Raw genomic sequence first — 123,129 nt, forward strand, 5'->3', positions numbered from 1 at the left:
TGGGCTAACACAATGGTTCTTACTCTGAATGGTACTTCAGAATCACCCGTGAGTATTTTTAAAGATACACATACCTGTTCCCTAACTCCAGTCAACTGAACATGAGTCTCTGGGGATGAGATATATAGAATTGTACTTTCTAAAACTTCTCAGGTGATTCTAATATAAAGTAAGAGCTTGGGATTCACTGCTCTGCATTCACACTTTATCACTGGTCCAAAATATTAATAGCCTGCCCTATTCAGTGTAATGACCTCCAAGTGGAGCTTGGCTTTTTGTAAAAATTGAATCTACCTCTCAGAATTTTCTAAAAATTTGTCATAAACCCTAACAGGATAGCAAAACAAAAAGATAGTCTTCGCATGAATCCATTTATACCCCCCTATAGGATTTCTTCTGCAGAGTCAACATGCCACTGGCTGGAAGTAGATATTCCTGATTAATATATCCTATTTTGAGGCTGTCAAAATTACCCAAATTCATGGATACTACCAAAATATATGGTTTCCTTCATAAAATATATAATAGAATATGAGCGAACAACCACAAAGCCACATGAGAGTATCATCAGGATAGTTCATCCAGGATTTTTCATTAGCAAATAAAAATGACAGCTAATACTTATCGAGCAGTTACTATGTGTTTAAGGTTCTCTGATAACTTTATATACATTATGAAATTTAATTCTCACAACTGCCTTCTGGGAGCAATAGTATTTTTATCCCCAAATTACAGACTGGGAAAATAAGACTGAGAGATTTAAATGATTCTTCCACTAATCACTTTCATAGATTCTGATGCCTAAATAAAATTATAAATAACTACATGACATTGATTTCCAGGATGAGACAAAAATATGAATTATTGCCCTTCTGCATATAAACGCCAAGATTTGCTGCCTTGAATTCTAGTGAATATGTTAAAATACTGACTTGTTAACTACTTATTTTATCACATAACTCCCTGCCTTCCACATCCATAGAGCCCATGGTGAGATCTTTCTTACTCAAAGTACATTATTTTCTTGGCTCTTTCAGTGGGGCTGGTGGAGAACACTTAGGGTAAAGTTCTAAGGCAACAGTGGTTCAAAATTTCCGCAGAGCAGTAGATTTATGTTTAAAGGAAGTACACATACACACACAGTACACACACACACACTGACACACACACACACACACACACACGCACACTCCACTCTGCAGTGACAGAATGCATTGTTCAATGATTTTATCACTATTATGTTATTATAGCTGAACCCATATTGACTGGAAAAGGTTTATTCACTCAAATCACAGACTGTTGTAGGCAGAATAGTGTAATGGCCATTCCTAATCCCTGGTACTGATGAATATGTAACCTTCCACAGCTGAAGAAACTTTGTAGATGTGATAAAGGTTAAGGAACTTGAGATGGCAAAGCATCTTGAACTATTTGGGTGCTCTCAGCCTAATTACATGTCATTAAAAGTAGAAGAAGCAGTAGAAAAGGGGGGATCAGAGTGATGTAGCTTCTATAAATTCTCCTTGCCTTTGCTGATCTTGAAGATAGAGGAAGGAGCCATAGAATGTGGACAGCCTCTAAGAGCTGGTAGAGACCAGGAAATAATTTTCTCTTCGATCTTCCAGAAAGGAATGCAGTCCTGCTGACACCTTGATTTTAGCTCAGTGAGACTTGTGTCAGACTTCTGGTCTACTATACAACAATAAATTTGTGGCATTTTAAAGCCACTAAATTTATAGTAAATTGTTATGACAGCAATATAAAAGGGTGCAGACACAATCCTAGTTCTGCCATTAAATTACCTTTACTTGCTGAGGAAGTCTTCATACTACAATGCTTTCCACTGTAAGTGGAGATAAGGGAGCATTTTTCAGGAATAAATATATCCCTTTGTCAGTTCTGATGATATTTATTAATTATATGTTATTCTTTACATTCACTTAAAATGGTCATCAACAGTAATGTCAGTATTTACCTTACCATTTGTTTAAATTTAGCTACTACTTGAATTTCACTTTCATTGTCATTTCAACAGTCAATTGAATAAATGTTTACTGAGCACCTGCATTTGTAAGGCATTTTCACTAGACACAGATGGAGGTTTCTTACCTGTAATTAAGTCTGTGAAATATGTCTTTTATCCCAAATAGAAGAAACTCAAGCCATCTTCTTGAATTGTTCAGATTTCACCTAGGTAGCCAAGATTGCTGTTTATTAGTTTCTTTATCTCAAATATTTATTTAAAATGATCATATGTACCATAAATGAAATAAACTTATTTTTAACATTGATAAGTTCCATAAAATAATAAAAAAGTAACAAGATTTTAAAGTAAAAGCATAATAAAATTTATCATGACCCCTGTTGAATATTAGTGTGGCAAATAATACATAAAAATAAGGAGGAAGTAGATGAGGCTGTATTAGGGCCAGGATTGGCTGCACGTTGATGTTGGGTGATGAGTGCACTGGGGCTCATGGTAAGAGCCTATCTGCTTCTGTATAGGTGTGAAATGCTTCTACAATATGAAGTTTTCAAAACACTGCATATTAGGAAATGTGACCCATATGTTTTTTACTTAGTGCCAGTTTAAGGGGAAATTGGAAAGAACTTTTCATTTTCCCTGTCCCAGTTATACTAGTTCAGATATGCATTGCTTGGTCTCTAGGTTCCTGCAATCAACTCATACCTAATCCCCCTTACTTCAATATCTCCTCAAATCCATCCCATTTACTACAGTCAAGCTATTGCTTATGCCATTCCAACATCCATCAACTAATCAAGGGTTTTCTGTATGTAAATTCTTCCATCCTATTTTCAAAGTTGCCCATTCTTTGGCCTAAACTCTTTTACTTCACTTCTCTCTATTCCAACAGATCCTAGAAAGTCCAATCTTTTCATTCTGCTAGAGAGACCAGGTCCATTCTTATTGTACATCCTGCTCCTCTCCATGTATTCCAAGTCTACCAAGCTTTTAAGATTGATCCATTTCCCGAATAATGTATTTTTTGACACTGAAATAAATTATAAAAGATATATACATGCTTACATATTTTAATCTTAAAATATATATATATATAATATACATATTTTTCATCTTAAGAGGTTTGTTGGACCAATTTGCTAGTGTCAATCACGAAGGACATGGTCATTCAAATATGCAAAATGAAAGGATCTAGAAGAGATCTCTGCTTCCTCTGATTTGGTTTTTGACATTAAATAAGCCAAACTCAATCAGTTCTATCATTTTGAGGTATTACTTAATGGTAGTGTTTTACTTTGTGGTTGTTTCAAAGTATCTCTAAAGATAAACAACCAAATGGTAAAGATAATGAAAAGTAGGAGATGGATGTTTTCTTTTCTTTCTCTTTCAGTTTAAAATCCAGTGCCCTTTTGAGATGCCTTTGCCTGCTAAGGACTAAAGCTGCCTAAAAAGTGGTGAGCTGGCTGATTCCCTATTTACTCTGGGGCCATTGTCCCCTGTGTAATGCTTTCCTTAAAGCCCTGCTTGGGTTAACCTCAAAGGAATGCAGTTTGCCTGCAGCAAATCTTCCACAGCACATCCATGAAAATCAGCCGTGTAGCCGGGTGTACAGTATTAACCTACAGAGCAATACAAGGGCCCCTTGATAGGATAAAAAAGCATCTTAGGTCCAAGGCATCATGAGAGAAAGGATAAAATTACATTTCTACTTGAAAACACAATCACATTATCTAATAGAGAGTCTCCGTCCTCCTTTAAAAATTTTGCTTCACCCAGAATATTTCTACTCGAAAATCACTAAAAATTGCAGTACTTTAATGTCTATTGATTTAAATTAGCATTTTGCATATGGACCTTAGTACCCTTTTTGCTTTCCTTGAGGACTTGGCTACTCAAATAGACAAAGATTTAGCAAAATCAGTGAACACCAACCTTGGAACCTATGTGTGCGTAGGCTACCTTGAAAACCTCTATGTAGACCTAGAGTGCCTTCTGCATGCAGTGTAACTAGCCCCTTCACTAGCCCCCCTTTTGTTCACAGCATCTTTGACACTACTCTTCTTGTTCTCCTACCTCTTTGACTTCAAATCCTTTCTCAGTCTACCCATTCATGTTGATTTTTAAAGATTATAGTCCTTTTCACATGCCAATAAACTATCCACTCTGTTCACTTTTAATTACTTCTCTATCTCATCCAGCTACCAAGCCCCCATTGTCTCCCAAGCAGCTCTCCCCTGGTTTCATTCCAGGCCCTACTCTGCCTGGTCACCTCTAAGACTCTCTCCCTCAACTCCTTTCTCAAAAGACCTACTTTTGGTAGCAAAGATGTGGAGCAACAGGAAAACTCCTCTCCTTCACCGCTGGGGGAATGCAAAATGCCACCTTGGAAGACAGTTTGGCAGTTCCTTATGAAACTAAACATTATCTTACCATATGATCCAGCAACCATGCGCTTTAGTATTTACTCAAATAAACAGAAAAGTTACATCTACACAAAATCCTGCATGTGCATGTTTATAGCAGATTTATTTATAACTGAGAAAACATTGAGTCAAGATGCTCTTCAGTAGGTGAACAGATAAATAAGCCAGTACAATGGATCCATTATTCAGTGATAAAAAAATAAACTACCGAACCATGAAAAGGCCTGGAGGAACCTTAAATGCAAAACACTAACTGAAAGGAGCCAGTCTGAAAATGTTATACCTGTATGATTGCAACTATGTGACATTCTGGAAAAGGCAAAACTATGGAGAGAGTGAAAAGATTAGTGGTTGCCAGGGGTTGGAGGTAGGGGGAGCGGGGACGAACAGGTGAAGCACAGATTGTTTAGGGCAGGGAATCTGCTTTGTATGGTACATGTCATTACACATTTGTCAGAACCCATAAAATGCACATCAAGAGTGAATTCTAATGTAAACTCTGGACTTTGGGTGATAATGATATGCCAGTATAGGCTCATTGACTGTAAAAAAATTACCACCCTGGTGGGAGATCTTGGTGGGGGAGGCCAAATGGAGAAGGGGTGGTATGTGGACACTTTCAGCTCAATTTTTCTGTGATCCTGAAACTACTCTAAAAAATAATCTTTTAAGTTAAAGAACTTAAAAGACTGACTCTGGACCAATACAACAGAAGGCTGCTTAGCAATGCTGGAAAAACAGAATAGCCAAGCTTTTAGACCTTTATTATCTCACCTGTGGGCACCCAGTGCTGGTCCTCAAGTCCTTCATGGACTCCTTTCCACTTTCAGCTCCTATGCTATGCTAAACTTTGACTTCTTTTAATATTTCCTACTTAACCACATCCACCTATGCTCATAACATGGTAAGACTTGTTAACTTCCTTTCTTACTACCTACACACGTGCTGGCATCTCTTGCCAGTCCACCCCCTTATTCCATCTGTTTACATGAAAGAGGGTTCCTTCCTTCTGTCCAAGGTTGGCCTTTCTGTTGTACTTTAGATCCCATCCCCTCTACCTCCAATGGCCCCACTCCATCATTCATAGCTATTCTACTGTATCCTTAATCTCCCCCTCTCCCAACTGACTTTCAGTCTTGGCATAGACATGCTCAAATTTTTCCCATTTTAAAGGAAACTCTCCCTTGACCCCATTACTTTTCCATTTACTGGCAAACTACCAGCATCATTTGGTTGCAGTGGTCAGGAAGTTTTAGTTGCAAGTGAAAGAAAACTTAAACTGGCTTAGAGGAAAAAGGGACTTTATTTACGCCTACAACCCAAGGAAGTGGTGAACTGCAAAAGTGTGAAAGGGGTAGAGATTCAGCTAAGAGTCAGGAAAAATCAGAATCTATTGTTGCCTGGATTCTCTCTCCATCTTAGCTCTCCATCTCTCTGCATTTGGTTTCAACTTCTCTTAATACAATTGAGCTTTCTTCACATGTTAAGACAACAGGTTCCCAAATTTTACCACCTACAGTTTCTATCATCAGGGAGCAACTAACCTCTGTTCTCTGAATATCACATTAAAGTCCCTGGAAAAGGCACTCATTGGCTTACCTGGGTCCCAGTACTCAACATGGGCAAATTACTGGGGCAAGTGGATCCAGTCAAGCACCTGTCACTGAGTCAGTCAACTGATGTCAGGAAAAAGGTCATAGGCTAAGGCAGCCCTGTGGTAGCCGCATGAAAGGTAGCAATCCCAGGAAGGATGAAATACCAGCAGACAGGATCACAGATACACTAGGGGACTTGCATTGAAATACGGCCCCCCTTCCACCACTCAAGTGAAACACGTCTGGGAAGGACAACATTAACTGTGTATTGCTAGATACAATGGAAAACATGTCTTCCCTTGGCGTACAGCAATTCTCATTTATCATTGTTGACAGACCCTACCTGCCCGTTCTTGAGAGCCACCCCTCCCTGGCTTATGTGATACCATCTACTCAGTCCTGGGAACCTCATCTCTGGTAATGCCTCTACTCCATGCATTACAGGCTTCCTTTCTTTCCCTGGTTCCTCTTTCTCAACATTCCCTAAAATATAAAAGCCCTCTGGTTTACTGTAACAGCTTTGTGTGACATGCTCTGGTATGATACTTATCTCCCTTCATTTATCTTTACCTTTGCTTGTAAGGTGGATATTATGAAACAGAAATCAGGTTCAAGTCTGCAGTCTCTGAGAAAAGCTCCCTGGTGTTTTCCATATAATACTCACATTTCTGAGTTAAACACATGTCCTGGTCTGGAACTCACTCACTCTCTCTCTTACTCCTACCTTACCTGCAGTCACTGGCTACAGTTTTCATGCCTCTGTCTCTTCCCTAGAGGAATAGAGCCTCTCTACTTCTAGTCTTTTTTTTTTTTTTTTTTACCAATTTTCTTTCAGCTCCTAATTTTCCTTCAAAATTCAATTCAACAAATGGTTTTAAGGGGGGGAGAGGACTATATCTGGGGATGAAAAATATTCTTAATGCTTTAAAAATCACTAAAATCAATTCCAGATACAATTAGAAAGATTTATGAAATAATAAAAACAAGGGAAAAATGAGAAAACTAAGTTTGTTAGTGAAGAGTTACATTTCTGAAGAGGTTAATTAAGTAAAAAAATAATTTTTTAAATTGAAAAAACATTATTGGAATATTTAATTTGGTAATATTTATATTTTTGGTAGTTCAAACAAAAAGATATTAAAAGGCAAATGACAAGCTGGAGGGATTATAAATAAAATAGATTATCTCTTACTATTCACATTATATAAAAAGCTCTTGAAACTTAAGGCAATATGATCCTAGGAGACAAAACTTTTGAAAGGCATGGATAGATAGAGATAAATTTGTTTTTTAAATGAAGAGAAATAGACCAAAAATTTAATAGCAGTTACCACTAAATGGCTAAGACAGAGGTGATTTTTATTTTTTATTTTACTCTTTTTGGTATTGGATAGGTTCTACATAGTTAAATTATATTTTACTTCTAAAAATACAATGTAAATGATGCATAAAATTTTTAAATGCTGAGAAACTGGGGACAACCAACGCCCAAGAAGAGTCAAGGACCACATCTTTAATTCTCCTCCGAAAGGCGTCCATCACATGCTGCTTAAGGTTCTAACTTCTTGGCATAGCCATCAAATTCTCCGTCTTCAGCTTTTGCTCTTCTGGTCTCATCTGCTGCAGCTAGCCCAAAGGTATGCTTACGTCCTGATACCCTAACTCACCTACAATTACCCACAGATGCTCTGCTCTGTCACTGGCCTTCTAACATGCTGATCCAACCCCTGGAATGCCATTTTCCTTTTGTCTGCCACTTAGGTTCTCACTAGGCCTGCAAGGCTTCAAGCATTATTTTACTGGCTTTCTCTGACTTCCTCAAGCAGAGCTGTTTGATCTGGTTTCCCATTGAACCCAGTGTGTCAGTTCAGCTGCAAGACCAAATGAAGAGGATGATAGGTGTTGGGGGGAAAGTCTCTGGAAGATAAAGGGCAGAAGGAGGAAGAGGAGGTGAAGGTTGCCTGCAGACTGAAGCAGAAGACTGGGCAGGAAGGGTCTCAGGCTGCAGGACCACTCTGAGGAAGTCTTGCCAGCCCCCAGGGAGCTCTCCTGCAAAGACTGCCACTAGCAGAGCTTCATGCTGGGCGGGGGCCAGGCCCTACTCCCACTACTGTGTGCAGTCATTGATGGGGGCTGTGCAGAAAGAGTGGAGCATCAGCTCAAAAGCTTAAAATCCTTAAAGTTGCTGCAGTGAGCTGCCTGCAGCCATCCAAACATCCTTGTTGTCTCAGATTTTCTCTTTAAGAGAAATCTAAGGGACACACTCATTTGGTGACATACCTGTAATATCATAGATTGCATAACATGGTCACTTATTTTTCACTTGAATTTCCTCCTCCATTAAATTCCTTCAAAATAAACAAAAATTTTAAGAGCAAGATACAAATTAAAAGGTATTTATTAATTTAATGTAATCTTTGACACACACAGACATTTATCTCTATCTCAACAGATGCTCAGTAAGTGTTTGCTAAATAAATGAATGAACAAACAAATAGAATGAAAAACAAGCTGGCAATCTCTATATTTTTTACCTCTAAAAGCATATTTTTAGCTTTGTGAGAACATTATAAATGATAAAGAAACTGTATTTTCTCTGACTTCCCTTGCATTAATTTCATCTTACCAGCTATTCGGCTATGAGTTTCTTAATCAAATGTAGAAGCATGACTGTCACGAGTCCAGATATTGAACAAAAGAAACCAGAACATGAGTATTCTTATAATAAAGACATCAAGCTCATGTAGACAGGGACTCAATCGCTATTCTAAACCTTCATTTCAATCTTCGGTACATCAGACAGTCTTGATAAGTTCCACTTCATTGAAAAATAGAGAACATTTACCAGGCATGAACTCCTTCATATTTCCTCATTATCCATCATCCATTTGAAAAGCTCTTTAAAAATCACTAATGTCTGAAGGCACAGAGAATCACAGATGCAGGGTAGTGAGCACCTTACCATGTACCAAACATGGCACTGTGCAATCATCCCCAAGCTCCAGTAAGAACATGGACTTCAGGGAGACTGTATGGGTGTCCAAAGCCAAGATAAATCCTACTTTTAGAGCAATGATTTGACACTGAATTCCCACAACATTATTGATTGTAGCTTTAAAAATTCTATGCAAATCTCAAAGAAATTTGGTTCAACCAAAAGCAAATCTCCCTTCCACCTTCCTAGAAGATTTTTGTCCAGCACATTAAAAACTTTTGGGAGAATTAGACTCGTTGATCCCTGAAAACAATATTGAATGTGACCTGTAATACACCATGAAGTAGACTAGTTAAGGCTTAGATGGTGTTAGGACAAAAACAGTTAGATATTCTCCCACAACTAGTATCCACTCCTATCTAAGTACTATTAGGAAAGTTAGAAGGTCACCAGATATGTTCGACTAAGAGATATTTAGAACATTTTATAGAGCTAAAAATGAACTTGATTTATCTTAAAATTTTTGAGGTTATCTAAAAGGAAATCCAATAAAAGCCAACCTCTTTATTCTCAGATGAATGCAAAACCATATAAAATGAGTGAGATTATCATCAATGTTACTACTATTGTACATGTGGTCATTATAATAAACAGCTCAAATAAACCCCCAGGTTAAATACACACTCTAATTTGTTACACTCAGAGTTCTGAGCAGTGTTGATGTTAATAAAATTTCATTTTATTTAAAAAGCTTACATAATTATGTGAAGGCTTTTTAATAACAGTCTTAGATTGCATTCTCCATCCTGTATCCCCATGAGGTCTTGTTTGAAATTTTTCTCAAGTAAATGCTTGCTTTAAAGAACCATTTCTCACCCTTGCAAGTGTGGAAGTAAATCACTTGTATAAACTTGAAATGGCCTAGTGTGATTTTTATGGAAATAACAATGGCAGTTCAACAATGGAACCGAGGGTGGAAGAACCCACTGTTAAAAATACATCACTAATAACGTCAGTGCATTTCCCTTGTCTTCACACAACTATCTCTGGGGAACTAGAAACTCTGCTACACGCTAACTTGAATTCCTGTCATTGTGCTCGACACATCAGTCTCTCTAGTCTCAGGCTTATGGCCTATGGCTGAGGTTATCATCTAGTGTGTCACACACAGCCACTGAGATAGAATTGAAATCAATGGAAAGGCTTTTTTTTTTTCTTACATAGGCGAGGCAGATGATTCATGAGTTCAGCAATAAATCAGAGTGAACCAAAAACAAGTGAGCAGTAGAACAAATCTAAGCTGGAAAACCTGGAGGATTCCAAAGGAAATGATATTAAATATAAACCCTTTCCTATGTGTTGATCACTATATTTGCTTCAAGTTCCTAAGCCATTGAAAGTGATGACAATCTAGCTTTGCAACATGCCAAAAGCATCATTTCCTTCCCTTTGCCCTCCACACTGCACCCTGCTCCACCTCAGCATTTAAGAAAAAAGCTGAGGATAGCAAACTCTATGAGGTATTCTCAAACTTCAGTCTGTCTGGCTCATTTTGGGAGATTTTTGGCTTTTTATTTTATTTTATTTTAAATAACAACTGTTCTACAGAGAGCAGGTGTGCAATTTCTCTGCAGGACTTCTGAATTTGGTTTCTGTGATACTTCCACATGTATATAATAATCAGATACTTGTGAATTTTAAGAGACTCTTATTTGGTTATTAGTAGTGTTTTAGACATGAGTCAGGATTTGTGGCACAGCAAACCTCGAGGAATGACTAATGATGCCAAATAGTGGCAAAGCATGACTTAGTCTGATAATTCCAACAGCTGTGTCATATCTGAATCTCTTTCTGATGTCTGCTTTGTCTCTTCAGATTGTGCTTTTTTCTTGGCTTCTATCATGCTCTGTGGTGTTTTGTTGAAAGCTCAACATAATATATCAGATAACAGGAATTGAGAGAAATAAGCCTTCAGCATGAGGTTTTCTACTCATTAGTTTAGCATCTGGCCTATGTTTAATATTTACTGCAGCTGTAGGTGCCAGAGACTTCAACTCCTCTAGTATCCTTGATTTTTGCCTCCTCTGATGACTTGGGCTTCCCTAAGTACTCTTCCTTAGAGAGAGTCTGGGGCTTGCAGTTTGCAGCCATAATCCACTCTTGTTATTCAGGAGCCCAGTTTATGTGGCTCCTGTTCTAGGAAAGTGGATATTGACTATGACTCTGATTTCCTGCCTCTCTGGACTTTGGTGTGACAGTTTGTCCTGTGATTTGTTATCTGAAGAGTCCAAGAAAAATTCTTGTCTTTCAATTTTTTCAGCTTTTTCTAATTGTAAGGGTAGGAGTAATGCCTTCCAAGCTCTTTACAAATTGTTGCAGCCAGAACCAGAAGTTCACTTCACTGTCTTGGGAATCAGCAAGTAGGTTCATTTGTTTGTTTAATGTAAAGGAAGCCAAGAGATTGTCCCAAGATCTTCCTAAAGTTGTTTTGTCTTCGTTTTTGCTTTTTACAATAGCAAAAAGGATTTATGTATTTTCAAAGCTAAAAATACTATACAAAAACATAAAATGCACACACACAAAAGTCAATAAAGCCATTAGTCTCTGAGGTTTTCTACTCAACACAGGATGGAAGGTATCAACACAGGGCAGCATTACCACAGCCCCCAGTTGTAATTCAACATCCTTCTAAGACAAAGGGCATCAAATTTACAGTAACCCCAAGGTATTTACTCAGTCATTCAACAGCTACACCCCCTCTAAGATCTCATACTTGGAAATTTCCTCATCAAAACATAAAACCCTTGGCCTACAAACACTTCCACTTCTTTACCCCAGGCAGCATAGCAAAAATATTATTACTGGCTTTGTGAATCCAGTTCCATGGCTTAGTAATTAGGCCATATTCATTCTAGCTTATGGGATTGGCTTTTATCAGTCTTGCAAGCACCAACCCAATCCTCTAATGTGTAGGTAAAGTGAAAGGCTTGCTCAGTAGAATACTCCTTGGCAACTTTATTCATACTGCTTCTGCTGCCTGGAGGTACTACTCTCTCCACTATGCCTTTTGAAATTGTATTCATCTTTTAATTAGTAACAACTTCATAAATCTACCCAACTCTTTGTGAGTTTCTGCCTTTGAACTGCACAGTCCTTTATTTGTAACTTTATTATGCATTTTCCATACTCTAAATTTAGGTGCACTTAGTATATCTCCTCTAGAGAGTGAGCTCTAATTTCTTTTAAGCTGTAATTTATACATGGTGCCTCACACATGGTAAAAATTTGTCACTCTTAATGCATGAAAAGAAGGAAAGTAAATCTTTGCTGAGAACAGTGAGTTACTATTACATAATTAAACTAAGACTCATTGAATTATGTAATCTCAGCTTTGATAGGCATTACTAATGTGCAAGGTAATCTGTTAGACAAATACATTTAGGGAATGGATTCTACTAATAACCAGGCCCCTACTTTAGACTGGTTCAATATCCAGAGCCAAAAATTCTCTCTTTGAGTAATAATACCTTTGGAGTATTATTGTTCATGCTGAGGCTCATTGGCCATCTTACTGTCCAGTCCTACATCCCTATAAATCTCCTGAAAGTTTACTCATACAAAGTTGGCATTTTTACCATCCAAAAGATCATGGAGTTGAAATTTTAAAGATTTCACTTTATAATCTGTCTTCCAGACCGTGTAAGTATGAATAAAATATGAGCTTCACTGTGTCGACTTTTTAAGTGGTCATTTAGCCCAAGCTTGACCATTCCAGTGATAGTATTTCACTTTCTCAGGTTTTCTAAAATGTCCTATGTCTCTGCCAAAGTTATTTCAATGTAAAAGAAAGGGATTATATTATAGAAATTTAGCCAAGTGCTGGTAGCTGCTTTTTGGAAACAATCTAGAAATTTTACAGAAATTGTTTAGAAACTTTGTAGGAAAATTTATTGACTTATTGAAAAAACAAAAAATATGGTATCTGAATCCAGAATAATGGATATTATTTCAGGTTGCTGAGGTCAAGAAATAAATAAATAATGCAGCTAAAAACATCCATGGAAGAGAAACTAAGAAAATAAAGGGAAAGTTGAGGCTTCCGTGAGGAAAGGCCAAGAATAATTTGATTTCACAAATCAGGAATGACAAAGCCTGAGAGGAAGATGAGATAAAATGTATAAATCCATTAAATTATTGAATAGAAAAAACATGTCTGAATAACTAAATTTTAGAACAATACAATCAGGGAAGATTTTTTGAAGTTTCATTGAAATCAAGAGCAGTACTATTAGCATCTGGGCTATGTTTGCTAGCCGTAGTGCCAGAGGCTTCAGTTTCTCTAGTATCCTTGATTTTTGCCTGCTCTGTTGACTTGGGCTTCCCTAAATACTCTTCCTTAGAGAGAGTCTGAGGCTTACAGTTTACAGCTATAATCCACTCTTGTTATTCAGGAAATACTTAAACTAGTAAAATTACCTCAATACACCTACATGAAAAATCAAATGGGCTAATGAAGAGTTTCAATAAAGCAATAGATGAATTATTTGACTTTAAAGAGAGATAAAATCCATAAATATATGTGAAACCTCTATAGTTAGGGAGATTAGCTTGAAGAGTTAGACTTTTTTAATGCCATGAATTTTAGCAACAGTTGAGGCTCTATGTGGGCATTTAATCTGATGAGACATGAATAATCTAATAGGTTCAAGTTTGTCTGTATATTAGAGATAATTTAGGTAAAACTCTGTTCTCAATTATCATATTCACACAGCAAAATACTGCTCTACAGGACAGGATGTATACAGTTTCAGGCAAATTAGATCAAAGAATAGCCTCTGAGGAAAAGTGTTTAACTAGAATGTAATAATATGATATGTAATAAGTGTTTAAGTCAGAAATTGATACCTATTTTAGACTAATATTGCCTTAAGTTGTAGACTAACCATTTCCATCAAAGAAAGAACTTTTATATTAGCTATAACTATTTATCATATAGTAAGCTAATTTTGCAAAGTCTCTGAACTGTTATTACTCATTAATATAACTAGTGTAAAATAATCTGGGGGCAATTTAGCCTGTTAAGAAAAAGTTGGCATAATTGAGAAAACAATGTTTGCTTAATAACAATGTTTCTGAAAATACCTCCATTCTCAATCTCCTTTTTCCATTGATTTGGTCAGCCTCTTGCCAACCATCTAGGTGTCTTCAATTAACAGAAAAAAAATTTACTGTCATTTTAGTTTTTGTCTAGATGGCAGATATACCTGGAATCTAGTGGTTTATCAGTATTTGTTTATTCATGGAATGAGTGCATGAGTAATTTACTGAATGAATAGCTGTAATAATGGTGAATATCAACAAATATAATATTGTGCATTACTTAAGAATATGGGTCTGTACGCAAGAATTTTAAGTCCAGTGTGCAACCATAATTTAAAAGAATGTTTCGGGAACAGAGTCACATACTTTTGTTGAGTGCTCACAATGTGCAAATCCTTTAGCATCATTATCTAATTTAGTAATTGCACAGCAATTGTTTAAGATAGGCATCATGTAGTACCTACAATGTATGGGACATTTTTTATTCATGATCCCATTTAATCCTCCTAACAAATTTGTGAAGGAGATATTATTATGACAAATAATACTAAATACTCAGAGAGACTAAAGTTTTCTGAAAGTCACACAAGGTAAAAGTACCAAATTCAGGATCCCACCTTAGTTCTCTGCCCACCAGAATAAATGTCCCACAAATTAAAATTTGAAGTTCAACCTATCCGTGATATCCCCAAGTGTTTTGAAATCCACATGTGAGCTGCTAGCTTTTTAAGATTGCTACAGAAACAAATATTTCCAAAAAAGGATGTTACAGAGCCTTTAAAATAGCCCTGTCACCAACATTTCTTAAATATACATAATGCAACACAAGGGAAATTTACATGTTTTAGTATTTGGCAGAACATCAAAGTTTGCTTCTTTAATGTGATATATCCTTTAGTTGGTCATAACAGATTTATTACAACTGGATGTTTTCCAAAAGTCATTATGCTTCCTGATTTATTCATTTGTTTTAATCTTGGAAATATTTGAATTGAACTCTGAATGTGTGTAATCAAAACATTGAGTTCTGTCTAAAAAAGGATTGAAAGAAAAACTGTTATGGCAAACACCAATCATTGCAAAGATTCACTTAGCAATGTTGATTTTGATTGTATTCATTGCCATATCCAATAAGTATGTCAGTGGAAGGCAGATGAGGAAGGGTGAATAGACCTTGACATGTAGTGTCCATGTGAGTATGATAAAAACATTTGGTTAAGAGCATGAGATCAGAGTCAGATGGATTTGGTCTCAGGTTCTCCATCTGTCACTTACTTGCCCTATGGCTATAGGCATGGACTCACTTCCTTTGAGCATCAATCAGCATCCACATCTTTAAAGCTACGGAAATACCTACTTCACAGGGTTTTTAAAATAAGATTTTAATAAAACATTACATATAAAGAAATTAAGTAGCTGGTATCATTGAGCTATCGCTCAATAAATGGAAACTATTTCTACTGTTATTGTTTAAATAATAAATCTTGTTAAATAAGGAACAGAGTTTGGTGTTCTCATATCATTTTTGCATGTCACTATGTCGGTATGTTCTGATAAATTAGATGCAGGGAAAGAAGCTGAAAAGATTGAAAAAGAGGTAATATTATCTCTGATGTTTGCTTTACTTTAGAGACTTGGAGCGTCTTTGGTTCCCCAATTCCTGGTCAACTCCTCATATTTGTATCCTCTGCCTCTTTCCTTTCTGAGGCAGACACTGTCTATAATTCTGTCCCTGCCCCTTGAGTCTATTCCTGCCTTGCTCCGAGTGGCTCTCTCTTCACATTTTTCTGACAATCTAATTGACCAAGATAGTTATGTGTCTCTTTTAAAATTGAATGTTGATGTTATTTTGTCTTATATTTGTATAAAAGAAACAGAATTCAATCTTTCAGGACATAATTACATAAAAATTATTGGGCAAGCTAGTACTTTCTGTTAAAGAGAACTGTTGTTTTATGGCTTGAGCTACCCTAAACATTATACTTAACTAGAAGTAACTATTTTTAGATAAGAGGATATTTAACTCCTATTTAATAATAATATGGAAATTATTTCACTTTCATGGAGATGTAACTAATGATCCTATGTTTTCAGGATAGAGAAACCCCACACGGTCCTTTCCTCTCATTTTTTCCTTCAGCTTTTAGAAGAAAGGACAGAGAAAACACTGATAAATCAGTGCAGAGTTCAAAGTTGAGATACCTGGAAATGTAAATAAATGTCATTTAAGTAATTCAGACAGTCCAGGAAGAAAAATAAGCTGCTTATATTAGCGAAGAGAAGCAGTCTGAAAGGAGTTTGATGTTAAATTGCTCTAAAGATTTTGGAAGTAATTCCTAATCATGGCAAAGATTTGGCTCAAAGCATGTTTCAGGGTGAGTTAATAAACCAACTGATTGACAGTCAAATATAAGATCATGCTTAAGTTCTTATTAATAAGCTAGGAATTAGTAAGTTTCAAATATTTCTTAGGTACTTATTTCTTTAAATATTTGTTTTATAATATGATATTCTATGTTATTTTGCATTTTTCTGTTCAGATGTTTAAATAATTTTATTTTCCATTTTTATAAACTGAGGATAATTTACTGTTATATTTTGTATCTAGAAAATATAACACTCCTTGTATTGTGGCTCATAGAACCTATGGCGTGCTGAGAATTCAAAATAAAAATTCTAAGATAATATGGAAAATTTCCACCTGAAAACTGCTTAATACAAGCTTTTGTAGGAATTTTCACAACTGTTTCCTAATAATAGATTTCCCAACAACCCCCTTGCAGGAAAGAATCTTCCAAATGCAATTATATCCTAAAATGTTGTGTCAGGCCAAGTTTCTCCCCTTATCACACCCTAAACACAGAAGTGAAGAAAATTACACTCTTCAAGGTGGATCTGATCACAGGCACCAAATTTGTGATTTCACATGGTTTTCCACCACAGGTAAAGAAGAAAGATACAGATAGAACCATCAAAATCTAAAAATTCCAAGGAAAATTTAAAAATATAGGACATAACAAAGATACTTCCAAATATGAAGATAATTGGCATCCTGTAAATTGATTACCTTAGAGATAGGTTGACTTTTTTCATCAGCAGATTTTAGTGAGTGATCAAGGAATACACAAAATTCAGTCCTGGAAAAAAGCATCATCTAACTCAACATGAACCAAAATCCTGTAGTCAACAGAAAGAGACATCAAAATCCTTTCAAACCTATGAAATGAACAAGACCAAATGGCTGTGGATGCCTGCAAGCCCCTAATAAGATGGAAGCAGTCCGCATAAAATATCAACAGAGATATGAGGACAGATTAATAAAACTATAGTCTGAGCTCCCGAGGAGCCTGAATCATAGCTTCTTCATCATTTTATTCCTGCTGTGTTTGGACATAGTGACATGTTTATTGGATACATAATCACAACTAGTAGATGGAGAGAATAGCTCTGAGATGACTGCATCAACCATTGGCTAGTGAAATACTGCCAAAGTCCAGAAAATAGTTATATTAATAAACACAAACTCATCTGTGCATCTTTATTGGCAGATGTCGTAAGTGGAGATCTTCCTAACTAGCTGTGTGTTTGCTCTAATACATTTTTAGTTACCAGACCCACAAAGTACAATCCCCTGGCATTTAGTTTTATTTTATAGTTTTTCTTACAGTGGGATGGTTGGTGTGAGGTACTTGGAACCAGGTAGAATCTACTTGTAAGCTGGGCTTTTCCAAATAAGAAAGGAGTGTCTCAAATGGCATGGCATGTGTTCTAACTTAGAATGGATACAGAGAGGAGGATGTAAAAGGAAACAGTTAAATACATAGTATCACTTAGAAACAGCTACATAAATACTTAGGGGTCTGACAGACACACCAAAGTTTATTGATAAACAGATCAATGTGCAAAATGAATGCCTGAATTGTATCCAAAATAAGAATTTTATTAAGAATTTAAGCATCAAGGAAAATAATTATTATATGGAAGAAAAATTACAAATAAAAACATAGCAAACTATTTATCCCTCAGCTCAGGTATGAACTGTCTTAATTGCACATGAACCATCCTTGCCTCACAGTTGGCTGCCCCCATCCCCACTGAGGGTAACCTAGCATCCAACCAAAAAAATAAAGATTTTGAGAAAACCCCTTTTCAAATAACAAAGCAATCTGAGCATTCATTTCTAAAGAGCAAAGCCAGTTCCTCATGACAGAAGTTTCCCTAAATCATTGTAAAGTAAAATTATTCTCTGGCAATAGATATATCACTGTTGTTCACCGAGTGTCTCTTCCCTCATCCGCAGCAGATTAACTGTCTAGTTAACATAACAATGCAATCCAGTCAGAGGTTTGCCCAAAGTGCCTTTTCTAGGTATCTAATAAGTACTTAGCTGTAAATATGTGGATTTTCTAAATATAACTACATACCTTATTAATGAGAAAATAAATGTTAACATGTAATGCTTTTTGACTGTTTACCTTAATTCAGACTTTAGTTTATATTTAATTTTAAATGGTGTAATTTCTATTAGCATGTCAAATATATTTGTGTCTATGTGTGTATATACAACACATATAGATATGCATAAGAGTATGTATGTTATAAACATTTATATATGGCTATGAAAAAAATAAAACACTTTACAAACACAAATTGCTCTTCTTTGAATCTAAGTCAGAGTCACTTCAATTTTATAAACAATGGTCTATGACAACGTTTCTAACCCTTTCAAGTATGATATTAATACTTATGATGTTAATATATTTCTTAAACACTCCCTCAATGTTATAGTAGTTCTGTTTCGCTTATCCATGGATTAAGACCACACATAATGACATAAAGCTGACATGAATTCAATGTTTTTTAAACTGCTTTCTCATTCTTTGTATACATCTATGTATATTTTTAAATCAATTTTGATTCAGGTATTTATTCAATCAACACTAACTGTATTAATTCTTCATTTCTATGTAACAAATTACCCCAAAGTTCAGTAGTTTAAAATATCCAGCATTTATTATAGTACATAGTCTCTGAGGTCAAGAATCCGGGAGTGGTGCTGTTGGGTGGTTCTGGTTCAGGGGCTCTCACCCAGTTGTAGTTGAGCTGTTGACAGGGGATTTAATCATCAAAAGCTCGACTGAGTGTGCAGGATCCACTCCCAAGCTATGTTCATGGCTGTTAATAGGCCTCAGTTCCTCATTGGCTACTGGCCAGAGGCCTCAGTTTATAGGAATAGCAGCAGCTCCATAGACATTCCCATAACATGGCAGTTGGCTTCTCTCAGATCAAGTGACGAGGGAGGGAGAGACCAGAGTATGTGTGTATGTGTCTGAGCATGTGTGTGTGTGTGTGTGTGTGTGAGAGAGAGAGAGAGAGAGAGAGAGAAGAGAGAAGATGAGATGCAGGGTCTTTTATAACCCAATCTTGAAAGTTACATGTCATAACTTCCATCATATTCTATTGGTAACACAGGTCAGCCTCTGGCACAATGTAGGAAAAGGCTGCACACAGATTTAATAACAGGAGACAGAGATCATGGTTGGGGGACTGTCATAGTAACTAACTGCATGCTAATTAAAATATATTCTAAGCACATACTTCTAAAACTAAAAAGTGAGAGTACTTCATAAGCTTTCTACACACTTGGCAACTTAACTATAACTATTATAATTTGGTATTTATGCTTTTGGATTTATCTCTATGTCTTTACATATATGCATGTATATTTAAGTGTACGTATATATGTGTATATAATTCATAAAAATATTCTGAAGCTATACATTCTGTTCTGAAGCATATTCTTCCACATAACAATATATTGTGGACATCTTTCCATATAGATCTACTTCAGTCAATCATCAGTGACTAGATAGCATTTCATATATGGATGTAATACAATTATGTTTTAACCAATTTTAATGGTTATGTGTAGATTACTTCTAATTTTTCTCCACTGCAGTTTACTTCAATAAATTTGTATTATATTAATCATAACTATGCACATTTAAAATAGAAAATTGGGAAATTCAGGTAGTATCTTTCCCCAAAGGAAAAAAAAAACTAGAATCTCATAAAGGGATTTTTCAGTTAAATTTTAGAGGTATTTACCATATATTTCTACTTCAAAGTCTGCTACAGACATAATCATATTTGTTCAAAAACTATCCTGTTTGTACATATGCATATAGCACCTGATCTCAAGGGACCTACAATCTTTGGAAATGGTGTGGTAGTGATGGTGATAGTGTTGGTGGTGATGGTGAAGGTGATGGTGGTGGTGTTATTGGAAGCGAAGAAAATTAGAGAGTGCTTTGAGGCAGACAAACAAGAAAATTCAATGCAGTGTAATAAGAAGTCCTGTGATAAGAAAGCACTTAGAGGGTCGAATCTGGTTGGGGGCATAGGGAAGAAGTCTTCCCTTAAAAAACTTCATATTAGCAAAGACATGAAGGATGTACGGCAGCCAGATCATCTGAGTCATCCATTATTAGTTTAAAAACTGATTTCTGTTTCCCACCCTCTTATTTATCATTTTACCCACACATGCACATACATTCATTTTTTAATTCATTAGTATTTCACAAGGATAAACACCTCCTCCCTGCCCCCAGATATGTGAATGGCTGACATCTTTAAAATTATGCAATTTATTCAGTTACCAATTTTTACTAAAAGCCTGCCAAGTGCCCATCATTGTTCTTAGAATAATGAGTATGATGATGAATAAAAAACAAAAAGTTCTTGTCTGATGTAGGCTTATATTTTAGTTGAGGGAGATAGGAAAACAAACAGAAAAGTGTTCAATTTGTCAGAGTAAGGGGGCAAGTGATGGAATAAGGTTTGTTTTAGGTAGGTAACTAGTATAGTTCTTGTTCATTTTGTTTTGTCAGTTATAACTATTTTGATTACTTACTCAAGATGCCATTCTGAAAATAATTTTATAAAAAGAGGCCTTTTTTGATATTCTATTATTTCAAACCTAAGGACTGGTAGGGCAATAGCTAGGCCTCAAACAAACTAGATGGAGGGACTCAAAGTTGAAATAGCTCTTCCCCACCCCTCTTGGCTAGTTGGCTACACGATCCTAATGGTACACTGACCCCTGCCATTTGATGGAGGCCATCAAGATCTCCTATGAAAAACTGTTTCCCTGATGTTCTTGAAAAAACAACAGCAAAACTGAGAAGACATTAATAGGACAGCTTAGGTTGGTACCTCCCCACTTGCCAGCTATGGCCACCAAGGCTGGGTCATGCGGTAGAAGAATGCTGTCATGGGAGATCCCACCTTACATGGTCCAGACAGTTCCCAGAGAGGAGCAAACATCTGTGGGTCAGGAAGCTGCTGCAAGTGTAGCGGTTATAAGTAGGGTCATTAGAGCATTTTTTTAAATTATGTTTTTTATATAAAATTTGAGAAATTCCTCAGCAGGGTGAGGAAAGGCAGCTTTGGGAGCATGACTTTAAATACAAAGTCTAAAGAAACTGAACCACTTCCTCAATGTCTGTACAGTACTTAAAGTTTCATTTTATTTTAGTCTCAACTAGACATATAACTATTTTAGATGTTGCATTAAAAAAATAGAAATATGGCTTTACATAATGACTTTAGGAACACAAGCTGGAATTATCTGTGTCAACGTTATCGTGACATTGGGCAGCAGCTATTTAGATGCTGCTTTTCAAAAACAGCATCCGGAGACTGAATTTCTATTTCTCTTTGGCTTGCAAAAATCATTATTTTGCTGCTAAATATAGGCCTATGCATAATACACATTTAGAGTTTGGAGCTTTACCTTATAAGGTAAAAGTAGGTGTGGAAGTATTATAAAATAGATAGTGTGACAAATTCCGCTCACACCAATAACAAGACCCAGATGTGCATGTTAAACTTCTCAAAGGCCAAACTTTAGGCATGGCACATGTTTAACCAAGTCTCATTATTTCTGAGAATATCTCAGAGTTGTTAAAAGTTCTATTTTGGTGCATAAGGGATGAATCAATAAATGCTGGATTTTTTAAGTAGCTGTTTATATGTACTTCTCACAAGGTAATATATTACCAACTATCAAAATTTCTGACAGGGTTTCAGATCTGTACTGATATGCATGGTCTATGTCCACCTTTGTGGAAGTTTTGAAACTGTTTCTCCTTAACAATTTTATTGTCTTTCTGAGAACACACTGTTGAAGAGTGAAGAAATCACTGATGCTAATTTGCAGTACCAAGTTGCAGATTTTTAACCTTATTAAATATAAAATTAAAAAGAAATATTCTGAAGTAAAAATTGGAACTGATAGTATCCTAGTCCAGTCATTTATATGCTCCTCTCCAGTACTCCTCAGTAGCTTACTGAGAGCACACTTTATGCCTGAAAGTACCTTTTAAGAACTTGCTGAAATGAACAAGGCATCTGTGTCTCTGTAGTTCTGTAACTGATGGAAATTCTGCTGCCTGCACATCTAATTTTCACTGCTTTCAGTTTTCTTGGTTGGTTTTCAAGTGGTTGTTATTGAGTTGGTCATATAGACCTTGACCGTGTCTTTGAAGACCTGTGAAATAATCACTGAGGTGGTCAATCTTGCTCATTTGCTGGTCATCATCTAGTCGATCATCAAAAGAAGGCAAGTCAGCACAACGGCCAGTTCCAGCGATTGCACAGCCTTGGCTCTCAACCCATAAACCAGTCAAGTCTACTAGAAGGAAGCCCTTGCTAAGAGACTCCATCAGGCAATCTAACAAATGCAACCCCTTAATATTTACTTCTGAGAACCAGAAAATGTATCAATAAAAATTATCTCTGATAACTCCTGGACAGTCATTTTATTCCGGCAGTACACTGAATGTTTTACCAACTTTATAGAATTTAAATTTTTCAATGAAGTCACTGTTCTGATCTCGCTTTACCACGGAGATACATGCAAGTGAAGTGATTCACATAAGGCTTCTCAGCTAAGTAAATAGCCAGGATTCAGAGTTGCTGAGGTCAGCACTGTTCTCTTTTGAAGGCAACCTCCCTTGTAGAGGGACATGATTCTCCCCTATTTATAGTCCAGATATTTAGAAGGAAGGCTGTTGCCAGGAAGGTATTAGGAAATTTGCCTAACATGTACAGATCAGTCTTTGGGCTTGACAAACATCTAGCCCACGTAAGAACTACAAGAACTGATATCTCATATACCATATAAAGCATTGTTTTTTCATGTGAAACCTTCATAAGAGTGTACATCAATCATACCTCAATCAATCCCCTTCTCCCTCTCTCCCCACCTGCCCTCCCACACCCCTCCCCTTTGGTAACCACTAGTTCATTCTTGGAGTCTCTGAGTCTGCTGCCATTTTGTTCCTTCAGTTTTGCTTCACTGTTATACTCCACAAATGAGGAAAATAATTTGAACATAATGTCCTCCAGCTCCATCCATGTTGTTGCAAATGGTAGGATTTGTTTCTTTCTTATGGCTGAATAGTATTCTACTGCGTATATGTATCACACCTTCTTTATCCATTCATCTACTGATGAACACTTAGGTTGCTTCCGTATCTTGGCTATTGTAAAAAGTGCTGCGATAAACATAGGGGTGCATATGTCTTTTTGAATCTGAGAAGTTGTATTCTTTGGGTAAATTCCAAACAGTGGGTTTCCTGGGTTAAATGGTATTTCTATTTTTAGTTTTTTGAGTAAACTCTGTATTACTTTCCACAAAGGCTGAACTAGCTTACATTCCCACTAGCACTGTAGGAGGGTTCCCCTTTCTCTGCATCCTTGCCAGCATTTGTTGTTCTTTAGTCTTTTCGATGCTGGCCATCCTTATTGGTGTGAAGCGATATCTGTTGCATTGTGGTTTTAATTTGCATTTCTCTGATGATTAGTGACGTGGAGCATTTTTTCATGTGTCTGTTGGCCATCTGAATTTCTTCTTTGGAGAACTGTCTCTTCATATCCTCTGCCCTCACACCAACTAATATGTTATCAATCATACTTTAATAAAAAATTTTTAAAAATAAAAAATAAAGCCACCTAAAGAGGACAGAAACTATAAGACAGTAACATCACAAAATATCAAAGGATATTCACGCATATGTATGGGTGAAAAGGTACATCCTACCATGCTCTGACCTTTATGTTTACCATAACTTCTTCCCTGTCCATCATATTTGTGACTGTTTAAGAAGATAGAGTTCTGTATGTTATTGTCCTCTCACTCACATGCTATGAGGATTTCTGATAATCAAAACATGGTATCGGACAACTGTTACATGTGCTTTTGTCACACAGACAAGACCTTCTTCCCATATTTATTTCTTTTGCCAGTCACTTCCAGAAATCTGTTGTAACAAGCAGCATAGTGACAAGTACAGGAAATGAATCACTAACCTTTTGACCTGCATCAATGTCTGCACCTAAAATTTAAAGCTGATACATGTTGAAGTACAAGCAAGTTTTTCAACTGGAAATGTCCACTACTAAATCAACTATTTTTAATTTGTATCTTGTTTTGATTTTGCTAATGGTCTAGGATCTAAGGAATTGTGATCCTTAATAAAAATTAATTTAAAAGTTGGGGGTTGAGAGATAGCTGTTATTGTTAAATTAGGCATTATTTTAAAGCAATACTTAGGAAATTCTTCTGAAATAATTTGGTGAAAATGTTCCTAAGATCATGACATTTTGCTGTTGCTGCAGATTCCAACAGAAAAAATCCAGCTTTTCCCTGGAGGAAAGGTAAGGATAACATTGTCCTCACACTTGATTTTCTCTTGACTTCCAAGAAGCTGTATTATTTCTGGAATTCCAAAGGAAAAAGGCCATTTTTGTTTTTGAGGCAAATCCATTTTTATTTATATATTTCAGTTAAATAATTTAAATATGTGTTTTCAGAGTTAATTTTAAGTCAAACACATTGTTGATAACTCTAGTGGTAATAAACATTTCCAGGAAAAGACATTCCTTTTGAAAACAAAACTCCTTAAAATATCATGTGCTCTAGCTAATTTTGTACCAAAACAAAACACTGTTGTGAAAAAAATATATAAAATATTTGGTAACAATACTGAAACCACCCTGTGGTAAAACAAAAAAAGTGAAATATTTCCTCACAATAGTTCTTGTCAGTAATCAAGGGCCACCAAAGATCAGGTCACTTAGTTCTTGCCATGAGAACAGTGGCTAACATTACAGCTTTGCAAATACGATGACATATTACAGTAATATATACAAATATTATATCCACACACATATGCATATATAATTAAAGTAAGCTCCTATTTACCCTCCAAACTTTTATAACATAAAGGATTAATTGCCTGTCTGTTTGCTTATAAAAGATAAAATGTACCTGAGTAACAATATTTCTTTTTCTAGAAATACTTGGCTCCCTCACAAGATATGGATTATTCATTGTGATTATGGACATGGGTGGATGCATTATGGTACTAGAAGAAATTGTGACCATCTAAAGATATTACAGCTCTTACTCAGGATAAATTTTATCCAGAACATTCTAAGGATGATAATTTTTCACCTACCTTTTCAACTACCTTGGAATTGGGAAAATATCATGAAAACGTTTCGATGAAGTTCTCAATTGTCAAATTTAACTAAATGCCAGAGCTAGTCTCTTTCAAAATTGTCAAACAGGGAATTTGTTTGAAATGTGCCTGAGTACCCCCACTCACCTTGGCCCTTGACCTGGTTCCTAGACACAGACTTCCACAGTTTCCACTGTCTCCATCGATGGGTCTGCTAATACCCTTTGTGTGCAGTTCTAGGCCAGCCCAGTTTCAATACAGAAGGCAAGATATAATTCAAGGTCTAACCCTCAACCTACCTCAATTTGGGAATCTTCAAACTCACTCAAACTCCCAGATCAAGTACCTGAGGGCTCAATGCTCTAAAGTAGATTCCTTGAATCTCAGACTTCTACCACCAGGAATTGGAGATCTAGGTAATGAAGAACAACCTTTTCTGTTGAAGAAGAAAGATAAATAATAGAGAGATATAAAGACAGATATTTATCTTATATTCACATATGTATATGTGTGTGTGTGAATGTATTTTAATTAGCTTGAAGCCATTAAAGAGTTAACAAGGTAATGAATTACGGAGCCAAGGTCCCAAAGAAGCGGGAAATACACAGAAGCAAGCCTGTCATTTTGAGGCTGCTCTTGCTGCCCCCAGGCATTTGCCTATCCCGTTTTGGACAGAGTCCAGCTTTGGTCTAAACTTGCAGAGCCAAGAGGACAAAAGTTGAAGTCCAGGTGCGCCATGAGTGGCAGCCCCGATAAATGCCCCCCATTTTGTATTGTGTCTCAAAGGTATTGCTTCTGAAGAGTAAGGTTGGATCAGAAGTAAATGGGCTCCCACGTGGACTGAAACTCGCCTTCAAGTCATGTACCAGCAGCATGCCATCAGAGCACTGGCGGCTCCCAGCTGAGGGAAGTTTTGCTGAAACCCCAGCAAATAGTTCCAGCACACCAGTCTTGAACAAGGCTTTCTGCTCACCCGTTCCCACCATGATTTCCTGCTTGACAAACTCTGCACCCTCTTCTCAGCAGGATGCTTTGGCCAGTGGTGTGGACCAAGTCTGGCCCAGGACAACCAGTGAACTTCTCTGCCACCCAGTGGGCCACAGCCACACCGTCAGCCTGGGGAAGACACTCTCCTTCCTAAGTATTTACCTTGCTTTTGTGCTGTCTGGTATTTTTAAGAATTCTCTTAGCAATTGTAGCAGGCAGTCACTAAATTGGCTCTAAATCACCCCACCTCCTGATTACCCTTGTGTAATGTCCTTCGCTAAAGTGTGGGCTGAACCTAATGACTTGCCTTTGTGAACAGAATATAGAAAAAGTGATGGGGTGTCACTTGCCATTTTAGCCTACAAAAAGACAGTCACTTCTCTCACTTACTCCCTTTTTTGCTTTCTCAGAGGCAAGCTCAGTGTCAGGCAGTGCTATGCAGGAGCCCACATGGCAAGAATCTAATGTGTCTAACCAGCAAGGACCTGTGGCCTGCCAGCAGCCACAGGAATGGCCTTGGAAGGGGGTCAGGTGGTACCTGCCACATGAATGAGCTGGAAGTGCATCCTCCTTCAGTCAAGTTGGAGATGACCACAGTCCCAGGTGATACCTCACTATGGCCTTATGGGAGACCTGAGCCAGTATGGACCATCACCAGATCCTGTCCACTATATCCTGCTCCCCCTGTCTGGTATTTGGTGCCCAGACTCCATAGTGGAATCAATTCTTTCTGGCCCTGTAGCACCCTGAGGATTCTCTTTACCTCCCCAACAGGAACACAAACATATTAATTCCTGAACTCCAGACACTGGGAAGCCAGAGGGAAAGGTATGCCTTGCGTAGTGGTGAGAAAGAAAATTGGCAAAGCTTCACAGAAGTCCTGACGTCATCCCATATTATAAAGTCAATCCCATGTTACACCACCCATGTGTAAATCCCTTCCCATTGCAACAACGGAAAGATCTTTTTTCATGTAAGCTCTGGAAGAAAAGCTTATCAAAGATAGATGCTACAATTTGCATTGGAAATTAAATTATTTATTTGTTCATTTATTTGGCATCAATCCTCTCCATTATATCAGAGTAAGTAATGAAAGGGGGAAAAAACAGACAACAGTATTTCTATCTTGATGCATTCAGAGATAGCTATACCATGATATTTTATAATTTAACCACATTTTTCTATTCAATGATATGATAAACTGTTTTCTGAAAGCAAGTTAACTTTCAAATATAAATAATGTAATTGTAAAATGATACAACCACTATGGGAAATGGTTTGTCAGTTCCTCAAAACACTGAAAATAGAACTACCATATTATCCTGCAATCTCATTTCTGGGTATATACCAAAAAGAATTAAAAGCAGTGTCTCAAAGAGATATTTGTATATCTATGTTGGGGCTGCTATAATAAAATACTATAAATTGGTAGCTTATAAACAATAGAAATTCAGTGTCTGGTGAGAACCCACTTCCCGGTTCATAGACAGCCATCTTCTTGCTCTGTCCTTGCATGGCAGAAGGGGCAGGGAGCTCTCTGGAATCTGTTATAAGGGCTCCAATCCCATTCATGAGGGCTCCACCTCCCAAAGGCCCCACCCCCAAATACCATCACACTGGGGATTAGGCTTCACCATAGGAATTTGGAGGGACACAGTCAGTCTACAGCACATGTTCCCTGCAACACTGTTCACAACAGCCAAGAAGTGCAAGCAACCTAAATGTCCATGGACACATGAATGGGTACACAAAACATAGTATATGTATACACACACTAGAATATCACAGAATATTATCCACCATTAAAAGGAAAACAAATCCTATCACATGCTACAACATGGAGGAACATTGAGGGCATTATGCTAAGTGAAATAAATCAGTCACAAAAAGACAAACACTAAATATAGTTCCACTTACATGATGTCTCTGAAGTAGTCAAATTCATAGAAACAAAGTAGAATAGTGGCCAACAGGCCCTTAGATGAAGAAGGGAAAAGGGAATTATTTTTCAATGGGTATGGAGTTTCAGCTTCGAAAGATGAAAAAGTTCTGGAAATCTACTACACAATGTAAATACAGTTAATACTACCGAACTGTACACTGACAAATGAATCAAATACTAAATTTCATGTTACATGTTTTTTCCACAGCAACAACAAAATGATCAATGTAGATATTCAAAGGATTAACTGCTCTCTGGATTCCCTGTTGCTATATATATCCTGCCTGCCTCCTTGTCTGCTGCTAGCTACCCACTGCTTCCGTAGTGGGCCCTCAAAGCCAGCCTCACATGGCCTGGCTGCCCTTATAGGAAGCATGTCTCCTGTAAGATTATGTGAGTAATTTCATTTGGAGAATCCATAGCTGATAAAGCCATTTCAGAATCCCTGTCTCCATAGGTAACAACAACTATTCTGCTTAGCAGGCCTGAAAGAGAAGAGGTCATTTCCTGTATATGCATCTTGAAAGAAGATGACTGAACCGGCCTTATGAAATTGGGTGCAACTTTGAAAGAGCTCATGATCCCTCACCTTGACAAAGGTATGCCATTACTCTGAGCCATTTATTTTAGATCATACTGGGGATCAAATTATTCCTCTAACATTTGGTAAATAAACTTCCAGGAGAATCAGCGTATCCCTATACATTTCAGTTCTATTCTCCTACACCTAGACCTCAAAGGATAGGAAACTTCTTAAGATGTCAACAGGTTTTGAAGATTTTCATTCAAATCCAGAGCTTAACTATTAGCAGAAATGAAGTAAATCTCACTCATGAAATGATACAATTGTTTAAAAACAAAACAAAACCTGCTATAGGAAATTCTCCATTTCTGTGTCTCTTACTTAGCATACTTAACTTTGTACGACCAAGAACTTTTCCTTTCTTTAAAGAAATAGCAACTCTCCTTTATTCAACAATGGATTATTAAACCTTCACATTTGTCTTTCTCCTCTCTTTCTTTCTCTGACTATTTCATATTCTTTTGGACATACCACAAGGATATTAAAAGAATGGAAATAAGGAAAGTTAAAAATTAGGGATAAAGGAGATGGTCCATAAACTCATCATAAATTATATCCCAAATGAAATAACAGCCCCCAAAAGGAGTGCCTTACACATGGTAGATTTGTTCTAACATGAAGTAGTTATAGCATTTTTCCCATGACTGAATGGTCTAAGAATAATTTACATAAATGTCAGCTGTGCACTGACAAACTGAGAAAGCACAGGTTGGACTGCCTGCTTAATTGAAATTTCTAATACATTTAAAGTTGTGCCAAAGTGTGGTTGTGAACAGGCTTAAGGAGTCTGTAGACCATGTTACACTCATTTTTTTTTCTTTTGTTGGCATTAATGTAAAAAGAAAATCAAAGAAGGGAATATAAAAATTACTTAAGCCATAAGCAGGGGAGCAAATCCTTTAATTAAATCCTTTAATTAAAGTAGACCATAGCTTTAGAGAGACAGAAACTTGAGGATTTAAAGTAGCTGAACTATGCTGTTTTCTTCAGACAGAAAAAACACAGGGCAGCCTTCCTGTGTCTTGTATTTTCTATAAGTAGAAAACAACTAATCATGTCTTTTTTCTACTTACTATAAGTGTATCAGATTTTCCTAACTTTAGGGATATGAACTAACTAGGCACTATCAAGCGACCAACAATAGCATGTTAAATCTTAAGTTCTCTCATTTTTAAGCACTCCTCTAATTTATGAATCATGTTTCAGTTCCAGAAGCTGATAATATACATAAGTTGATAAACAGAAATAATGTCTTAATGAAACCTTTAATAGGAATAGTGTCCAAACTCAAACAGTTCATATTTTGCTACTTTAGAAGAATGAATGCATTCTACATAAGGCCCTGTTAAGCATGAAGTACAGAGATGCAAACGTTTGTCAAAACTCTTCAAACTATCCACTTACAGCCTGTCCATTTCTTACATAAATTATACCTTAATTAAAAAAATTTTTTAGAGAATCCTTAATCATAAGGCCCAAAGAGCTACAGTTACTTAATAAGAAAGAAAAATTCAAGAAATAGAAATGCTTGTGCTGTTTGCTATTGATTTGTGCCATCACTTTAAATCTTCTTTATGCTCTTACTTCAACCACTATTTGATCACTGGATCTGTTCCTAGGGGAATGTGTGGAGAAGCAATTGAACCAACTCTTTCTGTGTTCTTCACACACCTTGTCCCTCAGCATTCATGATATAAAGAATGCAAGTAGAGTTCCAAGAGTACATTCATATCAAGGAGATTACATGAAAGTATTAGCTTTATTTGGTGGCTAAAAAGTCTTTTCTTTGTTCTTTTACCAGGGGAAAAGGTTTGCTTTGGGCGAGCTCCCTACGGCAAACCTCTTTGAGGAACGAATTCTGAAGTGCATTCAGCCATGGCTCCACGACCTTCTAGTTAAAGCATTTAAAAGGGATAGTGGGACATTGTCCATCACCATGCTTTCTGTCTTTGATGGGTGATCTTAGCCAATCTGGGATTTTAATACACTACTAGGACACTTCAGAAAGTGTCTTCGTAACAGCAACTTTGTGAAAGATTCCACATTTACCAAGTCAAAAAAAAAACCTTTCATAAATGCTAAATGCAAAATCAGTTCAAACCCAAAAGTTTTCTGGAAAGGATTTTTAAATTTGATACAATACAATTTTTTGCTCATATTTACAAATAAAATTTACATAACATTTTATTGGTAAATTTACAAGTATATTGGTAAAGGGTTTCAAGTCATAAGATGAAAAACCTTGTATCTCTAGTAGTATTGCCCAAGACATGAGTAGAGGAAATAAAAAAAAAGAAGAGAAACACAGTCTAGCATAAGATCTGTTCTCACTTTGCTGCTCTTCAGGCCACTCTTACAGGATCAGTTTGTCTGTCAAACTGATACACTAGAGGAAGAACTTTAGAAATCATCTAATCCACTCCATTTTACAAAAGGAGAAACTGAGACTCAATTTCTTGTGACTTGATTAAGTTCATTCCTGAGGATCAGATAATAAATCCTCCACATAGTTACCTTTATATTTTCACTCAAATAAAGGTTAAGGTTCAATTCAGTATTATTGGTGTCTAAAACACTGCTTTCTCAAAATAAAAGAATCTGTTTAGAGTTGATGCAATTAAATTAATCAAAAGCACAATCTGTATAACTATAGTCATGAATTCAAATCCTAGCTTCAAATCCTAGCTCCAAATCCTAGTGTCATAACTAGCCATGTGACCTTGAGTGAATTTCTGCAATTCCTTTTCACTACCTATAAAATCATGAAAAACAATACCTAATCTCAATGATTGTTGTACAAGAGTAATTGAGATTCTGTGAATGAGGTACCAAATGAAGGAAGTAAAACCCTATAACAGGTAGCAAGTACTATATTTTAAATACCAGATGAAGAATGTACATGCTTTCTTTAAAATTACTTGGCTTTGTTCCTGAGAACTTTGGCTAGAGTTACTAAAACATATTAAGTAACTTAAAAATATAATCATCAAATTTATAAAAAGTATTTCTTGTGCTCAATTTACAGCAGGTATTACTCCTGGGACAGATGGAAGCTATCATTCTGTTTCTGTCCTGAAAAAAAAAATTAATTCACATGAAATCAGTAGTGACCCATAGAAGTCTCAATGTGATCAAGTACTCAGTTGTGTTAACAGTCTTCAAAGAAAAGAGAAGAGCTAGACATCCAGCCCTGAGTGGAAAAGTATGAATGGAGGTGGTGGTGAAGATGGAGAGGGAGAAAAATTGGTCCTATCTGTAGGGGCTCTAGGTTTGATGGGAAGAGGAAAGGCTGGTTCAAACCTGAGCAAAATATGCATACTGCAAATGCACCTATATAATTCCTTATTCACGTAACACTGTATATTTTTACCTAGCTCAGCTATGATGCAATTGAATGTTGACCTTGTTTTTACCTGGACAGGAGGATAAGTAGTATGCTCAAAACAGCCCGTTTGGAACTGGTATTCAGGACCCTAGACCATATTTCTCATTGCTTTAACCTTACTCCTTAATCATGTTCTTTAGACTATATTTCACTCTTAGAGTTCAGTGTTTTAAACAGAATTCGATTTTCTACTTTCCTTTTCCCAGAAAGCATTGCATAGAAGCCAAAATTCAAGATTCTTGTCCCATTTATGCCAAGCCATTAACTAGCGAAGAATGAGACACCTAGTCTCTAGGTAAATTACTACATGAAATGGTTTCCTCGTTGAGTCTGAAATTAGCAGACCCAACAGGGATATTGAGTAGCATGGACGGCAGCAAAGTTATTATCTAATTTGCATTGTACAGCCTAAATTTCTGACTTCTGTTTTATACAGTCTTTAGGCAAAACTGCCAGTCACTATTATTTCCTTTTAACCCCATAAAAAATAAGTTTAAGAGTGGATAGGAAGAATTTATTTTTCTTGCTCGGACTGATATTGTAAGTAACCTGAATTTGAATGGCAGCTTTCTGATTATTTTCATATCCTCTCTAGGTATCAGCTCCCTCCAGTATAAAACTCCCTGAGATGGCCTGACAATAACACTTCAGGACATAGCAGGAAGAGAGACAGCAGCTGCTAGAGAAAATAAGGGAGGAATTTTAGTCCTCTCCTAGGGAAGTGACAGGGCTTGAGAAGAAAGGATCTCACTCTTCCGTGTTGGGGGCCATGAGGACTTGAAATTTAAGGGGTGGGGGGAGTGTGGCAAAGAGCGCCAAAACAACCAGGTCTTATATACCATGGCGGGCTAGTTAACAGAAAGAAAAGTTATAGTCGGCATGAAAGTCCAGGTTAACAGGTTTCATACAGAATCGTTTTCGAGTCTGCCGCCACAGCGCGTGGTGGGGTGCGTGAAGCCTTGCCCTTGGTTTAGGCTGGTCGTTGGAAGAACTGAGGACTGTTAGGACTAAACAGCCCCCGGACGCGTTCCTGGCCAAGGAGCGCCCTTTCCAGCGGGCACCGGCTGCTGATGCTGTCCAGGCATCGCCCGAGGGGAAAGGTGGCGGCGCGGTCGGAAGGCGCGGGAGGAGTCGAGCGGTGATTGATGGGGAAGGGGCGAATGAATAAAAGCACTTGTCTAGGGACCCCGAGCACGCCGCGGAGACTGCACTGTCTGGCATTCATTCCCTCGGCGTTTCGTCAGAGCCAGACCGGCCTGCAGGGAAGGGAGGCGTGCTCTGCCCCGTAGCGGGCTGGACGCAGCTGCGGGCCCGCGCGGCCCGGGAAGGAGGCCCCCGCCCTGCTTTGCGCCCGCTGCTTCCGATTCGCGAGGTAAACATTCTGGCTTGGCGTTGAATTAAAATCAATGATTAAACCCTATCCTGAGGTTTCCGCTTGGATTACAAGTTTGGGGAATAGTATTTTTTTTTTTAAATAAAACGTATAGGTACAGCGAGTTAAAATAAGGCTGGAGTGGAGGAGAGCGCAGGGGGGCTCTGAAGCCACTGAGAGTGGCACAGAAGCTTCCGAGTTAATGCTGGCACTCTTCTAGGTCGAACAGATTTGAGAGGTCTCTCGATCTTACGCTAGACTTTTTTTTTTTTCCTTAGTCAGCCCGCGCACTCCTGGGGGCGCGGGGCAACCCGAGCGCAGGCAGCCAGGGAGGAGCAGCTTTCATCCGCCAGGAGGAGTCTTGGCGTTCAGACAAGGCGTATCCGGGTTCCCTGTAGGGCAAAATGCAGAGATTGGCCCTGTCCCTTGGCCTCTGGATACCTTGATTTCCACGTCCCCACAAGTCCGCAAGCCAAAACGTCAAGCCTCCAGCCGGCGCACCTAAAAGTTTGGAGCTTTGCCTGAGATGCAGGTCACTCCCTCCCTGGCACAGCCCTTCCATAATGCCCCGCCCCACTGCAAGTCATTTACCCCTGGGGGAACGTAGGGGAGAAAAAATACGGGGAAAGTTGATTCCAGAAGGACAGGCCACCGGAGCAGTAGGCTATCAGAGTTTCCCACTGGCGCGCAAGCTTGAGCTACTTTTGCGCGCGGATAGCAGCCGCGCGGCTGCGCTCTGCGCTAGCGGTTTGCAGGGGTGTGGCTAGGGTAGCACACCCAAGTGTCCTGTCTTTCTTTCCTTGCTCTCCAGACTGAAAGCGGCAGAGCGACCACCCGACGCCCTCTGGAGCAGGTAGCAGTATGCCGCCGCTGCCAAGCCTGTGCGGACGCGCCCTGGTGGCTCTGATCCTTGCCTGCGGCGTGGCGGCTGTCCAGGGAGAAGAGAGGGGATTCCCGCCAGCGGGGACCACTCTGCCACTTCTGGAGACCGGAGAGATAATGACGCCCCCTACTAAGATCTTCTGGTTAAGAGGGTCCAACGCCAGCGTGCCGCGGTCGTCTGTACCTCCGCAGATGCCTAAAGCAAGGAGGACAGCGGGAGCCCCGCCGCGCACCCTCCCTCCCCCGTGCAAAAGACCCATCGAGATCAAGGAAACTTTCAAGTACATCAACACGGTAGTGTCCTGCCTAGTATTCGTGCTGGGCATCATCGGAAACTCCACACTGCTGAGAATCATTTACAAGAACAAGTGCATGCGAAATGGCCCTAATATTTTGATAGCCAGCCTGGCCCTGGGAGACCTGCTGCACATCATCATTGACATCCCCATCAGTGTGTACAAGGTAAAGGGCGCCTGCTAATAGCGCGATGGGAGGGGGCCAGGTTAGGAAGGGGGAGATGAGAGAGCCTCTGGAGGGAGCTCTCTCAAGAAGTTCCACCACCTCCCCAAAGTCAGTAATAAAAAGGAATCAATTTCCTCTGGTCTTTAGTAGCCAGCTGCTAGCTTAGAACAAGTGTAGTCCCCAGACCAGTAGCATCTTTATCACCCAGGAACTTGTTAGAAATGACATTTTATGGCCCTACCTCTGACTTACTGATTCAGAAACTCTGGGGTGGACACACTACTTTGTATTTTAATAAGCCATCCGGGTAATGATGATGAACTCTGAAATTTGAGAACCCTGGTCCTGAAAGATCTAATGTCTAAGTTCAGCTGACAGGGTACGTTCTCTCTACTCAGAAGTGTGGTCCATGGGCTAGCAGCATTAATACCACCTGGGAGCCTGTTAAAACTGCAAGTCCACCCCAGACTTTCTAAATCAGAATCTGCATCTTAGGATAGCTAAGTAATTCATATACCTGCTAATTTTCTTGGAGGACCCTGAAAGTAACAGGGCTGGGGTAGGTTGTGAGGAAGCAAATGGCCTAGAAGAAAGAGACCTATACGGGAGCAATACAGTTCACCAGCTGTGAGTGACTGTACTGTCATTCAGTAAAGAACATTGGAATAAATGTGTTACTTTCCTTTACAACTTTCAACCCACAAATAGATATTACTCAATGTTACAGATGATTAATAGAATGCTCCAGGTCTCACAATGAGTAAGAGATGGACGTGGAAATCAGGCCCAAATCTGTCCAAGCTGCACCCCATCAATTACTTCATGGACAACACAAGAACAGTCAATGTAAAGTTTCTAAGGGTTTTAGTAGTTATCACCACTCTGTAATTACCATGAGCACTGAGGAACTAGGCATGGAGATGCAGGGCAGGACATGAACCGCACACTATTTGACTCCTGGGTGTGACCACCCGGGTGCTTTGAAACTCCGGACACATGCCAACATCTCTGGGCCACAATTTCTTCAACTCTACAGTAAGGCTGTTAGTGCCCACCTATTGGGGTTTTGTGGTGTTAAGAAAAACAGCCCAAGTCAAAGAACCAGAAAATTCTACATGACTAGGCAAATATGTAAAACTCTCCTTCCCACTATGATCATTGATAGAAAGTTGCACATTAAAAACAGAACCAAAGTGTAAAGGAATGGGAATGTGCTTTGGGGATTTGCTTAATGTAGTCCTGGAATCAGTATGGGGGAGGGGGGAGGGACCAACATATAGGGTTGGGAAAATATGGTAGAGGATGCTTTGATCTCTGTGGCAAGTCAACATAAGGCATGCTTTTAAATCCTGATCCAAATAGCCATATTTAAGGGAATTCTGGACATTTCTGAGGTTTAGAGATAGGATTTGGATTAGGATCCAGGCCCTGAAGGAGACACTCCCAGATATGGAGGTAAATAGAAGAAATCCTAAAATTCTGAGGCAGTTGGTTCTTATGAATTCTGAGTGTTTCCAGGGAGAAGCACAGACTGAAATGGGTCCCTTAAATGCAGGCACAGCTTCAATTCAGCCAACAGTGATCAACCTACTTAAGAAGTCCCACAGACCAAGTCTTAGCATTTCAGTTTGCCAGAGGAATTTCAATTCAATCATCAAAACTGACTTGAAAAACTTCAGAGTACAAGGCGTTGTGAGAAATTTTTAAATAAAACTCTTCTGAAATGGAAGATTGCAATCTACTTTTGCTAGGATCGCATGGAATTTTGTTGAAAGGTCTGTTCAGGGAGGTCCCAGGAAACCCCACATGTCCAGCCCAGTAAGAACCCTTTCTGAGTGAGCCAGCAGCTCAGGTGCTATAGGGAAGGTGGGGTCAAGGCCCTTTCCCATCAGTGTGTTCCTCTAGACCTGATGAAATCCGCACTTCCCGGACTGTCTTACTTCCTCTGTCTGGTCCAATTATTACATTTAATAAGCCAGAAAATCTCCAGTTCCCAAGGGGGCACACAGGTTTACTTTCATCTCAAATTTCTTTATGATTTCCCTAGGAACTTCCATCCTTCTGCTGAAGCCGTTCAGCCTTTTCAAGCTGTGTTTTTACTCCTGAAATAAACAATGAGTCATTACAAATCTGGCCATCTAGTCATCTCTATTGGTCATAAACAAATCCATCTCCAAGAATTCGGTCCCATGCTAGGTTGGCTATCACTGAATCTTACGTGGTAGCCTTTGGTTAATTTTTATAGTTTGCATAAACATGTGTCATTTGAGACATAATATAATAATAAGGGCTATCATTCATTATGTACTAGGTTCTTGGTTTATTTCATTAAATCACTGAAACAAACCCTATGGAGGAGGTATTGTTATCACTCCTGTTTTATGGTGACACTACATGTTGGAGAGATAAAGTAACTTGCCTAATGTCACACCACTAAAAAGTGATGAAATAAGGGCTTAAACCCAGGCCATCTGGCCTAGAACCTAGTCCTTACACCCCCGTCCCCCTGCGCTGACTGAGCTCAAGCACAGCTTGCCCTCTCCAACCTGGAGTGTTGTTAGGACCTCATTTCAGTGCACTGATGTAATTAAGGGACACTACCACACAGTGGGATGATTGGTAAACATTTTAGTGTTACTCTGAGTTGTCTGAAGATTTCTATCTCCTGAAACCCCCTTCAGGTCCTTAGTGTATGATATTGAGAATATGACTATTTTTCTAAAGGCTTTATTTACACAAAACCCCAAAGAAACCTAATCCAGTACTAGTTAAAAGCCATTTATTCCCCTAAATAATAGTGATACCATATAAATTTTTTAAATGCATTTAAAATTTCAGAGTAGTAAAGTATTATACTTCAAATGAAGTAATTTTAGTGAATTTTAAGTAACTTAGGCCTCCTAAAGTTGGACTTGAATTACTAAACCAGTGATTTCTCATTTTGTTTTTGTGAAAGTGTTACAATTCTCTTTGAGAGTACAGCTAATTATATGTATCATACATAATTAATACATTATCTATAATTGATAGATACACTGATTAAAATATAACATGTAATATGCATATATATACACATATTCACAATTTCTGGAGATTCATAAAATCCCCCCCCAGTGCATCTGTTGACATACCCCAGGGCCTAGAAACATCAATGTGAATCTATTACATTAAACTGGAGTTCAGTAAATCTAGAGTTCAAGTTGACAAGCCACAAAATGTCATAGATCTTGCTGGAAGCCATAGTCCTTGGTACCACTATAGATGGGACAGGACTTCACATGGAGATCTTTTGGTGAGGGGCTAACAAACCTGAGGACCTATGTCTGCTCTGCCTTGACTCACTCAAGGAACTAGGTCTCTGGAAACTTCTAGGTAGAGTAAGTCCTCTCACCAGGTCTCCTGTGTCAGGGATGAAATCTTGTATTGAAGGTCAGAGAGGTGTCGTAGGACTTCCACTCAGCAAGGATGAGTGAGGCTGTTGAATGCTTCAGATATTTTTGTAAACATGCTGAAAATAAAGTCTTGCTTATTCCTTTCAGCAGCACACACCACAATATCTGAGACCACCCAGATGCAAAATGAAAAATGCAATCATCCAAAGAGGAATTTAAAAGTGTGTGTGTGTATATATATATATACACACACACACATATGTATATACATATACATATATATATTAAATATTATAAGACTGCATACATATGTAAGTAGATAGGTGAATATCATTTGGCACAGTGCCTGGCCCATAGTAAGCAAATAAAAATGTTATTAGAATGTGAGTGTGTGTGTGTATGATTAATAATGAAAAAATTTGTTTGGGTTTTTTTTCTGGTTTTGCCATTATAACCATGATGACAAATAACATCTTTGTATATATGGCTTTGCATAAATATGGGAGTATATCTGGAGGGCAAATATCTAGAACATCAATTACTAAACCAAAAGATAGGTACATTTGTAATTGTAATAGATATTGCTGTATTATATCCCTAAATTATGGTTTACTAGTAGCTCAAATCACTATTTTCTGTGACATCTCCATAAATATACATGAATTGATGTCTATCTCTACTATATATATGGGTCACCAGATATTTACAGGGTCTCTAGGTATACCTGACTCAAAAGTCCGTGTTTAAGTATCTGATGTGAGGATGAATCCCTCCTTATTCATAAGCTACTTATGTCCTTCCTGTACAGACTAAAATGAATAAGGGATTTGGCCTGTTTGTTATATGAGAGCTTACGTGGCTACACCTACACTGTCAAAGCCACATAAGCAGCAAAAGAGCTGGGTATGCTGAGGATGCTGCGAGCTTGTGTTTTTCCATTGTTACTGATTGATTGGTTGGTTGATTTGGTTTGGCTTAGCAGTGATATTTAACAAGTCTTGGTTGTAGGTTGAAGTTCAAATTTAACTTCTTTTAACTTCTCAAGAAGTTAAAAATTCTGTAGCAAATAATAAACTTTTATATTTTTTCTGGATTTTATTTAACAGTTTCACCCTCTTTGTGCTGTATTTACTGTATGTATCAGTGGGTAAAATGGAAGTAATACAGTTAGTTCTCAAATATAGCTTCCTTTATGTGTAAGCAAATTGCATTTGAATTCAAATCCACTTGTAAACTGATTGGACAGATATGGACATGCACATCAGTCTATAAGGATCCCAGTGTAATCAGATGGCTAGGGGTGGTGGAGAGCTTTTTGAAAAGTAGGCTGGCAACTGGTTGGAGTACTTTTAGATGGCTTTGCTTATTAAAACTTCATAGGCTCCTATTAGAAGCTGCCTTCATGGCTGTGAGAGACAAAACTGCTGATCTTGAACGTTTCACTAGTTATGGTGGAGGGTGTTTCTAACATGAAAACAGGCTGGCAAGTCAAAATGTGCAATTGCTTCACTGAACCCATAGATGAGTTTTGTGTGAAATGACCTGTCAGGTAATCAGAGATTTTCTACTTGTGACATAGTCAAAACTATCTTTCTGAACAAAATCACTTTCTCACCATCCAATCTGAGACTACTAGCACTTAACAAATGGTATATAATTAACTAGTTTCACAGTTATGAATAAAAATTAATGGAACACAAATAAACTTAACTTTTCAAGTTATAATTTTCTGATGAGTAACCAGGAGTTTATGTGTATAGAGCAATACAAGAAATAAAGGTATGAATGAGTAGCAAAGTCTAATTTCTTTCAAGATAATAATACTGCTCCCATTTTCTGTTATGTAGCTGAGATATTTTACTGATAGTTTAGTAATATTTAGAGATGTTTTAGTGGTAAAAGCATTTTGAAGTCACAATGGAACCTAGAAACCTTTGAGATTCATTTACATAAGGCAAAAGAAAAATTTTTTAAGAACCACCAATTAAGCACATATGCAGTGCCAGCTCTTAAAAAATATTAATAAAGAGTAACATTATTGGTTTTGAATGGCCTAGAATCAATTAACAAATAAAACTAATGCCTCAACACACACCTAGCACAGTACCTGTAACAGTCAATACCAGACCAATGCTTGTTGTCAAAAGATGTTATGCGTTATGCTTAAGACATAAGGGTGGGGTTTTTTTTCTACTCATAATTTTATAACTGTCCAGATGAAAAAGAAGGGGGAGAGTTTTCTCTTTTCTGTATGAAGATATTGGTCACAACTGACAAACAGGTCAATATCAAATTCAAATAACTCAGAAACTTAGGATCTCGTATTTCCGATTCACGGCTTCACACAGATTCCTGTGAAAAAATGGTTGGCCAACTCTTGGCCTTGGGCCGTGAGAGGTTCCCTGGCTTAACTCCGTGGTATTCCTTGTGTTTGCCTTTGATCTGCCACTTGGTCGCTCCATAAATCCAGGCCTCTTAAAATGTCAAGGCAATGTTTCGTTCAGTACAGTAAGGCTTATCTATTAACAGCTTTACATTTTTTTCTCTACTCACTTTACACGAGTCGTTCAAGACTGAGGATATTTCCATAGCTGTACAAGAGGAGTTCATGGCCAAGACCCTGCTGTTTCAAGGCCAGGGAGCTGTGCTCTTCATTTTACAAAGAAAACCATATAAGGGTATTTCTGTGTGGCTAATATGCTATAGTTGATTATTTTTAGAAAAAACATGCCAAATACTAATAAATGATTAAGTGCTTTAAAGGGTGTTGACAGATCAAGCCTGAGCTGAAATAAGATTCAAGATGTAATTTATGATGTGAAACATTCTCTTTCAGGACTTTTTAAAGTGAAAAGATTGGTTGTGTTGTGGCGATAGCTGAGTCTGGTGTATGGGTATATGTTAGCCCACAGCTTCTCTAATTTTAGTCTTCTTTGCCTTCTAATGCTTTTATTTTAGAGATTTGTTATTTCTCTTTCCCTGTACACCCTCTGGTGAAAATGTGAAGGAACAAAAAAATGGCTAAAACATGGTGGTAAGAAAGAGATAAAAAGGGTCATTTTTGAGTCAGAAATGTGTTAGCAAAGTTGTCTGAAGCATTTTCCAAGCAGTTCTCTGTCCCTGTAACTCAGCCATACTCATTCATCCTGACTCGTGTCCCCTCTCTACATCTCTCCTCTTTAGCTCCATTGTACTTTCCAGGAAGGGAAAAAACTGTTCTCTGGGTATTTATATTGTACCTATCTTCTTTCCCCTCACTCCATTTTTTCAAATTATTTAAGAGACTTTTGGATTCCACAGTAATCAAATATTTTGTCATATTAGTTTACAAGCATCCCATAAGATATTCTCTGGATAGCATTAGGTTTAAGTAAGACATAAAATTACTTAATGAGGTTTTTTTAAATTCATTAAGTTTGAGAGCCTCTTTCTGATGCATGAGGCCATCAGGTTATAATTCTTCAGTTTCTTCAGGGGTCACAGTGATCTTCTTAGAAGATCCAACTAAGATAAGTGAATCCAGTAACAGGCTAGTTTTGTAAATAACATTTCTTAATTCTCTTAGTTGAATCTTTTCAAAATATGTAACATGTCAGTGAAAGTTTTTAAGCACAAACTGTGGATGTATTTTTAAGCTGAGATAATAGGAGCATATCACTGATCTTTTGGCCCATGACAGACATGGAAATAAATTTCATTGTAACACTAGTAGGGAAATATATTTAAGATGAACTTAAATCTCTCCTAAGACATATTTATTTTTTTTATTTTCTTTTCTATCTTTCTGCCTCTTTTAGAGGTTTTTGTTTCAGAGAACCTTAATTCATCTTCATGAAGTCACTGTTCCATTTCAGCAAGTCATAGGAACCTTTCCAGAGCAGTGGAAAGCCTTCTGTTTTGTGTGTGTGCACAGATTCCTAGAGACAGAGCCTCTGTCTTGCACAACTCCAGGGGGCACTGCTCACCTTGTGGTCTATTTAAATGCTGATCTTGGGGAATAAACTGACATTATTTCTGACCCACATATTTCTAACCTGCATGTCCTAATTTTCAAGTGATTCAGTGCATTTTAATGGATGCAGGATAGAACTTGTAATTGATATTTGTCCCTGAGGGCACAGGCACAATGTATGTCAAGAAAATATTTTCTATGCACTTGACCAGCAGCTTACCTTAAATTATCTATGTGTGTATAAATTTAAAAAAAAGAAAGGGAGGTCTGACATGGAAATCCTTGAATGAGAAAGGCCTATCTTATTAAAACACCAGTTCAAATGCAGAAAGACTCTTATCTGCCACAGGAAACAGATTAAAAACAGAAGAATACACCCTTTCCCAGTGTTGTGAAACACAGCCACTGCATTATTTCCCTTTTTTTCACTTTGACTGTAAAAACATTTCTGTCATATCAGTCATTTGAAAAAAATGGTCACAGTTCATCACAAGACAGAACAGCCAACCATCTGGCAGGGTAACCCAGGTTGTCATTGTTAATATGTGCCTCAACTACTCTCTTAAATGATCATCTCTTCCAGCGTCCCTATGCTTACAGTATCCATCTCTACTGCATTTACAACTACAGCTCCCCATAGAATCCCATTAGAGAGTGAGAAATAGTAGGTTCTGTTTTATATCAGTCATTTCCTTGACAGGTTTGAGTAGGAGAGAGAGGGTGGGAGAGGAATTTTTTGCTTTCACCTTTTCTGGCCTGTTTGGAAGGCAGAACTCCAAACAGAGACCTCTGGCCCTCCATCAGCCTCCATCCCCCAGGCCCTGGCTCCATTGTGTCAGGAAGACCCAATCACCTGGGAGGGGGCAGGACACAGATCAGACAGCACAAAAATAAATAAATAATTGTGCACAGTCATCTCAGGGCTCTCAAGAATGTGTTTTGCATATGTGAACTGAAAAGCTCATGACAGAAGTTTTATCACAAGATTTCTGCCTTACAATCAAATTCATGCTTGCATCCATTCACTCATTCATTTCACTGTTACTCAATAAGCATTTAATGAATGACCACTGTGTTCCAGGCACTGCACTAGGCATCCAAAGGGTAGCATATTCTGAAAGAAACACACTTTTAATTGTTTTTAAAAAGGAGAAAATGCTATATATAGTTAATGAGGTGACTGAAACATTTCTTAGGGCAAGACGGGTACCTCTTGGCATTTCCTAACTTGATGGGGCTTGATTTCTTTGGCTATCGACAGTGGTGTGTATTAACAGGGTTTCCTCCACTTAATTTCTCAAGAATGTAATTTTAAATTAGAAAGAGAAATGAAAAATGTAAATCCCCCAGGTAGGGAGATTTTGTAGGACTCATTTAACAACACCCCTAAAAGAAGAATATTTATTTCTTATTCATAGTATTTGTCCTTTTAGATTTAAAAAGCTATGTAATATAAAAATGAGCTTTAAATATAATATAAAAGTAATTTGTGTGGATTCCAATGTCCTTCTTCTTTGTCAAAAGAGCTATTCCAACAGAATTTATGAAATAGAGGCTATCCTTGAGTTGAAAGCTTACCATCCATATGGTCACATATTTTTTCAATCCAGAGTTTGTTTATTTGTTTGTATTTGTTGACACAAAAGAAGTGTGCAAGGGAAGCAGGATAAGCCTTAGGGGAGAGGGGTCCCCACAAGCACAGGCTCTGACTTGTCAAGTGGACACCACGTTGCTTGTAGGACTTAACAGTAGCAAAAGCTCTTCTCGGGTAAGCCAGCACAATGTGAAAACCAGTTGTCTCACAGGCTCACACTCAGTAAGTAGATGGTAGACAATATATATTCAAACTTAGTTTTAAATAGGACTAAAATTTAATTCATGTGGCAGGAAGCTTGAAACAATATCAAACTCTAGCATTCATTTTGTGATCAGACAGAACTTGTTTGATTATATGCTTGATTTGTCTTCAGTATTCAGACCTTGTCCTTAATTTATCTAATTTGAGAGGTAAGATCCAAAGGGAAAACTAACCGTAAGGAATGAGCATGTGTTACTGTTGGGTTTAAAGTTAGAGTTGCTTTGTCTTGCAATATAAAGAATCGATTTCCTCTGCAAAGCAGAAAACTAATATTGTCGGACTTCTTATTACAGGTATTGGATGCCATGATTTTTGTCTACAAATAATGAAATAATTAATATCTAGGAATCACAAAAATCTGTTAAGACTACTCTTTTCTAACACGCACAAGGATGTCATCTTAGTTGAGAGTGATTTTTTTTCCCCCGCTGTAAAACTTCATAGCTTCCCCCCACCCAGGGCTTTATTTATTACCATTAAACAAGAAGTCAATGTGTTTGCATTTAAATAAGTTCTAAGGGCTAGATTTCCCAAGACTTTCTCCCTGGAGACCATAAGGCAGAGATGAGCATCTGCGGTGAGCATGGTTTATGTCGCTGGGTGCCAGGCTTCCCAGTATCTGGGAAGACTTATGCTCAGAAAGAGGTAGAGGTTGCCAAAGTCATCCTCACTACAGAACAATGCAAGTGACAGCAGGCACCCCGACCCCGATCTTTTGTGGCCCCTGAGTACAGCAGTATTCTCATCTGAATCAAAGCCTGAAATACTGAAAGTTGACAATAATACTGAAATACTGAAAGGTTAATGCTCCCTATTTTGCAGTTCCTTTCTCTTTGGAAGGGTAGATTAGAAAATTGTAATCTCTCAGTTGTGATTAGGTTGCCCACTATCTGTGTTGAACTTGAAGAAAATTGCTCCAACGTTAAGTTTGTGTTCCGCTGTACTGTGTGATAACTAGGCCAGAGGTTAGGCAGCAGGCCTCCCAGTGGTATGAAGAGCAATCATCCAATTTCTAGGCTAAGCCAAAAACAATAGTAACCTCAGAACACAGCCTGGATTCAATGCAGAACTCATTTTCATTGGCCAGATTGACTTATTTCCTTCACTGGCCTGGGCACTCATTCATCTGATTCATCTGATGACTGTACCTATGTGATGTGTGAATATTTACATATTTGGAAGTAGTCTGAAATAATAAGATCCTTGAAAATATACAAATTTTTGGACATGATATGGATCAAATAGCCAGGTGACTGGTATTTCATCATTGTTTGACACAAAGGCATGAAAATTACTAATACTGATTTAATTCTAAATGTTCTTTTCCTAAGAGCAGCTGCTTCACAATACTGTAGACTCTAGAATCAGATCCTGTGGGTTCAGTGGGGATCTATTATTTACTTAAGTGAGTAATAAACCAAGTAAACCAAAGGCAAGTATATTCGTTGTCTAATGATAAACAGCAGATACCCCAAACTTAGTGGCTCGAAACAGTAAACATTTATTATCTCACACTGTGTCTGTCGGTTGGAAATTCAGTATCTGCTTCGCTGGGTGGTTCTGGCTCAGGGTGGCTCATGAGGCTGCAGGGAAGATGTTGGCAGGAGCTGCAGCTATCCAAAGGTTTGCCTACGGCTGGAGGATCCTCTCGTGCACACACCTGGCAAATTTGTGTTAGTTGTTTTCAGGGGACCTCAGTTCCTGCCGTATTAGCCTCTCCATAGAGGTGCTTGGTTCTCCTCCTGATTCAGCAGCTGGCCTCCCCCAGCATGAGCGATCCACCAGAGGGCAAGGAGGAAGCCGCATTCTTTTTGTGAACCAGTCTCAGAAATCACACATCATCAGTTTCGCCACATTCTATTTGTTAAGAGTAAATCATTAAATCCAATCCACATTCAAAGAGAGAGAAATGAGGCTTCATCTTTTGAAGGGAAGAGTAGCCAACAATTTGCGGACATATTTAAAACCAACATAGCAAGTTAATAAACTTCTAAGAGTGCTTCAATGTATTTTAATCTACAAAAAGGGCATAGTAGTAGTTCTGTCTCATAGGATTTCTTTGGGGAGTCAATGACATGATATGTGTAAAATGCTTAGAATAGTGTCCAGCCAATCGTAAGTACCATCTAAGGCTTAGTTTTGTTTTTTGTTCCCCTGATATATCTAAGGATAATTAGAATGATTTGACAGAACATTCTGGGTAATTTATACCAAGCTGGGTCTGGTAGAGTCCTTACAGCTGGTTAGAACCTTTTTATCCTTGTTATCAAGGGCAATTGGCAGTTTTTTTTAAGTATTTGACTCTGTAGCTGGCTAAGACATCCTGAGACTTCTCCATTTCAGAAAATCACTGCACATTCATAAGACAAATCTCTCACAGTTTCCTGGCTTCTCACATCTTTTATCCACCTCATCAGCAAGTCCTGCTGGCTCTACCTTCAAAATATATTCAATCTATAACCTACTGTCCTCAGCCCATGTCACCACAGGGTCCGGCCCACCACAGTTTCTCATCAAAGCTTCTTTTCTTGACTCTAGTATTCTATTCTGATGAGCAGCCACAGAGATCTTTAAAAACGTAAATGAGATCATGCCATCTCCTTGTTTAAAACCTTGCAATGGATTTTCCCCCAAAGAAATACTCAAACTCCTCCCTCTAGAACATCATCTCCTAGACACATGACCTGGACCACTCCACTACAGCCTCGACAGCCTTCTCCCTGTCCCTTCAGCTCACCAGGCTAATTTTGACCTCAGGGCCTTAGCATTTGCTCTTTGCTTGGCCTAGAATACTATTTGCATGGCTTAATCTTTTATTTTAGTTAGGTGCTACTCAAATATTACCTATTCGGAGAGACTATGCTGAGAAGCTGATCAAGAAAGCACCCCAAATCCCTCCATACTCTCGTAATGTGATGACACTCCTTGTGTGACACCATATTATTTATGTGTTTTTTGTGTGTCTCCCTCACTAAATTGTAAGTTCCATCAGAGCAGTGTTTGCCTTCCTCACTGACCAGCACCCTGTACTCAGAATGGTGTCTAGCACATTTTGAATACTCAATAAATATTTATTGACTGAATGAATAACAAGAGTTGTGAGTCAATTAATTAATTCAGAAGTCATAAGATAGAGACTAGTCTGACCCACAGATATAGTTGTATTAATACCATGTTATCTGACAGTTTTCTTTAAATATGAATTAATTAATGACTTCTATAAATTGTGAGGTTTCATATAAAAATTGCAATTTAGGGACTAAAAATCAAGGGATTTTTAACATTTGAGGTCCCTTGGCAAAAGTCATGTCATGTTTATTAGCAGCTGCTCCTTTCAGCTGGGATTTACCCCAGGCCCCACTGTTCTCTAGTATATTCCTGACAACAATAACTCTTTTCATACCTGGCTTCCTCCACTCTACTGTTACCTGCCTGGCCCTATGGGCTTTCAGGACCCTAGATTAAGCATATCTGTGGTAACTTTGCCAACATTGGTCCTACAAGTTGGTGTAATTTTTCATGTCTAATTTAGGAATGAAATTGGTCCCATGTTGGAGATCCAAGTCCTGTTCATACTGTGACACATATTTCAGGGCTTTGGTGCCCTTGTAGCTATAGAACAACCACCCAGCTTGACAAACTGCAGAAAGAACCTTCACTAGTGAAAGGATGGAAAGACTCAATTGTATTTCAAAATAGTTTTCACTTTTGGAAAGTTATTTTTTAAAACATTTTTTAAAAAAACCACTGATTCGAAATACTTTTCTTTATTTTCAAAACCTCATGAACATTTGATCCAGATGTTTACCTAAAATGATTCATTAGCCAGTGTGGGCCACACCCTGTTGTCCTAAGACAGAAAATAACTGAGCTTAACAATAGATGGTTGCATAGTCCGAAGTCACATAACGAGAAACAAATAGATAATAGCAAGAACTGTGACTTTTTACTCATCGTATAGCCAGTACCTGTATATTTTAGGGGCTTGTATATTTATTAAGCATCCACTATGTGTCAGTAACTGTCTTAGGCTGTTGCAGAGGTCCTATTCTGTCTTTGACTCCAGGGGTTTCCAGACAGAAAAACTAAAAAAAACAAACAAGCAAATGTTATAATATGTGCTACAGGAGTTATTAAGTACTGTAGATAAAAAGGAAATGGGAGTAGAGTGACGAAGATCAGAGGCCTGGCCAGTTACTGTATTAATCATGTGGTCAGAGTAGGTCATGTGGAAAAAAATGAGATATGAGCAAGACCAGAAGGAGGTAAGGGAGTCAGCCAATTATATGTGTAGGGAAAGAGTCTCCTAGATCAGGAGAACCCTAGAGGAGAGGACTAAGGCAGTCGGGTGCATGGTGTGTCCAAGGAGACTTGTGCCTAGTCTGGCTGAGTTAGTGTGCAGACTAGTAAGTTGACCATGGTAAAGAACAAGCATACAGATGCACACACGCTTCTCCATAGGAGTAACTTTTCTCCCAGACCAGGATACATTTATCATCTATTTTTAATTAGTCTGTATTTTGATTTGGCCGTGACCTGAGTGTTTGAATCTCCATGACAGTCTAAGAGGCGTTTGCAGCACTGCAGATTCTATTTTGTAAGAGTTACTTAAGCGACTGGCCCCAGCTAGGCCTGTGGTGGAGATCCTGACCCTAAGCTACTGTATATGCAGAACAAATTCTCATGAACTGGCTGCATTTTCCTTATTCCCAGCCCACTCTCCTGATTCATATATCGAACACTGGTGTTTTTCAAAGGAGTAGTCCATGAGGGAAAGAATAAGAACTGGAATTTGTTATCTTAGTCTGCATGTTAATTACTCTCCTGTAAGTAGTGCAGTTCAGAGAGTGCCTTGTAAAATCTCCCTAACAGAGCATCATGTCTCCTCAATGCAGCTGCTCGCGGAGGACTGGCCCTTTGGAGTGGAAATGTGTAAGCTGGTGCCTTTCATACAGAAGGCCTCCGTGGGAATCACTGTGCTGAGTCTCTGTGCTCTGAGTATTGACAGGTAAGCATATATTTAAGCCAGGTATATGCTGAATACTATACTAATGATTGGTATGCTACTTAGAAAATAAACTATGTAATTCAGTAAAACCAGGCTTTGCCAGCTTGACAAATAATTCTATTTTGCTCTTCAGATATCGAGCTGTTGCTTCTTGGAGTCGAATTAAAGGAATCGGGGTTCCAAAATGGACAGCAGTAGAAATTGTTTTAATTTGGGTGGTCTCCGTGATTCTGGCTGTCCCTGAAGCTGTAGGTTTTGATATGATTACCGTTGACTACAAAGGAAGTTATCTGCGCATCTGCTTGCTTCGTCCCACTCAGAAAACAGCCTTCATGCAGGTGAATTTTACTTTTTCCCCTTTCCTGTTCTTGCCTTATAAATATTTAACTTTGTTTCCCCTGATCTCCCCTTCTTTGGAAGCTATTGATTTATGAATGACCTTGGCATAAATTAATAGTGTAGGTCCCAGGACTGCAGGGTTAATGGTGACTAATGACTCAAGCTGCAAGAAGCTGGTCCCTACTTCTCCAAGAATCCCCCTGTGCTCGGGGACAGAGATAAACCAAATTCACATGAGAGAATTGACCTGAATTTAAAGTTTTTCAACTCAAATCCCTACAAGGACTGACAACTACTACCTGTTCTGCATTTGAGCACACAACATTCATCAGAGGGAGTGGATGGCTCTGCAAATGATCAGGAAGAAATTGCCGTGGTGGATCCTGAGTGGCAAGCCTTTCGTCTCTAAAACGAAAGCTTGCATTGCAAAGAACTTTTCAGCTTGGCCATTTTTCCAGGAATGCTTTATCAGGAAATAGGAAAAGAATGGCAGTGCTCCTAAGTGAAGACAGCCTAGGTGTAAAAGGTCTTCTCAGCAGAATGGGTTAAGAGGAGTTAATGCTAGGAGGGTTGGTCAAGTGTCACCACTGATTACTTTCTATTTTACATAGAAGAAACTAGATAAAACTTTATGAACTGGATATATCACAGTAATGAAAAGAATGCAGAGGGACATTAATGTGAAACTGAGAATGAGATTGCTGATTTCTTGTTTCTTATTAATTACAAGGGAAAAGTACTACAAAGATTATGTAAATTCTGCTCTGACACAGATCTAGAGCACAAATTTGAAAAAAATGCAGAAAAAGAGAAAATGCATGTCATAAGCAGCTTTGATTTTTTTTAACTGATAGGTTAGATTTATATCTTATTGAGCTAAATGGTTAACAAAGACCTGTTCAAATCTGTTTTTGCCATGATACAAACTTCTTAAAAAGTGAAAACTTCCCTTAAACCCTAGGGTGTCTTTACATATTCTGATGTGGTATTTCACCACAAAGAATACCTTGAGGATAACTTGCTTATGTGAAGACAAAACTATGTGAACTACCAAATATTTTAAATTTTGACCAGCTGCTTATATTTTTATGTATAATTATGCTGCCTTAGAGAATTGAAATGCTGTGTCATTGAATATAAGCATTTAATTACTTGTCCATTAAGTGTGGCCTGAAAGATTCTATATAATATTTAGAAAATGAATCTACTTTAAAAGATAATGAGTATGGTTTTTTAAAAAATTTAACATTTGGTGTATAAGATTTTTCATAAAAAGAATATTAATCATAAAATTTTCTCTTCCCTGTAGTTTTATAAGACAGCTAAAGATTGGTGGCTATTTAGTTTCTATTTCTGTTTACCGCTGGCCATCACTGCATTTTTCTATACACTGATGACCTGTGAAATGTTGAGAAAGAAAAGTGGCATGCAAATTGCTTTAAATGACCACTTGAAGCAGGTAAGAAAATCAAACTATTTGCTGACTCATGATTACAATTATGATTAAAATAATCATATTGCATTGATAGAATAAAAAAGTTGTTATAGTAAGCTAAAAATTACTATACACCAGAGCATATTCTTTTTTTTTGTCTCTTGTATGTTTGAATATACAAAGAATATTTCTTATATTATCTATCTAGAGATATTCTGTATAATCTAACAAGATCTAGAAAGATCCATTGCTTTTTAAAGATGGATCTCTAGTCATTTTAGTTCTAAGCCACATTTACCATTCAATTTACAGCTTGGTGTCCTGGATTTTTACAAATGCCACTGAGTTTTTGTAAACAATATTGAATGTTCTGTTTGGGAAGAGGGCACCTGTGATTACAATGAGCCACCTATTCAGGGTCTGACTATGGTTTTATTTCAGAGACGGGAAGTGGCCAAAACAGTGTTTTGCCTGGTCCTCGTCTTTGCCCTGTGTTGGCTTCCCCTTCACCTCAGCAGGATTTTGAAGTTCACTCTTTATGATCAGAATGATCCCAATAGATGTGAACTTTTGAGGTAAGAAAGGTAAAATAGAAATAGTTTTATAAATAAATGCCATTCAGAAGCTTTTCCAAGGGTCCCTTTCATAAGCAGGGAAAGAGTACCATTTTTCTAATTCTTAAGGAGCAATTGCAATTCCCACTTTTACCTTCAGTCTCCTTTAAAGAAGGAGTCAAGGGGATTGAGAGAACCCTGGGACTGGAGAGCCAGAGTCCTAATGAGGAGGAAGTGGCACCATGGACAATATCAGATTAGTTTCTCCTTCACACTTTGTCAATCCTTTCCTTTCTTTTTAGCAAGCCTTAGTACATTCAAATGAGATTTTATTTTGAAGGAAAGACTTGAGCATGGTCCGGGGGGCAGGGGGAAGGGGGAGGAGAAAGACAAGACTGAGAGAGAGATCATTATCAGCAAAGACCAGTGATAGGGTACCTTTTTTTTCTTCACAAAAGTGTTCCAAGAATACATGCTCAGAGCAGCACATTTTTCACAGACTTGTTTTGGATTATTTTTTGCAGCTTTTTGTTAGTACTAGACTACATCGGCATCAACATGGCTTCCCTGAATTCCTGCATTAACCCAATAGCTCTGTATTTGGTGAGCAAAAGGTTCAAAAACTGCTTTAAGGTAAGAGAGAATTTCAAACTAAAGAACTCTTTTAACTCTGGCATTAGATAAACCCCTCCAAAACTATTAATGTTTCTATCCAGAGAGATCTAGTAAATTGCTTATAGTTTTCCTTTGCATCCTATCATGGACAATTTTTAAAAATATGACTTGGCTCATATATCACTCTAGTTGATTTATGCCCATAAAAACTATAAAACCAAGTCAACCACTTCCTACTGCCGTAACCATTCAGATGTAATCATAGAATTACTTATAAAATTAATAAAAATTACATGCATTGATATCTGACAAATATTACGTGATAAAATAAGAGCTAAATATGAATTAAATGCACTGTCCCCATTTTTGGTAGATTTTGGATTTGGCGGTGCATTTTGGATTATCACTAAGTCTCTTCTACATGTGGACATGAGAGTAGCAAGTCAAAGGACAAAATTTAATTCAGGTTCTACCTCCTCTTTTTCTACTTTTTTTGTATAACAGAGTTGTGCTACTTGACATGGGATATGTGTAATTATTCCTCATTCAGCTGCTTGCATTGTGACATCCACCCATCCTTTTTCTCACTCCTTCAACAACCTAACATGAAATAAAATATTCCCTTCCCTTACATGGGAATGACCTCTATGTCCCAGATAGTTCATTACTGGAAAGGCAAAAACTTAGCTTCCTTGCAAAATCTAAGGCAGTCAAATTCTTTGTCCACTCATAAACTCAGATTTTAGAGGTAGAAAACAACCTTTATCAAGATCAACTCATTCTACAGAACATAAAGCAATGGACCTCCCATTTTCTTAGCAATATAGATTCTCAGAGAACAACAGAATGGATGGTTTGGGATTTTTAAAAATCCAAGAAAAAAAATGAGATGAATAAAACTGAGACACTTGTACGCTTTATACCTTGATTGTGTAACAATATTTGGAAGGCACATGAAAAGAGCATGTGGCTGGAAAAAATGGCAATGTAACATTAAATTCATTGATGTGGAAAGGTGTTTATGAATGACACTGCTGAGTGAGAAAAAGCAGCCTGTGGAATAGTATATGTAATACAATTTTATTAAAACAAATGATGCACTTCCCACAAACAGGCATATGTCCAGTCATGTGTACCTGTGCGAGGTGCTATTTCTGTTTGTGTAGGAAAAAGTCTTGAGTTCTACATTTATCAAATATTAAGAGTATTTCTCAAGTAGTCAAGAGTAATATCAAGAATGAAGAGGGGTTTTCTCCTTTAATTTTAATTAAAAGATAAGGAATTTTAATATATTTTTTCTTTGGTTGTTTGGTTGTAAAAAGTTTTCATGTACTACTTATGTAATCATATGTTTTTAAGGGGAAAAATAAAAGAGCATGGGAAGAAAGGGGCCTAAGAATACCCCATCATGCAAAGCGAGTCCGAACCCTACCGTGTGGAAGGAGTTGAGACCATGTATCTGATGTAAACGTGTAACGAGTTCCTTTGTTTTGTACAGTCATGCTTGTGCTGCTGGTGCCAGTCATTTGAAGAAAAACAGTCCTTGGAGGAAAAGCAGTCATGCTTAAAGTTCAAAGCTAACGATCATGGATATGACAACTTCCGTTCCAGTAATAAATACAGCTCCTCTTGAAAGAAGGAATATTCAATTAATTTCATTTTCTTTATTTTGGACAGCAGTCATTAAAACAATGGAGGCATTTGCCAAAACAAACCAAAACAATTGTGTTTGCACAAGCAGCAAAAATGCACGTCATTATTTTCTTAACACTCATAGTCACACATGACATTTTACGAGCTGTTTACAGCATGAGAAGGAAAACAGTGGGAATCAAGTAAGCTTCATTGTGATAGCACTTAAATGTTTCACAGTCAGCACTTCAGTGTAGCTCTTAATAACTTCCAGGGTATTTATACACCATTTACATTTAAATTGAGCTTGTTCAGAGTTCCTGTGAAAGAGGTTGATTTTTTATTAATGAAAATCTGCTATGAACGAAAAATGCATACTGTAAAATGAAATCTGTAAATGAAGTTCAAATTATTCAATTTAAAATTTAAAAAAATCCTTCAAAATAACTTTTCAGTGTCATACTATTGGTTGGACTATAATTGGATACAAAATGTGAAAGCAGTGTAGTCAGAGTGTTTTTTGACATAAGTATATTTAAGTGCTCAGAAGGTAGCATCTGAAAAAAAGATGGAGGTGTTTTGAAAATCATTAACCTTTTTGCACTCAGGTAAGGTCAAATGTCATGAAGGGAAAGAGAGAAACGTTTTGGAATGCTATCCCAAAAACAGTTTTAAAATCTCCCATTCATGTTCTTTGCAGAGAAAACGCTACCTACAATTTTTTCAGGATTATTAAAACCTTCTTCGTTCAAAATTGTAGTTTAAACACTATTTGTTTTTGTTTTGTTTTGTCATCTGTAAACACTTAGCCACGATACGTGACATGCAGATGATTAAATGCAGGGCAGGCCCTGGAGTTCATAACTTTATGATGGAGAAGTGCCAGTAAACCCATAACGGACAGAATGTGAGATGCCTGGAGCAGTGTTCACATGGCAAAGGAGAAGGCAGCATCTTCTCTACTCATATTATTAGTTCAAATGGCCTCTGGTGTGTGTATAATATGATAGTTAAAATACTGTCTTTCAAGATCACACAAACTAGTCAATTTAACAGCCACCTGTAAAGCTTTTTTACTAATTCTTTTAATTATTTTTATAAAAACTAATAGAAAAGAGTTCTTCTTGGGGTGCTTTCCTGTCATTTACAGGCAAAAACTGCTTTTTGAGATAGTCAGAACCTCTTACTCTGCATTTTTGCCTGATTCTTCCACCTCCCCAGCAAAGGGCCTTCAGTTAACTTGGGATGAGATGTGTGTGAAAGTATGAACAAGAGAAAACAGGAGAGAGAGGAAATGAGGTGGGGTGGGAGGAAACCCATGGGGACAGATTCCCATTCTTAGCCTGATGTTCGTCATTGCCTGGTCACATCAATGCAAAAAGTCCTGATTCTGTTCCAGCAAAACAGAGCGTAATGTTCTCAGAGTGACTTCAGGAATAAATTGGGCCCAAGAGCTTTAACTCAGTCTTAAAATATACCAGAGTTTCTACTTTTTTTTCTTTCAGTAATCCAGGGCCACACGTTGGAAATAAGCTAGCAACGTTGTTTCTGCCAGCACTTAATGTGATGATACAGTAAACCAAAACCCAACAATGCGGCCAAAAAGACAGGATGATAAATTAATTCACATGCCACATGGATTCTGTTTACGAATCACTCACAGTCTTGTTTATTAATCTCTTCCTGCTCACTTTTTCAGATGCCTGTCATCACAAGACATTCCAAATTTTGGGTTTGAAATTAATTGAGGCCACTACTATTTTCAGTTTGTTAATATATTTTTATACCTATTTAAATTTTAGTACACTTTTATTGCCATGTGCTGAGTTTCGTTTCTTCCTCCTCATTTACATCCTGACACCTTTTCCTCCTCTGTGTCAGAATCATGGTCTTTAGTCATCTTGACAAATTTTGAAACTGCACGCAGAGTATACACATGCACTATTTATAATGAAATTGCTTTCAGTAGCTTTTCTAAAAATGTTTGATTCAAACTTTTAACATACAGATAAAGGTGGGCAAGAAACAAACATGATTTCTTAGTATAATTAAAACCAATACAGGAAAAGGTGCTGCTATATAACTTTAAAACATATTTCCTATTATGAAGGACTATACAATATAGCGATGGACAAAAATAGTATTAACATGGATTTTAAAACTTAAAAGATTTATAAGCAATTTTAACCTACTATTTTCTCCTTTTATTAATTGCTAATATGGGTGCATGTTCTAAAACCTTTTACTACTGACAGCTTATATGTGGCCAAAGGAATACAGTTCATAGCAAAACATGGGTATGCTGTAGCCGACTTTATAAAATTGTAATATAACCATGTAAAATAATTATATATTTTGTTTTTCTGGGGCCACTTAAAGTGGCAACTACTGTAGTTACTGATTCTTATATATATAAACAAAAAGCAATAAAAATTTAAATTGTTTAAAAAAAGACAAGCTTACTTTTCACTCTGCGGGCAACAATTCATTAAATACTAAATAATTGAGTGTTTACAGGAAATACAAATGTTGCAAGTGGATTGTTTATGTTAAGCCTACAGTTATCAAGGAAATATGAAAGTTGTTGAATTAAAATGCCAAGTTTCTGATCTCCAGGTTACCCTGTAGTTATATTTTACTGTTGTGAGTAACCAGATATATAGAGAGACATTGAACTTTCCAAGGTAGATTATCTGATTGATAGTTTCCAATGGCCCCTCAAGTCTTTCTACCTTTGGTTGCTTGCTTTGGAACAGTTCACTGCTTAATCATTATTGTACAATGGGTCAAAGGTGAAAGGTTGAAATGAGCTTTTGGGATTACTGATTCATTTCGCAAACTTCTTTTGAGTGTTAACTATGTGCAAGGTGGGATGAAATTAATAAAATGCAAGGTTCCTGCTAGATAGATAGGAGACAGAAGTGACAATAAAATTTAATACAAGACAAATGAAATGAGAATTGAATAATTGAACACTGGCTGTTCTTGAAGTTCACAGGTCTGTATCTCTTAGCACATAATCCCTTTCTTTCCCAAACAAAATTAATCAAGAATTTTTAGCATTTATTCTTTTTCCATATAATTATGTTAAACTCAACCTTATGTCCCAGAGATCCCTGTTAGTTATCCTTGACCTCTGCTGATTTCAGCTGCCTAATATCAGCAGGGCATTTTGAGATATAGGTGTTATGACTTCCAGGGGCCTTGTGAGAAGTACAGGAAAGGAAAACATAGGCAGTACTCTTGTTAAGTGGTCACCAAAAAGATCCTACCTTCTCTTGAGCAGTTAGTTGTCAAGTTACAACAATAATAATAATAATGCCTTCACAATTCATTATTGTAAGAATAGTCAGAATAAATGCAGTTTAGTTTCTTGGAAGAAAACCAAAAGATGTGGCAGCCCTAAGATGGAAATTTCCAGAAATCCAAATAGCACTGAGGCCAAGCTTGTGAACAGCAATAACTGGAAAGACATGCTTTCAGTCATTAATCAGCATCAGAAATGACATTAGACAATCAACAGATCAAATGAATATACCGAAATTGGAAAGTCCCACTGGACACTTCCAGGATCCAAGCGTGCTTGAGCACTGGGAATAACCCCGTCATGTTAGGAAGGCAGCATGTGTAATGGAACTCAAAGTAAAAAATAAGTGATATTCTTGATTGTTTTGTCAATATGGTTGATCTCAAACAAATCAGTTAACATATCAGAACCTCAGTTTAATTATCTGTAAAATATAGATATTGATATCCCCAGCCTAATTCTTATATTGAATCAATATAAGAATAATTTTAGTACTTGCTATATAATTTCAGTGTACCCTCTAAAATAAAAGTATATACAAATGACGAAGACACAATCCCTGTCCTCCAAAAACTCACAATCTAACAGGGGATATAGACAAAGAAAAGCAGCTGATATGTTACAGGTATTGGAATATAGATATGCACACAGGAAGAGTTTAGGAGTTAAGGGAAACTCATCAGAGGAGTTGGTACTTGAGCCTTAAAGGAAATTTGCTAGACAGATGGAGTTAATGGCATTACTGGCAAAATGACTACTTAGTGGGAAAACTGAAAGGGGTGAACCAGCATGGCCAGTTCAAGAAAAGGGCTGAACCCCAGCTTGCTGAGGGAGGTTGTGAGAGTGGGCTGGGGAGAAAGGCAAGTCATTGGGGCCTTGAGTTCCAGGCAGTAGAGTTGGTCCTTTCCCATGGCCAATGTCCCTCAAATGTCTGAAGACCGCATACTGCAGACTCAGCTGCGGTGTTTGTTCAAGGTGCGGACTCCTGGCCTCCAACTCTGGTTCATTTAATCAGAACCTCTGGGGTGGGGCCCAGAAGTATTTAACTTAACACAGACTTCAAGTAGCTCTTGTGCACCTAAAATTGGGGAAGCCCTGCAGTGCAGATAGTTGCAAAGCACTGAGTATTTTAAACAAGAAGTAACAGGGTAAATTCTGTTTTCAAAAGACAGCTCTGGAAGCAGTGTGGAGCATGTATTAGAGGACCAGAAAGCAATGAGACTGGATAAATGCTACTGCAATGGATGGATGAAGGAGATGAGGGCCTGAGAGAGGAAAGTGCATGGGGACCATAGAAGCAGGCAGGTCAGAGGAAAGAGTCATTAGAGATCCTGACCAGACCAATGTGGGTGGTAAGACTCAACTAAGAGGTTTCTGCTAGAATGACCATTAACCTAATCAGGGATCAGCAGACTATGGCCCAAAGGCCAAATCATACCTACTGGCCTGCTTTTGTAAATAAAGTTTGGAGAACAGTCACACCATTTGTTTATATACTGACTGTAGTTGCCTTTTATTACAACAGCACAACTAAGCACAATTGACCGTATGGCTCACAAAGGCTTAAATATTTACTATCTGGCCTTTACAGAAAATAATTTGGTGACCCCTGAGTTAGAGAAACAATATTAAGGGACAAGAAAGACAGCAATTAACTTGGAGGAGAAAAAAAGAGTTCTGGGATGGAATGCATTCTGTTTTGAATCTAATGAGCCTAAGGTACCATGGACTGTCCACAGAGAATCTTAGGAGGTGTATCTGGGTTAAAGACAGAACTTTGTTTATCGTGGTTTACAGATGATACTTTAAAAGAGGGATGAATAGAAATGCTCAGGGTGAATCAGAAAAAGTAGGGAAAAAGGAAAGAAGAGAGAGAAAATAAAATAATGGGAGTCACAAGCACAAGAATGGGCAGTGAAGAGAAATTCAGAAGAGACTGCAAGGAACAAAGAAGACTGATGACACAAAAGTCAACGAGAAGGTGATGGGAAGGAAAGGAGCAGGCTGCAAGGCAGAGGGAAACGAGAACTCCTGGCTATTTCTGAATCATCTGCAACCTCATCTAGAGCAGTGTGTGTGCGTGTGTGTGTGATAAACATGGTGACAATACCTCCTATTCATTAATATGTGTTTTATACATATCATGTATCATTCACCTTAGCAATAGAGAGGGATTAAGCTTTTGGTTAAAGATACTACATTAAACATACACACTTTCTTCTTCATTCTACATCTAAAACTCTATAAAAATGAGAGAAAAAATAAACATAAAAAGTGTAAATGTACAAGATCAGAGGTGAAAAGAGCAGACACCTGATGGCCAGAAATGTTCACAAAATTGTGCAAGTTGAGAACCAGACAGAAGAGAGGCAATTTATTCAGGTTTCAGCTTTCTCTACTAAATGTCTGCCAGGGAGGCAAGGAGACATGTTTCATAGCCCAGAAGTGACTCAGGAATTGGAGACAGCAGGTACCTTTGAAGGCAAGAGATTGAAGTGAGGCCAAAAATCCAAAGAACTGATTAAAAGTCTAAGAGATCAGGCTCTAGTGCCCACCTCTAGCTCTAACAGGTGACTGCTCCCTAGTCAGCTAAATGACATGTGCCTATTTTCTGGAGAGGTTGTGCCAGATTATTTGTGGACTTGGTCACAACAAGAACAGCTGCAGATGGAAATGATGCCTCTTACTGGGATCAAAAGGATTTAGCAAAAACCTGCCTCCTAGACAGTGACAGCTTCAGCCCTCAACCGACACAAGCCACCCAGAAGAGTGACCGACAGCCTTATACATCCCAGGCAAGAGACTGAACATTTTATTCTCAGGAAATAATCAGTTCAAGAGAAAAATATCTACAGATATCAATATTGGGAGTGAAGAGGGCTTTTATCGAAATAGGTCATATGTTTGTTCCATTTTGCCCATATACACAAAATTTCTAATTCGCCTCTTAGTACCACATCTTTAAATATGAATGACCAGGCAAATACCAGTAGACATTTTAGGAAAACCCCTGAAGTGAAAGACAGAACCTGAAACAAACAAACACACAAGAACAGTGGAGAGACTGAGGAAACGGAAACAGGGAAAGCCCAGGAAGCACAAATGATGATTAATTTTCCCTGACCAATAAGAAACAAGAATTTAAAGCAGGATGCTGTACAAACAAAACCAACATTTAAAGATCGAGAAAGTACTCTTGGAAATTGAAAATAAGTTAAGAGAAATGAAATACAACAAATGGATTTCAAAGGCCAGTTGAGGAAGAGTAGAATGTAAAGTTACTCTACCAAACTGTGCTTAGTTAAACTAAGGAAGGACATTAAGGAATGCAGGAAACAGGTGAATCCAAAACAGGAAAGACTCCAGAATGATTCCTAAGATGCTGTAGGGGCAACAAATACTGTTTAACCTGTCTACAATACAACCATTCTGATTAGGAACAGAAGAGCAAAGAAAGGATATTTCCAAGAAAAGAAAAAAGAACAGATTAGAGAATAGAGAAATTGCATGTTATATTTGACCATATTTATAGGAGTTGGTAATTCCATGAAAGTGTCTAGGGTTAATGAATGATAGTTACATAGAAAGTAAAAGCAAACAAAAGTAATTAGACAATTATTAATCTTTCTGCAATTTTGTTTTTGTAGAGAAAAAAGATATACAGCCATAGCTACATGACTTGGACATAAGCAAATCTGCCTTTGTCAAAATAAACATAGAAAGTTGTTTTAACCAAAATCGTGAAATAAATAAATTGGAAGAGAAAGGGAAAGAATGCGTACACCATGGTTATGCTGCAAGAAAGTTAAATCTTCATTTTTTAATGATGAAAATCTAACACCTTGGAAGACAACTGGGAATGATCTAGGAAAGTTAGTGATATTCTTGGCTTATGATCAAAATTTCTACTTGTAGAGAAACTGCTTATGTGGCCAGGATACAGAGAACAGAATGTCCATAGAAGTATTGTTTGTTTCCACTAAAAATGGAAAAACTCAAACTCCGTCTGTGACAATTTGAATAGTTAAACATTGTGCTAAATCTATGCAAAAGAATGCTCTACATAGGTTTCTCAGCCTCACCATGTTGACAATTTGGGCCAGAAAATTCTATACTATAGAGGCTGTCCTGTGCATTTTAGGGAGTTTAGCAGCACCCTAGCCCAACCTACTAGATACCAGTAGCATATCTCCTGAGTTGTGACAACCAAAATGTCTCCAGACATTTATCAAATGTCCTCGGGGGCGGGGGGTCAAAACCACCCCTTGTTGAGAACTACTGAACTACAGTTTGATTCCATTAAGTTCAAAATTTGGCAAAACCAAGCTACGTTTTACAGGGATGCATACACAGTTGACAAAAAATAAAGGAATACTATATCACATATATAAGTTGCATATAGCATATATATATACACATTACATATTTCATGCATTACATAAAACATGATACAACATACTTCACATATTACTAAATTTTTATAATTATTGCTTTAAGTATGCATGTCTTATGCCCTTTTCTGTATATATATTTCACAATTTTTTTAAAAAAGAAAAAAGGAAATCTATAGGTAACATCGATTTGAAAACTCAAGAAATAGCAGTCAAAGTATGTTATTTATGAATATAAAGGGAAAAGCCTGAAAAGGCTAGGGGGGAAAAAAAAAAGAGAAGAAAGTTATTCACAAAAGCAGAGAATTTGAGGTAGAGGTAGGAAGCTGCTCTTATTCATTATAAGCTTTGCTACAGTAAACTAGGTACTTTTTATATGTGCATATATAAATGACAGGTACAAATATTAGTTTAGTAAATAAAAATTAATTTTTATAAACGGAATAGTGGTAATAGTGAGGCATGGAGACATATTTCATGGATCATAAATTCTGTGGCCATTCTGGCTAGATTTTTATGCTGTTTATTAATCGCAATAATGCTTATTGTATGCTGAGTGTCTGGATTCTTTTGGATTGGCAAAAGTGTAAACAGGTTATGTTACTAAAGAGGCAATACAGAAGCATTTGTAAAGTTGACTAAAAATCTATTGAGGAAATAAATCTTAAAGTGGATTTTAAAACTATAATACATGCAATATAATAAGCAAGCAAATTCAAACGCCTTACTAAATTCTTGAAAGAGTAAACTTTTTGGCACATCAAAGGAAATAGTGGGGGGAAAGAAAACAATGGTGGATAGTTGAAAGTGAGTTCCATTTCAATACATTATAAGTGGTACTAGAGGAATCATTTTTTCAAGCTGAAACAGTGTAAACAAGCATCCGTGAATAAGCATTATCCTAGTGCACTTTCAGACTAGGAAAGTTTCAGTGAACTCAATTGCTTAAATTGACACTGAAGTCAAGTTTGGAAACTTGTTGTATCAGTAGATATTAAAAAGACTGTGGAGAAAACTAAGTTGTGTGTGTGTGTGTGTGTGTGTGTGTGTGTGTGTGTAGCACCAGAGGCAAGGGGAGAATGACAGTTTAGCCAAAAAAGCCAACTCAGACCCTTTCTGAGTTGGGTTCAGGTGTGTCCTGGGAGGGAAGAGCTGTTAACCCAGGGGGCTGCATTTGCAAAGCTCACCATGAATGCATTGTAGGCAATGGAGGAGAGAAAAATGAAGTTCCAGAAGCCAGTTAAAAGGCGATAGGTGATTTAGGGGAGAGATATTGTGCCCTAGACTAGGGTGATAGTCCTGGGAAGATGTAGGGGGACTAATGAGATCATTAGGAGTGAAACTAACTGGACTAGTGATGAATGATGAGTAAGGGGGAGGAAGAGGCAGTGAGAGATCCCAGGTTTCTAGCAGGGGTGACGCCGTTCACAAGGAAAAGCCATCCTGTAATTATTTTGAAGGACTGTGGGTATGTGCGTGCGTGCATACACACCAGAAGTGAGAGGAGAACAAGTATTTGTAAGTATTTGACTTAAACTTGGGGAGCTTGTAAACCATTTGTCTTGTTATTTTAATACTTGAGAGTCTTGGGAGAGTTCACATTATGAGGAAGTAAACTGCTAGACAGGGAGTTTGAAGGCACGAAGGAAGATAGTTGAGAGAGATTTTAGAGAAGGAAGTCCTGAGAAAGTGTGAGCAGATAGGATGGAGTCATGGAAAGTGAGATTGGGTTTAGGCAGAAGGAGAGAGAAGGAAAGGAGAGAGGGAGGGAAGCAACTCTCTTGATTAATTTTGGTTTGTATCTCTTTTCTCATCTTGCAGCTTCTAAAAACTTTTTACTAGGACACATACAAATATATATTTACAAACTACATTTTGGAGTACTTTAATAAACTGTATTTAATTTGTTACTTGTACAGAATAACATCCTTATACATAATAAACCATGTAAGGGATAACGAGAACTTTGTTGATTATGATTATGAAAGAAAATTACTTGTTTTCTATGAATTCTGGGTGGCAGCTTGAGTTTCAGTTGTAAACTCCTTGGAAGTTTATGCATCTGCCATTTGTGTAACTCCCCATGTGCCTTATATGATACCTTGTACACTGTGGCAATACAGCTGGTGCTGAACACCAGCCTATAGTCATTTAAATGCAGGTTTAAATGTTCCTTTATTAGATAACTTGGGTAAGCAGGAAAACTAAAAAATCAGTGACTGATGACAAATTTTTAATTTCTGGTTAGATAACATAATAAATACTGGTAGCCGGGCTGTCCATTAAGCATCCCAGGTACATCAGTAGCTGTGTAGCTTTAAAATGCTTTCAAAGAGGAAGGGTTCACATTTCTTTTGAAGAGGAAATCAATTTTGACTGTCATAAATTTATTCCTAAGTCACCAGTGTCGGATCCATGGTCGGATCTTCACAGCACAGGCCAGAAGGCTGTCTTCCATGACCTTCCTCCTCGTTTAGTTCTTCACCCTAATGCAATGGGCTCCAGCCTGGAATCTACTGAAACACTCGCTTCAACATCACCCAAAACTCGGTAGGCGTTACTCCGTCCTCCAGACCACTTGGAAGCCATAAACACAGCCACTCTTTCCTCCTTAAACACTCTCCTCATGACTCCAGAGTCCTGGTTTTTCTCCTGCTTCATTGTCTGTCCCCTCTGTCTCCTGATCCAGGCTCCACCGCACTCACGGAGGCTTGGACATTGGCAGGTTCCTTTCTCTCTCCATTCTCCTTGTAGCCAATCACATCCATTCCTGCAGCACTGAATTGGCCGCTGACCTCCACGTCTATACTATCAATCTGATGTTCTGCATTTCTCCTTACAACAGCCTATCTGACATCTGTTGGATGTTCCATGGACACGAGAAACCTGACATATCTAAAATAAAACTCTTGATTTTCTTGCCAGCCCTGTTTTCCACTCCAGCATTCTTACTATGCCCCTATTAAGAAACAGGTATCACCAGCCACCCAGGAATGCAAAGTAGAAATGTTGATTCCTTCCTTTGCCTCACTTCTCACAACCAGTGTAATAGGAAGTTGTGCCTCTGGGTTCTGCTTCAACACATCTCCCAGACCCATGCATTCTCCTGCTCTGTCTCTGCCTAGGCAGGTAAGGCCATCATCTTCTGGATATTGTAACTGTCTACAGATTGGCCTCTCCACTTCCATATTTGTAAAATTATATTTTAAAATGCTGGATCATGTCCCTACCTCAGTTTAACCCCTTGATATAGTCTTATTGTATTTAATGTAACACCCAAAGTCTCTAACATGACCTATGAAGTCTGCATCATGTAGATTTCTCTCCAACCACATCTTGAGTCACTCTCCCTCTTCCTTTCCATCATCTAGGCAGAGTGAGGCCTCAAAGCCACCTACTTTCCTGCCTCAGGGCCTTTGCACATACAAAGATATTAGAACACTCTATGTGCCTGCCAACCCCCACCCCACCACTGTCTGCATGGCTAGTTCCTTCTCTCTTTCAGGTCTCTATTTAAATGCCACCTCCTCTAAAGGTGATACCTTCCTAAAGGGGACATTCAGGCTGAGACTGTAAAGAAAAGATTTCCCTATGTAGATTCTTTTTGTTACTTTTTATCTGAGCCCTTTGTATGCTGCCTTCACATATTATTATATAATAATTGTGATTTCTTTTTTTCTTTGTTTGCTTGCTTGATTTCAGGGAGGGCAACTCTCCCAAGCAAAACCTCTTAAAAGCAGGGTCCTCCCTTACCTTATTTACCACTGTACACTTGGCACAAGTGCTCAAGAAATATTTATCGAATTAGTGCAACATCCACTATAAAAATACTCTCTGAAATAATTTTAAGGCAAATGTTTATTCATCCTTAAGCTTTCTTTTGCTCTGGACAAATAATTAAACTATCTGAAACCTTTCAAAGATTTTTACCTCCAACATGATTTGTAATTCTTTCCTGAAATGATTTAATTCTTTTCTTTTATTCATTTACTCTAGTCACTGAGAAAGCAATAAGAAGAGATATTCCAGTTGGGTACTTTTCCATCTTTCCTCAAACCTGGATCCTATTCTAAACCCAGTGTTCTAGGGAAAGAGCAAACTTATTTGTCAAAAATAGAACAAAATGGCCTGAACTCAGATTACCTGCATGAGCAAATGGCTTTTCTTTCATAGAAAGGAAAAGTGATTGAAATTATAGAGAAATCAGATTTATTTTTCTCCTTTCTTCTTTAAAATACTCTTTGCCTACTTCCACAGCCAGATATCTTGTTAACAAACAGGTGCTCTGTCTAGCAAAACATTTGAAGTTTGCCTTTACCAAGAAAAATGTGAGCCAAGAAATCACCTTAGAGAAAAACATCAGATAGTTTGTTTCCAGGACTATTCTTAAGAAATTAGTTTTTTGAATGCTTACTTTAATTTATAAATCTGAGGTAAACTGGTGTTACTAGGTCAAGGCACAACAAATGGAATAATAAGTTCAAATAAACCACAATACGTCAAAACAAATTATAAGCTATTCAGCTCACAACAGCAATTGGGAACAAAAAAAAAAAATCAGGCAAGGATCAGTCCCAAGGAGCCACTACTGTGTGTCATAATGAGTTCCCTGTAATACAGCTGATCACTGAGGGACAGCCCGGGGAATAATCTGCTTCCCTTAGCCCCAGTGTTCACTTCAAACTGAATAATCTCTTTAAAAGCACTTCCAAGAAATTATCTAGCAGCAACCGTCAACTTCATTACTTAGGATAAGAGTTGTGGATTAGTTGAAAGGATTTCTAGTGTATCTTTATCCAAATATTGTGATTCCTAAGAAATCAACTGTGCCAAAAGTAGGGGTAAGCAGTAAGACCACACATAGTGCCCAATCCAAGGAGATACAAAATCAGGAGACTTCATGTTTTTCTTCCTATTGAGAGATTGGTAATCACTGTGTGGTGTGAAAAGGGAGCTGATTCAAAGCGGATGTGAGGAAATATGTCCCTTCCATCCTGTATGCAAATATTAATAAACTGGCCTCATACAGCTATTCATTACCACTTCTAGTCAGGGTCCTCGAACCATCATGCCTTTTAAATTGTGGTGCTTGTAAATTGAGCAATGAGAGCAAGTTTTTTAACTATCTACCCACCCCATTTCTACCCGGTCACACATACACACATTCTCACACAAACAGGCTGCACCTCTAACTCATTAAAGCATTTTCAAAATCCAGCAAACCCTTCCCCTCCTCTCAGTAGCAGCTTCGTTTATCCAGCAGGTTGCAACATGTGTGTAAGTCTGGTTTTCTTGGCATGGGGGGGCTGTTGAAAATCCGGTAAAACCCCTATTATAAGCAGCAATTTCCCCTTCTTTCCATTCATTCAAAGTGAGGCTCTTGCTCTTGAGATAATCTGTGCGATTTCAGAACTGTATTTGCGTAAGAATGTATTTACATCCGAATCATATAAACAGTCCCACAGGAACCTGGATTTGTGTCATTTAAAATTCTCAGGGGTTGTCTCATTTGACATGCCAAGCAGGGTTGACTGCCCTCCTGTAGAAACAGGCCCTTTCAGTTTCACCATGCGACTCAGATACCTTGTTCCCTAATGTCAATGTCATTAGAAACCGTGCTTTTTCAGTAAAAGGACAGGTACAGATTTTAAAGCAAAGAAATTACCCTATATTGAAATGAAAAATCAGTATGAACCCACAAATGTATTTTCTCTTAAATGTATCTATTTTCTAGTTCTGGCCACTAAAGGCTTAGAAAAAATGACCAATATGATAGCAAGACATATCTTGAGTGCTCAGATTATAGTTTCTAAGTAATATTTGCCACTAAAAAGAACCAAGACTCTGAAAGAATAGATGACTCTGGCGCTGAAGCAGGAAATACACTAGGTGAGTCTGTAGCCTCTTGTAATACCAAAGATCAAGGGAATTATCACAGACATGGAAGCCAACTTGAAGGGGCCCCCACTGAGCGAAAAAGTGCCATTTGAACAATGAGAAAATAATGACTACAACGGTCCAAACACATCAAATATGTTAAAAATCAGTGAATTCAAAATAATACAGTACACAAAAACATCAGTGATTATATTGCACTTTGTAAATATTTCTATTATATTGCTTACCACACAAATGCCTATATTTATGGCTCCCAATTAAAGGATGAGCTCCTGAAGTGAAAATACCATGTTGCATTTGCTACTGTATCACTGAAAGAAGGTAAAGAACCACTGCCTTGTAGGGCATGTCATTTGTACAGGGCCCAGCAGTTGGGATTTTTCAGCCCAGAATTCTACTGAAATCACCCTTGTCAAGGCTACCCAGGGCTGCCATGTTGTTTCATCCAATGGTCAATTTTCTGTCCTTTCTTAATTTATCAGCAGTATTTGACACAGATGACTGCTCCTTCCTTCTTGAAACACTGCCTTTCTCCCTCCTCAGTTTCCTTGGTTGGAGATCTTCATCTTCCTAAATGCTGAACACTGGAGAGTCCCAGGGCTCAGTGCTCAGACCTCTTATTTCCTCCCTCTGTACTTACGTAATCTCACCTAGTCTCCTGGTTTTAAATTCTATCTCTTTGCTGATGACTACCAAATTTATACTGCTTGCCTGAACTTCTCATACGAACTTCAGATTCATATAGCCAATGGCTTACTTGCTGAATCTACTTGGATATATTTAGTGACTTCTTTTTAGCAGGAACAAAGCTGAACTTCTGGTATTGCCAGCTCCCCTCTAAAACCTGACTTTCCCACAGCTTCAGCTGATGACAGCTCCATTATTTTAGTTGCTCAGCACAAAAATCTTGAAGTCATCTTTGAGTTCTCTCTCTCCCACATACTTCTAGCTCATTAGCAAATCCTACTGAATTACCTTCAAATTATATCCAGACTCTGATCACTTCTCTCCAAACTCAGGGCTATCACCATGGTCCAAACCAGTATCATCTCTGCCCTGTGTTAGACAACAGCTGTCTGCTTCCATCTTTACTTCTCTAGAACCTCTTCTCGGGATAAATAATTTCTCATCTATGTTTAGACCCTTGTCCCTAAACCTGAAAGCTTTCTATCTAGTTCTGAATAAGCCAACCTAGAATTTTTACCCCATGGTACTTCACTAAAACTGCTCTTATCAAGGTCACCCATGGCCACGATATTGTTAAATTTGATAGTCACTTTTCTGTTCTGCAGATACTACCTGATCGGGTGCCCTGTTAGTACCACCTTCTCAACTCCTACCTTTCTCCTCTCATTCACTTCACTGTAGCCACACTGACTGGCTTGCTGTTCTTTTAACATGCCTTTAACACTTCTGCCTGAAGCCTTTGTACCTGTTCTCTGACTCAGTGTTCTCTCTCACTTCCTTAGGGAATCTATACAAAGTCAACTTTTCCAGACCACCCTATGTGACTTAGCAACTTCCTCCTGCCTGTTACTTCTTATCTTCCTGTATTAATTTGGGCTGCTCTACAAAATACCATAGACTGGGTAGCTTATAAACAACAGAAATTTATTCCTAAGTTCTGAATGCTGGGAAGTCCAAGGTCAAGGGCATAAGATAAGTTCTGAATGCTGGGAAGTCCAAGGTCAAGGGCATAAGATTTGGTATCTTTGTCTGGTTCATGGACAACTGTCTTCTCCCTGTGTCCACACATGGAGGAAGGGGCAGTGAGCTCTCTAGGGCCTCTCTTATAAGGGCACTGATCCCGAGTATGAGAGGGCTCCACCCACATGACTTAATCACCTCCTAAAGGCCCCACCTCCAAATACCATGACACTGGAGATTAAGTCTTGGCATATAAATTTGGGGTGGGGGAGACACAAATTTTTAGCCCATAGCCCCTTTCCCTGCTTAATTTTTCTCCAGAGTAATGCGTATGACATCTGCCACACTAATAAATTTACTTGATTTGTTGTCTATCTTCTTCAGCTAGAATCCCAGCTCTACAAGAGCAGGGACTATGAATCTTTGGTTTACTTCTATAATCCTGTCTCCTACAACAGTGCCTGGAATATGGGAACATACAGTAGATAATGGCTGAGTTAATCCATTCATTCACCAAATATTTATGATGTACCCATTGGTTTCCATGCTAGCTGTTGTTGAATATTTTTGCCCAGGATCATGTGACTGACTAGCTGGCCATTGAGCAGGAATGAGGGCTCAGATCTTTCCACTCTCTGTATACTCTCTCCAGTGGATCTTATAGTCTCCTGCTTGGGAACTACCATCCCTGGTAAGTGCTTAGATGCATGGACAGATTTTCTACAACCTGTGTACCTAAAATAACATGAGGTGATGTCCACAAAGTATGTTATATTCTCCTAGATTCTTAAAATTAAAAATCAAGAAGGCAACAATTGTATGGTGGAAAAAAGTTCTATATTTTAAAATGCATCAAAGATACGCAAAATGGTTTCTTTTCATTTTAGACATTGGATTATGAATAACTGACCTGGTCCCTTTGAAAAGTATGAGAGCCACAACACAGAAACAGAAAACAAGGTTTTGGTTTTCCTGATAATGTTCACTTGTACAAGTAAATACACATATCTACCTTCTTAACATTAGGCAATAACAACTTTAAAACTGCCTACTGAAAAAAAAAAATCTTTTCATTGCTATTATAAGCCATGGGACAACTTCAGATCCAAGAAATTAGTTATTTCTATCATAAATAACATCATTTAGAAATAATAATAATAAGCTCTACTTAAATCAGTCTTTTCTGTGAGTAATTCAAAGAACTAATGACATCTTTATAAGGTAAGAAAAGTTTATTCCAGTTATAAAGTGCATAGTATAAAGTTATAAAGTATATTCCAAATTTATAAAGACAGAAACAGGGGGACATTAGTTTCATTTATATTTTATTGGATGAGCTATGCATTTTATTGAACCCACAAACTGATATTTGAATTTCCTACTCCTTCCATGGACCTGATGGTATCTAAAGCAAAGGAGATGATGGTGGGAATATAGGAGACAGTAAAAAGAATTCAGATACTGTCTCTAAAATTTAGTTAAATATCCCTTTCTCTTAAAAAGAAAATACAAATGTAAGTTTAGGGCAAAAAATGCCATTCTATCATTCTTTGGACTTTAACCAATGTACCATATATGATAAAACTGCACCAAAGAAGGAAAGTTCAATTCTAACTTTTGAGGCTAAAATATTTACTTTAGATAATTTCTGTACCAATTTCCAGCACATATAAAACCCTTTGTTTAATTAGGCTTTCTGTTTGTTCACCATTTCTCCTAATCTCAGTATCTTTCCACTTAATTGTACCCATTTCCCCATAAAGGAGCATAGATCACTTCTTACTCTCTTTTACCTATGATACTATCAGGTCCTCTGGGTTCCCTGAAGGATGCCCCCAGGGTAGCTGAGTGTCAACAGATGAAGCTGATTTCATCAGAGAAATCGGGGAGAATAATCAGAGCTCGGAATGTCTGATCTTACTGCTAACAAAGGCTAAACCTTTTCCAGTAAATCCCACTAGAGTAATCTACTGGAACAATCTCCCTTACAGAAAAGAAATGGCATGTTTATTAAGCAGACTCCACAGAACCTGGTTCAGTGATGGGTATGTACTAATTGTCAAAAATAGGTTGGTGAAGATAGAAAAGAAGTCCACTCATTACGAGAATGATGTATGAAGAATAGTTCCTACCAAGAAATTGTATTACAATAACTGTTGGCATTTCTATCCTAACCCTTTGAGTTAGGTTGGTTAAAAATATCTCAACTTTCTATGGCATGATTTCTGAGACTTAGAAAATACTCTGGATTATTAGTAGCATTTTATGCTTTAAATTCTATGTAAAATATTATTGATAAGTTATTTTGAAATTATTAATTTTATGAAAATATTATAAATAAGTTGTTTTGAGCTTCCCTAATGCCAACAGTCTACTCACGGTGGTAAAAGCCATACGACACAACATAAGAAAACTTTTCCTAGAATTGGAAAGCTATATTCAGATAGATTCCCAGTTGTTGAGGGGTGATTGCACAGATGATACAGTCAGTGATTTCCTTACTGCACATTCCTAGAGCTCTGTAATAGTGACTCCCAAGAGAAAGAGAAGTAGCCACCAAGGATCCTCTTATTCCTGATTAACATATTGGGATTCTGAGTAAAAGAGTTCTGCAACTAAAAAAAAAAAGGTATGAAACTTTCTGATTAGTTAACCATTCCCTTCTATAAATAAGGCAACTAAGTCCCAGATTCTGCTTAAGGTACAGTAATTAGTGATTCAATATGAATATAACCTGTATTCTGACTCCTAATCCGAACTTCATTTCATTATACCAAATTCTTTCTCCATAAACAAACCTATTTTGAAAAACAATAATCTAGGCTAGTCTACCATCTATCACTCCAAAGTATTTTAGCTGTGTGCTGCCAATTAACCAAAGACAACAAGGCAAAAGTGAATTTGAGGTATTTATCACCATCTAATCATTTACCAAAGATGATGCTTGAAATAAGCACTCACTTTCTATCACGTGACCTTTCCATGACCTTCTGGTTAGAGCCAGGGAATCAATAAAGAAATGTCCCTTAGATGTTCGAGGACCCTGAAAGGAAAGAGTATAGACACTTCCCAGATCTCTGGGTCCTAAAAAAAGGGACCAAATGGGCTCCATTGAGGTTGAGGAGCAAACTCCAAGATGGGAGGCAATAATTTCACCTTAGTGAGGAGTAAAGGTATATTGCAAACTTACAGTCAAATCAATACTAAGAAGTAAATGCTCACACATCCACTAAAATGGATAAATCAAAAAGACAAGCAACAACCAGTGTTAGTGAAGATGTAGAGAAATTAGGACTCTTGTACATTGCTGTTGGGAACATACAACAGAGCAGCCACTTTAGAAAATAGTTTGACAGTTTCTTAAAAAGTAGTACACAAATGTCATATGACTAAGTAATTCTACTCCTAAGTATCTGCCCAAAAGAAAGGAACATATATGTGCTCATAAAGACTTGTGTACAAATGCTCACAGCAACCTTTTTCATAAAAATCCCACACTGGAAACAGCCCAGATGTCTGCCAACTGGTGAATGATTAAACAAAATGTGTTATATCCATACAATGGAATCCTATTCATCAATAAAAGGAACAAAATACTGACATATGTTATACCATGGATGAATGTCAGAAACATTATGCTTAGTCAAAGCTAGATGCAAAATCCAGATGCAAAGATAATTACTATATAATTCCACATATACAAAATATCCAGAAAAGGCAAATCTATACAGACAAAAAACAGATTAGTAGTTGGCTGGGGCTGGGGCTGGGAAAGAACACTGAAGGTAAATGGACACACGAATCTTTCTGGAGTAATGGGAAGGCTCTAAAAATGCATCATGGAAATGACTGCAAAATTCTGCAAATTTACTAAAATATCATTAAGTTGTATACTTAAATCAAATAAATTCAGTGATATGTAAATTATATTTCAACAAAGTGTTTTTTTAAAAAGAAGGAGACACTCACCGGGAATTAGTAAAATCTGCAGAGACAGCCTGCAGAAACTCAAGCAGAATTTTGGAACTGGAATCTGAAGTAATTTCAATTTATCATCTTCTCTTTATTGCACACCTTGCAGAACAACTAGGCACAAATGGCAATCTGGTCCTGCCAGAAGTCAGGCCTCCTAGTCTTTAATAGTGGCACATCTTCTCCCATACCTGCTGTATACTGGAAGCCCTGCTGAGCCCAAGCACAATGTTGGCACAGATGTAATATAATTTGCTTTTTAAATTCTGTCCTGATCTAGTTCTGAGGTCCTGACTAGTTAGAGGCCAGTCAGCTTCCCTTCCTGAACAACTGATCAAGTCCACACCACTTTCCTTGTCAGGCTCTCGCACTCTGAACTACTCAAAGACAGCCCTAATCACTCCAGCGCAAGGTCCCTGACAGCTAGGAACAGCCTCTAGAACCTGGGCCTGAAACTGTTCACGTTAGCCAACCCACAGGGAGTGCAGATACACAAGACAATCCCATGGCCTTGCCATAACAAACGGCCCCTGCAGCTCCAGCTAGCTGTTATTCTGTCCCCAGTGCAACTCTTGTCCAGCCCTCGTACAGCAGCCTTCTCTCCTTCAGAGCTGGAAGTAACAAAGACTTCTGCCTTTCATCTATCCAAGTGTCAGTGTGTTGTGTCCTGCCATAAAAAAGACCCTATGCAATAACAGAGCAGATGCCTGATGGTTTCCTAGGGGAGGAGCTGGCCGCATGGAACCATGTATCAGCAGAACACGCAAGTATACTTTTCCTGAAACTTCTCATTTGCAAAGCCCTCCATGAAATCAATCTAACTGGTCTGGATGCATCTGCCCTTGATTTTCCCTGGAATTCCCCCAGGTTAATGTATCTAACAGTTCTCTCTAAAGTATTTTTTGATTGTTTGTTTTTTCTCAAACAGAAGGACAAAGTAATCACAGAACTGATTTTGACAAAGAGCCTAACAATGTGTTGCTTTTTAAAAAATACAGTCACTGCTTTTCCAGGATTTACATTATATCCTAAGAGACCTTTGATACAATGAGAAGTCACTAATATTGAGGCAGTCCCGCTTATGTTCTCTCTCATACAACTGGAAAAACATAGCATTTTCATACTTAATAAAATTTAAAACTGAATTATAGACTTAAAAACTAACTGACTGGTATATCTGCTATTCAGAGGGATTTTGGATGATTTAAATATTCTTCATCCTGCTTCGTTCTTTCTTCCAAAGGACTGAATGTTATGGTTACAGGGTACTAGTTGAGCAAGTAGCATTTAGTGGCTCCAGATTTTCTTTGGTAAACTCTTACATGCAAAAAACTCAGCAGTGTGACGTACTTTAATGAAGAGGAATGCATTGTTTATTCTCTTTTCAAGTTTGCCTGCGAGATAAAATCACTCTCCTTTGGAAGGCTGGCTCTTCGGAGTGCTCACTGTTGCAGGAGATTAAACAGACACAGCACATAGGCAGTGAGATGTCTATCAGAAGGATGCCTCTTCCTCCACCCATCATTCCTTCCAGTCTCCACTGGTTGATGTGGAGCTGTTCTTAACCACTTTCGAACTGGCCTTCCCAACATTCACCTGAACTCCTGGAGAGATGGGTTGAGACTAGATAGAAGACCTCTCAGATAGCAAAGGGAACTCAGAGAAGTTGAAAATGTTAAAACCCATTTAAAAAATAATTAGATTTACAGAGATTCCTTTCTGACACCATACAGAAATCATTTGCATGGCCCTAAACAGGAATCATTTGCATTGGTATGGACCTCTGAAGGCCCATTTAATTAAATCATCAAATAACAGTTCCTGAAAGAAAACTGCCTATGGAAATAACTTGAGAAGTAAAACAAAGCCCCTGAATCCTAAAATATCCCCTTCACTCCTCTGCAAAGTGCTAGAAACTTTTATGATGGCATTATGTGGTATAGTTACTGTCACTAGAATTTCCTTGCAGTAAAATACCACACTCAGAAAGAATATAATAATTAGCATAGATGGGTTTATTAAACTGTGTGACAGGTCTTGAAAGAATGTGGCCTAGCCCAGCCTGGTTATCCTAAAAACTCTGAGGACAGCAAACATTAAAAGGCCTTATTCCTGTATGTACTCACTTACTTGCACAAACACTAAAGCTTTACTATGGCTCGGCCAGCTGTAGTTAAAACTTGGGTATAACTCAACCATGCCTTGGCATGGACCTAGAAGAAGTCATGTATATTCTGCTTACATCAACTTTATTTCCACATGAGATCTGAGGCAGTCTCCAACAAAGAATGTAAGCTAAAGAAGTTGATAATTTAGAAGAAAGAGTATATCAAAACTCTGAAAGAGACTAACAGAAAATAAATTCAGATTCCATCTTTTCTATGAATCAGTACAATTGGTTATGCATAGGCTAACATGGTGATATATCATTTTTAAATATCAGAAAACCAAGATTTTATCAGAGGAGAAAAAGTTTTCTTGGGTCTCAAATTACTGGAAATTTTTCATATGAAACATATTTAGGACAGAGTGACAAACATAGGGGACAAATCTTAAACAAACAGTCTAAGAGCAAGCGTAGAATGGGAGCTTATATGATAATTTCAGCTAAGGATCCTTAAGATTATGACTCTTCAATATTTGTAAAAGAACAACTCACACAAAGAACTCCTCACATTCTGAATGAAGAGACAAATAGGATAACTATCTACAAATATCGCCCCCAAAATAGTTAAGTGTCTAAAGTAACACGGAAATTTTTTAAAATTATTCTTTGGAAAATAAAACATTTTAAATACTTTCATTAACTACAAATTTTAAACGAGCTCACTTTTACAACATCATGACTTAAATCTACCCTTCACCCAGTAATTTGTGGAAATTTTTCAGTTTATCATATGCAGTGATAAATATCAGTGTCATTAGTTTAACAATTCATATTATATTACTCAGCATGATTATGCTGTCATAGCAACCTCATTCAAAGAAGTAAAATTGTAATCTGTTTGACTAGTCTGCACCAAATACAAAATATAAAAAGAAGAATGTTATCAGAGGAAGCAATCAGAAGCCTGCTCAAGGCAGTGATTCAGTGAACAGTCATTTTTTTAACCAAGTTTCAGTGTATTCTGATTTTGGATGAAATGGTAGAGTTATATGTTTCTCATTAGAAGGCCCATGTTTTAAGCTTTGTGCTATAGAAGTTCATATTTTGTCTAGACACCTTAAGTGTACTTGAGCTAAAATCATTTACCTGTTTCATTTCAGACATTCATTGCAATCTCCTGTTATAACAGGGGATTTGATCCAAACCAGAAAAATACAATGAAAATCATATTTTATATCCATGGTACTTTGTGGGCTGTAATTTCCTTTTTATTCAATTCTAGAAAAATTAAAAAATTTCAATACAGTTCATGTAACTATTCTCATTTACAGAAAAATATTTTAGCCTCTTCATTACTAGGCTATTGCAAATATAAGTGGGAAAATGCAACTTGAATACATATATATGCATTTGCAATATGCATACATACACATGTGTATGGATTACATATGTACCTATAACAGATATTGATATAAGTGATACACTGATACCTCAGCCAACTAAAATGTATACTGATTAGAATCACAGGGCTCAAAAGAAGTACACAAGTCCTGTGGGCAGGTTCCAGCTGTGTCATTATTTTTAAAAGACTACATCATGCATGAGTTCAAGTACTTGGAGACTGTAAACCTTTGATGAAAATTCTGACTCCACCTGTATGCTCCGCTTCCACCCAAACAGCAGAAATGAGAGATCCTCCCGTGGGTCACAACTAAAGGATTAATTTGGCATCCACTCAATGTGGCCCTCCTTTACGTCTATACCTAATACCTGCTCTACCAAAATCAGAAAGAGAATTCAATCCAATCAAGCACCTGATAGAGTTCCAAATATCTGAGAGTTGAAAGATATCTAAGAGACAGCTAATCAGAGCATCACTAAGCTCCTCCAATTTTTTCCCCTAAGTCCTCTGGCCTCAGACACTGATACTCTGACTGCCTACATGTTACTGGCTCTCTTTCATTGGGTTCAGGGTTCCCCTCTGAATTCCCAGGCATCCAGTACCGCTGGGATGCACCACAGATACCATTTAGTCCATCTCCTCAATGATGAGTAAGACAAAACATCATTTCCCACAAATCTCAATCTAATTTTAACTTTTCCCCAGCCCTCTTCCTTGAGCGTGCATATATGCACACACACACACACACACACATATACACACACATACTCAACACACACTTCTTCCTTCAAGTGATTCATACTGAGGTAATGGAGAGGTGTGGGAATTCTGGAAGGACCATCACTCAGGATTAAGCCCATCTGCTGCTTCCCATGGCAGCTCTGGTCAGTAGGTTAACAGCTCAGCTCTCTCTTAAGTTGACTTATCAAGTACCATGTCAGCACGACCACTACTGGGAACTCACAGTACAGTATCTGTTCCATTGGGAATTACCATGGTGCAATTCACTTCTAAAGAAAAGATCTATTTAAGAAGCCATTGAATCTAGAGTTCTGCTATGTTGTGACACTTCCCAAAATTTCCAGAAAATTTCCACTGATGCCAAAGGAGAGAGCATGTGTGACCTCCAAGGTTTTGAGAATTAACATGAAGTTGCACGGCCTTATGAAATTTTGCAGGAACCAATTTTTTATGTCTCATATCTTAGCCTAAAAATACATGTGATTTTGAAATTTATTTCATAGTACATTTATGTTAGTTTTAATAAAAATTGTTTCCCTCCCCATCTCAACTCTTCAATCTTTTAGTAAAATTGACACTTCAGAAATAGGTGTCCTGTCTTACTGTCTTGCCTTCCTGGGAGACGGGTGTGTCTCACTCCAGGGATGATGATGACGGTGAGAGTGATGAAGACATCTATGATAGTACAAAAATAACTCATTTTTATTAAGTGATTACTACATGTCAGGAATTGTACAGCATCGTACAGTTGGCAAACATTATCTCATTTCATTCTTTAAACAACCAGATCATCTAGTACAACTAATACCCTCATTTTATAAATGAGTTAAATGAGGCACAAAGCTGTTAAATAACTTGCCACTTATAAACTTTTAACTAGGAAGTTGAGGATTCACAGTATGAACCCCCAGTGGTGGAAATTACTGATTTCTTTTTATTGTTCACGAAGGACTAACAGTTTCCTACCAGGAATCCCAGTGAGACTAGGTGCCCAGAAATTCAGGGAGGATCTGAACCAATTAACAGAAATGACCCCACAGTTATCAGGTAACCCAAATGTTACCAAGAGGACTACTTACGGACAAAATTGAGGTACTAAATCATACCCAAATAAACCTGTCAAGTAGATTCTTTCTCAACCCTCAGGTATTTTGGACCCTTATAAAGTGCTGATCAGAAGTTGTGTCATGAATAAGCTCTCTTTCTGGTACCTGTAGAGCAGATATTCTATATTGGTTACAAGAGCCATGGGCTCTGGTGTACATGTACCCAGTAAGCTTCAGTGCCACACTTCTGGTTGGCCACTTAGCTTCCTTTTATGTATGTCCTAAGGCAAGACACAGGTCCTTTCAGATCCTTACTTCTAATGTCTCAGAGGTAGCCTATTCCCTTAAAGTTGCTTGCTTGACTTTCATAAGCATCTCTACCACCCAAGGCAAGGGAAGAGCTTCAGGTAACTAAGGAGTTTGGCCAAAGTGGAGATAACTCTTCACATTATCTCTTCATGGACACTGGGGTACCTGTACAAATCAGGTCTTGAGAGTATACTTGGCCACTCTATGATTCTCTAAGCTAGATATGCAAATTAATTCTAATGGGGTAAATAGGTTATATCTAAATTAGGAAAATCATAGAAGACCTTCCTCTCAGGTCTCCTTGCTTCTTTACTTGGCCAAAACTTTCTGCACAGACCCATTTTAAAGATGTAACCTCTGCACCCATAACAGATCACTACAAGAAGTATTAATGTGAGCACCATGCCAATGTTTATTGTAAGGATTTGCTGGGGCCTTAAGTCACTACTTAAGACCTTACGTGAGGGTTCATCCAGGAAAATTCCATTACAAATTCCATTCCAGAAACATGTCCTCTCAAAAGAAGAGTTTTGTATACTTCATCCAGAAAAAGGAAGCTTATAACATGTTTCCCCTTTGAATTAGGTGCCAGGAACCTTGAACTCAATTTAATGTCCAAATGAGATAATAGGTTTATTTCAAGTGTTTAGTGCATCTATTTGAATATTGCAATTTGCTTCGGCAGTTTTCAAGCCCAGGTATACATTAGAATCTTCTGTTTCAAAAATTCTGGACATCTGAGACAAAATCCAGCACAGATCTAAGGGTGGGAGCCAGATCCTGGAACATTTCAATTTCTCTCTGAGATGACTCAGTTGCGGAGGGGGACTTGAGATCCACTTCTGTGGATGCTCTAAGTTTGTTTGGGTTATTTTTGTGTTAATTGCAATTGTCTTATTTGTAAACTAACTTATTTATGCTAAGTCCTTTTGAAAGAAAAGAATCATCTTACATAAATACATAAACCCTCAATCTTACCATACGGAACAAGTGTACCTCTATCCAGTCTTCATCAACTCCGGCTGCCCATCAGTATCAATGGAGAGCTGCTAACAATCTTTGTGAACAGACCAGGCCCTAACTCAGTTAAATCATAATCGCTGAGGATGATACTAAGGCACTGGTCATTTTTAAAGCCCCTCAGGGGATCACACTGTGAACCAATGTTGATAAATAACATCCATAACTTCTCTTCACCTTTATCCATGTCTTAAAACATGCATTGTTTGTAGATAAAATTATTAAACAAGTCAAGTTTATATTTTGTTCCTATCTCAGTTCTTTAAGGCCTTCTCCTTCCCAGCTGTCCAGCGCCTGAATCATGTTTCTTGACCTGCATTCAGCCTGCCCCAGGGCACTTGCCCTCCTCACTCGGGATCATTCCCTTTTTACCGTGTTCTAAACCCACAGGAACCTCATTCTTCCAGTCTGTGAGGTGTGACCAGCGAAGCGCAAAGAAACCCACATACAGAGAAATGCTGCTTCACTTACTAATAAATAAAAGAGACAATACATTTTATCCTCCTCTTTTCAGTTTTCTTTTATATTTTCCACATTTGTAACCCCTCCTGATACCCCCTGGGAGAGGTTCTTGGACATCTCTTCTAGCTAACTAAGTTTTAACTGGCTGATTAACTTTGCTATTTAATTCATTTGTGGACTTTATACCAATACTTTACTCAATTTTTAAAATTTGTTTATAGCTGAATGTCAAATTCATATTATGAATTATCCATATTGTTTAGCATTCTAAAACTAGTATTGACCCAGTTGCAGAAGATTTCTTTGAAATTTTTAACTGATGCAAAACATCTATCTTGAATAATTAATTGCTCTTCAAACTCTACCATCTCACTGTGCGGGGACTTGCCACTGGTCTTATAGAAAAGGAGCACAGATTAGTGTTTCCTTGGGGATATGCAGGAGGTGGGAGCAAGAGGAAAGTGGAAATGGTTATAAAAGAGCAACCTGAGATATTTTTCTGATGAAATGTTCTGCACTTTGGCTGTGTCAATGTCAGTGTCTGGTTGCAATGTTATACTTCCATTTTGCAGGATATCCCTGCTGGGGGAAACTGGGTAAAGGGTACCCAGGTTCTCTCTGTACTATTTCTCACAATTGTCTCAAAACAAAAAGTTTACAAAAATCATTCCCATGGCTTCCACATCTCATGAACTAACAGCAGTTTGCCCCTAGCTGCACTTGGGTTTCTCTTTCCCTTCACTTTCTAGGCACACAATGCTCCATTCTGTGGGAAGGAAATTGCACCTGCTCCCTCTGCCCTAAATGGGGGCACAAATGCATTGCCCTCCCCTACTCTCATGTATCATTCAGCAATCCCTTTCAGTGTCATTTACTCAAGGAAGTGAGTCATTTCCCCGGTTCCACAGATAACTAAGCCAGAAGGATTGCCAGCATCAACTACCCTGGGCCTAGAGCCAGACCCCTCAAGACAATCAGGGCCTGCTGGGAGGCCCACAGTATCAGTCCAAGCCTATGACTTCCTCATGATGCATTTTCCCTCAAGACTGTATGTGTCTATTCCCCACGTTTCTGACCTTTTTTCAATGTATTTTTCCTATTTTTTCATTCTCCTCTCCTTCTGGTTCCCTCAGCACATGAGTGTAGGTATGTCTCTGAGACACCGTTCATTTTTCTTCATTATTTTAATATGTTCTTTAGATTGAATAATCTCAACTGATCTTTCTTCAGGGATACAATTAATTTCTCTATGTTGATTTTGTATCCTGCCACTTTGCTGAAGTTGTTGAGTAATTCTAACATTTTTTTAATTGATTCTTTGGGATTTTCTATGTACAGAATCGTATCAACAGTAAATAACAGCATTCTACTTCTTTTTTGATTTGGGTGCCTTTTATTTCTTTGTTCAGTCTAATTGATTTAGCTAGGCTATTCAGTACTATACTGAGAAGGAGTCGTGAGAGTAGGCATCCTTGCCTTGTTCCTGTGTTTAGAAGAAGCACTTTCAATTTCTCTCTGTTGAGAATTATGTTCAGGAGCTCCCTTTTTGATCCACATTTCATAACCCTGAACTTTGTATTGATTCGAAATTCCAAGACCAAGATTATTACAAGATTTGTTGCACCTGAATGTCACATGCAGTTCATCTTCAGAGCCACTTGTTCAGTTTTTATTCTACCCAACTGATCTGGGGACAAACAGCCTCATTCAGGGTCACTGACACTCAAATTTTCAACACTGAGTCTATGCTTCATAATCATAACACTTGGGCTTTTGAGAACGTAATGTTGACTTTTGTTTAGGAATTATTCCACTATTTTCTCAACATTGACACTCAGCCCAAGTCCCCAGAAGGCTCATAAAGTAGAACAACATACATCATCCCCAGGGTTACTTTTATATGGTTATATTTCTTAGCATCTGAAAGGTAGGAATTGGAAACCATAAAAGAAAGTAATGAATATTAAAATATTAAACAGGCAACACAATATGTGGTACATATTTTTATTGTTAAATTTGTTCACCTATAAAAATGTTGATTTTTCCCATTTAAAAAAAAAAGAAAGTGAAGATCTAGGTTCTTATGCTACCTATTTAACAAAATAAGAGGAAGGGAAAGAAAACTTTTTAAGTTAAATTGTGAAAAGTGGAAGGAGACACAGAAATCACAAGCTAGATGCACCTGCTGTGGAATTACCCTCGTGCGATGTTCAAAATAATGGCTAAAAGTATTCCAATGGAACCTCTTTCCCAAAGGATCATGAATCCTGTTTCACTTCCCTGAGATATTTTATATTGTTTTGTTTTCTACTCTTCTACCAAAGCTACCTACATGATCCTGAAATGGTTGGTTATTATAATGATTCCAGTGAAATTTATGGGTGGGTGTGACAGAACTTAGATGAGGTATACCCAAAAACAAATGACTTGCCAAAATGCCAGTTCTAAATTTACAGAAGCCTTAATTATGTCACCAATTAATAGAAATTCCTAACAAAAAAAAACCTATGATTTTTAAATTCATAAATAACTGCACTATCTATAAAGATTTTTGCTTTGAGGAAGGTGCAATAAAAGTAACATATCTATTTTGGAAGTACTAAAAATCACAGACAGACTACAAATTACTTTCAAGAAAAATAACTAGCAAAACAATTCTATCTAAAAGTCTCCATTTCATATTTTTATGATTCTAAACTTTATATTGCTTCCAATTCTTTCAACTCTAAAATACTAAACAATATTGTCTGAATTGCTCCTCCCAATAAATTTTGTTTATTTATGTCCTGAGACAATCTACAAATGACCAGAAAATTAAATGTTACTGAAAATTACATTATGAAAACTTGCTGTGGAAATCTAAACTGCCTGTCACCACATAGCATATTGTTTACATAAAAATGATTTTACAATTCAACTACCTGCTTGAACAAGACTTTACTATTCCAGTAAACTCTGGCCCAGGAAGATGAAGTTGCAAATAACTTAATTGTTTCTTGGGGGAACTTCCCAAAAAAACATTTTGTTCCAATAATGTACTTCGCAACTAGCGCTCTTCAGGGTAAATTTTCCTCTCAGCACATTGGGTTGCTCTCCAAGGCTCATCAATCAACTGTTTACTTTTCAATACTCATTTAGCACTTCCACTTCGCTGTGTCTACCAATTCTAAACTATTTTGTTAAAACTTTCCCCAGTCCCAGTCAGCACCTCACCCCACACTGAAAGATGTGCCTTAAACCAGAACAATCAAAATATTGTAATTATCCCACCTATCCTTCCTCTCCTGAGAAATGATAAAGAATCTACAACATAGGAATCTCTCTTACTGAGGTATTAAATAACTTGGCATTGGTTGCTAACAGGTTATTTTGGCAGTCTTTTCAGGGATTCAGGGAATCAGTTAACCAGCACTGCAAGTTTTAAATAACCCTACTTTATATTATAAAATCAGTGATATTACATCCACTATTCCCATTTATGTACTGCATTTGTAACAACGCCCTAGTAAATGTTTTATTGGACTAAGTAAATAAATGTAACATAGAAGCTTAAAAAAATTCATGAAGAACTCAACTAATTACTTTTTAAGGATATAGAGTATATTATAAAACCACTGGAAGCTCTTCAAGATTTCAGCTTTGTTTTATCTAGTATTCTTCTAACTTCTGTTATAATTATATTAAGAAATCTGCAAGTTCCCTAACTTAATTAACTTGCCATACTGAACAAAAGTTTCTGTGCTTACAGAATATATACAGATCATTGGACTCACCCCACAATATAATTCACATCTACTAAAAACTTTTAGACATTTTTCTGATGTAATATAAACACAGCAAGTCTTTCATCTCCTAAAACTGAATGCCAGAATGAGCTAGATCAGGGATGTGGGACAAGCATCATGATTAATTTTTCCTTCCTATCATGAAAAATTCCAAGATACAAATACTAAGAGCAGGAGGAACTCCATCTTAAAGCTAAGATTCTATTTTAAAAACCAGAGAGTTAGGAGGTAATATTCCTAACACACTTTACGGTAATTAGCCAACAAGTGACCCTAACTTAAGGCAGGGCAAGCAATCCTAAATGATATGTTTCCACTGCTTGTGGGTAACCACTATTTTGAAGAAGAACAAGATCAATAAATTCCTTGTGTTAAGTTTATCTTACAGAATATCTAGATGACTGACTGTGGATGATGACTAATGTCTCTCACGAGAGATACACATGTCAAGCCTATGGCCACCCTGGCCCTTTGCCTCATTCTTGAAATCCTTAAAAGACATGAATCCTAACCTTTTGAGCATACGTCCTCTCTGAGGCTGCCCATCCCCTTTCTTCAAGTATAGACTTTGCCTTAAAGTCTTCTCAACGCTCAACTTACTTTATTTTGTCTCTGTGCTCTTCCAAGCCTCTTGGGAGATTAATAAGAGAGCCCTTTCCCCAGCAGTAAGTGACTTTGTTACGTTGCTATTTCATTCAATTTTTGAGACCTAAGTACTAGTCTTCACTCCCTTTGTTCTACTTCAGACAAGTAGGAATGGGCTACTGAGATCTCTGGTTTAGTCTTGCAAGTTCCTTTCACCTGGGTGACCTGGACAGAACTTCAGCTGTATGATTATGTTCTTTAGTAGCCCACCCCAAAATCTCCTATCTTGGCCTTTGAGAAGTTCTAAGAACATAATCTCACTCCATCCAGTGCTCTGTGGCTCCCCCAAATCCTGCAGTGGTTGGGACTTAGTTCCCACACTGTGTTATTCGAGGACACTGGATGCCGGGTGACCCTGGCTTCAGGAGTTAGCAAGGGATCTGCCCTATGCTGAGGAGTTCAATGGACTTTCCTTTTCTCCCTGTTATTCCTTGTTCTCTACTGCCTGCATGGCTGCAGCCATTCACTACTACTCTTATTTTAATGAATTCCTTCCTTACCTACACTCATCTGACCTGCTTGCGAATTCCTTCTCGATTAGAGTTAAGAACAGTCCCCCATCCAAGTTGAGGTTTTACCTTGTGTGCAGGGATAGACTTCTCCCAGACTCAGCGGTCTGGCAACAAAAAGAACGAGATATTTTAATTTGTGATGGTTGATTGGTTATGTGACTATTCTGTGACTACCTCAACTTTGAGTAAGCCATTTCTGGAACATATCTTGTTGGTTGGTGGTAAAGCGTGCCAACAGCAATTTGTGTATTTATATATGGGAGACTGATAGAGCAGATCCTTCTCTTGAATCTAGAGTTAGAACTGATAAATAATTGCCCTTTTCTCATCCACGTTCTAAACCATTTGAGAGACAGATGAAAGCAATGAAACTCAAAATATTAGCTGTATTACTGATAAAGCTCTTGGAAAATGGAGTTTTAGGTCTGTTAATCCAGTAGACTCTCTGACAATGCCATTAAATAAATGGTAGCCCTCTCATTTTTTAGTGCTTACCCCCTATAAGGTCTCTAAGACAAAGACGGTTGTTCCAAAAGAGCACCAGGAAAACAGGATTGAGCTACCTTCCTTCTGAATTTTGTCCAATTTTTTCTTCCAGTCTCTCCAATAAGTCTCTTCACCTCTGTTAGTGAGGCCTGAGTGAAAAGTTGGAGGAGGCAGGATTTATTCCCAGTGGCAAACCTCCCTGTGTAAACTTAAAGCCAAGGGAAAAGAGTTTGTCCCAAAGCACACAATACGCAGATAGTATAACTGGAGAGGTGACTATAGGTAACTACTAATTATTGCCCTGTAAACTATTTCCCCTGTTATTTGGGGGAGGTGCTTAAGATCTCTATCATCATACATAGATTTAAAATAAGTTGATGCATCTCCAGAAATATCTTGTTCACTAGAAAATATATATTAAAAGATAATTTTTAAAAGGGTAGAATTGTGATTTTCATATAAATATAAAATGAAAACATGTCAAAGAATTTATTTAATTCATTAATAAAAGAGGGAACCAGTAAGATGTTACAACCTATTCAAAAAGAATTCAAGAAACACATATTCATATACAGGCAATGAGGAACACTGAAATGAAATGTACAAATACACTCAAAATTGGTTAAAGGAAAATTATGAATTGCATTTTCACTGGTAAAAATTTTATTCACATTTCTACAGACAAAAGGTGTATATGTTAGCAAACAATTTAGATTACAAACTCATTTAAAGACAGTGAAAAGCATAGGACACCAAGCAATATATTAGTATACTTCAAAGTCAGTGTTCCCTGACATACCCTATAAATGAGAAAAACTAGTGAACTGTTATCTCTTCATATACATTATCATATTAGTATATACTATTTCATAGTTCACATATGAGATGTACAAAATATGTGTCAGAATTTTCATCACTTTTTATAAACCACCATGATGTCCACATTTCCTGTGGATTCAGGTTGTAGGTATCCCTCCCAACTAGAATCAGCCAAGTGTATTTTCTGGCCTGGGGGAAGGATAATGAGGGATTCCTCTCTAGCTCTTACCTCTGAAAAACAATTCTAAGGGAGATTATCTGGCTCCTCATCTGCTCTCTTTGAAAGAAAGAGAATCCTAAATCCATTCACTTTATTTCCTGATTCCTTCAAGGCATTGTTCCTGATACTCAGCACCAAATGTTTATATCCTCAAAAAACTTGTGTCTATCAAAAAGCCCTGTTATTGCAAATCAGAAGCCTTGGCATTCAATACTATTTTTCTTTGCTTTTATAGTTCAAGTCTCTATTTTAAAATCCATGTGATGAGTCCCAACTATTACTTTTTCTTGTCCTCTCTGCTATAATACTTGAAATGAACCCCAAAGCCATGGATCTCACTGTCAGAAAAGGAAGACATTTATATAATAGAAAGCATAAGACCTTATCCTAAATGCAAGATTGGATCTAAATGATATATCCCACTTGAAAATCTGCAGAAAATTATTATTTTCTGATGATATAAAATCTAAGCCAAAAATATTTTAGAACATGACCAATAAATGTATAAGATGTTGAAACGATTACAGAGGGAATAAACACTATGCTTATAATTTTTTTAGAAACCTAAAATAAAGTCTGTGCACTTGTTAACTCTTGTGATGCATATGATGTAGACAAATTAAGTCAGCTAACATAAAAGGAAAATTTAATAGACTCGGATAAAGGTCGGTTATATTAGTCTACATCACCTTCAGAAGAGAAAATCATTTGATTCCTCTCTGAAAAACATGATTTCCAAGCTACACTCATTTTTTTCGTTTTAAATGATTTCTGTTTGGAAACACTCTCTGAATTCACTGTGTTGATGTTAATAGATCCAGCTTTGATTCCTAATATCACCTAGCAGCCATTACAATGATAAATGCTGTGACTTGGCAAAAACTTCTCAGAGTTTGAATTGCCATTATTTCAAAGGCAGTTTGGGCAAAACAGGGAAGGTAAAACAAGAAGAGGGAGTTTACACCCTTTGAGGGAAGCAGCAGCTGTTGGATATCTGGTGAAGGGAACTAAGGACAAAACACAAACTTCTGTTGACCATGCATGCAAGCAGAGGTAAATGACTCAGTGAGATGACTCACTTCATTTTCAAGTAAACTTTGCAGCCGTGGCTCCTCTACTACTGTATTAAATATTTAAATTTACCTTTAGTTACAGCCGAAGACTGGACATCAAACTTAAGTTCTTTCAGCCTGCGGCAGAGAAGACATTAAATGCTTACTTCCAAAAATAACTGTTAATTGCTTTAGTAAAACAGATCTGGGAGCAGGTCCCTTAAAAATAAATACTGCATCAATCAAACCATCTCATTATTTTAGACAAGCTGTAAATGTGTTTTAATGGGACAAAACTGTAAAATTGTGGGAGGGACTGCATAGATTTTTTGGGGGGGGATTAAGTTGCTTTGCTTATTTTATTTATTTGCTATTAATAATAAGATTTGTATGTACTCAGATAAGACTTAGAACTGTGCACAATATAAGGTTCAGGAACTCTCAATTCTAAATTGAAAAGAAAAATAAGGCAGTCATGATTAAACACTTTCAAAGTATTTCCCTTTTTCTATTTTTGTATTCGCTTTTTTCATTCTTCATTCATCCTTGAAAGCCTCCAAGCAAGATAAAGAAAAACATGAGAATAGTAAGAAAGCTGCATGAGGAAAAAAATAGAACAGGAAGCAAAACAGAAAGGAAGCCGGTGAGCAGTGGATCAGCTGGGGTCGTTGGTTGTAAGCAACAGTTTCTGACTCCGGCTAATTAAGCACAGGGCTTTTATTGTAAGCGAATGTGTAGTTCACAGATTGGTGAGTAAAGTTTAGCATCCAAGACTTGGAAAGGACAGGAATGAGGGCAGAAACTAATGGCGACATTTTTCCCAGTGGGATAGATTAGTTCTGAGTATTTTCATCCTTCCATTATTGTGCACTGGGTACAAATATCAAAGCTAGAGAGTCTGACCAACTTAGTTTGAGTGAATGCCTGTCCCGAGGCTAAAGAGGCTCCAGGTGGACTGTCACCCATGAGGACAGCACTTGTTGGGGAGAGAGGGGAGAAATCAATACCAAAAGAAGTGAGCATGAGAAAAACATGGACAGAAATAACCTGAATGAATGATTAGTGAATTCTTTGCACTAGTACACATTTGTTAAATGAAAACACTCCAAGGTTTTCACTTGTTTTTTTGGTGGGATGAGGACGGGGAGGTGGTTGAAGAGGAAGATCAAAGGATAGGTAAAGGCTGATATTTCTCAGGAAACCGATTAGCAAACCATCTTTTCAGAACAATTTCTGAATAGTAATATGAGTAAAACACACACCTCACTGAAAATTGATTTGTATGTGATACCTAACAGAGGAATTTATAAAATAAATCTGAATTATAAATTATGTTTTAAAGAAATGTACTTCTGATTTGTTTATTTAAACATAGTAATTGAATTCATTGCCAACAAATTTGAAGTTTCTAGACTTCTTCCAGGCATGATTTCATTAATAGATCATTTAATAATATACAAATAAATTATACTGAACATACCTAAAATAGTTTATTCTTTCAGAAGTATTCCATCAGCATTTTTCATTGTATTATTTATTTATTCTATTTATTTAAGGATCATGCAAATGTAAACCCAAACTCAACCTGGATGAAATTTTTCTGCAATTAGAATTCATAGGCTCCAAATTCAAAAGGTTTTATTATTTTAATAAATATGATATACATATTATATGTAAAAATACACTTAAATTGACCCAGGAATTCCACTCCTAGGAATTTACCCTAAGAATGCAGGAGCCCAGTTTGAAAAAAACATATGCACCCCTATGTTTATCAGAGCACTATTCACAATAGCCAAGAAATACAAGCAACCCAAGTGTCCATCAGTAGACGAATGGATAAAGAAGATGTGGTACATATACACAATGGAGTATTATTCAGCCATAAGAAGAAAACAAATCCTACCATTTGCAACAGCATGGATGGAGCTAGAGGGTATTATGCTCAGTGAAATAAGCCAGGCAGAGAAATACAAGTATCAAATGATTTCACTCATCTGTGGAGTATAAGGACAAATAAAAAACTGAAGGAACAAAACAGCAGCCGACTCACAGAACCCAAGAATGGACTAACAGTTACCAAAGGGAAAGGGACTGGGAAGGATGGGTGGGAAGGGAGGGATAAGGGGGAAAAAGGAGCATTACGATTCGCACACATAATGTAGGTGGGGTGCATGGGGAAGGCAGTATATAGAAAGAAAAGACAAGTAATGATTCTATAGCATCTTACTACGCTGATGGACAGTGACTGTAATGGGGTATGTGGGGGGGACTTGAGAATAGGAGGAGTCTAGTAACCATAATGTTCAAGTAATTGTACATTAATGATATGAATATATATATATATATATATATATATATATATATATATATATATATATATATACTGAAATTACATTAAAACCTTTGCTTTAACAAAGGTTTTAAATATTTCAGGAGCAATTCCAAATATTTCTTTTCAGAAATTTGCAAATATTTTAATCTTAGAAAAGACAGTTTCATAATAAGAAGAATAATACATGAAACAAATAAGAAAATTGTTTGGAAGGAGATTGTATAACTAACATCATTCAAATAGGAATCATTTCAACAAAGCATTTCTGGGTACTGTAGGCAAGCTAAAGGAACAGGAATTGTTAGTAGCTGACTGGTCTTTAACCTACTGTTGCCAGGCAGCTGCATCTGGGGCAGTATTTCCCTGTGCACTAGGAGAAACTTCAACTTGGATGGGTATTCTTGACTCTGATGGAAAAATAATTCAGGAACAGGTCAGATGAGTGTAGGCAAGGAAGGAATTCCTTAAAGCAACAGGAGTAGCAAATGGCAGCAGCCATGCAGGCCGCAAAGAACAAGAACAGAGGGAGAAAAGGGAAGTTATTGAAGACCTGCTCAGCACAGGGCAGATCCCTTTCCAACTCCAGAAGCCAGGGTCACCTGGTATCCAGTGTCCACTTGAATCAGCGCAGCATAGGGTCAAAGTGCCTAACACCTCAGGATTTGGGGGACATGCAGAGCACTGGATGAAGCAAGATTATGTTCTGAGAACTTTCCAAAGGCAAAGAAAGGAGATTTTCAAGCAGGCTACTAAAGAGCATGATTATACAGCTGAAGTCCCGTCCACGTCACACCAGGGATGGGAACTTGCAAGCCCAAAGTCAGAAATCTCAGTAGCCCTTCCCTACTTGTCTGAAGTAGAACAGAGAGAGTGAAGATTAGTTCTTAATTGTAGAAAATTAAATAAAATAGCAAGGTAACAAAGACACTTATCACTGGGAAAAGGGCTCTCTTATTAATCTCCCAAGAGGCTTGGAAGAGCACAGAGACAAAATACAGTAAGCTGAGCATTGAGAAGACTTTATTTAAGGCAGAGTACATAATTGAAGAAAGGGGAGTGTGGGCAGCCTCAGAAAGGAGATGTGCTCAAAAGCCTAAGATTCATGTATTTTAAGGTTTTCAAGAATAGGGCAAAGGGCCTGGGGAACATAGGCTCAACATGTGGTCTCATGTCTATCTCTGGTAAAAGCATTATATCATCATCTATAGTCAGTACTCTAGAAATTCTGTAAAATAAACTTAACACAAAGAATTTATTGATCTTGTTCTTCTTTAAGATAGTAGTTACCCTCAAGAGTTGAGAACATATCATTTAGGACTGCTTGCCCTGCCTTAAGTTAGGGTCAGTTGTTAGCTAATCACCATGAAGTATGTTAAGAATCATACCTGCTAACTCCCTGGTTCTTCAAATGGAATCTGAGCCTTGAGATGGAGTCTCTCCTGTTCTTTCTATTCTATTTATATCTTTGGATTTTTCATGATGGGCAGGAAAAATTAATCATGATGCTTGTGCTATGTTCCTGCTCTACCTCATTACTGCTTCTGATTCGTAGTTATGTGAACTTATTAAGTCACTTACTCTCTCTGAGCATTAGTCTACTTATCAATGAAATGGGAATAATAAAATTGCTTACTTCACAGATTCACTGTATAATCATTAAATAAGTAAATGTAATGTGGATGTTGTCATCCCTAGCACAGAGTATACTGAAAGTTATTAAAATTACTAGTGTTGTATCATATAAAGATCTATATAGTCTGAACAAAAGGGATGGAAAAATGACATCCCTCCAGATATGAGATAAAGATATTCCAGTTATAGAGCTTGGATTTCTTATAACTAGTCAATTAATATTTGTCATTGAGCTTATAGAAAATAAAGTCTAAGCACACCAAAGCATCAATGTAAACTTCCCATCCCGTTCTCCTAATCTTGAACCCAGCAGATGGTGCTAAAATAAACAATGATGACAGTGACAGGCCTTTCTCTGTATAACATGACTATTTCCTTTTAATCATCCAAGCATAGTTATATAAATTCTTCCTGATGGGAACCAAATCTCTCCCCATCTCCACACCTCCCCCCACCTTCTTCCTATTCATTCTGCCCAAGCTCAGCAATTGCGCTGTGCTCCCCTGACAATGAAGTCTGTCTCCATTCTCACTCCTAATTGCTATCTCTTTGAAAACGTCCAGCTTCAAAGGCACTGCAAAGAGAAGTCCCAACACCAAATGCTCTGCTCAAATACAATAACCACAATAACCCTTGGTGGGCAGCTGTTTAGCTATGTGGGTGTCAGTTATTTGCTGAGCCTTACATTTCAGGCCCATTCTACCCAGTAGGCACTCAGGGCCAATGAGCTTGTCAAAGACCTACAAAAAGAATTGAGACCTGAAAAATAAAATTATAAACCCCAAAATACCAAAAGAAAAACCAAAGCTGAAGTAATAAACATTTAAGTAAATACCTATTTCTTTTCAAATTTCTATTTCTATTCAATTTCATTAATGATTTGAATAAGCTGATATACATAAAAATGTTATTACAGTTGCAAAAACTTGCAGATTAGGTTTTCATACTTCACTATTGCATGTAACTTTCTGACAATTCACAATGTTGTCAAGAAATGTCAGGCAATCATAAATGTACTTACAGCCAAGTAATTTCAATGCTATTAAAATTTCTACAATCAAAATAACTATTTTGATGTAGAATATGGGTACATTGAAATGCATTTACAATTACATAGCAAGGGTACTCCAAAAGCAACATGCGTGTGAACTACTAAGGTCTGTTCATTTTCAAGATTGTAGGCTTTGGGAATACAAGGTGAATAACACAACTTCTGCCCCCCAACTGCTGCCAAGTCTAACCAAAGAGACAAAGAAACATTAATGCAATCACAACCAAGGTAACATAGTTCTGGTGGTTATGCTTAAGAACCAGGGGTGTGCATGTATATGAGTATGTGGACATGCACGCATGCATGCATACACACACACTGGTGAATGATGGGGACAGAGGGCATACCCTCAAGTAACACAGATACTGAGCTTTCAATCCAAATTTTGAAGAACTATAAATTTCAGTCTAGTTTGGGAATGTTAAATTGATATGAATATGAGTCATGTATGATTAAGATATAGTACAGAAGAGCAGCCTTCCATGTATGTGTCTCACCCCAAAACACATGAATGATGACTCCCCTGCATTTTATAATTTTATCAGTGAATGTGTATCATGTACCTACTACGTGAAGCAAGACTACTGTAGGTACTAGGAATACCCATTTGACACTAGGAGTACCCATTTGTCCAGTGATTTTGAGGACATTCCTGTGAAATTTGGAAAATAAAGCTAATAGATCTGAAGTCTTCTTTTTTTAATATTTACAAAACCACAGATTAGTAACTTGTGCTCTAAAAGTTTCAAGCATAAAGAAGATCAATTGTGAGTGGTGTTCAAGCTCTAGTTTTCTTCCCATTCAGGAATTCAAGAGAAAGCTAGTGAGTGATAGTGAATTAATAATTTTTAAATTGTAAATAATTCCCAGGCATCTATATGAAGCTCTTATTAGCAACACCGGATCCCAGAATATTTTTTCGTACTGCTCTCAAGTCCCAGAATGATAACCGTTCATCAGAAAGGAATATTGACGGAGTATTAGACTAAGAGGCAAGAGGTTGAAAATCTGTCCCCACCTAGGTTTGATAGCCAGTTGAGTCTTAAGTGTTTCTAAGACCTAAGCAGTCCTCATAGGCAACATGGAGGGAAAAGATGGTTCCACAGAAAAAGTAAGAAAGTCAGAAAAAAAGGCAGAAATGAAAGAGGGAAAGGGAAGGTAGAGAGGGAGAAAAAAAAGAGAAAGGAAGGAAAGAAACAGAAAAGAAAGGGATGCAGGTATTGGAGCATTTTGTGGCAACTTCAGTGACTCTTGCGTTTACCCCTTCCCACCCAACCCCTCTTCCCTCCAGTACTAATAATGCATTTTGTAACCAATGGCAAGAAGTAGTAAATGCTATGCCCCACCCCAAGTTCTTGCAGAAGGTGTGAGAATAAACAAAGTCATAGATAGATAAGAGAACTGAATTCCTGGTCTAAGTTAAATTAAAGCCTTTTTTCTTTCATACTTCTCTTTCAATTTATTTAAAAACTGGATAAAAGTATCATCTTTGGTTCTTGGGAGTGAGTGCCACCTGATATGGTGTGTTGTATTCTTGAGTCCAGCAATCATCATAGATAATGTGCTTTTATAGAGCAATATCTGGCAGTTATGAAGTAAATGCAGTCAGAACAACAGGTTCATTAAACCCATATAAACTAGTATTAGGTTCAGTATATTTACTGCATTTGGCTTGGAAGAAGTAACTGAAAATGAATCTTCAACTGGCAAGAGAAAGGGAGATTCCATCTGGTTTTATGTTTCAGCATTCTAGTATTTTTTTGAGATAGTAAAAAGGCATGCTTATAATAATATGACTTTATTAGCCTTTCTAAAGAAGTTTAAGATTAACCAGAGGGATATTATTTAGGATAGAGCATTAATAATGTATTGGGCACGGAAACAGATGCAAAGGAAGCCAGTAAACCCAGTCAAAACTAATTATTTAGTAGGCAAAACATCAAAATTGAGTTGCAAGACATACTCCACACATGAGTTTGAATTTATGCCTGAGCCACTGGAGGCCAAAGGGATCATTGCATTTTCATTACTCTGTTGGCAGATGCATCCAAAAAACTGGCCATGTTGTGTCTTGTCATCACAATGCTTCTTTCTGTTAAATGGTTTAACATATTTGACAAGCACAACACAAAACTATCCAAGGAAATGCTTCCCTTCCAGGGATTAGATTCTTGAAGCCAAGAATTAACACTGGCCTTTGTCAGTGATTCAGCCCACATTAGCAACAGAAAGCTTCTTACACACAGACTTGCTCTTAAAGAGCCGCTGAAGGGAACACTGAGCGCTTTGTTACTGCTTCTTCATACGTCATTAATGGAGGTTTAACTGAAGAAAAGGGGGTCTTTCCTTGTCCCCAGCAATTTGCCATTTTTTTAAACAATTATTTCCTATCTTTATCATATGAAGATAGTAATCTAATCAGATCGCAATGAGACTAATGACTTGATTCCTAGTTAAATGCAAAAAAAGTCATCTAACAAAATGGTTGTTTCCTGAAGTTATGTACACCTACCAAAAACCTCTGGCCAAATTACTGCCAGAAAAAGAATACACAAAGCCATGGAAAATAGGACTTGGACTCCAGATGAATATTTCTCTACATAATAGGGCAATGATGTAAGAATGAATTCTTAGACCAACTCTCCTTTTCATTGAGTACTTACTACTATGGGCAGCTTGACTCCTTCACTGGGTTTGCATTTTGCTTCCACGGAGTCTTGTTTCTAATTAAAAATTAACCCTATCTCTCATCATTTGTTCATGCTCTCAGAGCTCTACGTGTTATTTCATTCAGTAGCTCCATTTTTCGGAAACCGTTGACTGCAAAAAGAAACTTCAGTAACCCATCGTGGTCCTCAAAAACTCTTCCCTCCTTGAAAGGAACACAGATGTGTCTCAGTTGGAAGTTGGTTACTTGTCCTAACATATTTTCCTCACATTCAAATATGTGAAGTACAATACTTTACTTTAAAAAGAAGCAAAGTAAAATAGCATCGTTTACTTTCTCTGAATCACATGCTCTGTTATTGCCCCTCATTCCAAACTGAAGGCATACTAGGTAGCCAATACATAAAATAATTAAATAATGGCTCCAAATTCCAAACCATAGAGATGTTTGAAGGTTTGGTACAAGACCTATTATCTGACAGGAATGTTAGGGTAGGAAGCTAGACATGAGCAACTGCGAAAGGAGAAGATAAGGTTCAAGGAAAAAAAAACCAACCAAACCCCACCCAGTTGGGGGGGGTCCCACTTGAAGACAGCAAACATTTTGCAGGGAGATAACTGCAATCAGGACCAGGCCAAACTGATCCCAATCAGATCACAGTGCAGGCACGATCAAACAAAACTAAGAACCACTCAAACCATACCTCAGCATAATCTCACTAAAATAAAACTGCGGTTTTGCTCTCCCAGCCCCACCACATGGAAAGGACAAGCACACTGAGAGGGATGCCTACATACGTGGACCTGTCAGTCGAATGACCCCACCTTGTCAATCAAAGAGGCACCTCCTAGCTAGAATGTAATCAAAAGGTCTCTCACCTAAAGGATCAGGGCCTTTGTCCACCTTGACTCTGGCTTACTCCTCCCTTGGAGTGTATTCAAATAAAACTTTCATTCTGCTTTGTTATTGTGTCTCTGCCTTTTAATTCGTTGTTTCCTCAAAGACAAGAACCAAGGAGAACAAACTCGACCCATAACAATGACACAATTGGGATTTGTTGGTCATTATTAATTGAAGTCATTTAATATAAGAAATAGGTGTGGGCATACAAACACACTGTGTTTTTAACTCCATGGCATTGTACCCTCACTTTCCAGTCTTCTGATGCAGAACCAAGGTTTTTTGAACTTTTGAATTCGGATGTGCTGGCTGGTCCTATTCTCTACACACCCCATAAAGACTTATCTGTGACTATCAGGGCTATTTTTCAATTAACATTAAGCAAAACTAGAACTTGCCAGGGCTTGCAAACAGCACGCTTACTGCAGAATCACAAATTTTAATTTTTTCCCAGTGTTTTACAACTATCTCACCTTTAATTCATTGTAATTTCTAAACTCCCTCTCTTTGTGGTATCTTTTACAATATTCTAGATTTACTTGCCACAGAAAATCTCTTTCTTTTCACATTTTATCAATTTAAATACTTAATTATGTTATCTAACTACAATAACAAGTACATCTGGAATAAACAGTTTAAGAGACTTGCACAACTGATTCTTGCTATAGTTGGGGAGGAAGAAATTTCCTCTACCCCTCAAAGTTCTTCTGGTTTGAGAATCTAATTGACATGAGACATATCAACAGGAGAAAGAAAACAAGGTTTAAGTCTGTATATATTGGAAAGCCATAGACACGGGCTCCAAAGACATTCAGGGAGAATGACTGTACATCTGTCATCCTGAACCAAGGAGAGGGGCAGAGGGCACTGAGACTTCACAGGAAAAGGGAAGAAATTCACAGGAATATGAAAAGAGTAATTGATAAACAAAATACTTAGTGGGCCACACAGAAACAATGGGGCACAGGGAGAAATGTGAACAGACTCAGCCACATCTCTCCCTTACCTACCACCCCTAGCTTACATTATACCATAGCTTCTGTGGTGAGAGCTCTCTTCCTGGAGAACTTCCTTCATCTAAATTCTTTTTATGCAGTTGGGAGATAGGAGGTCAAAGTTTCTTTCTGAGCTTTTTGGGCCTTGATGGTTCTCAGCTCAAAATAATCTGCATGTCACAATGGCACATGCTGGGGCGGCCTCACTTGGCTCCTACACCAGCGTACAGTTCACCTGGTGGGAATGGAAGTACATAGGTTCACCAGAGCATACCTGGTTCCCTGCAAGTGCTTAACATGCTGTGAGCAGTGGTCAGCCTATTTACAGAAGTAATAGTGGCAGATGAACCACAATGTTATGTAAGTGGGGGCTGGTTACTTGGTTAAGACATTTTTAATGTATTACACGAGACATCAAGACACTGTCCAAAAATGACTATTTTCAATTAAGGCTGCTAATGTAAAGTTGTGTTTTCTGAAAAGAATGCTTAAATATCCTGCTGCTCCCATAGCATGTAGAAGAATCCTGAGAGGTAAGAAAAGACATAGCCACAGGACAAGGACACTCAGGTTTGAGTCACAGAAAGGGAGTCACAGCAGTAAGTAGCCATTCTTGGTTCCCAAAACTCTTCCAACTATATTGATTTAAAATATATTGGAGATAAGAAATCAATCATCCATAGGGACTAATTACCAAATATAGTCTGTACTTTAAGGGGGTTTTGCACAATTGTAATACCAAAGAATGGAAATAAGTGGCGATGTATGTAAAAAACAAAAAACACGGCCAAGGGGAATTTGTCTCAGGTGTGCAAATCCCCTGAAATTTATGGCTTAAAATCTGAAAGTCAATCAATGTAATATATTTTAATGGAAAAGAGAAAACCATTTAATCTTGGGATTTATAGCATTTGACAAAGCCTAATACCTATTCATGATTTAAAAAAAAACACAAAACATTCTTATCAAACCAGAAGGGAGCAGGAAGGATCTTCCTCAACCTGATAAGAGGCATCTGCAAAAACAACTACAGCTGTTATCAAACTTAGTGGTACAAGATAAATGTTCTGCCTAAAACTGGAAACAAGACCATAATGTCTATCATAACCATTTTTGTTCAATGCTGTGCTGGGCTTTAGCCACCAAAATCAGGTAAGAAAAACATTAAAGGTACACTTATTGGAAAGAAATAAGTAAAACTGTTTTTATTTGAAGATGACACCATACTTATATATAAAGTCTATCTCAAACTACTAGAATTTATAAACAAATTTAGGAAAGTCCCAAGTTAAAAGATGAACTTACACAAATAAATTGTATTTTTATATGCTAACTACAATCAAAAATAAAATTAGCAAAATAACTTCATTGGCAGGTGAAACAAAAAGACTAAAATACTTAACAATAAAGCTACTAAAAAGTATAAGAGTTGTACACTAAACTACAAACCATTACTAAGAGAAATTTTAAAAGATCAAAGTAAAAAGATGTTTCATATTTGTAGACTAACAATTTTGTTGAAGTTGCAATTCTCCCCAAATTAATGTACAGATTCAACATAATCCTGATCAAAGTCTCAGCAGGACTTTTTTATATAAGTTGATAAGATGATCCTAAAATATATAGGGCAATGTAAAGGAACCTAGAATATACAAAACAATTTTGAAAAAGAAGAAAAGAAGTTGGAGAAAATTGGAATTACCCAATCTCAAACCTTGCTATAAGGCTGAAGTAGTAAGACAGTGTTGTGTTGGCATAAGAATAGACACATAGATAAAGGGAATAGAATTGAAAGTCTAAAAATAAACCCTTATATTTATCGTCAATTTACTTTCAATAAAGATGCCAGCACAACTCAAGGAAGGAAAGGATAGTGATTTCAATAAATGCTGCTGAGTTCAGCCATAAAAAAAAGAAAGAAATCTTGCCATTTCTGACAACATGAGTGGATCTGGAAGGTATTATGCTAAGTGAAATAAGCCAGGTGGGAAAAGACAAATACCATGTGATTTTAGTTATTTGTAGAATCTAAAATCAAAATAAAACACAATGAACAACATAGCAGTAGATGCATAGATACTGAGAAATGACTGGTGGTTACCATGGGGGAGAGGTTAGGCTGGGTGATTGGGCAAAAAGGGGCACAAAAACTCTCAAACATAATGTAAGTTGGTTACAGGGATGGTAGTACAGTATGGGGAAGACAGCTGATGATTCTGTAACATTATCCTGTATTGACAGCTAGTAACCTCACTAGTTGGGGTAAGAATTTAATAATATGGGTAACTGTCAAACCACTGTGCTATTCAGTTGAAACCAATATATTGTATATCAACTATACTTCAATAAAAAATAAATAAATAAAAATAAATGCTGGTGCAACAAGAGGATATGCATATGTAAAAGAAAAAGAAATGAGCATTTTAGAGCCTTACCTCACACCATACAGAAAAATTAATTCAACATAGACCATAGATCTAAATGTCTGAACTAAAGCTATATAACTTTCAGAAAAACAGAGACTTTCTAAAAGAGAAAAATCTAGACTGATTTAGGCAATCATTTTGCAGTACGTACAAATATCACATCATTAAGTAGTCCACCTGAAACTAATGTAATGTTATATGTCAATTACGTCTCATTGATAAATTCAATTTTGTCTGAATTAGCATCTTTTTGTTCCTCAAAAGACACTATTAAGAAAATGAAAAAATAAACCACAGACTGGGAGAAAATATTGACAAATCATGTATCTTATGAAGGACTTGTATCCAGAATATATAAAAAATACTTATAATGCAATAATTAAAATACAAACAACCAAATTAAAAACATACAATTTCTGAACAGGTATTTTACACACACATACACACAGATAGACCAAAGGCTAATAAACACATGAAAACTGTCAATATCATTAGTCTTTGAGGAAATGTCAGTTAAAAACCACAAGGAGACACAATTTTACACAGAATGGCTATAATAAAAAGACAGACAATAACAAGTGGTAGCAAGGACATCGAGAATTTGTAACCCTCATATATTGCTGATGGGAACATAAAATGGTATGGCTATTTTAGAAAATAATCTGGCAGTTTCCTAAAAAATTAAACACAATTTACCATTCAACCTAGCAATTCTCAAGAAATGAACACAGGTCCCCATACAACTTGTATATATGTTTCCACATAAAACTTGTACATTCATAGCAACCTTATTCATAATATCCCCAAACTGGAAATAAGCATCAAGTCGTAAATAGATAAAAAGTATAGTACATGATACAATGGCATAAAAAGAAACAATCTACTGATACATAGTTGAACTTCAAAAATATTGTGCCAGTAAAGGAAGCCAGACTCAGAAGGCACCATGTTGTATGATTCAGTATATATACATTTTTTAGCAAAATGAAAATCTAGAGAGACAGAAAGCAGATCAGTGTTTACCTGGGCTGGGAATGGAAGCGGAAATTGACTACAAATAGAAGGAAAATGTTATAATACTACATTGTGGTGATTGTCACACAACTCTTTAAAATTATGAAAAAATACTGACTTGCACACTTTCAATGAATGAATTTTATGGTGTAACTTATGAAGTTATTTTAAAAATATTTAATGAAGCTGTTTGAAATAAAGTTTTAAAATGAAGCTGTTTAAAAATAACATTTATTGAGAATTTACTAAATACCAAGCACTATGTCGATTACTCTGCATCAATTAGCTTATTTAATCTTCCCTGAAACATTATGATGTATAATGTTTGTCACTCTGAACATACAAATATTCATAATGTTTTAGGGAAAATTAAATAAGATAACTTATTAATATTCCCAGTTTATAGATGATAGAGAAACTGTATAAGATAGGAGTTAAATTATTTGCCCAATGTCATACGGTAAGTAACTAGTGGCGCCAGGACCCAGGCAGACCGATTTCAGATTCCCATTTCTAAATCACTGCACACATACTGCCTCCCAGTAAATAGCCAGCCTGACTACCTCATCTGAACTGTTTAGATTAATGGGATTCAGAGCAATTTCTAAATTTTCCTATATTCTTGGTAAAATAAACTTCTCAATACCTTATATCTTTAACTGTACAAAATTACTAATAGTAGACCATTCAAGACCTCAAAAATGACAATTTCATATGGTTTAATCTGGTGTAACTTTATTTTTTTTAAGTTTCAAAATAGGAGCCCATAGTCAAGTACATGCTATTTTAGATCTAATACTTTCCCATAAACAGATTCATGCCTTATCTTCCCATTAATACCAAATCCATACATAAAGCCTTTAGGTTTTTTATACAATATCTGCAAATGGTTCGATCTATTCAAATCTGTTACTCCCACTGTTGCTGCTAATATAACCTGCTATTTTTCACATCTTGGCAATTTTTTCTTTTCAGATTTCTTCATTAGTATTTCTGAAGACATCTTTGCCACTTTTCATCCTTTTTAACAGAAACAGATGGGTGATTGTTAACCAGAGGCAATAACCCAATATTAAGGGTCTTCATCTTCAGCAACATGTTATTTGATCACCATTGTTTCCTGAAAACGTTGGATGTTATTTTATAAGCATAAGATTTATTTCTTTTCATTCTGGATCTGTTTTTGTGAACTTCTACATGCACAGTAGATACACAAACCTTCTACTTTGTTATGCTCCTCCACAGATATAGAGAGAAGCAGTGTCCTGTGTTCTATTATTGATAAAGAGTTCAAAATCCTTTCCCAAATAAAGAAAAAGGTACATTTTTTCTCAAATCCCCTCACACTTTAGAAACAAGTCTTTCCAACTTTTCATTTCACATTCCCATGACACTTCCCAAAACACCTAAGTATATATAAAATAACAAATCCACTTTAAAAATATGCTAGTTTTTTTCTCTAGTTGCACACTATCTATTATTTGTTTACACGAAAATTATACAACAGATAGGAAGATACAGTACTGCTGTTCCATCAGGATCGGCGCTGTGTTAGCACCACACTCACTCTTTTTCAAGATGTACATTCCTTAAAAAGAGAACCTAGGTTTAAGTTTCCTGTCTTGGGGCAATATGTGTAAGTTCACCCCCTATATGCATGTGGAACAGTGAGCTTTACCTTGAAGATTTTTTCTAGTTCATCTCTAGACATGTGCTCCAACATTGTATCCACAAGCCGCAGGTGACAAAGGGTAACTTGTAATACCTGATGGGTCTTAGGAGCAAAAAGACAAAGCAGACAGTATCTGATTTTCCTCTTCCTTGAATCTCCACGTAGTAGGTGCTCACCAGATATTTATTCAATAAATAAATGCAACTCAATTCAGGTCTTCTCAAACACAGAGAATTTTCAGAATTCGTTTTTGTTACTCTACTGGCAGTACAAAGATGCATAAGACAGAGTCTCAGCCCCGTGTTTTAAATTACTTATCAGGCACAAGTATTTATTGTAATACTAACTGGGTAAATGCAGTAACAGAAGCCCATGCAAACACAGGTTGGCCACCGAGCCCTGGGCATAAAAGAGTCAAAAGACTCCTAGAACAGCTAACGCATCAGCTGAGTATTAAGGAAGGGTCAGAGTTAGAAAAGCCATAAGGGAGATGGACGCAGCAACATGGAGGTATGTGCATGGCCAGTATCCATTTCTCTCAACATTCCAGGGACAAAAATTTAATATAAATTCACTTGGAAGATGGTGCACATTTCCAGGTCAATGCCTGGAGACCATCCCATTCACCCCGCACCCCGCCCGCTCCAGTTATCCTCAACCACTCCTACCCACAACACTCACAGGGAATTTTAAGTAACCATAAAGAAACTGCTGAAGTTGATGAGATTTAATTTGAAAGTTACACTCATACAAAACAAGCAAGGCCACTGGCATGGAAAAGGCCTTTCATCTGTGTGTACTTTTCCTCCACGTTTCCTATAGAAGACAGAGTCCCTGTGGATCACAGAATCAAAGATTCCTGGAACAACCAGAAAAGAGTTCCTTTTGTTTTTGTTCAAAACAGTTCTGGTAAACCAGCCTCAGGCTGCAAATCTCCAAGTAATAAATAATTGCTACGGGTGTGCAGTGAAATGCTAGGGCCTGGGGCAGTCGCTAATGTCAGAGCAAGGGGGAGGTCCAAGTCTGCAAAAGTGTGAAGATAAACTTGTCTGAGGATCCAAAAAGTTTTTGTGGATACCTCACTGGGAGAGGAGGTTTAGCCTAGAGAAAAGGGCAAGGACTCCCTTTTCTTGTGTTGAACACAAGTGGCTTGAGCCCTGACACACCTGAAAATAATGACATGGCCTTGAGCAAACCACTTAACCTCCTTGAATTTCAGGGTCCACATCTACAAAATGGGAATAATAAAGCCTTTTTTACAAGGTCATTCTTAAATTCAGTGAAAGTATTATTTTAATCTTCCGACACAATGCCTAGCACAGAGTAGGTACTTAATCACTGCCGACTGTCACTATCATTGCATCCCTATCCAAACTCTAGTTGTTCAATACATGCAGAGGAGAAGAAGGAAGCAGCCCCAGAATCTTCCCTGATTGCTTTAACATCATTATTCTAGGCCACACCCAAGCCCCCTTGCTAACTGTAAATTAATAAAACATCCAGCTAGATCTTATAAGCTATCCTCTCACACTCTATAACCCATCCTCACCACTCAAACCCTGAACTCACAACACTCATCCTGCTTGTTGATTAGATGTGACATCATTCTTTCTTGGAGAAAGACTCTTCTCCCTGACCAAACTGGTCACATTTCAGTTCAAAGCTTTAACCATAAGATCTACTAAAAAGGACTGATAGAAATCCAGTTTATAAGAACAAAAAATGTTATTCAAAATTAATAAAATAAAACAAAAAAAAGACAGGTGCAACCATAAGTTGGTTCTTAAATATTTTGTTTGGTTTTACATTTTCCTTTTGTATCATTGACCATAGAATTAATAGTCAAAGCACCTGCAAGGGAAAAAAATGTATTAACAAAAAGACAGCACACTCCAGATTACATATTAAAACAGAATTCAAGTCCTTTTATGGGAAAGTAACTTCAATATTTACTTCAGTCCATCTCTTGCCCAGTAAATATTTCCCTGTTTCTAGAGTACGATGTGCTAAGGAATATATATATTTAACTTTGAGTGATATTTTCTGTAACTTGATACATCACATAGAATCTCTTTCCACACCAATGAATATTTCTGTGAACAGATCCCAAAACTATAAAATAAATGTCTGAGGTTCTTTTCTGCTGTTATACATCCAGAATGTCTCAAACTTGTTTTCTTCCAAACAACTAGAAACAATTTTGGAAAGAAAGAAAAGCTCACTGACATTGTGTTTATGTAATATAAAACTAGGGAAGAGTTCATTTTATTTATCTGTTTAAGGTTGTAGTAAAATAAACCTAGGCTAATTCTGATTAAAAATCCATGTTAAGTCTATTCGAGTCAGTTGTCTATACCAATGAAATTAGGCAGTTACTTGTCAGATCTATACATTGCTTTGTATACTAAAAGCAATCTAAACACTGTGCTTCATAACTTAAACTTTGTTCTTAAGCATAAAACAGTGCATCAAAAGTTTACTTAGCAAAGCCAAGGATTTTTATGATTATATTAACAAATCCCTTGTCCTTTGGGCATTCCAGCAAGCCATAGATTGTGGCAGAGAAGGCTAGCTGCTCATCAAGGTTTCACATCCTCTTCCCTTATTGGAGAGTTGTTGGGGAAGTGGCAGCCCCACCAGAGACTACATTTCCTAATCCCCCCCTCCACTTGCCTACATGTGGGCATGTGACTGACTTGCCCAGTGAAATCGGAGCAGCAGTGATGTATATCACTGCCCTGCTGGGGCGGTTAAGAAGCAGGTCAGCCTTCCCCACCCATTCTCCTTCCCTAGAAGATGTCAACACCTAAGGAGACCTGGGAGGCAGCTCCCACATCTCCTTGGACCCTGTATAACTGAATGGGGCAAAACACTCCACCTCCCCACCGGGAACAGCTGCCCTGGATTGTTACACATGAACCAAAAGAAAGAGTTTATCATGTTAAATGACTAGAATTTTAAGATTTGTGACTTAGAACAGATAGCATTACATAACTAATACATGATAGACCCATTGTAATTATTCAAAGAGACAAACAAATCTGTAAAACAAATTAATTTCACAATATACTCACTATGGAAATCAATGTAGACAGAGAGTTGGGATTACTACCGAGGTTAGACATCAATGTCAGAGGGCCAGATGGTGCCTCAGGCAGAACTTACTGTGTGGTGGTTTTATAGATTCATCATGATTCCAGTTCTAGCCCTCTGTATGTGGGTACAGAGTTAATGTTGCTAGGTGACCTAACTCACATTAGTCAAACTCACAGGAGATGAATTTATAAACCAGAATGCCAACATATTCATTTACTATGACAACTATACCTTTTATACTGTCTTGAGTACCCAGGATAACTGCTCCTAGAGACATACTCACCAATCTTAGCTTTTAGGTTCGTTTTTCCCCTGGATTCTATGCAAGCCACAATCCTGTTAACATAATTCTTTTAAATAGCCAGATTATAGCACAAATGAGTAGATAAATGTTACATCATTATCTCCCTGCAAATATATCTGACTCACTCTAACAACTTGGAAGGAATTTGTTTTGAAGCCATTTCTTAAAAGTGGATTGTTCCACAAATGAAGATGAATCTGCTTTACGTGGATATTTATGTTTTTCTCTAAATGATTGATCTTTTCCTCCATTTTGGGGACCATATTGTGCTGAAAAGAGATACATATGACCTAAGATCATAGAGCATGAGAAGTGAGAATAAGGAAAATGGATTGAACCACTACATAGTGAGAGACAAAGGGCACTGAAGAGAGATGTATTCATCAAAGTAAAAGAATATTTCCTATAATATCAGCAACTAAATTAAAGGACTAGAAAATTGAGTTGATTGAAGTATTTTCAGAATCACTGGGCTTATGTTTGTGATCTGTAAATATATTGCTGCATCATCCCGCATGCCTGAAGTAAATGAACCTCTAGGAAGCATCTAAAGAACACCTGCTCCATATGCTATCCCTTCCTCGGAGTCAAAATTTAGAAAGCCAATTTTAAATGGACAGATTTGGCAGGAAAGATGAAAAAGGAACACTTTAAAGTGAAAAAAGTTGCTTTTAACATTAATGGTAGGTGATTCCAAGAGAATAAAGCATAGCTACTGAAAAGTTCTAAGTGTTCTTGAACTCACTTCAACATAAAAAATATCCTACTACAAATCAAAGGTCACAGTGAAATAGGTTTTAAAATCTGTGTTTTCAGGAAAATTCTATTCAGGGACTCTCTTGTAGTATGCCATAAAGCACCTAACATTGTACTTCATTGTATTCATCTGGTTTACCAGGTAAGACATAAACTCCCCAAAGCACGGACTACATCATGTCTTCTTTCACTCCTTATTGCCAGGTCTCCAGAACGGAGACAGGGAAAGCAAGCAAGAAAATTTACTAGAATGTGGGAATTAAAAATATTAGAACTTCTACTAACTTCCTCAATCTCATTCTTTTGCTTATTAAATATGTTTTCTAACATAACATGATATTTTATAAAATACTTACTTAGGGAGTATATGCACAAAACTTAATAGTGATGAAGGACTAAAAATTATATAGACTGATGCCTTATGGAAACTAGCATAAGGAAGAAAAGAAAATAATTATTTAAATAATGTGCTGACTGGGCTGTTGCCATGCCAATGGTGTAGCTGCAGAGAAAATGAGATGGATGCCCTTGAGACTGAATTCATTCTTTCATTGAGCAATTATGCACTGGATAGCTACCACATGCCAGAGGCTGTGTGGGGCAGCAGCCACCAGAGAAGTGACTGGGTTGTTAAAAATAGAGTGAAGTGACTGTAAATCCAAGACCATTTTCCCCACTTGGGATTGTCCTTCCCTTTCCTGAAAAGTGCTCCAATCCCTTATCTTCAGGTAAGGACATCCCTGGAGGAACCCCGTCATTCTTGTATGGCTGAGAAATGATGATCTACACTGTGGTCACTTAGTGAACACTTACTGACATACTGCCAGTGGCTTGCCAACACAGAAGAAAAAAGGGAAATTAATGAATGATTCCAGGATTGCTCAGGATTGTCAAGTGTATGTACTTTTTAATTATATGATCCAGGATCCCAAGAGAGTAAATGCTATCCATATACAGTTGCTATGAGCAGCAAAGAATAATTTCACACTCTATCCTAACAACTGCCCTAAAAGTTACTTGGGGAGCCCTGGATGCTGCATTCACATGCAACCATATAGTTAAGTAGACATAAATAGAGTAATATTGTAAGACCAAAATTATAGTAGATCCAAGTATAATATACATGAGGGGCAAAGTCATCATCGACAAATTACAAACATAAGGCATCTGTATGATTTGGAATAACAAGCTGCAAAAAAGGAAATATCTGACATATGCTTGTTTGTTCTTTTCTATTTTTTTTCTCATTAAAGAACATTCACGTGGCTTGTTCAGTCATGTGATTTTCTGTCTCGCATATATCTGGCTGAATACATCATAATGTTGCCGTGCATGTTGTGTCTCTCAGAGCAATGTTTCTCTAAATTCAATCCCTGTTTAAACAAAAGTGACTTGCTCTCTGCATGTTAAAATTAAGATCCAAAGAAATAATTTGGAGTATTATAATGGCCAGCAGCATTTCCCATGTCTAATAGTAAGGAACTTTAGCAAGATCAGACCCTTCTTCAAAAGATCCCCAATACTCAAGGGAAGCCTATTTATATAGACATCACAATGAGAAAACATGTAGTTGATCTGATTACCTTAGTAGGTGGAAAAGGAGGGATCAGTCAACCAGTTGAGTTCTATTCCACTGCTCCAGACGTCAAATGGATGAGGACTCACAGAAGATGTTTATTGCCTTTCTGGGTATATAAAGTATGCCAGGAACAGTTTCTGCTGTGAAGTACCAGAAAAAGAGATAGAGGATTTAGAATGTCACTGGCTTTCCTCCATCATTCTTTATTTAGTATGTTTGAGAGCAATTTTCAATAAATTCTTCATTGGGCAATAGTTTTATTCTATTTGATCCCTAGAAATAGGATCAAATCAATATAGATTTGTGTTAATATTCAAAGATATAATAATCCTATGATGTAAGGTAATTAAGAATTGAACTATCAAATGTAAAGAAACATATTAGTAAAAACATAAACCTATTTTTCAAAAGTATTAGCATAAATTTCAACATACGCCAATGTGTGTGTATATAAAAAGTGAATGTGTGTGATGAACATAATATATAGACTATATGCCAAAAGTTACGTAGTCTTAAACTCTCAGAGTAACAAATAAAAAAAATCTGGTAGTCTAGCAACGTAGGATTGAAGAAAGGAAAAGTGGAAGCAAGCCAATTTAGGAACTAATTAAGTATTCAGCAGTGAATTTTCTGTAGCTCTGTCAAAAGGCTCTGTCAGTGCATTTAACTATCTGGACAAAAGGTTGTTGAAATCACACAAAGGATTTTTCGAATTCAAATGCTGCAGATGAAATGATATTCACATAGAAACACACCAGATTTTCAAAGCTTAATAAAGGCCATGTCTATTCATTTTATGACTTTAACTTGCAAGTGGAGTAAGAAACTGATATAAAACAAGCATAAAGAAATCTCTTTAGGAATAGAATTCCTATTTTTACTTTACATATTTACTTCAAGGCACACATTCAGGAAGAGGGCAAGTGCCAGGTCAGACACAAAGAAGGGATGTGAGCAGGTTATTTTTCCCCAGTGTAAGAATAGCATCATTTGTATTGGGCCTAAAAGCCTCATTATGTGAAAAGTGGGCAAACACTTTTGTGTCTGAACATTTGTAAAAAGAGAGCGGCAGTTTAGCAGAACCATCTGAAATCTGACATTCAAAGCAGCCACATATTCAAATTTGGATGAGGCCTAAGAAGTAAACAAATAGAATCCACATATTTAATGGCTCTTTGATAAAACTTCTTTACTTTCATGGGTCAGTTGGGATGATAGTTTCAATCAGTATTAATCCAACAATAGAGGGGGGAAAAAACCACACTTCAGATTGCCTCCTCTAGGTGGGTGTGAATTCTGTGATCCTCTTCCTGCTAAGATTCTGTGCTCACCCTGTAGTCAAATCATAAAAGGTTCCAATTAGAAAGACCTTGGTAACAGACAAGAGAACTTTTCAACCTGTATTCTCCAGTTGCTCAGGGGCTGGCAGAAGAAGAGTGAAATGAGAGGGTAGTTGAGCAGTGGGAACTCAGATGGGCCTCTGGAGGACCAGAGAAGCTCTTCTGATTTTCTTTTTAAACCATTTTATTGAGATATAATTGACATACAAAAAGCTGTCCATGTTTAATAGCTTGATGAGTTTGCAGATGTATATATACTATGAATCCATCACCCCAATCAAAGCCATAAACTTATCCATCACTTCCAAAAGTTTCCTCCCACCCCTTTATTTGTTAACATTTCTTAATTTTGTGGTAAGAGCACTTAACATGAGATTTATCCTCTTAGCATATTTATAATGCAGTATGAACTATAGGTGCTATGCTATGCACTACATCTCCAGAGCTTATTCATCTTTCATAACTGAAAATTTGTACCCTCTGACTGACACCTTCCCATTTTCCCCTCGCATTAGTCCCTGGCAACCACCATTCTTCTCTGGTTCCATGAGTTTGACTATTTTAGATTCCTCATTTAAAGTAGGATCATGCATATTTATTTGTTTTTCTGTGTCTGGCTTATTTCACTTAGTGTAAAGATGCCCAAGCCTATCATGTTGCTGCAAACTCAAGGTTTCATTCTTTTTAAAGACTGAATAATATCCTACTATATGAAAGGTCCATTCATCCACTGAGAGACATTTAGATTGTTTCCGTATCTTGGGTGTTGCAAATAATGCAGCTTACATAGGAATGCAGTATCTCTTTGAGATCCTGATTTCAATTCTTTGGAATATATACCCAGAGGTGGGAGTGCTGGGTCAAATGGTAATTCTATTTTTAATTTTTTGAGAAATATTCATACTGTTTCCCATAGTGGATGGACTAATTTCATTCCAGCCAACAGTGCACAAGGGTTCCCTTTTCTCGATACCCTGGCTAACACTTGTTATCTTTTTCTTGATAACGGCTATTCTAACAAGAGTGAGGTAGTCTCATTGTGACTTTGACCTACTTTTCCCTGATTAGTGATGTTGAACCCCATTGCACATACCTGTTGGCTATTTGTATGTCTTCTTTGGAAAAATATCTATTTAGATCCTTTGCCCATTTTTTAATCATATTGCTCATTTTTTTTGCTATTGAATTCTATGAGTTCTTTATGTATTTTGGATATTAAACCCTTATCAGATACATGAATTGCAATTATTTTCTCCCATTCTGTAGGTTACCTTTTCATTTTGTTGATGGTTTCCTTTGCTATATAGAAACTTCTTGAATTGAGGTAGTCTTATGTGTTTATTTTTTGCTTTTTTTGCCTTAGTTTTGGTGTCAAAAAAAAATCGTTGTCAAGACTGATATCAAAAAGCTTCTCCCCTTATGTTTTCTTCTTGGAGTTTTATGTTTTCATTATCTTAATTTCAGGTCTTTAATCCATTTTAAGTTGATTTTGTGTATGGTATAAGAAAGAGACCAGTTTCATTCTTTTGCATCTGGCTGTCAGTTTTTCCAACACTAATTACTGAAGAGACCATCTTTGATCCACTGTATATTCTTTACTCCTTTGTTGTAAATTCACTGACCATATAGGCATAGATTTATTTCAGGGCTCTCCATTCTGTGCTATTGATCTATGTGTCTTCTTTTTATGCCAGCACCATACTGTTTTGATTACTATAGCTTGGTAATAGGTTTTGAAATCAGGACAAGTGGTGCCCCCAGCTTTGTTCTTCTTTGTCGTTTGCTTTGGATATTTGGAAACATCACTTCCTCTTGTAACAGCACATTCTAGATATAAAAGTATTTTTAGATACTGGAAAAAACTCTACTACTTGGACTTTTCTCCCTTAGCCTTAAACCTGATTTTATGGGCCAAGCAAAAGAGTAAGCAATGCAAAACCATCACAAATGTGATTTTCTAAGTGTTTGTATTTAACACATTTAGAAATGTGCACTTCTGCACTTTCATAAAGTCCAATATATTAGTTAGGAAAATTCTGAGCTGTCAATCACAGAAAACTTGACTAACAGTGGTATAAACCATGAATTTAACTTTTTGTTTTCTTATTAAGTAGTTTGGAGATAAGTAGCACCAAGGCAGATTCAGTGGCTCAGTGATACTATTAAGGACTCAGGCTCCTTCACTCTGCAATTTTCAGAGTCTCAGCAATGTCCCTCTTCATCTAGTTGGCAATATTGTGTTCTTTCTAAAGAACAACTGGCTTAACAAAAAGGAAGAGCACAAAGAGGAAAATTTTTTCTGAGTATCTCAAATACTGCACAGGTGAAAGGGTACTCTAATTTATGAAGCCAGGCACTGGATTCCTTTGGTAGATATATCCCCTTGGTGGAATAAAGTAACCTAAGTTATTTAATTACAGTAGACCTGTTTTAGATGGTTCAGCTTATCTCTCTCAGTTTGATTTGAAATACTTTCAGTGATAATACAGATTTCCATGAAGATTTTCCTATAGGGGAAAAGGCACTTAGTGTACCCCCAAGACTATACATTCCAATGTGGTAAAAAAAAAACAACAAAAATAAATAAAATAAAATAAATAAATAAAATAAAATAATAAAATAAAATAAAATATAAAATAAAATAAAATAAAATAAAATAAAATAAAATAAAATAAAATAAAATAAAATAAAAAACCAGCTGTAACATTAAAGATATATAGACTTCAATTCATATCTGGGTTCTGCTATATATGAGCAGTATGAATGTGGATGGTTTATCAATATTGTTGAACAATGTCTTCATCAATAAAATGGGCACATTCATAAATAGGAGAGATTATGAAAAGGTTCAAATAAATGGGAATTTACTAATTGGTCTAGGAAGGAAGGAAGGAGTAAATATTTTTTCCCATTGTTTAGTTGATATTCTAAGATACATGAATATAACAAAATTGGTAAGAGTAAGTTAGTCAAAAATTACCTCTGAAATCAGGCAAATTTTTGTTTGGCATCTAAGCGTTAGCCTTAAGCTCTACTACCTCAATTAATGAAGTATCCCAAGATTCTCAGTTCAAGAAGCCATAAGCATCTCAAGTGACCGCTCAGTCTGAAAATTCTGGAATCACATACACTAGCATTTAACAAGGGCTTCATTGTTTTGGGGTCTGTACAAAGAATGACATCAACCAGGACCCTGCCTTCTAGCTATTATCCTCTGAGATGGTTGACACAGACATACACATATGAGGTATGGAGACAGCAAAATAAACCCAGGATGCAAACAGCTATAACATGATTCAAGTTTAAATAAAATATCCTTCCTCCCCCATTGGAATCTTATTTTGGCTTCCAATGGGAGAATGCAGATAAAGAGTCTAATAGTCTTCCTGCATCTTACTACTACTGTCACAGAAAAACTCTTTTGAAAATCTCTGAATGTGATGAACATGACTTGAGCATATGAGAGTTATTTTTAAGTAACACAAAAATTTTAAGAGCACAAAATATTTTCCTTAAGCTAAAGAACTTTACTGAACATCATTTCTAGGTTAAAACACACATTTTGATTGAAGCTGCAAAGAACATATTTTGTTTGCAGTCTAGCTGGTGGGAGGCAGGTGCAAACTGTCCATCATTGGGGAGAAAATGAGGGAAAAGTCTTCATTCAGACTGGACCACTCCTGCAAACAGCTATCAACTAGGAGATAGAGCAGTACATTCACAATTTATTAGAGAGTTGGAATTACTGGCCCCAGCTAAACTCCTAAATAATATGCACTTTAAAACAAAGAAACAGTAATTAATAGGAATCAAAATTACTGAAACAAAGGAGTGCTTAATTCCAAAATGAAAATGAGTCTTTAGCATGAATCCAGTATTATAACAGTTAAAACATTTATCAAACCAACATTTTTCCTCAAATGCATTCCGTAATTGGAAGTAACAGATGGCTTTATAAAAAAAAGAGTACCAACACAATAAAAGGTACCATGCTGCTGCCCTCTCTCTCTCTGTCTCTCTCTCTTTGTCTCTCTCTCTGTCCCCCTGCTATCTCTCTCTCTCTCTCTCCCTCTCTCCCTCTCTCTCTCTCTCTCTCTCTCTCTCCCTCTCTCCCCTCCCTCTGGGGAAGCCACTTTCTCCTTCAGATAATAAAATCTCTTGCGTGGGCCTGTGTCTCCTGAGTCGTTCTGGGTAAGGAGGGTCACGGCGAGATACCCTTTCATTGGTGCTGTGACTTCGGATGAGGCTCTTCCATTGACTTTGCTCTTCCTCCGGGAACCTGAGCTGCTTTGGGAACCCTCACTGCCCGATCCTCCTCCACGGGCTCACCATCCACTTCCCGGTCATTCGTCTTCTCACGCAACACTGACCTTCGATTTGGTTCCTATTCCACCCTGATGGGACCTCTTACTCTCTGCATTTCGCGATGCTCATCTTCACTTCCACTCATCACTGAAGAAGTGTCTGCCAGCACGGAGTCCTAAGACCTCCATTATAACTGCCGGGCGTCATGCTTCAGGATTGTTAACCCTGGTCTCAACACTTACTCTCTCACCAGACCTATTTTCCCAACACCAGCCCTTTCTTCTCTTTCAGACTGTCCAAAAGATTGCACCATCAAGGATTCCCTTTGCCCTACAGGTTGCTTTGCTGCCTACACATATGTACCAAAAAATGCTATTAATTCAGCCACCCTATGTAAACATAGCAATCAGCCCAAATGCAAAAAATTTCTAACCAAACCTTTAACCAGCTTATATTACAGGATTACCAACCCCTCTGCAAAGACGATGATCCTTATTGAACCTGGAACACGCCATCGCCACTGCAGACCAAGGGCTCATCTGAGGACCGCCCCCCATCAATACAAAAATGAACTTCATCGCCCCTAATCAGCAGGAAGCAGTTACTGAAGACTGACCTTCACCCCTTCCCAAATCCTCTACCACTTATAAAACAGAAAAGGGAGGAATGTAAGAATATGGTAATTTATCCTCCATTTACCCCATGGTCCCAAGCACATAAGCTGGTGAGAATTATGCCTGGGCTTGCCTGGGGCTTGCCTGGGCTTACCCCGCTTTATCTCTAAACATCCGACCCTCCCCCAAGGCAACAGGCGGAGCAGATCTGCCACAATAAAAGGCACCAAGCTGCTGCCCTCTCTCTCTGTCTCTCTGTCTCTCTCTGTCTCTCTCTGCTCTCCTCTCTCTCTCTCTTTCTCTCTCTCTCTCTCCCACTCTTTCTCTCTCTCCCCCCTCCCTCTGGGGCAGCCACTTTCTCCTTCAGATAATAAAATCTCTTGCGTAGGAAAAAAAAAAAAAGAGTACCAAGATCCTTGTAGGATATGCGCCTTATGAAACAGCATAACATTGTTGCACACAAAAGTTGTTTATTATGCCTAAAGGAAATCAGCCTTCACAAACTACAATCAAGACTAAAGTGTCATAATTATACCACTGACTCCTCAATTTAAGCTATTGTGTCCATGAAACTCTACTTGGGTCTGTGGCAATACAGAAATAGCTGATCTATTTCTTCTTAAAGTTAACATTCAGCAAATATAAATAAAAGGATCAGGCTTTCTGGGTTTCACTTTCTTAATTTACTTCACAGAAAATATCAGTGTAGATTCACTCTCAGAATTCAAACTTTTTATAAATAAAAAGATGCTCGACAAGCTCTCAAGTAAAATTGGGAGGTTCCAGGTAATTGTGCAACAAGAGTTTTTCTTTGTCTTGCATGTGACTAACCTCAGAAACCATTGTTCTATGTTTCTAAAAACAGCCCTTCCTGTCTTTAGGCACATTTAATCAAAATATTGTGGGGATTGAATATAGCTGGAGCAAGAGGCTCCTCTGATGTAGAAAACTGCTGCTTGATTATGCATGTTCATGTGTCCATTCTCATCTGATTCATTTAAATATTTAATCTATCTCTATCCACTTCCCCAAAGCAATGCAAGCTGGCCGGGTGATTTTTTAATTTAAATAAAAAGAGAGTGGGCTTGCTACACATCTCCTCTTGTTTTCATTTATGAGATGTGCTTTGTTTAATAAAGTAGTAATGCTAGGAGAGATGACAAGTTCAAACTGTGCAGCAATTTGGCCAAATCTGAACTTCTGGGGGAAGGTGTAAAAAGGTAGATGAATGAATAAACCGGATGGGCAATTTGGGGTGAGTGCTTTGGGGACACCACCTGCTAAACACAGAAACCTATAGAAAACATTGCTCATGTGGAGAATGGAGAAGGGTAGCCAGCCACAAAGAAGAATGAAGAATTGTAGATGAGTCCACTGGCTGGAGACAGTTAACAGGGAATACACTCAAGTCACCAAAGTGAGGACAACTGTCTTGTTAGCACTTAATTAGGATGATAGGTATATCCCTGGTACCCTATCAGGCCTCTTTCTTACTTTTAAATTGTAAGAGTTGGGTTATTAGGCATGGGCTCTTTAATTACCTTTATATTCACTTGTCCAATAAAACTGATAACAGTCATAGTGTCCTTCAGACTCAAAACATTAACTTTACCAGCAGTGCAAATGAATAAGAGAGAGAGGACCCTGCTCACCTCTAATGGGGCTTTTCAACCTGCCCTCTCATCAGCTCTACAGCCTGCTTTTTTGTTGTGAGGGGTGAAGATTGGTAACAATTACATGAATACTGGAAAGAAGACTTTACTTTATGCCCCTGGTGTCCATGTGAAAGCCCAATCTCACCCGACACAACATGGGTAAACCTCTCAGGAAACTTCTCCAAAAAGGAGACGTGGCTAGACTGGGATTAAGTATCCAACATACAGTCTACTCCATAATACATACCTTAAAACAAAGGCATCAGTTCTTCGGCAATCAGCATTATGGGCTTCCCTGATTGCCACATCATTCTGGAATTCTAGGGCTAGAGGGATTATTATTGACTAATCTAATTTAAACCTCATCCCACACATAGTATCCTCCTGCAGCACATGAATGGAAAACGATTTACACTAAAAAAAAAAAAAGAGAGAGAGAAAGAGAGATTCTACTTCTTTTCTTTACTCTTTCTGTCAGCATTAGTGTCTGTAATTTAACCTTGACATGATTATACCTCAATTATGAATAATATAAGCATGATGCTTCTTATGAAATGCTGTACGGAATTAAAATGAAGATATTATTCCTGACCCCAAGAAATTTACTGTGGAGTCATGGAGGCAGAGTGATCATAGAAAATCAGACATACCAGCTGTGAAAAGCACATGCTACTCTCAGTGCTGGGCTCTTGATCTCACAAGGCACCCCTGAGGCCTGAAGCCACGTGGCTAGATTTGGCTTCTCTGCCCAGCCCTACTGATTAATGTCTCAGTTGGATTATCTGTCATGTTTGTGTCTCAGGATGAGCCCTGCCCCTCCCTGCAGCCTCGCCTGGCCCAGGAAAGTTAGTGAGCCAGAGATAAAAGATGCCTTGGATATGAGAAATTCCAGCCATTGGATCAGAGAGGCCCTGAGAAACAGCAGAGGTTTTTACCTATGTTATTTTCCCAGTGGAAATGAATAGCAGTAACTGTCGCACCATAAAATATTTATTAATTGACCCCTCGGTCTTCCATTTTCATTGTATACTATCCTAATTCTCTTAAAGACCTCAGGATGTTCCCCTACTTCCAGTATTCTAGACAATTTTATATATTTCTTTTAAACTTTTAAAAAGGGATTGATTCTTAATCATTTTCAGGTATTTATTGAATGTTTGTTAAACTAAGCTTACTAATACATAGTCTGTACATGTTTAAGTACATGCCTTTTCACCCTCTTAAAAGAAACTTCTTAAGTCATCTGTACAACTCTAAATGTATAAGAACATGTCTTTATAGCCAAAATTTAAGTTCCAACTCTAATATGTCATGCTTATGATTTTTGATTAATAGATTGAATTGTATCATATTTTGGTAAAACCCAGTAAGTGCCAATTTGGAAATTCACTCAATTAGACTCCCATCTATAATTCTATGGGAAAAACTCAGTTAATTGAATAAATCAGATGAATAACATCCACAATAACCATTATGGAAAAATACTGGGTAAGCCTATGTCTAGTTGGAAATTTAAGACTTCAGTTTAAAGTGTTAGCACATCATTAAAAGTAAATATATTAATTTTTACATATCATAGTCATTATATAATACATGTCACTGAAAAGACATTTCAAATTCTTAACCATCCTATATGATGTCTGTACAGTGGTTTTATCATCTATTAAACCTCATACTGTAGAAACTAGAAATAATGGAATTATCATTTATCTTTGATACAATGTAATTCTCAGGGATTCTCTAACACTACAAGTACTGAGGTAGAACAGGGACATGGGACAAGCTTCATGATTAATTTTTCCTGCCTATTATGAAAAATGCCAAGATAGAAATAGCATAGTAAGAACAAGAGGGACTCCATCTTAAGACTAAGATTCCATTTTAAAAACCAGAGAGTTAGGAGGTAAGATTCCTAACATATTTTATGGTAATTAGCCAACAACTTAACCTATCTTAGGCAGAACAAGCAGTCCTAAATGATGTATTCCCACTGCTCAAGGGAAACCACTACCTTGGAGAAGAACAGGATCAATAGAGTTTTTGTGTTAAGTTTATCTTACAGAATATCTAGAGGACAGACTACGGATGATGATATAATGTCTCTCACTGGAGACAGACATCATGAGACACATGTCAAGCCTATACCCTTCCCAGTCCTTACCCCATTCTTGAAATCCTTAAAAGAGATGAACCTAAGCCTTTAAGTGTGTCTCTCCTCTGAGACTGAGTGCACTCCCCTTTCTTCAAGTGTGTATTTTGCCTTAAATAAAGCTTTCTTGCTGTTCAGCTTATTGTATTTTTTTTTTCTGTGCTCTTCCAAGCCTGTCAGGAGGTTAATAAGAAATCCCTTTTCCTAGGGGTGACTTTGTTACTTTGCTATTTCAATTTTCTAGACTTAAGCTCAAGTCTTCTCTCTCTCTGTTCCACTTCAGACAAGTAGGGATGGGCTACTAAGATCTCTGATTTGGGCTTGCCAGTCCCCATTGCCTAGGTGACCTGAAAGAACTGCAGTTGTATGATTGTGCTCCTTAGTTGCCTGCCCAAAAATCGCCTTTATTTGCTTTGGGAAGTTCTCAGAACATAATCTCACTCCGTACAGTGCTCCATGGCTCCTCCAAATTCTGAGGTGCTGGGGACTTTATTCCATGCTGCGCAGATTCAGACACTGGATGCTGGGTGACCCTGGCTTCAGGAGTTGGAAAGGGATCTGCCCTATGCTGAGCAGGAGATCACTGAGCTTCCCCTTCCTCCCTCTGTTCTTCCTTGCTCCTCACTGCCTGCATGGCTGCTGCTGCCATTCACTGCTACTTTCGCTTTAATGAATTCCTTCCTTACCTATATTCGTCCAACCTGTTCATGAATTCTTTCTTGATCAGAGTCAAAAACCCTCCCCCATCCAGGTAGAGGCTTCACCTAATGTTCAGGGAGAGACCTCACCAGACCCAGCTGCCCGGCAACAGTAGGAAATATAATAGTACATCTGGGCACTATGCTAAATGACCTATATTAATCAAATTTGGAACCCCTGGAGTCAGGGAGTGGTCTTCTGTTCAAATCCTGCCTCCTATGGGCGGTTAGCTCTCTCTTGGAAATAAGGGAATATCAAGAACAGTATCCATGTGTCCTTGGGCCAACTGTATCGTTAGGACCCCAGTAAGAAACAAAAGTCACTCCCTAGATTGTTGTAGTGAAGAACCTTTAATAAGGGGAGTAATTACAGAGGTGAGGGTAGGGCTGATGGAAAGAGCAGGGGACACTGAGGCACTAAGATATTAGCAACAAAAGGCAGTCATTACTATCACTTTGTTTAAAGAAACGAGGAGAGGAAATAGTGTTATCAGAGCACAGTGAAGGCTGGAGCCACAGATGCGGATCTGCCGGGAAGAGCTGTCTTTCAGCTACTGACAAACACAGGCTACCAAAGAAGGGAGGGAGTGGAGATGAAATACCCGGATTACCTCTCCCTCAGCCCTTTCATCTCCTGCCAGGGTTTCCCACTGGCTGAACCAACCCAGAATCCAGAAAGGCAGCAGACCTCAAGGCTCAGCAGGGCAGAGAAGAGAGTAAGTTGCAAATATCAGCATAATGACCAAGAACCATTAGAATCCAAGAGAATACAGAAAACTATAGAGAGTCTCCCAGGCTATCTTCAGATTCTAAAATAAAAACTGACAAGTAAATTCCTAAGTAAATTGTAAATCCCTAGAGTTTTCACTAGAAAATTAATGAGGCCATTCCCAATGGCCCCAGTGCGTACACGCTGGGAGAAACAGCCACCAGCTGTGGACAGAGAGTACCTGAAGCTGTTGACCAGGAGCCACATAAACAGAAAGAATCAACAAATCTGGTCCACTGGCAGCTGGACATGGAGCTCAGACTCTTTAGGAACACTTACCAACCCAGGGCTTGGAGGAAGAACCTGTCAGCGTACTTCAGGGACACAGTGACACCCAGAACAACAATTCTCTCTTTCTTTGTTTCCAAACAACTCCATGGGATGAATCATCAGCACTTCAGTGTCCTTTCTTTTATGGGTTCCTTTTCTCTCATATTTAAATGTGAAGGTGGGAGTCTATAAAAATTGCTATTTAAATCAAATGGATGAGTTTACTCTCACACTTCCCTCTGTGGGGCAGGTGAGCAGGAATGAGACTTTCCTTTGGGTCAGTGGTTCTCAGCCTGGGTTGCACATTGGTACCACCTGTGGGGCATCGAAGACATACCAGTACTGGGGGCCCATCCCTGCAGATTCTGATTCCATTGCCCTGAATGTCATGCAGGCAAAGAGATTTTTCGAAGCTCCCTTCTACCCCCAGCTGATCTGAAGTTAAGCCAAGGTTAACAGCTACTGCTGTAGGCTCAGCCAGCATCTCTACCTCTTCTGTGGTGGGCATGGTGAATTAGTAGAATGCATGGGATTACTGTGACAATCAAATAAATATAATCATATTTAATATAATATAATTATTATAATCATATTTAATATAATTATTCATCGAATAAATAAATATAATCAAATAAATGTAATCACACATATAAAATTGACCTACACAGTGTGTAGCACATGTTTTCTCTGAGGCCCATAGCCCTTCCAGTTTCTTCTCTAAAGCTACCGGTCTCTCTGGGGGATGTCATATTCCTTTATATTGCAGCTTTGTTATCAAATAATACTCAGGCAGGAGCCAGGCACTAGAAACAGAAACCCTTCAGGAGTTCGAGGAAGACTGACAGCCGGCATGAGAAGAGAGCTGCCCAGAGGACAGTGTATAGATGCCAAAACCTGGGTTTGCCTCATTCAGACTCCTAACTTAGTATCAGTCTCTTCAAGGAAGGCAAAACTTGGATACACAGAGATCCTTCTCCGGTAGTCCATTTGTTTCTCAGCGATTCAACCATCATGGACTCAACGTTTGCCGTCAACGGGAGCACTTTTAAACTGCCATTAAGAAGCACCAGGAAACAAACCCTTTTTTCCAGATCTTTCCTACCTGCCTGCTAAAGTCACCTTTCATCCATCAAGTTCCAAGTTAAATCCCAAGTCTTTCAAAACCCTTTTAGCTCCTCTGTGGTGGAATTGTTTGCTCCCTCCACTTATCATTGTAGCTCTTCATTTATGGACACAGTATGACTGATTATTATATCTATATGTATGACAGTCTGTAACAGACCATGATCCTAGAAATCAGAATTAGTCATCTTTAGTGTCCTCCCACATGTAAGACAACATCCAACAATAACAAGTGCTAGATAACTGTTTGTGGAGTTTAAGAGTGTGATTACCTGTATACCACATAGGGGTCTTCTATAATGTGACATATGCATTCCTAAAAATCACTGGTGCTATGCAATATCTTACAATATAAACCACAGGGCATATGGGACAATATGGGACTAGGTGCACAATATTCATCAGTGACACATAAAAACAAGATAGGAACTTAGTAAAAATAGTGGCACAAGCTAAACAGTTTTACACTTTAAATGGTTAAGAAATACACCTGAAGAGATACACCCAAAAAGACCTGAAGTTTGCTTGCAGAAGTTGTGGGAAGGATTGCAGCTTATGAGTCACTGTGGAGTGGAGGAAAAAGGGTTTTGTAAAACTGGAGGGAAAGTTGTAATGGCAGATGTGGATGGGAGTGACTTAAATGCACCCAGTGACCAGATAGCTGATAGAGGTGTGAGGTGTGTCATGGTGAATTTTGTGCATTCCTATGTGGATAGAGCCAGCTGGGTGTAGTTTTCTGTGTTTACTTAAAGTTTCTGAAGACCAAATTCCCCTACACAGATGTGAAATTCAGTCATGCTCAAGTTGTTCCCCAATATATCAATCATGCTGCAAAGCAAATTCACATTTGCAAAATAAGTGTGATAGCAGAATTGACTTACCATACTATATACATATAATATCAAATATTATTGATTTATATTTGCAAACAGGCAGACAACTGTTCATGAACACATATTCTTTAGTGCTTCCAAAGTAAGCTAAAGTGAAATGATTTTATGATATTATGAACCAGAAATACAGATCATAATTTCCTTTTTGGATATAAACAGGCAAATAACTTAGGCTGACTCAGATCTCTGAAATGGGGATCACAGGCTGTCTCCCTACCAGACACATGAAGTGTGAAGCCTGGATCATACTCCACAGACCACTCAGGAGGAAAGTCATTCCGATAAACTCTGAGGAATGAGTTTTCATAAACTTTGTAACAAAGTTCATTCTTTGCACATCAAAGACTGAGCTTTGTCAACAGATACGTTCTGTGTTCTCTAGAATAAGTTTAATAGTTGAGTGAAAGTTAACATTTGTATATAAAATGCACGGGTCCTGTGGTGCCTTGTTTAAAGACAAACAGCTGATCATGTAGGGGTTGGTGTTACTTGTGGGATCCATACTGACCATTGAAGTGACTTGAAGCCATTTGCTTCCCTAGCAGTAAAAACCTTATAGATGGGGCTACAGTTTAATTTTAAATTTGCCTGTTAAGACAAGTGCCAAGGAGGCAACTTCATTCTTTTATGGAACTGAGGAAATGAACTGATGCTCTTCAAAAATGACTTAAGGCAAAAGACATTAATGGCTCCTCTATTCTCAGATCAGAAGCAAGCAGAGGACCACGTGAATGCCACACAAGAACAGCCAGGCATTTCCTGAGATGCTGGCTTAGATTCCTAAGTAATAAAATGGGAAATAAGTGGATTTTTTCATTGAAGGTGTGAAGGTTGTCATTGTCCTGTAGTCTACTCATTGAAAATTGGGTGTTTCCTTTGCCATATATTCATTCCATATTTGAGTTCCACATTCTATACTTCCTAAACAAAGTTAGAAATTTTATATTGGTTCTTAAAATCTTACATGGATATACCGTTCAGAAGACATTAATTTTAAACTGCTATATAGAGCCAATATGTTTGTATTCTAATTTTCATATGACTCTTCAATGATTTTATAGAGTTCTTCTAGTCATAATAGTAAGCAATTACAGTTACATAG

The 123,129-nt window shown here is 37.6% G+C and overlaps 1 protein-coding gene and 1 long non-coding RNA gene across 5 annotated transcripts; one reads left to right on the forward strand and one right to left on the reverse strand.

Annotated features, from left to right (window-relative positions):
• Window positions 1-2,107: 2,107 nt before the first annotated feature.
• Window positions 2,108-114,781, reverse strand: LOC118970906 (uncharacterized). Of its 2 annotated transcripts, none has more exons than XR_005059099.2 (3): window positions 114,328-114,781; window positions 108,217-108,352; window positions 2,108-2,190 (listed from the first exon to the last, which is right to left on the reverse strand). It is a non-coding gene; the product is annotated as an uncharacterized lncRNA (long non-coding RNA). The 2 variants fall into 2 exon arrangements; XR_012121338.1 differs by lacking the exon at window positions 2,108-2,190 and adding an exon at window positions 101,615-102,579.
• Window positions 33,583-54,722, forward strand: EDNRB (endothelin receptor type B). 3 transcript variants are annotated; one of them, XM_017653298.3, is made up of 8 exons: window positions 33,583-33,834; window positions 34,646-35,178; window positions 49,276-49,388; window positions 49,522-49,726; window positions 51,037-51,186; window positions 51,604-51,737; window positions 52,241-52,349; window positions 53,830-54,722. In XM_017653298.3, exons 2-8 carry the CDS (start codon window positions 34,696-34,698, stop codon window positions 53,962-53,964), a joined length of 1,329 nt encoding a protein of 442 aa, XP_017508787.3. In that variant the 5' UTR covers window positions 33,583-33,834; window positions 34,646-34,695; the 3' UTR covers window positions 53,965-54,722. The 3 variants fall into 3 exon arrangements, with proteins under 3 accessions (XP_017508787.3, XP_017508786.3, XP_017508785.3); XM_017653297.3 differs by lacking the exon at window positions 33,583-33,834 and adding an exon at window positions 34,220-34,366; XM_017653296.3 differs by lacking the exon at window positions 33,583-33,834 and having other exon boundaries at window positions 34,448-35,178.
• Window positions 114,782-123,129: the final 8,348 nt, after the last annotated feature.

This window comes from Manis javanica, chromosome 9 (genome assembly GCF_040802235.1).
Source record: "Manis javanica isolate MJ-LG chromosome 9, MJ_LKY, whole genome shotgun sequence".
NCBI lineage: Eukaryota > Metazoa > Chordata > Mammalia > Pholidota > Manidae > Manis > Manis javanica.

Coding starts and splice junctions, on each gene's coding strand:
- EDNRB (XM_017653298.3), top strand. CDS start 34,696: ATGCCGCCGCTGCCAAGCCTGTGCGGACGCGCCCTGGTGGCTCTGATC. Junction 49,727..51,036: donor AGAAAACAGCCTTCATGCAG/GTGAATTTTACT, acceptor TCTTCCCTGTAG/TTTTATAAGACAGCTAAAGA. Junction 51,738..52,240: donor AATAGATGTGAACTTTTGAG/GTAAGAAAGGTA, acceptor TATTTTTTGCAG/CTTTTTGTTAGTACTAGACT.